Source organism: Accipiter gentilis, chromosome 8 (genome assembly GCF_929443795.1).
Source record: "Accipiter gentilis chromosome 8, bAccGen1.1, whole genome shotgun sequence".
Taxonomy (NCBI): domain Eukaryota; kingdom Metazoa; phylum Chordata; class Aves; order Accipitriformes; family Accipitridae; genus Astur; species Astur gentilis.
The window spans coordinates 2102018-2205400 of record NC_064887.1 but is presented as its reverse complement, the minus strand read 5'-3'; the positions used below and the strand labels follow the sequence as shown (position 1 = coordinate 2205400).

The window sequence follows — 103383 nt, the reverse complement described above, 5'->3', positions numbered from 1 at the left end:
GGTTATGAGAGTGGTCCCTCCCTATTGCTTTAGATGTTGTTGGTTGCAGTTGCTGTGAGCTTCTATAAAAAATTCTTGCAATAAAATGCCTTAAGGAGAAAATTTGGCAATTATGAGGTCAGAAATTCCATGTATAAGAACAAAATACATGAGGAACGTTGGAGATCTTCAGCACTTCCTAGCACCACAAGTGTTTTCCAGGACCATAATGTTACAGTTAATTAGTTCACACGATGTGCAGGGTGAATTACGATGTGTTACAGCCTTGACAGAAAGCTCGTTTTTTACCAGTAGCATCGGTAAGTAAACACTCATGACTGCTGATGGAAAATATATGGTGTATTTTGTTCAGATCTGTAATAATGATTAACACATGATTCACCTTAATGGGTGTCTTTCTTTGAAATGCACAAAGATTAATTTTATGTCAAGGGTAAGCTTGCATGTTCACTGTAAAATGTGCAGAACACAGAAGGAAGTGAATGTTAATGCATCGCAAATGATCTTTAACTTCAGTGATGTGTTTAAATGCTGGACGTTTATTGTCAGGCTAATGAGAGAGTCTAAACGTTCTGTATCTATAAACTGCGTGTCTCGCTACATAATACTTTCAAGAGGAGGCACCTATTGCCTCCATCAGCTGGCAGGCAGAGCGCTTTACAGCCAAGCTTTTGTATCACCTAGCTCCCGTGATGGGGTGATCCCTGCTGCACTGATCAGGCAACAGGGCTATAGCTGGGATCTTGGTCTTAGTTACTCATCTGTAGAAATGCTCTGTATTTTCGGTGAGCAGTCAGTCTCTGAAAACCCTCTAAGGCACCTTGGTCCAGCTGGTGGCTTGCTGGGTGCTTTTTTCTGTTTCTTCTGATCTGCCCCCCAAAAAGACAGCCTAGATGACCAAATGCTGCCTGCTTTCAACCAGCAGTGCAGGCCTGAGCAAGCGTTCCCACCACCTTTTGTCTCTCCAGCTGCTGGGGGTGGGCTAGGGGAGGTGACGAGATCTTAAAAAACACCGATCTGGCCTCCAGAGCCACAAAAGTCAGTCCTTGCTCTAGGACCACACTGTTATCTCGTGTGAGGAGCTTTCAGAAAAGAGTCAGTGTGGAACAGAGTGAATTTAAACTGCAATTTTCCATTACCCTAATTTGTTGGGAGTTGAAAAAGTGGGTCTCTACTTTTGCCTGGTGTGGGATGATCTGCAGCTCGCAGGAGCACCTGATGCCACTCAAAGCTCAGCTTTCACCCTCAGTGGTGGTTTATGGACAAGACGGATCTGATGAAAAGTCTGTTCATTACTGTCTGATTTCACAGGGAAGATACAGACTACATTGGCTAAGGACTTTGGCTGTATTATGGAGTGGCCTATACAGGAGGTGATTTTAGCATTTTTGCTTTTTGAGAAGCAAAGAGAAGGAGAAAAGACCTTGGAAGAAAAAAACAAGGAGAAAAAGCCCAAGGAGAAAAGATTACAGAGACCTTTCTATTACCTTATCTGTATTATAGGGAAGGCCATCAATGTATTAACACTGTTTGTCTAATGAGGGGGACTTCCAGAGGAAAATTTAGAGCATTTGAAAGACATTTCTAACCAGTATGGTTTCAAAGAGAAATTTTAATGATTGAAGAAGAATAAACAGTCAATGTTAATACTACAATAAGTCTTTCTTGCTGTTTACCAACTGAGAAGGTGTATCAGTTAGCTGCTGTTAAATAGCTACAGCAGGACCAATTATGTCATGTAAGGTACCAACCTGTAAAATAAGAGGGAAAAAAAGAGCTGTATGACAGTGTAATTGCAGTATAAGACATGCAGTGATCCAAAATTCCTATTTACGAACTGAGAACAAAATTGCTTGTGCAATGAGCATCCAGAAAGCAGGCTAAGGTAGTTTGTATTATGTCAGCTGATTCTTCTTTGGCATTCTGTTAATACTATGCTTACCTCTAACAGTGCTCCTTGAAAATAGCACTTTTTGGCAGCTCCTGTTTGGATTGCATTTGTAGTCATCACACTTGGCAGCATGCAAGCATACATCTTGTTTAAAAAGGAAATTAATTTTCAAGATGATACATGTATGGTAGCTGTACTTGGATGTGATTGCCCCTAAAGTAACTATCTCCCTTTAGCGTTAGTTGTAGTACAGACCCTGTCATGCTAAGCCTTGTATATACCTAAGCCTAGGAAGACCTTGCTGTTAGCAGAAAAGGGAGTGAAAGAAATGGATGATGCTGGAAAGCAAGGCTCCTGCTGGCTAATGAGGCTCTGTGACTCAGTGACCAGGTATGCCACATGCCCAAAGTCTGTGAAATTAAGCACTGATATTTTTAGTCCTGTTCTGGTAACATACCCAGAAAATTATCCCTATACTCTTATTAACTGAGGAACTCCTCTGCTCAGATGACTTGGGCTGCTTCATGGTGATTTACAGAAGAAAATCTCACAGAATTTTTTTTCTAAAAGTTTAACAACGATGGCCTCACTTTTAGTTTTTAAGGGAAACATCTTTTTGCTCTGCAGTTTACAGCACTTGGCAAATAAGGCTGGTAATTACTAGAATTTCTAAATGCAATGCTGACAATTGTGAATTATTAATGCTTAATACCCTAAGAATGAAGGATAGATTAACATCAGCATTTTCGTTCTCTCCAACTTAAGTTTAGTGTTTTGCACCATATAACTAACTCAAAAGGATTTTAAAAAGTACCAGTCCCACTTTACAAATGGGGAACCCAACTTCAGTAAGCCAAAGCCCCTTGCTGAAAGCTTAAAGGACAAAGGGAGAAGTGCAGTTTGGGGCTGCAGGCCACCTGCAGATAGATCCTGCAGGAGGGATTCACCTGGTGTTGGAGTACCCAGGGTGGCGTCAGAATTTTGTACCATGGACCGGGCAAGGAGGGCCCCGTGGGCCTTTGGTATAAAATAGCACTGCTTTATGCAAAAGTGAACAGGAGGGATTCATAATTGACATCAGTCAGCTTTTACACTGCCGTTGCCACGGAATCTATGCAATGGTACAATTGGAAAGGAACCTAGTTGTAAGGCAAGTCAAATTCTCACATCATCTAGGACAGAAAAGCCCTCACAAGGATAAGTAGTGGCTTCTAAAAGAGTGAAGGCAATACAGAGCCCAGGGGCTAATGGGTTTGCTGACACCAACGAAGTGAGACTATCTTGTGGGTGGCCAGGAGAGGGCATGTCGTTCCTGTGTTGTCAGCAGGTAAGGGCATTCTGCCAAATACAGTCACCTGCAGACTGCATTTAGAGGCAGCTCCACCTTCCTGCCCTTGCCCCGAGTGTCCCTCCCAAATCCAGCTGTGGCGAACCTCCGGATTTGAGATCAAGTGAAACCTGAAGTTCAACTTTGATTTACCTGTTCCTGAAGTTTCTAGTGGGATGGCACGCAGAAGAGCAGGAACCGCCTCAGGTTTTAATCTGCTTACGAAATTGTATCTGATTCCACCTATTTCAATATCTGTTAGCTAGATCTTTAACAGAAGCCCCTTTCGGAGGAATGAAGTACCAGACAAGCAGGCCTCTGAGGACCACTACCTTGTCCTAGTGAACCGTACCTTATTATTGTTGGGAGCAGCCAGGTTCTGCAGCTCAAACACACTGACTTCTCCTTTGCTGTCTCCTACGAGAAGGCAGTCGGTGTTCTTAGCAAAGAGTACAGACGTGAATTTCACTCTTGGGTTGGCAAAGCATGAGGTCACGGGGTTCAAGCTGCAACCCAGCAGAGGCAAGAATTAATAGGTAACATTGCATTTGCCTGAGTGGACTATCATGTAAAGTCTAGCAGTAATGCAGACCAGATAAATGCTGCATGTTTTACTTTTCATGTTCTAGATTAACTCAAAAACTAAGAAGTGAGGCAGTGTTTTGTTTCGTCTCCACCAGAACAAAAATCCCTGTTGCTATTAACAAAGATGTCCTGGTTGCCTAAAATCTGTCCTGTTGCCTAATATGGGGGGTGGGGGTTAATATTTTTATTATATGAATAATTTGCTTTTTGCTACTGCAAGATTTGGTGGGCCTCCTACTCCACTGCAGGCTTCATGCTGTCATTAATACTAAGTAGTACAGACCAGCAGTACAAGGCCACAGATTAACTAAGCTGCACATGAGTTGTACACCTACTTTACAGCAGTGGGAAAACATGAGAGGTATCTGAACTTCTGACCATCTTATCTTTATAAAATGTCCAAGGTAGCTCAGTTTTGTTATTTTTCCTTTTAACTATGGTTAAAAGGTAAAGTGGTAGAAAGTGGTAGAATTTGTGATTTCTGGAGGAAGAAAAGCAGATTTACCCTTTAGCAGTTCCATGAGGCATCCAGCTCCTCCTCTTATAATCACAGTTCTCTGGTAATTACCATCTGCTTTTACAAAATGAGTATTTCAAATTGCATTACTTTCAATAACTAAGCAAGCAAACAGCATGGAGCTGTCATGATCTGGTAACAATATTGATTAGGGATTAATGTGTAGCCTTTGTGCCATTAAGTTTCAGAATCTTCTTTGAGAAAAGTAATTACTTACATGCTGGCACTAAGATCCCAAATTTCTACTCTGCTTTCATTCACTGCTGCAAATATGTAGGCTGATTTTGGAGACCACATAACATCATGAACAAAAGCAGTGGCGGAACTGAAAGTTAGAATGGGCGTCTGTGAATCCTGGTGCCACAAAATAATGCTCCAGTCTGCAGAACAGCTTAGGAACATGTCACTGCTGAATGGATTCCAAGCGACTTTGTACACAGGACCCTTGGTGTTTGGGAAGAAACAAAAAAGAACTTTGTGCTATTCTAGAGCTACAGCCTCACAGGATGGTTTTTAATAGTGACCTTTCATGGAAATCCCTGACTGTCCTCTGACCTTAATAGCAAAACCAGCATTGTGTTATGTGTACCCATAGGAAATTAGGATGCAGCAGATGTGATAAGACAGGAGAGATCTTAGGAATAAAAAGCATTCAGCTGATCCCGTCCCTTCACCAGTTGTTAGGAGAAGCTGATGCTGAAAAGGCAGCTTCTTGCATGAAGCAGAGACTTTCAAAAAAAGAAGTGTTGTTAAAGTTCTGCCATCTTTCTCTCAGAGGGAAGACTATTTAACTGTGGTTAGCAGGACAATCAGATTACGGCTTGTTTTCTTAAAATAAAGCCAGAACTAAAGCTTTAAAACAGTTTATACTACAAGTTTTAATAAATTACTTTAAAAAAAAAATATCCTTATAGCATAGAAAGTAATCCTGTAAGGCTATGATGCTTTATGCTATGGGAATTCATTCCTAATATGAGAAAAGAAGTTTAGGCTTCTTTTGTTACAGATGTTTTGTTTAGTAAATATAAGCTAAGAAACTATTACATTTGTGAACTTAATTGAGCAGTTTCTGCTGTCATTACTTTTTTTATGTATCACTCACCTTATGGCCTCTGTATGTCTCTAGAAACTGCTCATTGCATGAACAAGAACACTTGTGGATATGACCTTCTTCTGTTCCAGCAAGATAAAAATTAGTATCCTAAAAGAAAGGTAAAAGTAGCCTATGCTGGATTAACCTATTTATCATTCATCCAAAAATCTATAAAGGACCGTATCAGTTTGGCAGTGACAGTCCTCCGAAGATCTAAGGTGGAGTTGCCAGGATGTGGTGTGGTGGCCTGCTTGCATGTCTGCTGCAGCGGCGTATGTGCGGTAGATATAGTGGTGCCAGAATGTATGTGTGTTCTCCATTTATGCAGAACATATGCTGTGATTTTTGACTCCTGAAAATCTTGGACTTTCTGTGATCCACATGGGCAAATGTATGAATTCTTTAAATGCTCTCTGGACAAAATATTCAGCTGGATAAAGAGGAGAAGCACAGCCATCTAAGTCCTAGACTTGGTAGATGCTGAACAGTCAAATTGTCACTGATTTGACCAACACACAGAGGAAATCTACTGTAGGATCTGGCCCAAAGCAAATGTGAGTAATGTGGCTGAAATGACAGAGTTGTTCACATACAGGGATTACTTGATTGGTTTACCGTATCATCCATTTTCAGTAAAAGTGTTATTAGCTAAGAAGCAATTTTCTTTCAGAACTAAATATGCTTTAAATACCAGTGCCAAGTCCTAGGCTAGTGCTTATTAAAGTAGCTCCAGCTGAGGATCTCACCCCTGCTGCATCGTATTGCTGGATAATACTTTAGCCAGGATGGACTTTCTGAGCCTACCTTTGGATGGAAGTCAAAGCACATTCCAGCTGCCTGTTGAGATATCAGAGCTTCCCTTTTCCTTTCTTTCTCACCTGGTAATTTTCTCTTCTCACTTTCTGTTCGCTTTATTTTCATCAGATCTGTGCAAATAGCAAGAGTTTTTGTCAAACAAGTATGTGACAGTGCTATGAATAACTCATGCTTCTTTGGAATGCTCAACAGCTCTTAAATGTTTTGTGTATAATACCTAGTATAAAGAATGTCACCTGAAATAAAATTAAGCTATTGCAATCTCAGGTATTATACCTCTGCAGAAAAGCTGCAGGGAAAAATGCTTACCAATGCAATCTAGTCTTTTCTGTATAAACCATTCTGTTATTCGGCCATCTGCTGAGATACAGATTAATCTCTCTTTTTTGCCATCTCCTGTTGCACCTCTGTCCTGTTCCACCCACCTCATTTGCCATACAGGACCTGTATGTTTATTTGAGGATTCACTGGGATAAAAGATGCACATAATAAATCATACATGAACAAAGACAAGACAATATATTTGAAAAATTAACCTTCCCCTTTGTAATGAACATCAAGTCTTATGACAGAAATGTTGTTTAACTTTTCTTTTAAAAAAATAATTTAATATTGGCTGTTTTCCCTGGGGAAAATATTTGATACTTAGTTTCAGAGCACTGTTTATGGAGCCACCCTTAGGGCAAATGTCTCCCTGATCACCCGCCCCACCGCTCATTTTCTTCTTAATTTCTGCTTATCCCTCACCTATTCTGATGTTCTCTCCATCTTTGGCAAGTGGAATCAGTGAGAAAACACCAAAAGCTACCACTGGTCTCCCATAAGGATTTATTATCCGGGGCACGATTGTCCTCGTTAGTTACTACGTGGAGTATAAAATGATACTTGGTGATAACTTGCTGCATTTTCTTAAAAAGTCAGAGCAAAGTACTCATTTGTTTCACCTTTCCAACATGCAGAACTCGCTTTGTATGCACAGCAACAGCGCAGAGTTTCATACCCCAAATAAGGACCAGAGGTCTTAAAGTAATGTAAGCATTTATCATCAGAAATAACAATAGAGGATGATGGCAGTGCAGAAAGAGAATGGCAGTGTCTGAGGATTTGGCTGTAAATAATTGGTGTAAATTGGTGTATTGGTGTAAATAAGTGGAATGGGAAAAGTCCGTTTGGCCCACTCCGGCCCTTCCAGGCATTTATGCACTATCATAAATTTCTACATCTGCAGTTTTGCTCCAGCAGCTTCTAGTATTTGAGAGCTGTTTATGTAGGCATTTCCAGTCAAAACTGGAAAATACTGATGCAAGTCGGAAATGAAAAAATTGTGCAACATCCCTAAGCACTGACAAACCTTACTTATCTTAGACTGTTACTATTCCTCAGCTTCTCAGTTGTGGACATTATTTTCTTTGTTATCTGCTAAGATGTGACCAAGGTGGGAGGAAATGGGAAATCATAGCCTTACCTGCTGTCCAAAAGTGCAGCGTCGTTACAACTCCGTACGTTATAGATTGTGACAGAACCATCATACATTCCAACCGCTAAAAGATTTGGGCTTGCCATAGAAAAATCCAAAGCAGTAACACCATGCTCACATCGGAAAATACGCTCTGGCCACTGACCAGTAGAAAAATACAAGAACATTTTAAGTTAGTTGCTTAATTTGCCTTGGTCTTCTCAACACTGGATACTGAATTGCCAAGCTCTGCTGGAAAATTCAAGTGCTGATGACCATAGGGACTACTTCTAGACAGAAATTAGGTACTATATTCTAAATGGTTCAGTTTACTTCGTGCTGCAACTGATAAAATTAGGAAAAAATAAAGGCTGTGCAGAAATATGACACTGTAAAATAAGTTAGATGGGCCTACTCCAAGCCAAATACCTAAAAATCAAGTTCCCTAGGGTTCAGCTGAGTACAGCGTGGAGGTTTATGTTTGTTTGATTTGTTGTTTTTTTTCTTTTTAAAACAAACTTGGCATTTTGGAAATTTTCTCTAGTTGTTTTCTATCTTGTAATATGAAAGTAAGTTCCTTTCCAATTACAGAAACTTAGCTGAAGATAAAACATTATCTGACATGCTTCAGGTAATCTGTAAACTGCTATTTTCATGTAATTTCTCCATCTAATCACAGAACTGATTCAGCTCTGTTAGAAGATTAAATCCTTAAAGAAGTCACTGCACCGAGCTCTTGTAATGGGAAACAGTAGGGTGTTAGTTTGCAAAGAACTGTATTTCAGTGTGCATGCCAGATCTTATTTCTTAATGTTAGGGACTTGAGGACTATGGTGACATCAGGGAATCACAAGAGTATTTGATTGCTGTTGACGTGATAAACATGCATCAAAGATGTGACTCTGCATGACTTAAATGAATCTAATACACAATTTTGGCCAAGTGAAGTTTGTAGAACAAATCAAACTAAATTTGTGTAATCTAATGGCAAACAGATGGTTTTTACTGTGTCACTTTGTAACTGAGATTTCCAAGATTTTTTTTAAAAATGGCTCGTTTAAAAAGGATTGCTTTTCAGGTGGATATGTAAAGTTGTAAATGTTATATCTATGAAATCTACTGTCTTTTTGACAGTATTATGAGAAGTTAGATTAGATAATTATATTATAAATTTTTAAGTTTTTTGCTTCAGCCTAACAGAATTTCATGGTACAACAGAAAATGGGTTGGAAAGGATAATCCTTAAATTTAAAATACAGATGTTCTCTGTAATGAGAGTTTGGAAGTATTGAACAAATGCTCTATAGATTTTGAAAAACAAAAGGTAAATGGATTTATTTTCACATTTACTGTGCTCAAGACTTTTCCAGTCTAAAAAATAATTTCTACACACCTGGCTCTACCCACAGTAATAACAAAACAGATTTACAGTCTTGGGTAGGTGGCCCTAGGGGTTGGAAATGGGATACAGAGGTCTGCATTGCTACGTGGCCTAGCATAGACTGATACTACCTGAGACTCGTAACCATCTGTTGGTTGTTTGGTGGCCTGTGTGCAATGAGTTTAGCTCCTGTGAACAGATGTCCATGTTACCAAACCACCAGTACAGTCAGGACCTCTGTTGGAAGTGTCAATTGAGAGGACCGACAGGCACAGAAACCGAACTGCTTCCTTCAGGCACTTTCTTTAGGTCAAGATTTAAGCACATTACTAGGTACTGCAGTTGGAATCAATTTTCCAGAACTGTGTGGTTTGGGCTAGCAAATTCAGCCTTACTGCCTAGGTCTTGCTTTTTGAAACAGGAAGAGGGAAATAAATAAAGCAGAAATAGTATAGCAGAAAAATGAATTGAAGAAAAAGAAAGAAAAACTGGTTGCTCATTACCATGGGGTTCTTCAATGACCAACAGCAAGCCAAGCCTTTCTTCTGTTCTTTACAATCAAACGCTCCATAACCAATAGCTAAAAGATCCTAAAAGCACAGATTAACAAACAGATGTATCTCAGTTTAGCTCAAAGTTCACTTCTATATTTTTAAAAGGCAACTCTCTGCTAACAGTGACTCTCAGTGCGAAGTCTGGAAAAATAATGCTCATGTCATATGCAAGTAGAATAACACACAAGAAGAAAAGAATTTCAGAATTTCTAGGATACTGGAAACTGGTTCAACTAGAAGTGCATTCACGGTGACTGTCAGTTGTGTTTGCAATCCCCCTGGCCACCATAAAAATATGTCCCTTTCCAGAGATGAAGATACATTATTCTGTAACCACATTTTAATGTGCAGTATTTAATGGAATATGTAATAATACTACTACTTTTATTTCTCAATGTTAAGCTGCAAAAGGACCTTCAGTGACCACTTCAAACTTTTAGTTTTTAGCACTCCACAGTGGGGTCCAATGAATTCCGTTCATTCCTTTCCATAAGTAGGAGTAAGAAACAGGAGCAAACCCTAGAATTCTAAGACTGAAGTCTATAAATATGTCCAACTTTTTATAATACCTAGGGATCTGATGTACTCATAGTATGAAATGGTCTTTATTTTCTCTCTTTCTTTCCTTTGGGGCAATCTTGCTGGTTTTATGTTTCTCATCCTACCTGCTTTTTTACCTTCCCTCCATTCATTACTTTTGTTGTAGCCATTGAGAGAGCTCTGTTGGAAAAACTGAGCCTTACATTACTCTGAAAGTGGAGATGTCCAAGTCATTCTCACCTCCACTGAAACTGAATTAAATAAACTTGGGCCAGCTGCTCAGAAATCTGTGCCTGTTATGCAGCTTATACTTAAAGTTTGATGAATGCCGCTTTCTTGGGAGATTACTGTTAGAAACAAAGATGTGGTATCTAAACTATCACGAATAAACTCCATCAATGGTGATAAAGTTTAGTAGTAGGGGTTTAAATTGCAACATCCAATTCTATAACAGACCAAGTCTATTATCTTAACATTGCTTTTCAGGTGACCACCCATGGTAAACTGGACAAATTAAATTAAATTCTCGACCCATTAAAGCTGTTGTGATACAATTGTAGGAAAAGCCTAGCACAGCTGTACAACCTGTAGAATAATATAGCAATATTGTTATATGGAAGGGCAAAATACAGAGAGTGGGATGCAAAGACAACCTACCTGACTGTAGGGATGAATCAATTTCTCTGAGATCTCTCACAACAAAGGACATCAAAATCAGGAGTTTATTTACACCAACAATTATTTATACCATTTTGTAAACAGCTAAGAAAAAACAATTTGTTAACTCACTGGGTTTACTTTGCTCCAAGCCATACTGCTCACACTGTGACCATTAGTTAAATCACATATATATGACCACAGCCGTTCCAGTCTGGGAGGCACAATTTCTTCTGGGGTTTTATTTAGATCTGACAGAATTGATGGGTCAACAAATGCATCCTTCTGCTCTTCCTTATCCTTCTTTTCCTTGTCATGCTCTTCCTGTTTAGCTTCTTTCACTGCTGCTACTGTACCACTCATGTCTGATGTAACATCAGGATCTAAAATGCACAAATATGGTAGAGCCTGAGTAGTAACATTTCATTCATCTAACTCCAGTCATTCACAACAGAAGAAAAATTTGCCCTTTCAGCAAATATTTTGCAGAAAAAAAAAAAAAGTGAAGATTTGAGGAATTAAGACATCGTAACTTCTAAAACTGTGGCTAAAATGTTGATAGGGACATGGAAGATGGCTGGACCAGGCTGTAGTGTGCCAGTTATGCTCCAGGTGTTTGAGTGGATTTAGCTACCTAGGAACAAGTTATGAATTTATGTCCACCCCCCCGCCAGGAATGTTTCTAATCTCTCATATTTAAAAAATTATTTAGACAGGGATTTTTTTTAAGTTACATGCCAAACTTTAAAGAGCCACATTTATGCATTGATGCTGTAACACTGTAGCTAAGTTACATGATGCTGTAGTAAGTTGCTTATTTCGTGGGAAAATTAAGTGTAGAGCATATTTTTAGACTGTGTTTGTGAAGTATTTTTTTGTTTACTCCCTTATTTTATGTAATGTGCAAATCATAAATTGATCTCAGATCACTGTTAACAAAATAAGAACATACTAACTGCCATATTGTCAGAACAAAAGTTGTCCTGGCCAGTACCATGCTCCAGCTGTAGCTAGTTCCTGTAGACTGATGGAATGTAACAGGTTCTTGCCTGACAAACTGAAACTCTCTTTGATACAAAGAGGTACAATACAATAAAAGCAGTATGAAGCTTTTTTTTTTTTTTTTTTTAAATCCCTGTGTTAACTTGAAACTCCTGGAAAAGGCAAAATATTACTTAGCACTTGAGTCCAGGTAATGCCTTTTACAATCTGCAATGAATATACTTTATGTTAGACACTGACCATCTATCAGGCTAAAACTTCTGTTTAGCATCAGACTCCTTAGAAAATTAAAAAAAACCTAAACTGTAAAAGACTTTCCAATACAAAAAATGGTTGGAGAAGTAGCAGAATTGATCTGTATCTTAACTGTCAGTAAACAAGTTTGACTGATATTTTGAGTAAGTCTCAGTTTGTGGTGTTAAGGGGAGATGAGCCAGCTCAGAACTCATTTATTCAATTCTTCCACCAAGTATAGTAGGGTTGTCTGTTAAAGTGAATGTAAAACTGCAAAGTTCATGTTGACATCTCATAAACTCTCTCCTTTCCTTTGTCTATTTCTTAAATGACTTGTCATCTGTAAAGACATTCAGTGAGGGACATAACTCCATGACTTTCAATAGCATGCAAAGCCTTGTGCTGAAACCAGGGCAGCCAATAAGAAACAAACCTATAAGGACAGGAAACTGCCGATAAGCTGCAAGTTTGGGTTGAAAAATATTCTCCATTAGAATCCTCTCCATGAAAAACAAATTCTGCTGAAAGTTTTCTGATGTTAATATAGCTTCTGAATGGCATTCCTCCTCTTTGTGGATTCTGGCAAGAACAGCACTTTCCGAAATCATTAGAGAAGAAGTTGTGCTGCCTGACAACAGATAATATGGGAAAAAACAGTTTTAACGTGATAATACTTTGCACATAGAAGTCAAGGGGATAAGAAGTCTCCTCCTCTTCCACCTGCAAAAAGCATAGAAGAAGCTATCATGATATTATTAATTTTTTCTTGCTTTAATTTTGTTGTCTTTTATTGATCAAATACACAGTATGATGAGATACTTCTGGAACTTTTTACAATTGGTGTTCTGCTTCTAGTGTCCTAAGTAACTTAGTACCAGCAAACTTTGTCACTGACTATTTATCTTTATTTAAGATCATTTATGATGGCATTGTACAGAAAAGGTCTCGGTGCAGACCTGTCCAAGATTCTTTAGCAAACTCTCTTTCAAGTGCAGACAGGCAGACCAAGCATTTTCTTCATGTAGTTTTCACCACACACCATAGTGATATACATGGTTTAGAAGGATGAAAACATGGCAGAAATGTAAATCTGGAAAAATGTTACCTCTGTTGGAAGAGACCAACATAGCCTGATTGTGCTCTTTAGTTGTATGAGATTTGTTGCTTTTCCCAGTTGTGGCTCTGCTACCTTCTGCTTTTGACGTAGGTTCTATTTCAGATACATTAAATGAATCGTACAAGTCCCAGGAAGTGACCAGCATGCCTAGAAATGAATTACACTGTATTATACAAGTCTCTTGTTTTGGTACATTATTAAAAGGACAGCTGAGCAAAGATTTACTTTTTGTACTACATTCCCAACTGTTCAGCAGAGGGGCTTTGAAACCAACTGAGGGTCAGACAAGGCTGTAGCAACAGCTGTTGTGTCACTGCAGCAGCTGCATCAGTGTCTTCTGGGTGTGTGGCTTCCCTTCAGCAGGGCCATCTCCCAGGGAAACAATGCTCCGTAACCTTGCCTTTGTGTGCTCAGCCTTTCAAACCTGGGTTGGAATGAGCCCTGCTGATGCTCAAGGTATATTTTCAAATCAGATTAATGTCTATTTTACTTTTTTTTTTTCCATTAATTTTACATACACTAACAAACACAAAGGAAAAATGTTTGGAAGAGCATTCCCCATAGTTTTCTTTGGCCTCCTACACAAAAAAAATGTCCATAGTGAGGCAAAGCTCAGCACACACATCTAAAACCTAGTTATTCCTCTATAATTTTTTAGAGCATTGAGGTTGAACATTTTGTAAAATTGCATCTATCTTGTAAGACTGCCAAGATTTTTCTGCTTTCCCCAAGATTTTAAATCTCGTAAGAGAGGTTCTCTTCTGTGTATTATGGCAAATAGAAATAGAAACTAGTGTCACTGAGATGTTAAGGGGAAAATAGGGAACTGTGTCCTTTCACATTTCAAGAGCCTAGCTGAGTATTAGGTGAAGTCCTGCCTCCTAAGAAGCACACTCTGCTTGAAAAGTGCTGAGGCAGGCAGGACACAGCAGCTCTCCGCTAGCGTTAATGACTATTTTATTGCAATGGATACAGTGTACCAGTACCAATGTTCAAGTTTTAGGAGGGGCAGAAAAGGCCCCCACAAATCATGCTAGCCTGTCTGAACTTAAAGCTCTGGAAGTGAAAGTTGAGGAGACATCTTCTCCTGCTTAGAGATGGAAGAAAGAAAGAACTCTTTCCTCAGTATCCTACCTGTGTGCGGGGAGTTTTCTGAGGTCCCATGACCTAGCTGTATGCTGGAGTTTTCCCAAATAAAAATTTAATAAGTAAACTAAATGTAATAATGAACCCAACTCCCAAGGGTACAATGTAGTAAATGAGAGCCCATTCTTATTAAATACCCTTTCCTATATGCCACTCAGAAAGTTTACCTTTATCTTCCATGATGATTTTGTCACATTGCACTTCCTTGTTCTTTGCAGCGCCGTTAATGGTTTGCATCATTTTTTCTACATAGCGATCGTTACCAGGTCTATTTTTGCAAATGTCAACATAAATCCTATTCCGCTCCCTCAAGGGGGGGAAAAAAGAAAAAGTGTATATTGACTTTCTGAAAAACATTTGCATTCAACTTCTCGGTGTATTTAACCACAAGTTGAACAGGAGAGGATACTCAGTGTCATAAATTTACTGCTTGGGGTTTTTTTTTGATTGCTAGTTTTTATTTCACTCTATGTATCATCTTTCAGCAGGTATTTCTGGCTTTGTGATGCTGTTCTAAACCAGAAATGGCCTGTAGAGGTAGGCATCAGCAAAAATCCCTACTCCAACTACCTTTGTACTTTGGTGGAATTCAGAGGAGTTCAGAAATATATAGCTCTCATCACTTGGGAGTGAAAGGCAGTGTATTCAAGAGACAAAAACAGAACTAGTACATTTCTATTTTGTCCAGCCTTTAGGTTCTGTAGGAATAGTCAGTGGGTACTGTGAAACTTTTTCTATTATTTTGGTTTCAATATTCTAACAGCAGACATAGATTATACCCCGCCTTAGTCCACCAACAAGGTGCTGTGCTCAGGTCTGTTCCTATACAGTTGGCAATACAGGCTGTGTACTCCAGCTAAGTCTGATTCATAGGATACACTTCCTCTTCCTTCTTCCCAAAAATCACACCAGTGTGATTCACAGACAATGGGGGTTGGAGTCTAACCATGAACTTTGTGTGTATACTAGTGGAAAAACTCCTTAGGTAAGTCGTTTGACTTGCCAGTTGCAGTACACTGCATCTCAGGCTTTGGGGCTTATGTCTACAAAAGCTGTGTGACAAGTCTGTCATCCATCGTGGAGAGAACTTTGCTGCACTCTGTCCCAGTCAGCCCCTGGGAGTAAGCCAAAAAACTATGAGTTCTGGGTTAACTCCCTACCAAAGTTCATGATAGTCCAGGGAGGAGACTCTGAAGTGGAAACACAGTAGACGCAACTAAGGGGAGACACAGTATTTTAACAGGCAATGTCACTTGTGGTGGTGTGAGGTTTCTTCTAGCTAGAAGCACTGTGCAGAGCTTCAGCGGAAGCCAAGGCCTGCCTAGTTTGTTTGTATCTTTGTTATTAAGAAACAATTAGCTGTAAAGCTACACACAAGAATCAATGCAGAGGTTTGCAATTTCTTACTGTTTTCATCAAAATTAAATGGTGTAATTCATGTATACCACACTTCTCCATCTTTTCTTTCCCCCATCCCTTGTGTGTTCTCTTGTCACCATCCCCCATTTTTGCTAATCTGCCTTAATTTATTAGTGAAAGAGGGTATTAATTTGATCAACAGGATGGAGTTGTAAGAAATTTGGGCTATCTTGACAGAAGAGAGACTCAAGCCTAATATGGCTTTAAACAAAGGTGAAAAGACAAATTTTAGTAGTCAGAACACTAAAACTACTATGTGTGAGCAGCCTGTTCAGGATTTTGTGGTCAGCAGAAGTTGTGCATGCTGAGCACACTACATGCATGTACACAATTACCAATATACATACAGAACTCTTCCAGCATCTTCTGATTCTACAGACACCACAACAGATGGCATATCCAATATCCAGATAGTTTCCGTCTCTGTGAGGTAAATGTTCACTCTCCTATCTAAGTCTTCTTTTGTCCATTCTTTTATCTCCTCTTGCCTCACCTGTACATCTGAAAAATTATATGAGGTTAACAAGCAAGACCTTTTCTGCTCTAAATTTAAAAGAGGATGAATTAATTCTGAGACTATTGTAATGATCGGGAGCCAAAATTTGTGAGGCGCTGAGTTCCTTCAAAGTGCTGGGCATCTCACATCCACGTACTGCAGTGTCTCACAAACCACAGTGCTCCAAGGAACAGTTTAAATCTATAATTATACAGTGTATGTTCTTTACCAGATAAGCTAACAGCTGTGTCTTGTCGAGAGCCAGGTTCTACTATTTCATCAAGTATGGACTCAGTTGTTGATGCGTTTGATAGAGAAGTACTGCTGCTTCCATATGTCCTTCAGTAACAAAGAAATAAGCAGAAATAGTATGTGAGAGTCCAGATGTCAGTTAGCAAAGCACTACAAAAATAGCAGTGTTGTTATCAGGATAACCCACAGAAGACTGTAAGAGCTTGCTTACAATGATGCTTGCATTGTAAAAGAAGTCACAGAAGGCTTAGGAAAGAAAATAATGAAATGGTTTGAAAAAGACTTAAAAAGGAAGAATTCCTCTGACAGTATATCCTCAGGCATTAAATAGCTGATGGAAAAGAAGCTGTTGAGCTCTCAGATTCATTCTTAGCATATTATAACGTGAAGTGTTGGCTACCTACTGTGTGATAACGCATACCCACAGGTAGCACTGTTCTCAACTAGAGTTAAGATCCTTTGGTGCCTTGCATGTACTGAAATGTCTTTGAAATGCACAAGAAACTCATCTGAAGGATTAACTTGTTAACAGAAATAGTGTTCATAGTGGTGATAGCTGTGATAACTAGCAGTTAAACTCAAAACTTAGGTACAGTTGGGAGGTTTGTCAAAAGATTTTTCTCCTCAAAAGCTGAGTGTGAGCAATTATACACATACAGAAGGCATTTGAAAAAGACCATTTTTAAGATTTGTGTTGAAAACTAAAGTTAAATCATTTAATTTTGTTTTCTAAATGAAGAGCTCTTGCCTCTAAAAAAGGGTGCAATTATTTTTCAGGAGATACCTTGTATTTTTACGTCAATTTTTTTGTGTCTATTTGGTCCTGGTTAATATCCCTACCTCTAGGATTATCCCTTATGATAGCCACCCTAGGAAGCATGACAAAAAGACAGTTCTCACAAAACAATCTTTTTGTCAGCCATCACAATGGCATTAACTTTGAGAAAGAAAACCACAAATAATGCTTTAACTTGTATTTTTTTTCAGTGCTGACTTTACCAGTCTTTTAGTCCTTTTGATTAAATAAATAGCATCTCCACTCCATACAATTTGAATGTGTACACACCGTTGGATAAAGTGATGTGGTTCATTATTTTTCATTTTAAACACAAATAGTTATTTACTTTCTTTTGCGTGACTTAATTGAGTTTGTCAGCCTGAAGATAAAATGGCTCAAGTCCATTGACTTCATTTATTCCCTCTGTACTGAAGGTTTGTAAATGAAAGCTAGCAAGTAGTGAAACATAATTTAGCAGTTTTAACTCAAAAGTTTTTGTAGAAGAACATTTTTGGAAATGGATGCGCATATGCATACAGAAGTTAACTTGCTTAAGTTAGTTTAAAAGAGAGGATTCTTATTATGGTAACAATATTTTGACAGTTGAACTGAAAGAGTCAAGTTTTTAAAAAGGGTTGTCTGTACTGAATAAGTATCATTAAAAACTGACAAAATACTTTAAAAGAAATGTATAACTCTTCAGTGAAACCAGACCTTTTGTTTCCAGAGCATTTTTCCATACTCACAGCTAAGCAGGTACTGATATATTCCAGTTTTTGAAAAAACACACTTGGGGAAGGCAGAGAGCATCTGAAGTAGCTAAAGGGAGTATATTAACGAGCTGCAGATGCCCCTTCTCAGCTGTACAGCCTTGCTTAGACAACCAGAGCACAACCTCCTCTACCTTTAAGAGAGTGTTTTGTCACATACATGTGTATAGGCTCTGTCACAACTTTGTATGCAGGCCTAACCATTACAAAACCTGCAGTTTGGATGTCTGCATTTTTGAACTGTGAGGTATGCATCACCATCTCTAAAAATGGTCCATTCTGGTATGTTACATAAAAAAAAAATGTTTTTAAAGAAGAATTTGAATAAAATTAGAAACAGGAGTGCGTGCTGCAGTCTGCTTTCACCTGTATGCATTAGCATTTCAGCAGTAGTTCTGACATAGTCAGTCATGAGTACTGACAAATTCCGTTTATTCTATTTGTTACTATTCCTCAAATTTTAAATGACAACTATGACAGGCATATTTCTGTATTTTGACAACAGAGTGTAATTATTAGCCCTGCGCAATTATTCCAGCTCTCAACCTCTCTGAAGAGCAGATGTGTGGCTGCAGCAGGGTAGGTACTCTGTGAGACAGGATGTAAGAGACAGCATATTGGCTTACCTCGATAACGAACCTAAACTACCATTCACTCCTGATGTCTGATGCATAGAAAAAGAAGAGAGAAATCCAGATCCTGTGGCCCCAAAGTAAGCACTTGATGCTAAGAGCTTGCCCTGCCTGGGTACAACAGTATTTGGATCTGAACGGAAGAGTGGACGGGGTGTCACATCCTTTCCTTCATCATCAAAAACCTGAAGAAATATTTAAATAATGATAACAGTTTCACTGGGTTCCCAAAACAAGTGACAGTGATGACTCTTGCAACATTTTATCCCATCTGGAACAAGAAGACCCTGATCCAGGCAGGAACCTGACAGAACAGATAGGTATCCCCTCTCTACAAATGATGCCTAATATACACCAGGTCAGGGGCGAGGGGGTTTGCATTCCTGCTTTCCCTTTAGAGTTCAGCCTTTGCCTGGGACTGCTTTGGGACTCTCTTTATAGAAATGGTTGCAAAATACCTAGAAAAACTGTTTCTCCCACTATCAGAGCCACTTCTCCTTCTTGGTCAATCGCGTTGTCTTTTCTGGCTCATTTATTCCATAATGACTATTGAGAGTAGCTTATTGACTTTAACTATTCATGTCAAATTAACAGTACAGCAAAAGCAATGAGAGAAACAATTATGCATTTTTTTTATTATACTGCTCAAAATATTTTATTGTATTCAGTAAGGTCTTTAAACAACTCTCAGATTATATTATGGGAATCTTCTGTTTTTTATGTAAAGACATACAGGTGCTATAGTCAACATATCTCACATAGATTTGAAAACAAGTAGTTCCCACATTAGGAGGAGAACTGTTACTGTGATATTATTATTACTATTATTATTATTATTGCTGATTGTTTTTGGACACTAATCATCATTTCAGAATGGATTAAGCTCCTGGATCATTTTCTTTCTCCACAGCTCTTCAACTTCAGACATGCCTTTTCTTTCCTCCTCCCTCACCCACTTCCTTTCTGACAACTTTTAACATCCTCAATAAGTCACATTTGAAACTTTTTAGTAATAGTGTAAACGGCTTCTCACCCGTGTGGCATACTTGTTACCCACGAGAGACGCCCTGTCCACAGCTTTGCCATCGGAAGTCGTGGACAGGCTTCTGCTGCTCGCTGCTTTATTTGCATAGATGCCACTGAGGATGCTCGCTCGTCTTTGGCTACCAGAACTTGCTCCTGATCCTTGCCTTACCCTGAAATCAGCCGTAGAAGTTCCGTTTCAATCGACAAAATACAAGCAACCGAATACGATCACCAAATTACTTGTCCCTTAACTTTCATGAATGGTTTGAAAGATTTAAACTATTCGGGATGATAATCCTGAAATAATGCCTTCAGAAAAATCTCCGTTCAGCTTCTTAAGCGGTGACAGGAGGGGCGAGGTGGGCGGAGGGTGGGTGGGGGGGGGATGCCTGCTGTAAAATAAAAGCCTGAAAGACGTTTTACTGACGTTTGGTTTTCTGGGGCTAAGCTGATCAAGCGGTAACTAATGTGGCAATAAAAGGGCAAAAAGACGCAGCCTGTGGCTGCGTGCGGGGCCGCTTACACAGGCACGCTGTGGCGCATTGCTGCCCGCTCGCAGCGGGACACCGGCGGGAGCCCACCCGCCCCTCCCGGCCTAGCCCCGACCCCGGCCCGCCGTGACTGGAGCCGCCTGAGGGAGACCCGCCGCGCAGGCCCCGAGCCGGGACAGCCCTTGCGTGGGCTGCCCGCGAGAAAAGCGCTGCCGGGGACCCCCCACACACACCCCGTACCCCCGGCCACTCACGGGGGAGGCCGCCGGCCGCCGCCGGGGCCCTGCATGGCGACGAGGGTCGGCGGGCGCAACGCGTCGCGCCGTAACCACGGCAACGCTCGCCAAGACGCGGCGCGGCGATTGGCTGCCCAGGGACGGCGCCGCTGATAGGTCGGGCCGCGTTCTCCCCCACCGCGTCCGCCCGCCTGAGAGAGGGACCCCCCCGCGCCTCACCGCGGGGCCGCGGCCTCCCCGTCCCCGGGCTCCTCTCCGTGCCCGGCCGGGCTGGGCCGCCCAGCGCCCGCCTCATCTTGCCCTTCTCCTCCTCTTCCTCCGCCGCCCCGGGGCGTCCGCCCCCTGCCCGGCCCGGGGGCTCCTCCCCTGCCGTCAGGGCCGCGGCAGGCCCCCGCTCCCCCCCCTTTGTCACTGAAGCACAAAGGTCCTCGGCGGCCCGGGGAGACGGGAGCTCCCTGCGCCCCGCCGTAAAACTCGGCCCCGGTGGCGGGGATCGGGGCAGGTGTGGGCTTTTTGACGGGGAAGGTTTAGAGATTTGGGGTTGTTTTGGTTTTTTATTTTTGGTTGGTTTTTTTTTTTCCCCTCGTTTGCTTGAGTCAGCAGCAAAAGTTGCATGCGTGGGTGCTTTCCTTTCAGCGTCGCCCCACGGGGACCGTTTTTGAGGATTTAAAATGCGGTTCGTCGGGAGAAGGGGTGGCAGAAGGGCGGCTCGGGAGAGAACTGCGGATCGTAAATGATCTGTGCGCCTCTGAAAGGGGGCAGAGCAGGAGCGGGCAGCCCCCAGCCCCAGGCCAGCAGAGACTTGAGGCAGGGGGAAGAGCAGAGGCAGGCTTTCCCCCTCCCCCGAGACGGGGGCAGACAGGCTTTTCCAAAGTATTTGACAGGCTACCGTGTCCTCCTCGCTTCCAAGAGCAATTGTAATGCCAGACTTCGGGATCAGGAGCCCTCCCCTTTGCCTCGCAGGGCTGTGCGTGTCCTTGTGTCATCAGCCCTAGGACAGAGCTGAACCTGGGCAGGTGAGGCAGCCGGGGAAGGTTTTAGGGAAAAGAGTAAGAATTAGGACTGGGGGGGTTTTGGTTTGGGTTGTTGGGGTTGTTGGGGTTTTTTTTGGGGGGGGGCCTTTAACGTAGGACCAACCTAGCGTTGTGGGTATTATCTCACCCAAGAGTGTCCCACACAGCAGCAGCAGGTCAAGAGCTGTTTTCCCTGAAGACCTCCCTCTTAACGCTTCGTCGTCGGTGAGAGAGCTTCCACGCCTGTGCGCCTCACCGAGTGAGTACGACTGCCGGGTCAGGAGCCAGGCGGGAGGGAACGGCACCCACACCGACTGTACAGCGCCGGGCATCTGATTTTTATTTCATTTTATTTTATTTTATTTTTTTTCAAGCCGGTCCTGCCAAGCACTAAATGGCGGCGGTGGCTCCCGGGGCGGCGGGGAGCGGAGCGGGGCCCGCCGCCTCACGGCTGACAGGGCGGGGGCGGGGCCTGCCCCCTGAGTGACAGGCGCCGGGGGGGGCGGGGGGGGGGCGCGCCCAGCAGGCTTCCCGCGCGTTCCGGGGGTGGGGGGAGCTGTGCGCGGTGACGTAGTGCGTGGCGCGCCCCCTCCCTTCTGCCCGCCCCGGCCCCCCGCCGCCGCGCAGACCGTGACCCGCCGGCGCCGTTTCCTCCGCCGCGGCGGCGATGTGACCCCTCCCCGGCCCTCCCCTCCCTCCCTCCCTCCCTCCCTCTTCCCCCCCCCCCCTCCCCAACCCAACCCAACCCCGCCGCCGCCCGCCGGCCCGCCTGCCCGCGCAGCGAACATGGCGGAGGTGAGAGCGCGGCGGCGGCGGCGGCCGGGCGGGCAGGGGGGGGTGGTGGTGGAGGTGGGGGGGGAGCCTGCCCGGGAACTTGTTGCGCGGGGGCCGCGGCCGGGCGGAGCGTCCCACAAGTTAGTTGTGGGGCCGGGGAGGTGGCGTATCCAGAGCCCGGGACGTCGTGTCGGGTTCGCGGTACCCGTCCGTTTCCCTCCGGGGCCTACTGCCCCGGGACGGGGAGCCTCGCCCCGGGGCGCCGGGCCCGCCTCGGCGGTGGTGGGGGGGCGGGCGGGACCCGAGCGAGGCCCCGGGCGGGCGGGTCGGTCGGGGACCTGGAAGCGGCGCCTCCCGCCCGAGGGAGGCACCGGGAGGTGGTGGTCGCCGCCGGGTAGGGGTCCGTGACTCGTCCGCGGGTCGGGGGGCCGAGGTTCAGCCGGTAGCAGCCCTTGCGGGGGAGATGCTAGAGAGCGGTCAGCGGGGTACCGGGCCCTGCTCCTGAGCAGCGAGGGCGGGGGAGAGGGCAGTGGAGCGAGGCCTGTGCCTTCCTTGGGACGGGGTTCGTCTTTGGGGGGGGGAGAGGTGGAAAGTGGGGTAGCCTGGGCTGCTGTGGCATGGGGGGGGGTGGTGGTGTTAATCCCTTCTGGGTGGAGAGGGATGCGCTTCTGGCCAGCTCCTGCCGTCTGTCTCTGTCCCAACGTGATGGAATCGTTTCTCCCAGGCTTTGATCGGAGCACCATTGCTTGAGGATAAAACACATATTTATTTTCTTTAAGTATCTTTTTGTAGCCGTTAAGACAAAGAGGAACTGTCTTTATAGATAGAAGGGCAGCCCTTCCAGTCTCCTAGGAGGGAGACCTTTCTCCCAAAAAAGGGAGAAGGACCGTGCAGGGGAGTTGTAGGAAATGGGAAAAAGCTTATTGACCTCTTTTTTTTCTGTGGGAGGCAGAGCAAGATACGTGTTTGATTATCAAGGTGTGGATTTGTCCATCCCGATTGTATCTGGAAGAGCAGCTTTTTTGCTTCTTAGGAGGCAAGTTAGGACAGATGAATAGATAATTCATTAAGTTTTCTTCAAATTATCCTAAGATTCCGATCTTAAGGTAATTTGCTGCTTGAACGGTGTTGACAAATGAATTGGAAATGCTTACTTGAAAGGTATGCTATTAACAATAAAATAAAATAAATCCCTTCTGTGGGACAGGCGTTTCTTCTAGCCAGACTGGGGGGAGTTGCAGGTATCAGGATTAGAGTATTTTACAGATGAGGTTTCTTCCCTCTTCCCTTGAAATTCCTGAATGTGTGTGAATTTTTACTTAAATTTATTTTACCTTTCCCTCCCAAATGAAAACTGTAGTGAAGCATTCTTCCTGTAATTGGTATGAAATGTACTAATTTAATCTTAGAAGTTAAAAGAATCAGCCTGTCTGTTTTTTTCTGTATCTTGAGGGGCAGAGAATCACAGGTCTGATTCCCGAGTAATTTCTTGGCCGAAAAAATGCGGCTATTAAACTCCTGTCATCTGTAAAGTCAGAGACACATACTGGGGCCTGTGCTGATCTAGGCATCACAGTATTCGGGATCTTTGTCTCAAGTTTCACCAATTGCTTGTAAGTTTTGTTAATTAAACGCAGCATTATTGTGAAATATTTGTGCTAGCTCTCTTCTGGTGGGAGCTGAAGTTCGCCATATTGCTAAAGAGCCACAGGCAGTACGCTGAATTACTTCCTATTCTGTATTGTCACGTACTTACATTGACGTTACAGCAGTGATAGCATTGAGAGTTGTAGAGAATTCGTGCTGCAGAGAGCAATAAAAAGTCAGTGGGTTATGGAGGTCAGGCAGGTTTTGTTTTTCACTTCGTGGATGTTGTTCCAACAGGTAAAGTTATTACGTGTTGGTCTTGATACCTTACTAAGAAAGGAAGAGGGTTCCCCCCCCCCCCCCCCCCCCCAGCATTTTCCTTTTTGTGAAGAAAAGCTAAGATGAATTCTTTGTCCTATTTCGGCTTCTTTATTTCAGGTTAAGGGGCAGGAGCAGCATAAAGGGTCTGTGAAGGCTTTGATCCACCTGTGGGATGAGTTCAATAGAACAGGGGTGGCAGCAGCAACGTAGGCTTGACTGACTTTCGTTCACAGCCATTGAATTGTGCAGACAGCTGTTTGCATGGCTGCGCTGCGTTCTGGATTGGGAAACAGTCAGAATTTTAAAAAATTATACTTACTTTCAGTGATTTAAGCTAGGAGCAATGTCCTGAATATGGTTCCTAGCACAGTTTAGGAAGTATATAGGGGATAGGATGGGAAGTCTTAGCACGCCATTGCCGCTGAAGCTCTGGCATCAACGATCTGCCTAGAGGAACTGAAGATGACTGCCACTACGTGGTGGTGTACTAGGTATGCTGGAGGAGGGGTGTGTTAGGAAAGTAATGTGCTGCATAATGCGATGTGGGGAGAGTGCGAGGGAAGACTGATAATTCAGGCAGCCCTAGGACTCGCCTGGCTCGGCAGACAAGGGGACTGGGACCAGCCTGGCTTTGAAAATGTGGGTGGAAAGTAAGACTGCTGTTGTGCCTCTTGCCCTCTTCCCCATCCCTCCCCAGTGGAAAAACCTTGTGCTGACTCTTCTGAGGGAATGCACAGGAACTCAACCTTCAGTCAGGAAAGATCCTAAAGTGTTGCGTTCTAGAGAATCAGCCAGGACTTAATGCTAGACATACAAACCTCAAAAAATAAATAATATAAATAAGAAACTTTGAGTTTGACAGAAAGGCTCTTCAGACAGGAGCTCTCAGCCTGGTTAGTAAGTAAATGAGTCCAGAAAGTGAAACTAAATTAACTAAAAATGCTGTTTCACTTTTGTAGAAGCCTACCAGTTTGAATACAGGACAGACAAAAAGAAAAAAGAAAAAAAAGAAAGGATTTTGAATATATATTAAACTGGGCTTAGATTTGGGATTAATAACCTGTGTTAGGGTTTCATTTTACTTTGAAGCATGCTCACGTGATTGGTTTGGGTCCTAATATTCCAACATGTTAGAAGGTTATTCTAGTCCTAAATGGAAAGAAATCATCTCTAACTTAAGATGAGCTCAAGCTTTGTGAATATTACCATATCGTGCATTAAGCTGCTTATTTAGGCTTTGTGGTGGAGTGAATGCTGATACATGCATATTTTTTTCCAAATACGAGTATTTTAATGTCTATTGAGAAGAAAAGATTTTTGACTGAAAAGCTTGATTAGTAGTTGAAAGAGAATGTTGTTTATTCAGCCATTATAATGTTTGAATAAAATGTAAGTTTTATGAATGAGATCTTCTGATTCCAAAAACTTGAAGAGCTGGGGTCAGACTTTTGTGTTGAAAAGACAGGCAGCTAAATACCTACTGTAATTTCCAGAAGTGCTGAGCTCCTGGTGTTACTTTATTTTGTTCCGTGATAGGATCCACCAGTCAGGTTGCAACAGGCAACAGGATTCTAAACAGGTAAAACTAATGGGAAAATGATGAGGTGGTTGTTTTTTTTTTTAAACTAACTTGCTGTTAGTACCAGGGCTGCTGTGTGGGAAAGAGGGTGGTCATGTTTGGTTAGAGGCGGGCTGGGAGAGGTAGGGACATAGTATCCCTGATCTTGATTGGCATAGCTTGGTTTAAATTTCAAGCTGATGTTACTGTTGGGTTTAGGAGGGATGGACAATGGCTGAGGTGGTCTAACAGCTCCTAGCTGCCTGGAAAGGGAGATACTGCTCCTTCTGCTGCTTTTGCTTAGATGCTCCCTGAACTTCTACCGTGGGCTGATTCGGCTCTCTAGCTTAGAAAGAAGGGAAAAGCATCCTGCAGGATAACCTGTTGTATCAGCTAATGGAAAGATCCAACAGAGACTCGAGCTGGCGTGAGGGATGGCATGGGGCAGCAGAACCAGTCGTGGAGATCAGTGGGAGGATGACCTATTCCTCCTTCCCAAAATGTCAAGCTGTGAGATTGACTTAGCTTCTCCTCAGCCAGTACCCTTGTCTTGTGCAGCTCTGACTCTGATCGCAGGAAGCTCTTCACCGTTACTGTTGCTGAAAAATAGGGTCCTTTTTCTCCCAAGTCTTCAGCAGGCAGTTGACCACCTTCATGCCAGCTCCTAGTGTTTCTCGCCCCTCGGTGAGGTTATTCAGCTTTCTGACCTGCTACAATAAGAACTTAAGTTTTTCCTTCTGCAGAGTGTATTTCTGTGGGTTAAAAATTTGAACTGGTGGCCTAAGGTGTCAGGCAAGTATGGGAAGAAGCAGGAGCGTGCGTGTCTTGGAGAGGAGCAGGACCACTTCTCTTCTGGTGTCGGTGGACGGTTAAACTGACTCAGCCCGATTTCTTTGAATGCACTTTAATGTTTGGATTTTTGAAAGTTTAGTTGCTTTTGGCCAGAAAAATCAGTTTATTAACCTTGTGTGGCAGTGCTTTAATAAGTCATTTTTAAATTCATAATGTCTGGTCAATTTTTCCTTTTTTTCTGAATGTTATACTTCTTCCAGTTGAAGAGTTTTAAACTTTGTGAATGTAACTGAATTCTAGTTTTCATATGCAGCTTGAAACAACTTCTGGACATAATGTTTAAGAAACACATGATCTAATAACCATTGCTAATGACTTTTTAACATTCTTAATCTTTGTATTTTTATTAAGCTATGCTATTACCTTAAAACAATGTGCATAAATGCGTAATAGCCTCCCCTGTAAGAAGCAGTAGTAAAGGTAACACGATCACTAATGTGGTTGCGAATTGAGGTGTTTAAACAGGAAGGGGGGACAGAGCTTTTGAATAACGCCTGGATGTAAAATAAGGTCAAAATAGATTAAATCAAGGTTTCCTGCTGACTGATCTAAATCAAGATTAGAATTGGCGATTCACATCGGTCCATCCTGTTGAGCGCAATTTTTTTTTTTTTCATTTGATCTTAGCTTTAACTAATAGTCTTTTTTGTTTGTTTCATTTTGGAGCAGTTTTTGTAGAATACTTCAGAGAAGTATCTGTGAACCTAATGTGGATCTGGGAAATCAGTTTTCTCACTTCCTTGGTGAGAGTATAAACTCCAGAGTGGTTGGTTATAGTCACTGATTGTATTCCCTCAGTTTTTCTGACAAGGGAAAACAGTAGCATTTAGCATACTGCATTTCTCATCTTGGAAAACAGTGTGGGTTTTTTCTCTCTTAACAGAAGAGTTTTGTGGAATTTTTTTTGTGTGTGATTGAATATTGATGTTTGTGGGCTTACTGCTTGGGACTTAGAGTTCTTTCTAATACAGCAGAGGGATTTTAGGTAGACAGTGGAATTGTTGAAAGGTTCAGTTTCTTTTTGAGCTTTTTCCTGGCCAGAAACCTCAGTCTGTATTAATATTTCACTACTAATCCATTCATGTCACAAATTGTGCGTAAGAATGTTTTCTTGTGGTGCTTGGTATATATGACTGTATCTGGTTTCATCTGAAATCCTGTGGTAGGATGTGCTCACTCCATAGACTTCCAATTTTTCTTAGCAAGAAGTTTCAGAATATTACAGGAAGTTGAGGCCGATGCTGTACTTTGTAATGGAAATGAACAATAAATGGTTAGAAAATGTCCAGATGAAAATGCATGCTTCAGATGAGAGATCGTATTCTGATTAACTGTTGCGGTCATACTTCGTAATACTCCTTGAAAATGGAAGTTCTCTTGGTGAAGTTCTAGTGACCGTAATGTCCTGTCAACCAAGGCATTCCCCTTTGGCTGCAGCTTCCTCCATCTAGCAGCCTTCCTCAGTTAGCCTTACAGCGTCAGCGCTCGTTTAGTTTTTCTGATGACTTGGTCCTTTAGGTAAATCACTGCACATTGGTTATTGAGCATGGATGACTACCCTGGGATATACAGTTGGTGGTTCCTGGTTCCAGTCATCCACTCTGCTTGAAGGAGAATGAGAATCAGTTCCGCTTTATTGTAAATATGTTAAGTTAGTGTGTGATGTCAGCAGATGATTCAGCAGCAGCAGCATGGTCATGAGCCGTTGGACAGAAGCTGCGTTTACCACCCTCAAGTGTGCTGTCTCTTCATTTGACTTGGAACCCTGAAAAATGTAGCTACATCTGCTCTTCAGTACTTATTGCAGAGGACTGTGCTCTCTTTGGGTGTGAACGTTCAGGCTGGTGAGGTAGTTAGTCCTTCCAGTTCAGAGATCTCTAAGAGGTGATCTGAAGCTGCCCTGAAAGTCTTATGTCATTGTCATCTGTCTGTCCTGCCATGTTTTGCCCCTGGACTTTAGAGGTGCTATTTCCTCTTGCTGGAGGCTACTTCTGTGGCAAGTGTGGCAGAAAAGAAAGCATGACAGCGTCACTCTTCAGAAGCCTGTAAGTTTGTACAGATTCACTTTGGGTGCACCTTCGCTTTGTTGCTCCTGCTGTGACATGATAACCTCTGACAGAAGTGTGGAGCAGATAGCAGGCTGGAAAAAGTTAAATCACCCCAGGGAGAGCCATCACCTGACATACTTCAGCCTTCTGTGTTCCCCTGAATCACTGCTTTTTTTTTGCTTTTTTTTTTTCTTTTAAAGTATCAGCTGCTACTTTTGTTAGAGGGGCGGTGGAAATACCTTTCTATTTAAGAATTTTTTACAATACTGAAGATGTCCCGAGGTGATACAGTGATTTCACTGGCAAAACTGACTTAAAAGGGCTGCTTAAGAAAGGCTGCAGTTTGCTTCCCCTCCGGTGTGCCACTGCAGATTTAGGGAGCAGTGTTGCAAACCAAACTTCTGAAAGATCCACATTAACAATATCCCCTGTGAAATATTGTGTATCATCTTCTTCCCCTTTCCAGTCTTTTCCTGGTGAAGAGATTCAGGTAGATTGATAACAGGACTGAGTCAGCTGTGTTAAAGCCCAACCTGCGGTTCTTGCCAGTTGGGCGCTCTGAAACTGATAGGGCAGCTTCTCCAGAAAAACTGAGTCTGCGTTTTTAGGTTTGTTTTTTTTTAATTATTATTATGTAGTAATAAACAGAACCAAACCTTACCCAGTATTTTTCTTGGAAGAAGCAGGCAGGGAGAGGGAAGTGAGCAAATAAGTAGTTTTTCAGGGCTACCTGCAAAATCTCAAAACTCGGGATTATGAGATAATTTGGGGTGGAAGGGACCTCAGGAGGTCTCTGGTCCAACCTTCTGCTTACAGCAGGGTGTGTTCTGAGGTCTGACCAGCTTACTCAGGGCTGTCTCCAGTCTGGTCTTGAAAACCTCCAGGGAGAGAGACTGGGCAACTTGTTCTAACGCTTGGCTGTCTTCGTGGGGGAAAAAGTTGTCTTTATAAACTCTTAAGTCAGAGGACCTTTGCTAAGGTGGTAGTTTCAAGGCTTAGATGTACACGTTTAAGATCTGTGAGGTGAAACATTGCACTTGATCTTTGTGTTCTGGAAGTACAAGAATTTTCTCATTTAGCAACCAGACTAAAAAAAGTAAAAATCCATGTATATAAAGGCTTCCATTTCATGTACAGAAGGGCTTGAGTGTCATTGTAGTTCTGGCTGTAGAAGTGTTTGCATATAAAACTATTAAATGAGGGCAGCAGTAGTTTGTTGGGTTTTTTTTCCCCCCTTCAATATGTTGCTATTTTCTTCCCAAGGTAAAAATGAGGCAAACCACTCTCTGACACTTAGGTTATTTTGATATACAACCCAGGGAGAGCGTGACAGGCTGGAACTGTAAGCCTTCCATTGAAATACCTGTTTATGAAAAGGGCCACGTGCCCTCTTGAGTATAAGATGTTCTTTGCCATTTTAACTAGTCGTTTTCTCCAGGCTATCATTTAGCTTAGCTCACTGGAGAATTTATTAAATGGCTGCCCCAGTCACTTCTTAAGACTTCCAACAGTTCAGGCATGGGTCTTACACACCCCTTTTAGCTGACGAGCTGCTGTTCTTGTTTGAACTGCAGGTTTGGTGTCTAAACTATGTGGATTCAAAACTTCGTATTTCATGCAGTCTTTGAATATCATTCATGTAACTCTATATCTGCGTTTTGGGAATAAATGTCATTTGTTATGAACAGAATGCACATTACTACTTGCAGATCAGCAGTTTACTTTTAATTAGTCTGCTTGGTGGAATGTAGTCTTAGTGATGTTGAAGCCACATATATGTATACCTGTGAGGTAATGACATGTGCCCTCTACCCACTGCTTATGCTTCATTCTTTGTGGTGTTACATAATAGGCAACGCTGCTGCATTTTGGTTGCCAGTTTAATATTAAAGTTTTCTGTGCCCCAAATGTTGCTAAAGCAAGCCACTGCAACCCAGAAGTTAATTTGGGTATTTTCCTGTAGCAGAGTTCCAAAGACCTGAGCTTCTACTTGATGAATTTGTCATGCTTATTGCTATCAATATAGACAATTTAATTTTAGTTTTTAACTGTTTTATGTAACACTTAAAGAGCTATTAAAGGTAACTGAATAAATTTGAACAGGAGGTATATTTATCGTTGTCTTGTAGGGACTGCAGATACTGCTAATCTTAAGATGTTTCATTATTAATTGATTATATTAAACCATGAAAGATGTTAGCAAATACAACAGTAGGTTTGTGGGTAGAAGTGAAACTGTTCAGGTGTTTCTTTGCAGGCTGTAGGAGAAATGTAAAGAGAGAAAACTCAGTTCATTACTTCCACAGCTTTCACATTTTGGAGTATCCCATTCCAGTCCAAGCAGCTATGAAGCACTGGAATAAGACACAAAAATCTCCTGCCAGCGTACAGGAATGGGCATTGCCTGGAAGCATACCTCTGCTTCTGAAGTAGTGGGTTCAAAAATAAGCCGTGCAAAACTGATGTCTCCAGAAGGCTGTTTGCATTAAATAAACTTGTTAGAATGCCAATTCAGTTTTACTTTTACCCTTTAACTTCCATCACAAATTAGAGTAATACAGACATCCCAAAGTCCAGCAAATTTTTGTTGTCAGAGTAACACTGTAGATCTAGGTATTTTTCTGTGTCTGCTCTGTGTCTGCTAGGTTCATCGCTTCCAAAGGTGTCTGAAAGAGACTTCAGGCCAACTTCATTTCCATTTATTCCTGTATCCATACACTGGAGAATGTATTGGATATGATCTTTTGGCTCAGTTGTTGCTGCAAGTGTCACTAACCTTCTCAAAGCACCTACTCTGCACGTCTTTTCCAAGACTCCTAAAAATACACATGGAATAAAAACAGTGACAGATTCTTTTAGTGCCACCCAAGCCTGATGTTTTGTTGCTTGGTGTCTTTTCTTTTTCTCTTTACCGTGTGGTTTGTATTCTTCATACCTCAGAACTGGTATTTCCTTCAAGTTGCTCATCTGGACCATTAACACGCTCAACGGTGTGTCTGTACAGCCAGACTCCCTTGGTCGCTTGAGTTTTTCCTCCTTGTCTGTGAGTTAGGAGTTCATGAACGATTTTTCATTCTTTTGAACCCACAACAAACGTTCACTGTTATCTTTTCTGATGGTGCTATGCATAGAACAATTTGAGCATGTCAGGCCCTATATTGTAAGTATCCCATAGTTTTTCTCTACTACGCCTTGGATACCATTATGTTTTTATAGATAGCAGCTCTTTGTTCCCATGAATGCCCTTGAGCCAAAAAAGTGCTTTGTACTTCTCTATGAATTGCTGCAGCAGAAAATGAAAAGCCACTGAAGTACAGGGGTATCCTTTTTCACAAGAATTCCTGTGATATTGACATACCATAGCTTAGGACTTAAGATCTGATAATACCAATGTAGCCATATGATTGTTGACTACTGCCAGGAAATTTTCATAAGCAAATGCCCTCAAAGCCATCTGTTCTACCCTGTCCAGAATCGCAATCACTTGGAGGCAAGGAAATAGGACTGAATAATCAACCATTGCAGTAATTGTCTTGAAACAACTCTTTAATCATAGGGTGATCTTTCACCTGACGTGTCACGCTAACAGGTTGTCACTGAAGGGGTTACTCCTGATCTCCTGCCACACACCCTTCTCTGTGTGTCTAGCTTCAAACTCATGCTCTAGATTGTTGGCAGCATGTCTGGTGGTTGCATAGGCCCGAGATGAAGTACTTTGGCTCAATGATAGGATAGAAAACTAGCGTTAGTTTTCTTTTGAGATTGGTTTGCTGAACCAGCACATGCTGCAGCTTCCCAATTGCTGGACCTGTCACAAGTGGCAGAAGCGTGTGGAGTGGTGGGAAGAGGTCAGACTACTACTTTTGGCAGCAGCTGGCCATTAATATAGATGAGATGTAATGTGACACTGCATCTAGCTAGAAATAGAAGGAAGAAAATGATTGACAGCGCATCACTTAGACTAGAAACGTATGAAATGCGGAGATGATAATCCACAAACTAGGACAGACTAAGTGGATGTGGTAGGCAAAGCTTAGAAGAATAGAGACCCAGAGGCTGTCCTCCTAAAAGCTGCCTAATGAGGTCTGTGGCAAAGAATGGACTAGAACCTATCAAGGGATGTATGCATTCTGTGAGGCAGCCTGAAATGGACTTAAGGATTCTGAAGGTGATTGGGTTTTTGCAGATTTTTCTGGTTTGGGTGTTGTTTTTTCTTCCTTCTGTAGACTAGGATTGTACTGGCTACATGTTTTGGAGTTGTATAAAAGTCATGGGGGTCATTCTGAACCCTAGAGGCTATTGCAGTATTTTAAGCAGTGCTTTTGAAGCTGTGAAGGAGGCGATTGCTTTAGCAGCATTTCAGCCTATAGGGAAGGCCATTTGCTTGCTTGAGCTGTCATGCCTTCTGCATACTATTTCAGAATACTGAAAGCTGAACTTTGTTTCTTTAAGTGTGCTTGATGTTTATGAGATCTTTTTACGTCCCACTATGGTTTTGTGTCCACTTTTAACAGGAAAATGCTTCATTGTGGTAGGCTCCATTGCAATATATATTGGAGCGTTTAGTTACAGAATTGTTGAAGTTGGAAGGGACACCTGGAGATAATCAAAACCAACCCATTGCTCAGAGCTGGGTCAGCTAAAGCAGGTTGCCCAGGACCGTTGCCAGTCTGGTTTTGTGTACCTCCAGTGCAGACGCCACAGCCTCTCGGGGCAACATGTTCCTGTGTTTCATCACTCTTATTTAAATGTATTCCAGTTTGTGCCCATTGACCCTTGTCACTGGATGCCATTGAGAAGAGACTCAGTCTTCTGTACATCCCTCCATCAGATATTTATGCACGTGGATCAGATCCTCCTGAGCTATCTCTTCTCCAGGCTGAACAGCCCAGGCTCTCAGCCCCTTCTATGCCAGATAATCCAGTCCCTCAGTCACCTTTGTGGCCCCTTGCGGAGTTGCTTCATTCTGTCTGTGTCTCTTGAAATTGGAGAGCCCAGCACTGGACACAGTACAGCTCTGCGGATAAGGACCTGGGGGTCCTGGTGGGCACAGAGTTGGTTGTGAGCCAGCCATGTACTTCTGGGACAAAGAAGTCCCCCAGAACCCTGGGCTGCATTCAGAGCACCGCCAGCGGGTCGAGGGAGGTGATCCTGCCCACCTGCTCAGCCCTGGGGAGGCCCATCTGGAGCGCTGGGTCCGGGGCTGGGCTCCCTCCAAAACAAGAGAGACAGGGACAGACTGGAATGAGTCCAGCAAAGGTGCCTGAGGGTCTGGAGCACCCGAGATGTGAGGAAGGGCTGGGAGAGCCGGGGCTGTTCAGCCTGGAGAGGAGAGGGCTCAGAGGGGTCTTATCCTTGGGTATATATGTCTGCTGGGGGAGTAGAGATGAGGGAGACAGACTCCTCTCAGTGGTGCCCAGGGACAGGACAAGAGACAACGGGCTCGCATTGAAAATCGGGAAATTCCAGTTAAACATTAAGAAGAAACTTCTTTTATTTTGAGGGTCATCAGAAACTAGATCAGGCTGTCCAGGGAGGTTGGAGAGTCTCCATCCCTGCAGGTATATGAAACCTGACTGGATGAGATCCTGAGCAGCCTGTTACAGGTGACCCTGCTTTGAGCACAGGGTTGAACTTAGGCGATCTCCAGGCATGCCTTGCAATCCCAGCTGTTTAGGAATATTATATTCCAGATGTGGTTTCACCAGCGCTTGGTTGCTGCTCTTAATGCAATACAGGATGCTGTTGGACTTCTTTGTCACGAGGGTGCATTGCTGGCTTGTGTTCAACTTAAGTCTCCACCAGGACCTCTAGGTCATTCTCTACAAAGCTGCTTTCTAACTAGTTGGAACCCAGCCTGTACTGGTGCCTGTAGTAGGAGGTGATTCCTCCACACACAAAGGACACTGCCTTTCTGTGTGGAACTTCATGAGGTTTCTACAAGTCTGTTTCTGCAGCCTGTTGAGATCCCTCTGACTGGCAGCACACTCATCTGCTGTATCCACCGCTCCTCCCAATGCTGTGTTGGCTGCAAACAGGCTGGGGGTGCGCTCTGTCCCGTCATCCAGGTCCCTAATGAAGGTGTTGGACAGTATTAGCCCCAGCCTCAACCTGTGGGCTCTGCCTGCCGTCACTGACATCCAGCTGGACTTTGCTGCTTGTCACAACCCTCTGAATTGGCCTATTCAGCAAGTTTTTTATCTGCATCCCTGCTTGTCCTGGCTGTGCTTCATCAGATTGTCTGTGAGGGTGTTAAGCGAGATGGCGCGGAGAGCCTTGCTGAAGTGAAGACAAGCAGCATCCCCTGTGTTCCCCTCATCCACCATGCCAGTACTCTCATCGAGGTAGGCTCTCGGGCTGCTCAGGCATGATTTCCATTTTCTAAATCCACACCGACTGCTCCCATTGCCTCCTGGTCCTACTTTGTGAGTTGGGAAATGGTTTCCAGGAGGGTTTGCTCCATCACCTGCCTGGGGGTGAGGGTGAGGCTCTCTAGCCTGTAGCTCTCTGGATGCTTATCCTTGAAGAGGGGAATCATGTCGTCTTCATCCTGAAAGCTTGTAAACAGTGACAGAAACTTCAAGCGCGACTGAAACAACAGCCTCCAACATTTATGTATAAATCACATAAAAATCTACGCACATGCACACCAACATAAAACCATGCAAGGTATAGATGAAACTGAAGGATGCTATGTGGCTTCAGGGCAGAGGTTAGAGTGGACCCTGTTCTGCTTGTTGAGGATTTCAACATAGGAAACTTGCTCTTCCAAATTGAGGTGAGGAGTTGGTTGTTCCCCTTTGCACGAGGCTTATGGACCAAGAGGCCTCTACAAGTCTTTCTGGCCGTTGGCAAACCCCTAACAGTGGCTGAAAGCAAAGCTGTGCTTTTGGGGCTGTGGTTTTTTTTCCCCACGAGGCCAGAACTGCTGCTGTTACACCATGCTAGATTCTGTTTGCTTGAACTCATGCTATCCTTAATTCACGGTAAAGTGAATGCTACATTTCCCTCAGAAGCCATACCCTATCTGGTGGTGCTGTAAAGAAAGCAGAGTCTCAGCAATTTTTGCTTTTCTACAAGTACTCTTGCACTCTGAGTCACAGTTATTTTTCTGGACACGAGCATAATTATACCATGAGCCTCTTCTCACTGACCAGCCTGATTTCTTCAGTTTCGGCAGCACAGCTCCCTGACGCTCCTGTTATCCCTGGTTTATATGCTCTTTTTTCTTCCTTTCCTTCTGACTTGAGGCCTTTCTCCAGAGCTTTCCTTCCTAGGTTGGGAGGGGGTAAAGCTGGTGAATCGGCAAGGAGAGGTTCCACCTGCCCCACGCGTGGGCCAGCCAGAATTCCCCAGTGGATTACCGCTGCAAAGCGGAGACTAGCACTACTTATCTATAAATGCATAAACTGTTTCCCAGCTGAGACCACCCCCCCTTGAAATGCCTCTGTTACATCAAAAAATAACCAGGGAGGCAGGGAGTGGTTATTTAGCCTTAACAATAGTGTTAGTACTAGCTTAGAGAGAAACTGGCTGTGGGTAAGTGCGGGTTGTGCCTTGGAAAGAGGGGTTTTTGTCAGCAGAAGTGTTAGCTTGTGTAAAAGCTTTCCAGTAACGACGCATGTTAATGGTTGGGCAGAAAGAACGGTTTTAAGATGGCATTCGCAGAATTTATTGTTTACCAAGTAACGTGTTTTATCCCTCAATAGATTATCTTCAGGGCTTTTTAGGACATTAAATCCAGCTCTGTTCCTATGAAGGCAGAGTCATTTCTGGAATAATCTTTCATCATAAGTCATGGGGATACTTTTTCCCTTCATATCTTTACCAGCCCTGGTTCTGCTTTCCTCTTTCCATCTCAGAGCAAGTCACTTGAGATTTTGGTGAGAGCAGTCTATGTTGTAATGGTAAGTCATTATTTGGATGCAAAGTATACTGATACCACCCTTCTGCAAAGCATGCTGGTACTACTGTACTAGGTCAATACTTCTGCTAAAAGGGGACCCCAGGATTCCCGGGACCCTTGCGTGAGGATGGGGTCTCCACAGCTTGCTTCCCGGTCTTGGTCGAGGTTGGATGTATTTACAAGGGACTTCATACCCTGGCAGAGGCTGCCGTGTAATGAGGACGGGAAAGCTGCACCCCGACTTCTGCACAAGCCACAGACCGAAGGGCAGCCTTGCCGCGCTGCCCTGGTGAATTGCTTACCGTTGCTGTTTTGCTTTTGCTAGGCTGTTGCAGTTAATATGAGCAGTTTAGCTTCGGTTGTGTTTCTGCTGTGCCCTCTTTGGGTGATAAAGGCTCCTCTTGCTGGTAGTGGTGGCTATAATCTGCATTTGCAATGCTCATTTCTTTCATATTTATTATGAGAGAATTGTTAAGGAAGACTTAGTCTTTATTTTAAAACTTTCTAAGATACTTCTTAGTGATGTTTGTCTTTTCCTTATTTTTTCCGTGCAGTGGACATGCAGTATTGCCTACCTTATTTGCAGTATTGTCTGACAAACAGTTTGAATTTGCTTGATTTCCTACCTGTGATTGCTGCAATGAATATGCTAAGACTTTGTTAATTTGCACTAATAATTGTGTATTATATATTATGAATTAGCTGTTTTTGCAAGTTTATCAGGCAAACAAAACATACCAAATAGAGATCAGTCATTGCTGGCTGATTTTGATAGTCAACTTTAGCTCAGTATATGCTAGTAATAGTGTACACTGGAATGTGTTACGATAATCTTTGTAAAGAAAGATTTTTAAACTGTACTCATTAGCAAAACTTCCTATGGCATTGTGCAATATTTTGCAAAAATGGTTTTAGTGCTTACCCGCTTCACATGAGTTTCAGTCTACTTAATTGTGCAGATGTGATTTCTCTTGGCTTTTTGGTGCAGTACTGCCTTTCAAAGCTAATACTGCCTAAAAACCATTTCTTGCAAGTCAGCAGTGATACTGCATGTAAACTAGAAACACATGTGTATGTTAGTAAGTATGGGAAAAATAGACTGTCCTGTCTATAGATTGTGTGTGTATATATATATATTATGTATATATTTTCTTTAGGCTAATACAATGTTACAAGAGAGGAACTTCTTGTCCATTGTATCTTCTATCCACCCTTCAGGCAAATATTCAAGATGTGTTTTTTACCTCTATATAGTGCTTTCTGCTTGACACAGGCCAATATATTTTTGAGTTTTCATTTGTACATTGTAGGCTCTCGTAAAATGTAGGCAGACTTCTAAGTGAATTTTGGCCATTGATTCCTAAGAAGGTGTATTTCTTATCACTTTGAAGAGGTGCTAATATAAAACAACTTTATCATTACACAGAATTTTTTAAATTTTAGGTTTTGCTTTGTTACATAGCTAGGCCAGGTGTTTTGGGTGGAAGTGGCTTGTGCAAGTGACTGCTTGGCCTTATGAGATGAAGTCAAGGAGAAGGAAAATGCTTTAGGAAATCTTGGAATAATAGTTTTTACTTGAGTTTAAATTTACCAGTTTCTAACGTAATATTTTATTTTAATTTTGCATATAATTCTGGGTGTACAGATTTTGCAATTCTAGTAAGAGTACAATCTAGATATAGTATTACACATACACACAAGTATCTATCGTGAATGTGCAAACTGAAGTTTTCCAGATTACTTCTTGGCCAAATGCAGGCAGTTTTTCATGAAGAGAGCATTGTATGTTTTGTAATATAACAATATCCGTGATACCAAACAATATCTCATTTTCCAGAAGGTGGCAGGGAAAGGGGCACTGCAGCTCTCTGAAGTAAAAAATCAGCCTTCCTAACTTTGAAAAAAACCCACTCATTAGGTCTATTGCTGGACATAGTTGGAACATTTGCTTGAATTTTCAAAACAAATGAGCTTTGCATGTCTGATGCAAATTTTATCCCAGGAGGTTAAAGATTGGCAAAGTTATACGCAAGGGAAAGCAGAATTTTATAAAAGAAGACATTTGTCCTGATTATAAATGTAAGGTTACCAAATACGGTAGGCCAAAGGATGTCTCTGTTACATAGAGATTGCTGTGGAAGTGTCTTTTTTTTGTCTTTTTTTTTTTTCCTCCTGTATTTCAAAAAATAGTTGTTTTGTAGTCTGTCATACTAATTTGTGTTATAAACATACTTGGGAAGAGAGTCTGGCTTGCAAAATAATATTTGTTTTTTTGGTGTTTTTTTTCTCTTGCAGCTGGGTTAGCGATTAAAAATTAAATTGCTTTTTTCTTTTGTTCTGTGAGGAATTCTCATTGTGATTTGTGATTACCTTTTGAAAGTGTGTACCTTAGTTTAAATAGAACAGGGAATTTGTGTATTGCATAGCCTGCAGTTTCGAGTAGGAAGAATAATTTCTCTTAAACTGTGCTCCCACTGTCATTGTAATCTGGCATATACCTTGGTTGTGGAAAAGGGAATTTAGTACACAGAGTTAGATCAGAGCTGGATCTATTAAAAACTAACCTATCACCTCCTGTTAGTGTTCAGTTTTGTATCGGTGCAAAGAATTGGAGATGAGCAGATAGAGATGGAGAGAAAGTAGCTTTGCCCCATCTGGCAATAGTACCAATTTATGCCATACTAAGCTGATTGTGGAATTGTAATGCTGTTTTCAGAATCAATTGTTTTGCTTTATTTTATACCCTCATCAACTCAACTATTGCATCACAAAATGCGCAGTTCTTCCAATTATTCTTGCTGAAATAGTGCAGTGATATTGATGCATAAAGGAGAAAATGACTATTATTTATCTTAAATTGCCTCAGTGCATTTGTGGTGCTTTATTTGTAAATATATTATTTGCAGTGACTTGCTTTGTATCAGATGAATTATTGAATTGAGTTTGTACAGGTTCAACATAGAAAAATAATTTCCTTTGTTTTCTTTTTTAGCCTTCTGTTGAGTCTTCAAGCCCAGGTAAATATTTTTAATATTTCCTAAACTTGTGAGGGAAGAGGGCACCCTTGAAAAATTATTTTTGCTAGTCTCTTCCAGTTAGTAATCTAGGGATATAATTTGATGAATAGGTTGGTGGCAGTACTGGTGTAAGTAGTCACTGCTTTCTTCCAGTCTGTACCAGCACAAGTTTCTAAATGGTAAAATACACCGGGGAAATAAGATTCTTGTCTTTGCAAAAGCTGCACGAACACGTGTTCGGGAATGCTGAAGTCCTAAGGAGCACACTGTGAGCAAGTGCTGGGGCCATGGAAGAGACTACTTCACCCAGCGATACGGTTACCATCCCTCTAGGCATGGGTACCTGCTGGTGATAAGAGTTAAATACAGAGTCAAAAGTTAAGGCACTGTGTGCTCTCAATTAATACTGTTGTTGTATGATTTTATGCATAATAGCATCAAGAACAAAAGCAGCAAGAAAAGCAGCATTTTTTTTACCTCACTGGATTACTGAAAATGAGGGGTTGCATGACTTCTGTTTTTAAAGCTGGTTATTTTCTGATATTCCAGTATCGCAGAGCTACTGGCTATCTAGTAGTCAGCTTAAGTGTAGATTATGAATATCTGAGGGGTTTTTTGTTCACTTCGGTACCACTGTACTTAGTGTTATTTTTTTCCAAGGTTTTTTGCATCCTACTAGTGAAAAAGCTTTCCAGTAGTTACTTCAGCTGGACTGCCATTGTCTCTTGAGCTCTTATTTTTTTTTTCCAGAGAAACAATCAATTGCTTTAACACTTGAAACTGCAAAGTATAGTTAACCCTTACAGTCAACCCCTCCCTCTTGCACCCTCAAGATGGGTATACTCTTCAAGCTTTGGAAAATGAATTTAAAGTCTCCACGGACACAAGTGGAAAAATGTTAGCGGGATTAGAATTAGAAATCGGGTATTGCTGAATTACATAAAAATGCTGCATCTGCCAAACCATTCATCCATTCATTTATTTTTCATTGTCACAAAATATAACCAGACTTCTCTACAAAGAACTGTGGGAAAAAAAAAGGCATGGGGAAAAATAACTAAGGATTCTGCATCATAAATAAAATCTGCATAACTGTGAAGCTTACTTTAAGTTTAAATTTTGGAAAAGTCATTAGACTGTCTTTGTAGTTGTAAACAAGAAAGCTTCCAAAGTATAAAGGAAACAACCACCCTGAGTTTATGAGTATTTCTGCTCCCAGTAGAACTCTTGATTCAGGCAGGTTTATGATTATTTAAGAATTAAGTCTTCAAAACCTGAACATTTTACAAACATTTAACTAGGAGCCCAATGTCCACATATATAGTACTTTGAGAACTGGCTGCTTTAAACAGTATCTTCTGGTTCTTTTTTCCATGATCTCTTATTACCCAAAGGACAGCTTTCACCATCCTCTGAATAATGAGATTAGCTTTCCCTAAGATAAATGATTGAGGGATTTTGAAGATATTTTAATTTCTGAGTATAATTTGAGTAATAAAATGTCACCAAAATAAAAAACTAAACTCTGTGAGGCCATGATTAACTAAAAACATTCTTTAAAATGTTTTCTATCAGGAGGTTCAGCAACATCTGATGACCATGAATTTGATCCATCAGCTGATATGCTGGTGCATGACTTTGATGATGAACGGACATTAGAAGAGGAGGAAATGATGGAAGGAGAAACAAACTTCAGTTCTGAAATAGAGGATCTTAACAGGGTAGGTAGCCTTAAGTAGTCATAAAATATAACCACAGCCCACAGTCTCACACAAAACATTTGCAGGTTTTTTCCCTTATATTTGGAATTTTAAAAAAAACACCCCTAAAACACTAATAGGCAAATAATATAGATGTGGGAAATGGGCTGAGCTAAATTTGCAGTTCTTAAAAGTTGGGAAAAGGAAACTGGTACATAAATACTTAATAATGTATAATGCTGTGCTCGTTTAGTTTCTTTTTGCATATATGTGCTGGTGTAGGGTTTGCATTCTAGACCTAATATAAGTTAAAGTATGCTCTGACTAAACTTGTATATTATAAAGCACTTGCACTTGATTAGTGCATGTAGATTTTGATTTTTTTTTTTAAATCCCATAATTTTGCATTTCTTTTGCATTTTTATGCAAACAATTGTATAATACTTTAGTGGAGCATATAGGAGTATCGTCAGTTTTAAGATAGAGGAAATGGAGATGCAGATGAAATGATTTGCTCAAAGCAAAGAGTTGTCAGCAGAGCTGGGATCAGAACTCTCAATTATTGTTAATAGTGATAAATAAATCTTAAAATGTGTATCTTCTGAAATAATTGCATATAAGATTTATTTGGCATTTTGAGGTTATACTGTCACTTATGTATTGTCTTAAATTACTTCTCAGGCAGGGATGATATTCTTAAATTACAAACTAGGTTCATTATAAATGCAAAGTAATTTAGATGCTGTCTGTGACCTCAATGGCTGAAAAGGCTTCTAGAACAGATCATTAATGATTCTTAGATGCATATTTGGTATACAAGTCCTATTTAGTATAAGTGATTATGCCACTATGACTTTAAATTAATTTAGTATGTTTAATCTACATTTTGGATGTAAATGATAATTTATTTCTGGTAATTTCAGGTTTGATATAAAATGGTAAGCATAAAGATAAATAAATAGTTCATGAATCTAAATATGCTTCATCTAGATGAAGTGAGAAACGGAGCTCCACATGTATGTCATGTGGTTTTTAAGTTGAAAATACTTTTTTTCCCCTCATATTTTGTGAAGAGTCAACATCTGGTTGTGTAACTCTATCACCACATTACAATGCTTCCTTTATTACTGTATTTCAGCCATCAGTTTATTCCCTCATATCTTGGTTGTCAGGCTGCAAGTTTATAATTTCTCCATCTGTCAGCTCTTTTGTGATGCTTTTATAGACTGGCAGAGAATCTTGTGGTCATGTGTATTGTTGTGTGTGTATTGCAGGTAGGGTTTTTACTGAGTTTCAGATGCTTCCACGCCAGCAGGATCTTGCTAGAGACCTGCGGTTACCTCTGGTTGTAGGATAGCAGGCCCCGCATCAAGGCTTACTTGCATCTCTGTTTTTTTAAGTCATGGATGATAGGCAATGTAAATCTCAAAACTGTTGTCAAGGCAAGTGCTATCCCATCTTTTTCTTTCCCCCGACATTTAACACATATTATTTCAGACTTCCCCCGGGCTGTGAATGTGCCTGATTTACTAGTTCAGGTCCTTCAGAGATGAGGTGGCAGTCAGGTTTTGCAAAAACATTTTTGAACCTTAATGATTTAACTCCTGTTACAAAAATTGCACCTGCCTCTGAGGGTGAGGATCTTTTCTACTCGTTGATTGAAACTCTGGTGAATCTGTAACACATTAGTACTTGAGGTTGAGCAGCATCCTGCATCTATCTGTGCAAGTATGTGTATACATTTTTGTCTAAATGGCACTAGCATATCTGTGTCTAGAGACCTGAAGTCACCCTCTATGCTGCTCTAGTAAGGAAAAAATAGTTTCCTGAGAGCAGAACAGTATGTGAAGGGAATCAGATGTATTGGATTTGGTGGTTCTTAGTGATATTTCTTGAAATGCAAGAATTTTTCTTGGGCAGGAAAGCTGTCTGCGAGGTGGAGCAGCAGACTATCCTTCATCATATCCAGACATGTATTCAGTAATACTATTACCGAAAATACTATTTCCATATGTAGGAGCATCTATACCAGATCTGACCAAAGTCCTGGTTAACCAGTATTCCTTCTTCAGCAGCCTGAGACACAGCGCTCAGGAAGGTGTGCCTGGGATGAGGCACTTCTCTCGGTGTCCTGAGCATACGCTGACGCTGCGGTTTTCCAAAACACAGGAAACTTGGCAGCATCATTTTGGTGGTAGGAAACTGCATTCACACTCTGCCTTGTAAATAATAAATAATCAGGCCCCAGCAAGTTGCAGAAACTCGACTTCCTCCTACTCTTAGCTAAGCTGACTGTGCGAAGCATCAGCTGGAGGGAGGGTGACATGGAGGATTTGATGAGCGTGAGGCCAAATTCTTTACCTTTGTGCTGCCCCATCTGTGGGCAGAGCACTACTGGGTGATGTGTGCTGGCTTCCAGGCTGCCTCTAGGAAGTGGTGAGCATTGCCAGGGTGCTGTGTGTAGTGCCTCCGGGCATTACTTACAGATTTTTTTAAGCCTTTGACTCCCTCCCTTTTTCCATAATCACTTGGTTTCTCCTCTTGGGGTCTCCCTTTTCAGGGAGGGCTCTTGGGTTTTCTTGGGGTTACGCACCAGCATCCTCTTGTCTTTAAATGAGAGAATCATACATGGAAGCAAGCAGTGTTTCTCCCGAATACTCTTCTAGGAGGGTGTAGTTCAGGCACATAGGAAAAAGATGTTGTCTCTTTCTTTGTCTGTAATGCGTGTCAGTCTTATTTTTCCTCCTCCCATGGATTTGTCCATTTGATTTTTAACCTCTGTAAACTCAGTGTCCACGAGACGTGGCAGTGTTGTGCGGTTCATTTATTGTGATAAACATGTTTGGTTTTTCAGACCTACTCTGTGTTCATTTCAGTGGTTGCCCCTCAGCTCTTCAATTAGAAGAGTGTACAGTCACTTATATTTACCTTCTCTGTGCTGCTTTTGATACGGTTCTCTGTTGTATCACTTGCCCTCACTTACCTCTACTCCAGACGCATGAGTTATAATCCATTTCTTGTTATTAAGCATCTTCCACATAAGAAATTTCTGTGTCTTTGATAATCCTTGTTGCTTTTTTAGCCTTTTCTATTTTTGCAACATCCTGAAGCAATACAGAAATCATGATTTGTATTTTATTTTGGAGAGTTGCTGGCCCTTGGAGCTTTTTGGATTGTAATGGACTATCTGAAATTAAGAGGCTCTACCTAAGAAAAATGTTGTAAATACAACACCACTTTCCTAGGTAACATAGTAGGTCATATGCTTGTTACATAGTTCACAGGTACCTACGAATTGCAGTAAAAGTTCTTTTTAATTCTCATTCTGTATCTACAGGTGGGGTAGTGGTGAGGAGTGATTATTGAAAGTATATTACTTTACAAAATACGCTGGAGAACATTTGTTAGGATAATTATGAATAGGAGTTTTGTGATAGCTGTACTGTCAGGTTTTAATTAAGATCACAGTCCTGTCATGTTGTCTGTGTCAGTAAAGTATGAATTCCCCACCTCTAAGAGTTCTTTCCATAAAATGATAAGATAGGGCCCAAGGGGTCAAAAGGGAAGGTGAGGACATTTAGGTCTACATGGTCTGCATCTACTGTGTGGATAGTTTAGACAAAGACTAGACCAATAACTGGTAGAATGGCTTAGTTCTTTGAAGTAAAATAAATAAAATATACAGACAATAAGCACTGGTAACCCTTGCGTTACTCTTATTTTTACACAGCAGAATTAACTAGATCTGCCTTTTGTAATTGGTATTGTTAGTATGTTTCCAGAAACTAGAGATGTGTTGATCAGTTAAGGCCCTTAGGATAGGAGTTCATTGGAGGAAGTCTAACGTCAGCCGATAACTAAAAAAATCTGATTATCAGCTGAGATGCACTTTACATACGAAGAAGAAATATTTGGAGCAAGCAGACACCTCTAAATAATAAACAAAGGATTTGATCTTGTGAGAGAGATAATTTTAAAATGCTCTCTGAAAGTTTCTGCTCTGAAAAATCTCTTTAGGGATGCCATATACTGCCCCTGAAGGCTGGATACTGAGTATTAAAAGTAATGAAGTAAGTAATTTGCAGACCTAGCAATTAATAATTTTTATTAATAAAGTGAATGCAATTGATAACAGTTCGGGAGCCACTAAATTTGAGAACCAACTGTGTCATTTGAATTGCCTCTTTAGAGTGGACCAGCATTCTAAATATAAAGATTTTTAACTGTGCACATATTTTAGCAATTTTGCTTCCAACTGTGGATGGTTTGTAGACAACTAGCTTAAAATGTGTATGAATCTGTAAAAATTAACTACTATCTTTACCTGGATATTGGGTGATCCTGAATATAAGATGATCCCTCGCCCCCATCCAACCCCTCATTTTTTCTTTTGCCTGGAAAGGGGGGAGGTATAGAGAGACAGAGCGGAATATTTTTGGTGTAATTTTGTATTCAAAGCCAGGGTTGTAGAACTGTGGAATTGTCCCTGTAGTGCAATTCCGCAAACAAAGATTTAATTCAATGTTTAAGCCAGGTACTGCAAGTTCTGGTCCTTATTCTGCTGAATTCCACTGCCTTGCACTAGGGCAAGTTTCTGCCTGCAAAAACTGTCAATATCTTAGCTGTCTGTGTGAAGCAGTGGCTGCTGACACACATTGTATGTATTTTTTTCCACAATTATATACAAAATACTACAATTTCTTCAGGTAGTTTTTTGGGCAGTAAGGGGAATACCAATTTATATTCCAATAAGGAGTGTGTTTGCTCTGTGTACTGAAGGGGTATGATGTAGCCGGACATAACCTGCCACACTGCAGTGCTTGTGTTTTGGTAAAGTAGTAGTAGAATAGTATCAAGGGAGGGATGGGGCATATGGCCCTTTGGTGCCCTTTTAATGAGCTTTATGGCTCCTTTGAGAGATTGTTGGTACGTGAGGTCTGCTGTAAATTTATAAAGGATTGGGGAATAACAAGTTCCCCTGAATTAAAAAAAAAAAAAAAAAAAAAAAAAAAACACAAAACAACACATTTTTCTTAGGAGCCAAAACTTTGAATTTTGACTGTCCATTCATTTTGGTGTGGCCATTCTTAGTATACATGGTCATCATCTGTCTGGTTTTGGTGTGTTATGTTTAAAGTGCACACCTTTAAGCTGTAGAGCAGATGTGGGATGTGAAATATTTTTTTAAAATCTCAAACTTTGTTTGGATGTTTATCAGGAAAGTGATATGCCAATCCAGGAGCTACTTAGCCGTTACGGCTATGATGGTACCATTCCACTCCAAGAAGATGATGACGATGAAGATGAGGAAGAGGAAGAGGAGGAGGGAGAAGATGATGATGATGTTGATAATGATGACAACAGTGGCTGTAGTGGTGAAAACAAAGTAAGTGTTTACACTAATTTGAAATTGATTTTCATACAGCCATTCTGTACTAGACAGCCACTCAAGATGCCAGATCATGGCAGAAGTCATTCGTAATATAGTTGATTTCAGATGCTTTGCATGCTGAACTCTAATGTTTATTCTTAATTACCCATCTGTATTTCTCTTTATTGCTCTTAATTTAATCTGTATCATTCCAAACTGTTGCTGAGGCAAATTAGAGTATATGTATACATATAGCATCATGTAAGAAGGGATTGTAATTGTCCTTCAGAAATAGTCTGACTTCAAAACTGGAGTTTTAAATGCCTGAAGACACCTTTACAGATATGGCTGAATACTTGTTTCAAGATGAAAAGCTGATTTACTCAAACTGAACAGTGAAGTGTGGAATTGAATTAAATGTGTCTCTTGAGTATTGGAGGTTGCTGCAAGTTTTCTAGGTTTGCCATTTTAAATTGTATTTTTTCAGCCTGGCAGCCCTGGTTGTACTTAAATTGTTAACTGAATCTAATGCTTCAAGTATCTTTGCAAAATGTATGGTTTTGAACTTAGCATCTTTAAAATCCTGTTCTGTGTGCTCTTAAAATAAATTTTCTGATTTTAGAAGAGTCTTTTCTACTTGTGTATGTCATACATATTTGTAACAATCCTGTCCTGTCATGGGCACAGCTGTAACTCCTCCATTACTGGTGGCATTCAAAGTTGCGTCCTGAATTCCATTAAAATGTGAAACCCTTTGTACTGTCAGTAGCAAAAAAAGCTTAGGCATTAATGGAAGCTGCATTACCTAATCTGGCTTTAAAAAGGATGCATTTTGGTCTTTTGATATCTAATCCATTTTAGAATCTCTGGAATGCGACACAGAGATGAGGAATGATGTAACTGATTCAGAAAATGAAGTCCTTAGGATTTACAAACTCCCTTGACAGATGCTGTAAAAGATTGTTATCTGTATGGGTTGAATAGTTCAGAAATAAGAAAGATACACAGTTATGTTACATCGAAAAAGGTTCAAGAAGCTGGAGAGGGGGACAAACTTTCCTAACATGAAGGATGCAAAATTAAATTAAGACACAGAAGTGTTTTATTTTGTTTTGCACGGTGGTGTTCCTGAAGTCTCACTTTCTTCTTGTGTCCTTGATTACTTCCTGGCACAACTTCCATCTTCTGTGTTCTCATGATCCTCTCTCTAGTTCTCCACTTCTGTTACTAGCTGATGTAAGATACTGCCTATCTTTTCTCTTAAATGGATAAAATCTCAGTGTCTGTCACTGCTGTTGGCAGCAAGAGGAGTCATCTTTGTCCCTCTGTAGGGCACTAACCCTTTGTAGTGTGCTGCAGAAGCAAGCGTGGTCCTGCCCATCAGCAGCAACCGTTCACAATCTGGCACAGTAAACAAGCCAGTGGGTTAGCCTAATTGCAGACTTGGCACTGTGGTTGAGTTGTAAGTATGTGTTCACGTATTCTACCCCAATTTTGATAGGTTTGGAACAAAGGTGGTGAGGAGGACTGGGCACAAAGAGAGCTAGCTAACCTGTTATGATTGTTTGCCTCAGGGTACAAGAATGAGAGCTCTGAAATGCTTGCATGCTCTTAGCAGAGGCAGGAAAATACATCTGTGGGGGTGGAATAATTTTATAAATCATTCAAGCTTTCTCTGCAAGTGTTCATCTTTCTACAGCTTGTTTAGCTATATTGCACTTAGCTATTTTCTATTTTTAATCTGCTTTAAGCTGCACATGTGATAATACTCTGGCTGCTGGTAAAGGTACATATAAATATGTGCTGTGCCTCATGCTTCTGTGTTCGAACTAGCAAGTGTGAGTACTTACAACAGTCATAAAACACAAAAGGTATTGACAACATGCATTGAAATAGAAAGCACTAATATACTTTTTCAACCTTTATAATTTTAATTTTCCTTAATTGTAGTAATTCCCATAGTTGTGGTTTATCTTCTAATAAAGAAACTTGTTCTAATTTTTGAACTTTTAATGACTCGGTGTACAAACCTGAGTCTACTGATACGCTATTCCTGTGGGGTTGAACCACACTATTGACATTAATTTTTATAGAAAGTATTATTTCCATTTGATTGGAAAAAGTATAGCCAGTAAAGAATTCCTCCCCTTTTTGTTGAAAATTCATAAGGAAGGGTTTTAAGGACCAAAGTCAAATTTAAAGTTAAATTAAATGAAATGAAACTGCAAGGATTTGCTTGACTGATTTAAAAAACTAGGTGTGATACTTAATAGCGGTTAATATTTCTGATTTGTATGTTAGAGTCTGAGTGTTAAATTGATCTGCTTAAAATACTGGTCAGTAAATAATGTGATGTGTTCACACATTTGTTGTGGCTCAGTCTGGACAGCCCACAATCTATACAGTCACTTCAAGTCAAAAAGTATTTGGGTTTGATATATTGACAATTTTGGAAAAAAATATTGCCAAAATAGTATTTGTCGCATACAGGGGATAGCTGATCTCTTGTTTGCTTTTTTATATTTAAGGAGGAGACCATAAAAGATTCATCAGGTCAGGAAGATGAGACACAGTCATCTAATGACGACCCGGCGCCATCTGTTGCTTCTCAAGATCCACAAGAGATAATTCGCCCTCGTCGATGTAAATATTTTGATACAAGTATGTACAGTTTAGTACTAAGCACAGTAATCTCAGTATGATTGACCTTTGGTTAAGAACAGCCCTAGTTAACATAGTGTTCTGAAATAAGCATGTTGATACCCATAAACGTTTGTTTGTTCTCTTTCATAACAATGTTCTTGATGATCATTATGCTCAAAATAATAGGCAAAAAAAAGTCCTATTTTCAGCTGAATGCTAAATCCTGTCTGCAGATAAGGGACTCTGTATAAGGACAATAGATATTCTCTCTTTGTAAAACAATGCATTAAATTTGTGGAAAAATTTAAATTTCTACAGTTTTGAAAAAGCAAGCTCTCCAACAGTGTAAATTCTTTCATGACACTACTCCAACTGTTGTGACAGTCCAGTTTATGGTCCTGCAACCTGGTTCATATAGGTGTGCCCTTCAGAAAAATTTTCTTGTACCTGGAGTCCAGGTGCAGTAAATGACTGCTTAGTATGGTATTACGTTACCATTGTAGTTTCAGCTGCCAGTTCACACTAAGGATATAGGTAAAAATATTTGCAAGTAGGAAATGCACTGTTCCAACTAGATAATTGCTGGACAGTACATGATTGTCATGACAAGGCCTGGTGACAGCAGGTTATGTACTCATTCAGAGAAGGTGAGAGTCTAACTGAAGGAAAAATGAAAGCTGAAATTTACTAGAAATAGAACCCCAGATTTCTTCAAGATCGCTAATACAGAAAAAAGCAATGAACTCTGAAAAAGGCCAATAGATTGTTAAACCTGAAATAACAAAGGGGGAGATAACGATGAAGAAAATTTGCTTCAAGAATTCCATATTTGATACTGTTGCCAGCATTGTGGACTGATTATTTTCTCTCTTGGTGGTGGTTTTTTTTTTTAAATTGATTTTGCATCCGTTTGAGACTGTTGAGCTAGTGTTATGTAGTTGTCCATTTAGACAACTGCTATTTCTGTGGCAATCTTACTTAATGGGATCTGAACCTTTTAGTATTGAGCTATGTATTGGTTTTGTTTGGCAAGGTTTTGGTAGCGGGGGGGGGTTACAGGGGTGGCTTCTGTAAGAAACTGCTGGAAGCTTCCCCTGTGTTCAAGAGAGAGCGAGCCCATATTAGCCGGCTCTGAGACGGACCCGCCGCCGGCCAAGGCCGAGCCAATCAGTGATAGTGGTAACGCCTCTGTGATAACATTTTTAAGAAGGAAAAAGTTGGGACGGAGGGAAACTGCCGCCGGAGTGAGGAGTGAGAACATGTAAGAGAAACAAGCCTGCGGACACCAAGGTCAGTGAAGAAGGAGGGGGAGGAGATGCTCCAGGCGCCGGAGCGAAGATTCCCCTGCAGCCCGTGGTGAAGACCCTGGTGAGGCAGGCTGTCCCCCTGCAGTCCAGGGAGGTCCACGGTGGAGCAGATCTCCACCTGTAGCCCGTGGAGGACCCCACGCCGGAGCAGGTGGGTTCCCGAAGGAGGCTGTGACCCCGTGGGAACCCCGCGCTGGAGCAGGTTCCTGGCAGGACCTGCGGATCTGTGGAGAGAGGAGCCCACGGAGCAGGCTTTCTGGCAGGACTTGTGACCCCGTGGGGGACCCGCGCTGGAGCAGTGTGCTCCTGAAGGACTGCACACCGTGGAATGGACCCATGCTGGAGCAGTTCGTGAAGAACTGCAGCCCGTGGGAATGGCCCACGTTGGAGGAGTTCGTGGAGGACTGTCTCCCGTGGGTGGGACCCCACGCTGGAGCAGGGGAAGAGTGTGATCAGCCCTCGTCCTGAGGAGGTGAAGCGGCAGAAAATAACGTGTGATGACCATAAACCCCATCCCTGTCCCCCTGTGCCGCTGGGGGGGCTTGGTGGTGAAATCCGGGAGGGTAGTTGTGCCCGGGAAGAACGGAGGGGTGGTGGGAAGGTGTTCTGAGATTTCGTTTTACTTCTCATTACCTTGCTCTGGTTGATTTGTAATAAATTGAGTATGTTTTGCAAATTGAGTCTGTTTTGCCCGTGACGGTAATAGTGAATGATCTCTCCTGTCCTTATCTCGACCCGCGAGCCTTTTGTTATATTTTCTCTCCCCTATCCAGCTGAGGATGGGGGAGTGATAGAATGGCTTTGGTGGGCACCTGGTGTTCAGCCAGGGTCAACCCATCACAGTCTTTTTGGTGGAGAATGCGGGCAATGTGAGGAATTTGAGATAAGGATAGTAACTGAGAGAGGTAACGGGCAAAACATGGACTGAACGCAGCTAGAGAGTTAAGAGCTGCTTGATGAGTGGGGAATCTTTATTGTTGTAATTGTGGTGAAGGGATGAGGGGTGGATTGTGTGTGTAAATTGTCCACTTTTGTCAGTTTTGTGATGATATTATTTTGATTTTGGTGTGGGGAATTATTTTTGTGATGTGAGTGAAGACTTTGTGTGATGAATGTGGATTTTAATGATAGTTCTTAAAAATGTGATGCACAGAGGCGAGGGGTGGAATGTATTGGTTTTGTTTGGCAAGGTTTTGGTAGCGGGGGGGGGTTACAGGGGTGGCTTCTGTAAGAAACTGCTGGAAGCTTCCCCTGTGTTCAAGAGAGAGCGAGCCCATATTAGCCGGCTCTGAGACGGACCCGCCGCCGGCCAAGGCCGAGCCAATCAGTGATAGTGGTAACGCCTCTGTGATAACATTTTTAAGAAGGAAAAAGTTGGGACGGAGGGAAACTGCCGCCGGAGTGAGGAGTGAGAACATGTAAGAGAAACAAGCCTGCGGACACCAAGGTCAGTGAAGAAGGAGGGGGAGGAGATGCTCCAGGCGCCGGAGCGAAGATTCCCCTGCAGCCCGTGGTGAAGACCCTGGTGAGGCAGGCTGTCCCCCTGCAGTCCAGGGAGGTCCACGGTGGAGCAGATCTCCACCTGTAGCCCGTGGAGGACCCCACGCCGGAGCAGGTGGGTTCCCGAAGGAGGCTGTGACCCCGTGGGAACCCCGCGCTGGAGCAGGTTCCTGGCAGGACCTGCGGATCTGTGGAGAGAGGAGCCCACGGAGCAGGCTTTCTGGCAGGACTTGTGACCCCGTGGGGGACCCGCGCTGGAGCAGTGTGCTCCTGAAGGACTGCACACCGTGGAATGGACCCATGCTGGAGCAGTTCGTGAAGAACTGCAGCCCGTGGGAATGGCCCACGTTGGAGGAGTTCGTGGAGGACTGTCTCCCGTGGGTGGGACCCCACGCTGGAGCAGGGGAAGAGTGTGATCAGCCCTCGTCCTGAGGAGGTGAAGCGGCAGAAAATAACGTGTGATGACCATAAACCCCATCCCTGTCCCCCTGTGCCGCTGGGGGGGCTTGGTGGTGAAATCCGGGAGGGTAGTTGTGCCCGGGAAGAACGGAGGGGTGGTGGGAAGGTGTTCTGAGATTTCGTTTTACTTCTCATTACCTTGCTCTGGTTGATTTGTAATAAATTGAGTATGTTTTGCAAATTGAGTCTGTTTTGCCCGTGACGGTAATAGTGAATGATCTCTCCTGTCCTTATCTCGACCCGCGAGCCTTTTGTTATATTTTCTCTCCCCTATCCAGCTGAGGATGGGGGAGTGATAGAATGGCTTTGGTGGGCACCTGGTGTTCAGCCAGGGTCAACCCATCACAAGCTATCAGCAGGGCCATTTGGACAACAGGTATTTTACCTTTCTTTGACAGAAGTGACTGTCACAGATGTTCGAATTCCTACTGTTCTGTGTTTTAACAAACAAAAGTTAAAGCAAAGGTTCCTTACGATACCTTATACTTGATACTTATTAGCCATGACATTGCAGAAATGCAATTTTCTAATCTGTAGTTTATTTTAATCCAAAAATGTTAAGGAACCTCAGCATGTCGCTGTGCAGAGGATTGCAAATATCTTAAATGAACTCTGTTTTTTAACCACAGCATTAGCATTAGCGTAATGCAAGTGTATTGCATTAGGTTTTGGGTTTTTACAATGTTCAGCTGTACATAGAATGTAATTTCATGTATAAATAATTTTAGTGCTGCTATTATCACATGCTGTACATAAACCAGATATTGCGGTTGCTTTCAGTACATTCTGAAAGGCAACTAGGCTATATCATAAAGAGCTTAAAATTTTTGTCAGTCCTCACCCAAAATAATCTATTTTAAATGCTGCTGTGCATCTCTGAGCAGTACATCCAAGCCTACTAAATCCCAGTAAGACTGAGAAAAGCACACTTGCAGATTTCTTGCACCTTGTGCTATAGTCTACCTTAAGTTCAGTGACAGCTGCTGTAAGGGAAAAAGATCAGCAGTATCTAAGCTAGGAGCTCATTGAAAATGGTGTTGAAACCCACATGCGGATGCTGAACATCCACATAGAAATAATTTCAGAAAGTAACTGTTTGTAGTAAATATGGATGTGGATCACGTCAACTGCTTCAGAGCTGGGTGAGGGAAAGGAAATTTTAATTAGGCAGTAGTAAAACCGATGGATGTATTAATTTGTGCCTTAACTTTTCAGAGCCTGTTGTGTGTCTTAATCCATTCTGAATGCGAACATGGAGCGGGTCATTTTTTATAGTTGGCAATACTGAAACATTTAGCATTGACACCGAAACTGCCATTTGCACTTGCGTGGTGTTAGGTAAGGTGGCAGTGAGGCAGAGCAGGGCTGCCCTGTGGCTGGAGGCTGGTGGGGTGAGAGGGTGGGCTCGTGTCCCCCCCGTCACCCATGCCACGGTGCTCCCAGGAGCTGGCTCCGACGTCCCAGGCCCCCTCGCTCAGCCCGCTTCCCTGGAGGCTGGGGTTGACGTGCACAGGCCCCATCAGAGCTCATTGTATGTAAATGTTTGAACAATTTCTTGTAGATAGTGAAATAGAAGAGGAATCGGAAGAAGATGAAGATTATATTCCCTCAGAAGACTGGAAAAAGGTAAACACTAAGTGCTGTTTAAAAAGCCTGTATTTCATGAATAATGAGTTGATCTGTTACCTAGTAACCCTGAACTCTATAGATCACCCAAATCCTCTCCAGTTTTTCCTCATAATTAAGAGGTTTGATAGTAAGAAGTGTTAAAGACCTCCCCAAATAGTCAAAAATCCATTTCCATATAGTGCCTGTTAACTGTATTTTTAGATTTTGAACAATGAATGTTTTAAGGGGTAAAAAAAGATGCGGTCATTCTCTTGTTTGCTAACAAAAAACATCATGGCTGCTGTTGCTAAACTTCTTGTTTCTGTTATTTCAAAACAGGAAATCATGGTGGGCTCTATGTTTCAAGCTGAAATTCCAGCTGGCACATGCAAATACAAAGAGAATGAAAAAGGTGAGACTTGGCGCTGTTACCATTTATCGCTGTGTTTGAGATTATTTCCTAGTGGGGAGAGATAAAAGATTTGATTGATGTCATGTGTCTTGCAAAATAAAAGAGCTCCTTCAAGTGAAAACTAGAACCGTGATCTCAAACTATAGTTCATCCTGTACTTCACCATCAGAACTTGAGTCTTGGAACAGGAAAAGAAAGATTGTATTGCTGGCCTATTGCCTATTCAGCCCTTGTATTCTAATTTGGTCACGTACACAAGCTTTCTGTGTAGCTTATGTTAACCTCTTCACCTGGAATATTTACTTTATGTAAAACAAAACAGATAATAAAGAAATTGTGTTGCTGGAATTGGATTAACATGTTTAAAGAGGCAAAATGGTACCAGTAGCTTTGATTTTCAGATTTTATAACTCTTCAGTCAGTATTAAAGAACCTCTTGTTCTACTTCTGGGTTTTTTTCCAGGGACTCTTTCCCCCCTCAGAGCCAGAGTCTTTGGCTGTATGCTGTCAATATAATCAAGTCAGAAAAGGTAGACCCAGTTTAAATCCAGCTGTGAGCCTAAAAGAAGCAAATATTCCTGCTCATTCAGCCCATTACTAAGAATTTGTTTACACTGCAGGTCAGTTTGAGACTGCCTCTTTTGTAGTTTTATATAAGTTAGTTTTTAAACTAACCAGCATAAAACCCGGTGCCTTCCTAGAATCTGAGGATATACTCAAGTGGTAGCAGTTGTCTTGCTTCCAGCTCCAGGTTGTGATAGCTACGCTGTAGCCTGATCTAGCTAGAAACTAAGAGGAGCATCAGTCCTGCTATTGACTTTGAGCAGGCTGACATGTTCTGTCAGCTCTGGACTTTGTAGCCAGCGAGGTTGAAAAGATTGTAATTTAAAACTACATGAGAAGTCAGGAGCTTCCATTAAAAATAGAAAACGGCAAATTAGAAAACATCTGCTTTTTTGCTGTGAAGGAGTTGCTCTTTGCACCCTTTCCTGCTTCTGTCTGAAAATAGAGCTTGAGCTATGTATTTGCCTGAGATGCAGTAAATTATGCTTTATTGGTCACCTGCTTTTCCTGCTATTTACTCAGCTCTAAATGGCTTCTGGCCTTCAATAATAAAAAAGATACAGCTGCTTTATGCATTACAGTAACATATAGAAAACAATTTCTCATAGTCTTGTACACTGTTCTTTGCACAACAGAGAACCTACGTCGTGGGCAAAAACCATTGAGGGGAAAAGTTAAATTTTCACTAATCATGCTAGGACTATTCTAGTTTTATATACCAGTGGGGTTTTGTATCTTCTGCCACTTCTTTCCTTTCTGCTGTGTTTGGATGTAATCTTTGGCAGGACTCCAGCTGGAATACTAATGAAGCTTAAGAAGTTGAAAAATAAACGTCTGCAACTATGTATTTAGTACTTTCATGTACATATCCCATCATCTTAGTTGTTCTCTAATGAAGGGGAAATTCTAACTGTAAAATTCCCAAATACTAAGAAGGCTAGTCCTTTCATATCCAGTCCTGTAAGCAAAAGCACAAAAATGCTAGAACTTTTAAGAATAACCACATTGCTTTTCAGAATGTGTTCTGACACGCTGTTGTGAGGAAAGAACGACCATGTAATCTACACTAAGCTAATTACAGTGGACTGGCTCTCTGAGAAGTATGCCTGGAGACCAAATTAGCTGCTACTAAACAATTTCAGGTTATGAAAAAATCTACAAAATTAAAAGATATGTTTGCAGAAGGCTTGGGTTTGAAAATCAAAGGATAGCTCTGTGAACTGAAAGGTGCTGAAGCTGCTTTGAGGCTTAACTGACAGCTGTCATTCATAATCATTCATAAACATTGCCGTATACTTAGCTTGCATCATTAAGGGTGGCTTAGAACCGAATATCAGTCATCTCCTGAAAAGAATTGTTGCTTCTGCGGGAGTTTGTATCCCAAGATACCTGGAATCTCTTTCTTAAATGAGCAACCCAACATCAGATTAGGACTAGCCTTTGAAACAAAAAGCTTCCAGAAAATTGCTGGGAGCTGTTTCCAAAGAGCGTATCATTTGTGAAATGAAGCTGTCTTTCTTTGCAAGACACTTAATAATTTTCCTTACCACTTTTGGGTTTTCATTTGTAGTCTATTTTCATGTTAAAAATAATTTTATTCAAGTAGAGATGCATCTAGCTGCCACTCTGACCTTTCCACCTCCACAGAATGCTACTGTATCTTCCCTTCCTGGTGTGACCATGCTTTCCCAAGTGTTCACTCCTTTCTCTTGTCAAAGATGCTCACCCAGCTAATGGAATCAATGTTAAAGTTACTTTCTGGCTGTTTTTTGTAAGGTTGGCTTTCATTGGAGACTGAGCCATAAGCAAGGCCTGGATGCTTTCCTGATTCTGGGGTTTTTTTAATAACCTGAATTTTACTTTATTTTGCTGTATTAGTGTTTTAATCCTGCAAAGCTGTAGGCTCTTCAAAAATAAAAACGGGAGATAATTCAGAAGATATGTCATTTGGCCACGTTTCTCCCATTAATTTCACTTTACTATGGCTTCCCTGGTCTGAAGGCTCACACAAAAGCTCTGAGAAAACAGTAGAGATTTGGTCATATTAAAATTCAGCAATCTTTACCTGAATGATTTTGTTTCAGAAAGTATTTCTTGGAAGTAGCAGGAAGATCTTAGCAAAGTTTCCTTTCAGGAGCTGTTTGACTTCAGAATGTCTGACAGCTGGGTGTCATCTTCCCTGGAGAAGTAGTGGACCTTATTGCTGGCTTTTGCCAGCCATGTTAGCTGAGACACTTATATTTAGTGGTCCAGGCACCTGGTAGTGGTTTTAGCACCATTTTTGGTGGTGTGCTTTTTGGTTTTATGTGACTGATCCTAATCATCTTGCAAGAAAACAGATATAATTCGCTTCTGAAGTAATTTTCCATGCCTGCTGGCTGCCATCAGCAAAACTTAGGGAAAAGGCATGCTGGATGGATCGTTCGGGGACTGTGTCAGGTAGTGCTGCTACCTCATGTTTTAAGTGGTTTCAGGAGGAGGACAGGGAAGGTGGAGTTTCTGGAGTTTCATAATGGGTCCTGGAATCTAGAGCACAGGTTATACCAGAGATTTGAAGACAATAACAAGGTATAGTATCCTAGTCATTTGGATCACTGCATTTGTGAGACTATCTTTTACTTGTCCTTATGTGTGTTCTGGATTAATGGTGGTGCTCTAATGATCTTCCAAGGTTTTGTAATCACTAGCTTTATAAGAGAGAATAAACTCCTATATTGTTTTAGCTTGCTTGTCTTTTTCCTGTGCTTAATTCAGTGTATGAAAATGACGACCAGCTGCTGTGGAATCCTGACTTTTTACCAGAAGATAAAGTGATTGAGTTCCTAAATGAAGCATCAAGGCGTACGGGTGATGAGAAAGGCCTAGATGCAATTCCTGAAGGATCCCATATTAAAGACAATGAGCAGGTATATAAGAATAATTAGGATTTGTAGTTTAATACTACGGAATTAATTATCCCTTTTTTTTATTTTACTCCAAAGAATTAAAATTTTGTTTGAAACAGCTTTGTTATTTCTTGTGGAAATAGAAATGTGATGGGTTTTTTACCTCTCAACAAATATTAAACAGTTAACTTAGGCTTACTGTTGCTTTATGCGTCAGTGCATTATTTTATGTATAAATGATTGTGTATGGATGAGTTCTGTTCTTTGAGTTACAGATTTTTTTAAAGCTGTATGAACGTATACTTATTTTTTTCTGCATACCAAAAAACCCCATCAATTTTACAAATGTGTGCAGTGGATGAAAATGTTAAAGTACTTTGCCTGGATATATTCTTGGTTATGTAATTAGAGATTTGGAAATTTAAACAGAGGAAATATGTCTTTGTGCAGTCTTAAATTATATTACATTCATTCAAAGAGTTTATTTTTAATCTTTTCTTAATAGGTATTAGTGATTTACTAAGTATGCTTCTGTGGCACAACAGAAATTGAGTGGTATCTAGAATGTTAAATGTGTGTCTTTTCACCTTTCCAGGCATTGTATGAACTGGTTAAGTGCAATTTTGATACTGAAGAATCATTGCGAAGGCTGAGATTTAACGTAAAAGCAGCCAGAGGTGAGCATACACTGAGAGTTAAATTTATATTGTTGAACTCTCATTTTATTTGTTACACAGGTATCGGGTTTTGCTGTCAGCAGACTGAGAAATTTTATTAGAGCTTGACTGCATACCAGCCCTACATATCAGTGCCCCCTTAAATACAACCTTCAGTGAATCTGTTACTGTTCTCTGAGAGAATGAAATTAGCAGGTGTAGTATAAAGAGGTATATGCTCAAAGAGGGTGTGTAAATTAACTTCCTGTCAATAGAGCTTGATATTTGTATCTGTGACTTGAATAACAAGTTAAAATTTCAAATTACTTCCTGGCAACTGAATTGTGCATTTCTTGGGCATTTTGTTCTTTATTCTTCTAGACCTTTTCAGTCATCAAAGTTAATGGAAGAAACATGAGATATAAAATGAAATAATTCACAATTCTAAATAAAGGAAAATGAGCATCTAAACCTCTTTCAGTATTATGGTTTGCTAAATAAGACCCTGGTCTTAAAGATGCTTTTGGAGCCGTAAGCATTTTCTGGTTTAGTATTGATCTTTATACTCAAAGGAAAGAGAAACTAAGAAAAGGCACAAGTTATTTTCCTTGCACATTGATCTGTTGGTTCTGCTTTCAAACCTGTGGCTTCTCCAGAGTTTACTGTGCAAATCACAAGACAAGAGTGATCAAATAGAGATTAGTTTGTTCTCCCACTATTTTAAACCTTATTTATTCGTGACCTGAAGAATCAATAAGGCCAAATTGTATTAAGTTCTTAGAAGTGTGGCTGAAAGTTATTGGGGGTTTATTCTGGCTTCTGTGGGGCCAAGATTTCCCACCCAGTAGCATGAGCAGCACAGTTGCTTATTCTTCACTGTTGCTCTGGCCAGCAGTGAAGAAGATCTCATTCCTTGTTCCTTTTCCCCCACTTCTCCTAAATACCAGCAACCAGTTTGAGTCTGTAGCATGAACTCCTTTGTGCTGTGTCCTGGCTTGAAGGATACCAGCTTCCTGTGGTTCTAGGGGCAGAATGGTGAGACTGGGTTTCTAAGCCCTTCCTTTTTCTCCTGCCTGGGTTATTTCCCCATGCGACAGGTCTGGAGTTAGGGACCATTTATAACAGTCCCTACTGACTAGCTACTTAAGGCAGCCAAATTTCCCACCTACTCACTAGAAGGGAGAATTTTCATTTTTGTACTAGTAAGTGAAATTTCTGGAGGTGGTTCTCATTTAGTCAGCAGATGGTGTAAGAAACTTGAATATCACGTATGTTTTCTGTCACTTAAGTTTTCTTTCATTGGCCATATGCTTTTTTTGTTAAGTATTTTCTTTATTGCATTTTCTTGCTATAGAAGAATTATCTGTTTGGACAGAAGAAGAATGTAGGAACTTTGAGCAAGGGCTGAAAGTCTATGGCAAGGATTTTCATGTGATTCAGGCAAATAAGGTAAACACTGATTTTAAGTGCAGTTCTCACTTTTTTTTTTTTTTTAAAGCAAGGTAATTGTAAATGAATTCTTATCCTCAATTTCCTTCACAAATTACTATATTTACTGCTTCTAATTTTTACTACATATATGTCCAAATTGGTTTCTTAAAGTCTAGAGTCCTCTGTAACTGTGGCTGTGAACTCCCAAGTTCAGAAAAGTCCCAGCAATCCTGCTGTGGATACATAGAGGAAGATCTGCATCCTTAGAGTCTTACTCTGGTCTCGAACAGACTGGTGAAACAGACTTGAATATTTCTTCTGAAGCCATTGCTTGCAGCACCTCATGATACCTTCAGTATTCTTAGAAACCCTATTAAATTTTGCATGTCAATTTCTGTGTCTCTGACATTCAAGTCCATAATTTCCACTATTTCCTATGTTGTATAAAGAAGCATTGACTTTGAATATCACACCTTTTGATTTAAATGGTAGCTTTTTGCCAAAAATGTATTTAAATTCATCAAAATTTGCATGGGACATATTTCCTAGGTACGAACGAGATCAGTTGGCGAGTGTGTAGCATTTTATTACATGTGGAAGAAATCGGAGCGTTATGATTTCTTTGCGCAGCAGACCCGATTTGGAAAGAAGAAATACAATCTTCATCCTGGTGTAACGTAAGATGTGCATTATTTTATGTCCTTTTACATGTTGGATGTAAATCTTTATTTTATACTGCTCTAATCTGAAATGGTATGACAACCAAGGGATTCCATAGTCCCAATTTGCAGCAGGAAAACAGCCAAGGTGTAAGGAAAGCTTACTACTGCGTATAACATAATTTCTAAAATACATTTATTTGGAATAAGGCTAACAATTTGCAATGAACAGCTATTTAATTTAGTTTGTTTTCTGTTTAAATGTTTCACAAATGTAACATTTCTGCAACTATGCAGGTGTTTTAAATGCTTGTTTTACTTTAGATACATGTTTTGTACAGAGGCCTTAGTCACAAGTTTCAGGTGGGATTTGTGGTACGTGCTGTAGTATACTCTTGAGGTGTACTGTTTGGCAAGAATTCTGGTCAACACAGTACCCTGTACTAGGGCTTTTTTGGGTGTACATGGCTCCTTTCCCCATTAACATCTCTGCTAGGCAAAGAGGGAAATGTCTGTGCATAACTGTATTCTCTTCCCTCAAATCTGAGCAAGTGAGCCAACATATTCTTCTGCCCTTCATTCCAATGCTATGATTTTAGTATCCCACTCTTTCCGCTGACTTTTTCCAAGTCTTTTTACTATTATTTTTATTTCTCATTGGTTCCGGCTTCTCTGTTGATCCTTCTTTTTAATATTGTTGTTTCTTTAAACACTTTAGAACTGTGTGTTGGACCACTGAAGTGAACTTGCAGTATGACATTAAGAGTTGCCATCTGTGGCTTTGTTAAAGCAGACAAGAAAAGCACCCATTGCTGCTAGATTTTCTTAACCAGTTTTCAGGGACTGTCTGTTTCCCCCTCTTCCTCCATCTGTTGTTCCCCCCACCCCCCCCATTTTTGCCCAAATTTTTGGTTGTTAATCACTTAAAACGTTTTCTGATTCTTTTGCAGTTGACTGCATATGGTGATCAGAAGAAGTGTCATTAAGGGTTGTACTTGTCTATTGTTGAATGATTTTGCAGATAGGTATGGGAATTTAGGGTGCAGTATCAGTTCCAGAGTAATTGTGTGTGAGGATATGCTGTTTCTGGACTAATCCAGGCTAATACCATACATACAAGAGCTTTACCAACCAGCTTTGTTTGTTTAAATCTTTCATAAGAGATTTACTATTAGTGACCTAAATTGTAGGACTGTAGTAGATTTCAGATCTGGAAACGTCTTTAACGCTGAAGTTTTTCATGTGCTTTTAACTCTACCCCTTTTGAGGTTGTATGTGCAGAAAACTTATGTACTTTAATGGTATGTTATCGCTGCCGCAGCAAATTGCAAGAGCTTAGTATGAACCTGCCTGAGAACATCACCTTGAAAATGCAGTCCACAACATCACAGCATATTGAAGTTTCTGCTTGTACGTGATCTTAGGGGACTTAGCATAAGCACAGGCTGAATTTATATAAGCTGGCTGCAGTGATTGGTCAACAAATACATGGTTGCTGTGGGCAAACCATACGTGGGCCACTTAATACAGGAGATCTTAAAGTTGTTAACTTCGCAAGAAAAGTCTGTGCATTTGAAAAGATACAAAACGTGAATTGGTCACAGTTGCAGTATGTGCGGTGAATATTTTTGTACAAATAACACCAATCCTTTACACAGCAAGGGCATTGCTGAATGTGCTGTTTCTGTTGTGTAGAGATTATATGGACCGTCTCCTGGATGAAAGTGAAAGTGCTGCTTCCAGTAGAGCTCCGTCCCCTCCTCCTACAACTTCCAACAGCAGCACCAGCCAGTCTGAAAGGGAAGACAGCACAACCAGCAACAGTAATCAGAATGGTAAGTGCGTGCCCTGCCCCTCTTAAACAAGAGTTGCCAAATCACCACAGATGACTAGCCAAATGAGAAAAACAAGCCTATTTTAGTTTTATATATTTTTGAAGATGTTAGCCTCTTTAAGTTGCATTTAGCCAGTGGTCACATACTGAAGGTAAATCTCCACTAGAATCTTCCTTTTAAATGTAATTAATCTGTTCTTGTCTTCCCCGTGCTAGTGCAGATGTGTAGTGCTAACTTTGTGAGGAGTTCGTGCAGGATGTTTAAAACAACTGAGATGGGAACTGGGCTATTGTGTAGCATGCTAGTGCTTCTCCAGTGCTTGTCTCAGGAACACCGTTAGCTATTCTTACCAGATGTGGGGCACTGAAGGGCAATTAGGAATGGGAGAAGAGCCAGGGCACAATGACTCATGAAAGAGAAAAAACTCCAAAGCAAGGGACAGCCATTCTGAAGGAGCTGAAGTGAAAGCAGTAGGAAGAGGAGGGAGGAGCTTGGGGGCTGAATCAGACTGTGAAAATAGAGTGGAAGCTACAGAAGCTGCCCTGGTGAGGACAGTCCACCTGCAGCTTGTACGGTCACGCAATTCCAGGATGTTTTCTTGGCTGCTGTTGTTTGTAAGGGCTTCCATAAACTCTGTCATAAGTCTGTCATTTGTATGCAAATAAATCACTCGTTCATCGTACAGTGAGGATATGGAGAACCATATTGGCTTTTTAGTTCAGTAGGACTAGTTAGACTTCTGCTTTATTGACAGATTGTTCTGTTCCTGCTTATGCTTCTATTCTCTTCCTTATGGTATGTTTCCGTAACACAGGGGTGTCTGCTAATGGGCCAGGTGAGATGCCAAATAAAGATGAAGCAAAAATTGAAGGATTGCATGTAAATGGACCTATGAGTGGCAAGAAAACACCTCACACGGATCTGGATACAAATGGGTATGAAACTGAAAACCTTTCCATTGACCCAAAACTTGCTCATTCAGCTTCAAGAAACGAAAATGATTTTGAAGAGAAAAATGAAAGACCTCTAAAAAGAAGAAGAATTAACAGCAATGGAAAAGAGAGTCCAGGTTCTTCAGAGTTCTTCCAAGAAGCAAACTCGCATGGGAAGCTTGAAGAACTAGAAACTTTGGATGACTGAATACTAGGAGCTGATTATATTCCGTGGAGTAAATTTTGGGTGTCTAAAATTTTCAGGGTTGATGGGTTACCTTACAAAATCCAGTTCCGTAAAACAATCTGCTGAGATTTTTTTTCTAATACGTTCTAGTTGGCTCTTAAGATCTGATTATTTGGGTTTTTTCAGTGCTGAAAAGCAGTAGGAGAATATTCTGTTTCTCAGAGCTGGCAACTGTAGTGCTGAGAACTCTAAGGCTCTGAAAAGTATTTGAGAAACAAATCAGTGAGTTTCTGCAAAACTGCTCCCAGCCTAACAAGCTAAAGAAAATTCTGTGTGTAATACACCATTTTAAGCATTTTACATGTGAACAAAGCATCCTATTTGAAGCAGGGGGCTGGTTCAAATGTTGCAGGAAGTTCAAATGAAATACAGAATGCCAAGACACGCATCAGAGTAGGCACAGAGACTTCCACTCATGCTAGCAAGAAGAAAGTGTCATCCCATTGTTAAGGAACCCTTATGAATCCTGAAAGTTATGAGCACAACTATTTTTATATATAGAAGTTTTAAAGGGTAAATAAATAAACCAGGTCAGGTTTGTATATGTAAAATTGTTGACATCAATGATGTCTTTCCATATTCTTTATCTGGGCGAAAGAAATACATTCTGTATTTTTCCAGATTTCTTTGTAGCCTTTGAAAGATTTTTACAGTACCTATGTCTTGACTGAACTGTCCTTTCTTAAAACAAAAGCTTGTATAATTTTCTTAACTTGTACAGTTGGTAAACTTTTATGAGAGAATTGATATCCTAAGTCTAATGTCAGCTTCATTTTATTTTGCTGAAGTCTTTTCTAAAAAAAAAAAAGCCAACAAAAAAACCCCAAACCAAACCAATTGACTTAAAAAAATGCTTATTAGTCACCAACATATTATTTTCTTTTCAGAAAACAGTAAACAATTAACATCAAGAATGGTTAGAAGTAATTTGATTTTGAAAACATGATTTTTCTTTCTTCTGTTTTATGGCAAATAGTGATGCTAAAAATTTAAGCATGATGCTTGCGTTGCACAAATTTTCTTGCTTTCGTTATACATTTTCTCATTTTATTTTGAGCTCAGATAAATTTCATGTCAGCCAAATGCTTAAGTTTACTAAACCTTGTTTACCAAGACCAGGTGTTAGATTATCCATTGATTTATTTTCAGTCTATCATCTGTCATCTTCTGCATTTCACTGAGCATGGGAAGGGTAGGAAATGGGTCAAGTGATTTTGGCTGTACAGGTTAGAAGTGGATGTGCAGCTGCTAACCTGGTGCCTGATCTTGAATTTCTGAAGACTAGTGGACCTTACACGGATGGGTATTTCAGTGGGAGCAGAAACATCACATACACATACTTGGTACAGCGTATACACATTATATACATTCAGTATATAGAGATTCACATGTGAGAAGTGAGAGTAGGTATGGATAATCTTTAAATAGTTCAAGTGTGAGAAATGAAAATTCTTTATAAAAGCGTGTGGAGGGGGTGATGCTCACTGTCCCACTAGCGTAATTTGAAAGTTGTTGAAGGAGGGTTTACATCCATGAAACAGAAAGATTTTTAATACCGGTGTTTTGTTCTGGTTTGTTGTTTTGGTTTTGGTTTTTTTCTTTGTTTTTTTTTTTTTTTTTCCCCCAAGCCACAGCTATATGTCTGCTGTATTGAAAACAGGAAAAATTGTTCATTATTTGTATAATTTCCTATCTTGTGTCCTCTTCCTGTGGCTTACAGGTGTGTTGTTAATTATTAATTATTGGTTATTTTTACTTAAAGTTCACAAGTCTTTATGATTCCAGTTTTCAATGTACAGTCCTATGGTTTGAAACTAATGTTATCAACCTAAGAAACCCAACTGCTAAGGGTTTTGTTTGTTTTGTTTTCTTGTTCAACTACATGTACTTGGACTTTATGGTCATTAATGAGCCAAATCCTCTGGATCCAGCCTGGCTCCATCGCCATGATGAGTTACTGGAGTGTATTAACCTGCTGTTCCCAGAAGTGTTGTGAATGATCCCTTCTAACTGGTGCAGCTGACGTGCAGAAGTTGACATCAGCCTAGAATTAGACAGCAATTCACATGGAGAGGCACCTGAGTAAGGTTTGTTAACATATGGCCTGCATTAATCAATTAAGTGATTGCTTTAGTAAGAGGTTGCTGTTAACTTCACAATCTGGTTTATTAACGGAAACCCAAAGTATCACAGCCTTATATCAAAGAAAGATGGTCTTGAGACGGTTTCAGACTGAGGGTAGTGCAGTGCTTCTAAGAGTCTTTGTAACTAGAGTCCTATTTTCAATTTTATTTTTATGCATTTTTGTTTGCAAGTTGGAAATACTTCCAAAAATTTATAGGAAAGTTTGTAAGTAAATTGTCTCAGGCTTGTGTGTGAAATACAGCACTGTGTATATTTTCAGGAACGTTGCTTTGTTTTTTATCTTACCTTTTTTTGGTGATACATAGAGGAGACCTGACATTCCATAATCGACAAATATGTAATGCTCAGCTAGACTTTAAGAATATTTAATTATAATTTACATTTTGTTTATGCTGGTGTTTTATACAATACTTTGTTCGTGTTCTTCAAAATGCAGCCACTCTAACTTGATAAGTCATTGCACTACTAAAGCTATTTAAAATTCTAGAAATATTGTAACTTTGATTTCATTTAAAAAGCCTTCCCTGCAGTTTGGAGCCCAGAAGGGTCTGAACATGTTTCCAAACTGTGTTGAAAAGAAAGATCACAACTTGCATGTGACACTTCTTCAAGCACTAGCACGATGGGTTCAGCTGGAATGGGTGGCCTGGATTCATGAAGTGCTTTAAGACTGCAGCCTCAACGGGGAATCCAGTTCAACAGAATAACTGGGTGTTGGGCTTTCTAAAAGGTTAAACATGATGTTAAAAAACAACCACACATACACAAAATTTACAAATTAGTTTTATACATTTTTCCACACATAGTAAATTTGCACTATTAATAAGTCCCTTCTCTTATCCCTGCTCCCTGTCTGCAACTCAAAAAGCTTATTAAAGTATTTTTTTTAAACATACTGTCTGCATAAAAAATTCCTGAGTTTGTTTTTTCTCAAAACAGGGGGTAGAGTATTTCCACTTACAGAGGATGTGAAGACCCCATCCCCCTGGTAGCAGAATTTTTTGAGTAGGAGCATTAAGCACCTTGTGAAGTGCTCCATCCCCATAGAACACATCAGCTCTGGCTAGCTGGGGAGAAGGAAAAGGGACTGATTTTAGCAAGGCACTATGTTTGTTTGGTTATTTTTTGGGTTTTTTTTTTTCCCCCCCCCATTAATTTTCCTCTTCCCATCCTCAAATATTTAAAGCTAAAAACCCAAAAGCCCTCCCTCACTCCCCCCAACTTCCTCTACACATACCAGAGGACACAGTCTCAGCATCTTGCATTGTCTCCAGCCTTTTCTTGCAGGGAGGCAAGGGCCAGCTCCTGGCAGAAGGCAAGAGCAGGCAGGGTAGGAGGGAAGGTCATCGGTTTATTTGAAGCCAGTACAAAAATACATAGGCACATCATAAAATTCTTTTTGCTATCATCCGCTGACTGACATATAAAGCCTGCCATACATTCAAATAAAAAGGTCACTCTTTTAATCACTAAAACAGTCATTTTGTAAATAGATTCTATATAGAAAAACTTTTAGTCTATTAATAGCATAGAAAATACTGTCATAGGAACTCTGTTCGCTTTCCCAGTGTATACAATACCATCCAGACCCTGGCACTGAAGTGTGCCCAGTTACAAACAAAATAAGCTTTAAAAACATTTTACCGTTTGGACAAGAAATCTAACCAGTAGATTTAAAAAATAAAAATCAAAACCTTTGACAGAATTGACATCCTGACTGCAAGCACCTCAGCACAGCAAAGTTACAAGCAAACGTGGCAAAAAGTGATTGGCAAATATTTCTGTTGAAGCAAGCGAGAGGAATGCACAGGCCTGGCTGAAGGACAGGGGTTTGGTGCAGTACAGCACCCGTGAAATCACGCACTGGAAGGGGCTGCAGGGACCAGGGCAAGAGGACAGGGGTCTGCCAGCCCCAGCACCACCCTGCTGCTGGGAACCAGTGCAGGGACCAGTAACCCCACCTGGAGCTGATGTGCGAGTAGCTCTGGGTCTTCTGCACAGCAGGAAGGATTTATCATCTTTCCTTATAAGCATTTATCATCTTTCCTTATAAAAAGAAGAGCTCTGCAGCCAACTACAAATCTGAGGTCTTACTGAAATGGAGGAAGCAATAAGAATGACTGGGGAACTTTTTTTTTTTTCTTTCTCCAATTCCACACGAGGGGGGGGGGGAAGCCCCACTGAAGGGCTGCTCCTTGCTCAGGGACGCACTGACTCAGCCCTCTGTGCTGCCACACACCTTACAGATGCAGTAACCACACCAATCCCCCACTATGCACATTCTGCATCCTACTGACCCCAAAAGGGAGAGACGGGAAGACCCCCAGCTCCAGTACAGAACCATCAGCTCTGGCACGCCTGACCGGAATGACTCCAGGGATGGGATTTTGGAGCAGGCAGTAGTGCAGGGGCTGGCAGACTCGCTCTGCATCTTTACCAGCACTGTTCAGAGAAATTCTCAGTCACATATAAAAACTTCAATGGTAAGCACGCCAATAAATGCAGCTTCGCCAAACAGCAGTTACATTTTCAGCAACTATCTTCCAGAAACAAATTACGTTGTCTATAGACGCTATTTTCCTGGTTACCAAAGGAATGTATACAAGAAAACCTCATACAGTTTTACCAAAATTTTTTTTTAACCAAGATTATAAACAATTCTTTTTAAACCAAAAGACAATCCAAAAAAGACCTAAAAAGAAGTGCTGTGTTAAGACAACCTTTAAAAAAAAATAATCAGTTAACACTGCCTGACATATTAAAAATCCCATTCTTTTAATGGGTCACAAACCAAAGGATTACTACATCAAAAACCATACTGCGGGACAGGGCTTGGCCAGAGCCGAAGTGCCGGTGCTGCTGCGTGGGCACACGCCACGCGTGCTCGCAGGGACAAGCAGGAGCACCTGCAGAGCCACCAGCCCCCCCCGAGTTTCCCATCGACTTGCCAAAACACCATGATTGAAGTCCCTGTGTCTCTCCCAGACACATGCACTGTGCTGATGGGTGGGAAGGGGGTTGCAGGGGCAGGAGCCGCAGCCTTTGCAGTGGATTTTCTGGATTGAGGAGGCGCTGCATGCCAGGTGGGACAACGTCAGCTCTCCTGCCCACCCTGCAGCTACTCCCCGTTGGATGCAAAGTGCCCTGCAAGGGTCCCTGCACCAGGGCCAGCCCTGGCACGGCCAGCAGCTTTTCCAAATGCAAAGGTTTCTGACCCTGGGGAGGTTTGAAGGATGCTGCCGGCCCTGCCAAGCTCACCAGTGGCAGGTAAAACCTTCACCTTGGGAACATCCCTGAGCCTCGTAAAAGCAACCTGGGGTGGGAAGGAGAGGGATGAATATTTGCAGGGCTCTCAGAAACCAAGGCAGGTAAACCCAGCTTTAAAAGTGGGTTAACAAACAGAACAAAAACAAAAAACCCCACCCAAAACCCAATTAAAAACTGTGAGTTCAGAGAGCACTGAGCATTCAACAGAGGTTTTGGCCCAGACCAGGAGCATCCTGCAGAAGCAGCTTTGCTGGGGGAATACCAGCGCTCGCCTCGCATGGGCTGCGACACCGCAGCTCCTCTCCCTTGGGGAGCGGAGGGGTTCACCTGCCCCTTGGGGCCGGATCCGTGCTGGGTACCACGGTCTCACCGGAGGGACCAGGCTGGGGGAGGCACGGAGCAGAGCCAGCTCCAGCACCCATCCCAGACAGCCAAGGATGCTCGGGGTACGGCCCTCCGAGCTGGCACAGTCCTCCACGATTCAAACATGTACGCTGCCTGTGCCAATCTCTACTGCCAAATCTCAGCGTGATTAGAAACCCATTAATTCCTCACGATCAGACTTAATTAGATGTATTCTTCACCGTGCAGTCAGTTATCTTCCCAATAATTTGTAAAGGCAGCAATCTAGGTTGTGCAAATTAAGAGCATCACCGTTACTCCATGGCAGACACCCTGGATTCCTTCCCGCATTCTGCCCATGATCAGCTGAACAGAAATAGGTTGCTTCCAAAAAAAGCCTCTCCCTGGTCACACAGAGCTTTTTCCTTTAATATCCATCTTGATGCCAGCTTCAGACTGCTTGCTCATTTGCTCCTCCGTAAAAGTGATGTAGGAATACACCAGGCTTCCAGCAATACTGCAAAACAGGGTTGGGTACGAGAATGAGAGATCCCAGCTCAGAGCCACAGAAACGACAGCACGTTCGATGGCTGGCTCTCTCCTGCACTGCACAACGCAAACCTGCCACCAGCAGCCCGGAGGAGATGCTGCCTTTTACACCAGCACGTTTATGAGTTATATAGACCTGCCCCAGGCAGCTACAAACTCCAGTTGCCAAAGAAAAAAAGTCAAAACCGTGGGTACGCCAACGGTCAAGGATCCGCTGCAAGCATCAATTTGCAAGAAAACTTCCTCCTAAGATTGGGTATTTTGTTTAATTTGTACCCAAATGCTTGCTAGCCCAAGTCCCTAGCCACGTGCTGGACCCGCTCCATCACTGAAGGGATCCTGCTGAAGGACACAGGGAGAACAGGGAGATTTTTCATGATACAGAAATATACCCCAGACCAGAAAGGAGAATTTTCCAAAAGCTGTGCTAAAATACCAGGTGAAATAAACCAAAAAAATACTACTTTTGCTACCTTAATTATATGATTCAGACACACAACTCTGAGAACAACTTAAGTTTGCTGCTAAAATATGCTTGCACGTTCTCCTGGCTTTAAAACAACCCCAGTCTGTTTGGGAGCTCCCCACAGCCCAGCTGTAAGCAGGGACTGAGCGGTGCCGCAGGCTGCGAGACGCGGGTCAGCGCCGAGCTGGCTCCTCTGCTGCGGCACGAATACCAATTCCATGGGGGGTTTTGCGGGGGTTTTTTTTTGTTTGTTTGTTTAAAGAAGCATTGAGCCAGTCAAACCATTTCAGTTTCACGGCAATTTTCACTTGCAAATGTTAAATAAAAACTGCAAAGGCCCGATGTTCTCACCTGATATTTAAACCAATGAAGTTCGTCCATGTAAAAATATAGTCTCCTCCAAAAAACATCCCAATATAGGTTATTAAAATATTCTGCAAAGGAAAAAGATTTTAGCAACAAGAGCGTAAGTTTCCGTATAGCCCAAGACAAGCGTATGCTCTATGCATTAAAGCAACACGGAAATGGGGAAATCCCAGATGCAGGCAGTGTGAAACAGGCAAGCGGCGATAATACTGGATTCAAAGCGGTTGGTTTCAGAGCTGCTGAGAAATGCTCCTGAACAGAGGCTTCGACTGCTGGGGCAGCACAGCCGCCGGGCTGCGATGCTCTCCCTCATCGCGAGACCAGCACTGAAGCTGGAAAATCGCCCAGGAGCGCCCGTCGTATTTTTGCAACTGGCTCATTGGGCCGAGGTGACCCAGAGGATCGCGGCTGTTTCTGGATGCTTTGCCCTTCATTAGCCCTGGGGAAGCTAAACGCACTAACCGCAGTCAGTGCCATGCATGGCTGCTTGCCGTGCAAACATGCACAGAGTATCCCTCTAATCCAGACAGCAGAAAAAAAAATTAAAAAAAAAATCCCATTGGAGCTTTCTCCCCTCCAAGCAGCGCGCAGCAAAAGCCCCCGGAGCCTCTGTCCTGCCCTTTCCGTGCCGATGCAGACACCGCTGCCTATGCGGGCAGAGCCGGGGGATGCACGGTGCTGTTGACGGCTTTTGCTGGAATAACTCCCGCAGGCAGGCAGCACCCTGCTCCGCGTCCCGGGAAGGCAGCGGGGGGGTGCCCGTGCCAATGGCCAAAGCCATCGTTTAATACGAGCCCCACGCAACGATTGCTGCAACGCTCGCCCGACGGCAGCCCTGGGAGCCGAGAGAGACCCTTACCTTAATGCAGCCAACTATTGTAGTTGTAAGAGCAGAATTATACTGAGTGCAAAGAACCGTGGAGTACATCAAAATAAACCTGCAGAAGGAAGAGCCGACATCAAGCTCCAGGACACGCTTTGGGCATTGCCATTCATCTCTGCATCTCTTCCCCTCTTTTCCAGAGCGGTATTTATACCGCCGCTTTTTTGGCTAAACCTGCACTGAAGCAGGATAGGAAATTATTTCCACCTGCCCTAGCTCCCAGAAATAGTGTCCCTATCAGGACCAAAGATTTATATATATATATTTATTTTTTTTTTTAACCCATAAGAGCTCGGACCACCAAAATACGCTCCTTCTAGAAGACCCCCACCCCATCACCGGTTACGGCTGCCCCCCCAGCCCGCAGGCAGGCAGCACCCACCGCAGCAGCGTACGTCCTTACCCCATGACGCACGACAGCGTAAACTGCACGACGAAGAGCGTGTCTGCCCAGCCCTGGTACTCCATTGCCTGCAAGAAACAAACCCCTGACGTTGGCTTTCATGTCACAGCAGGAAAAAACCAAAACAGAACAGCCCGGCGTGACATCCTGGGGCTGCGGGAAGGCTGGTTGTCCACATCAGCATCACCTCCAGCCCGCGGCAGCACCCAGCACACTCCTCCTGGAAGAAGCGGTGAATAACAGTCCTACAAGCAGGAGGAACCAGGAAAGGCACTTCCCGGCTGGTTGTTGTCCAGAATTGCCCTCCTTGTAATTCCTCCACTGCAAACTGCAACGCTTGGGCAGCACGTCCCAGGGGGATTTAACCTCCAGAGATGGCTAAAGGAAGTCTGGATCTCACGGTAGGGCTTTTTTCTGTTTGTTTTAAAGTTACACTCCATGCACCTGAATACGTTTTTGCCAGCTGCAGGTCTGGGGAATGACTCCGAGGACAAAGCTCCAGCAGCAGGAGATGGGTTGTGGGGAGAGGGGGGGAGGCCAGAGGGTGTTGCTGCCGGCCAGGATGGGGACACGGGGTCAGAAGGAATCCCACGCAGCTCGACAAGAAGCGTGATGTCCTGCCCCTGGGGAAAAACAAGCCCCTGTACTGGGACGTGCTGGGGCCAGCTGGGTGGGAAGCAGCTCTGCAGAACAGCCCTGGGGTCCTGGTGGACACCAGGTTGACCATGAGCCGGGAACGTCACCTTGCTGCAAAGGAGGGGAACGGTGTCCTGGGCTGCATCGGACAAAGCATCGAGGGAAGTCATCCTTCCCCTCTGCTCAGCACCGGTGCTGGGTCTGGTGCTGGGCTCCCCAGGGCAAGAGAGACACGGACATACTGGAGAGTCCAGCAAAAGGCCACCAAAATGAAGGGATGGGAGCATCTCTCCCACGAGGAGAGGCTGGGAGAGCTGGGACTGCTCAGCCTGGAGCAGAGCAGGCTCAGGGGGATCTCATCCATGTGGATAAACACCTGCGGGGAGGGTGCCGAGAGGAGGGAGCCAGGCTCTTCCAGCGGTGCCCGGTGCCAGGACCAGAGGCCACGGTGGTGGAGTCTCCATCCTTGGAGATAACTTGGAACCCGTCTGGACACGGTCCTGGGCCCCCTGCTCCCGGGAGCTGAGCCAGGTGAGCTCCAGAGATCCCTGCCAACCTCAGCCGGTCAGCGACATGGTGAAGAAGCAAAGGTAGAACCGGGTAATGGCTGGTGCCCCCCATCTCAGGGTAAAGGCTGGTGCCCCCCACCTCCCCTCCCAGCGGGGCAGGGACTGGCACAGGGGAGGGAAGGGCTGCCGAGCCCACGGGGATCCTGCCAGGCAGCGGGACAGTGCCTTCCAGCTAACAGGGACACGAAATCCAGCCCTACTGCAGGCAACCCATCCCCTTTACCCCCCCGGGAATTATTTGCAGGGCTTTGCTCACCACCACCAGCACGCCCCTTCCTGCCTCTCGCAAAGCCTCGTTACCTCCGATGCTTGTTAACGAACTACAAGATTTAACGCATCCACACGCACCGGTGTGGTGGGAGGCTTTCCTATGCAAAGACCCCCCCCCCCCCCCCCCTCCCCAGCACGGCCCCCCACGACGCAGCCCCCCCATCCCCTGCCCCGGCAGCCGTCCCCACGCGAGACACGTTCAGCTGCACGCCCTTCACAAGAGGGTTTTTCATCAGGCTGCAAACGTGGAGTTTCCTGGCAGCAGCCCCAACAGAGCGCATCTTTGTCTGCCTCCGGCTGCCAGGAGCTCGGCCGAGGAAAAAGAAGTTTATTTAGGGAAAAAAAGGAGAAAAAAAAAAGAAAAAAGAAAAAAAAAGCTATTTCTCCACAGGCTGAACAGAGGCTGCACAGTGCAGCACAGAGCAACATTTTGCTCCCCGTCTGCCAGCTCCTGCTTATAAATGAGCGCTTTATCCCCAAATATATCCCACTGAGTCGCCCTTTATGAAGGGCAGGGTCTGGGCTACCTTCACCCCATACAACCACTTCTCCTCGCTAATCGCAGCTCATTATCTTAGCGACTGCTTACCGGGGTTCATCATCAGGGCATTAAGCTCCTAATGAGAAAAAAAAAAAAACAAACCACCAGGCTCTCCCTGCCGGGGTGCAACTGGAGGGGGGACAGGGGACAACAGGGGCGTCTGCTGGGGCCACCAGCACCCACTGCTGTCACCCACGGGGGTCGGGGGGGGGGGCAACACCGCCGGCCTTCGACATTTGCCTTCCCTGCCCGTGGAGGGGGATGCCATTCACGCAGGCGTGAAAAGCGAGCGCTCTTGCTCGGGAGAGCCGAGTATAGCTGCACGTAAGTGTCTACAATAATAACCATCATCAACATCATCCCACTACAATATAAATATCACGTATACGGAACTGCACGTAAATCACATCACGCCCTGATGGGGTAGGACGGGCAAACTGGCCCTCAGAGCGAGTCAACATAAAAACTGCCCCAGCAAGAAGGAAGGACAGAAAGAATTTTGAAGAAACTCATTAATTCTAAAAATACTCGACTTCTTTGTTTTAAATAATATTTAGTTTCACTTATTGCTCTCATACTTCCCCATTCCTCAAGCATTACGAAAATGCCTGAATGGAGCAACTCTGTGGATTTAAAGTCCAACGTAAGACTTACAGTTAGTTTCTGTTTACGTGGTTTTGGGGTAGTTCCTCTACCACCCTTTGCCCTACCCTCCTCCTCCCTCAGACACTGCGGAGTTTGTGTTTGCAAACTGGGGATAATGAACTACTTTGCAGTTTCACATTTGTGAGTATGTCCCATTTTACGTAAGAAGGCTAAGTTACGGAAAAGTGCGTTGTAACGAACAGTAAAACGTTCTTCTAAGCAACCCATTTTGCCCAGAAGGTATTGTGCCAATAAAGATATTGCTTTTGGGGGCAGGAATCCTACCTTCTGCGCGTCTCCGGTGAAGTAGGCAATGGTCAAGGTGGGAAGGATCATAAACAGTGCATTGTAATATAGCAGACCGTATTTTCCCAGCTCCTAGAAATAAGAAACATCTGTGTATTCAAGTTGGTTCCAAACAGGAACATAAAACCTTATTCATATTGCTACTGAAGACTGGGTCTTGTGCGCTAAATCCATGGGGGATTCTCAGAGACAGAAGAGTCAGAGGGTGGAGTGTTGTGGGGGTTTTTTTTATATTTATAATTTTATGGTTTTAAATATTTATGTTAATATACGTGTGTGTGTGTATTTGTATCTATAAACCAGACTCGGGTAACGAGCCTGCAATAGGCTTTACAGTCACCATCAATCAAAACACCATTTCTTCGCTGTCGCAAGGCACTACGGTCGTAACCGGCATGGGGACACGGCTCCAGCCAGCGCTCTTTGGCAACGCTGGCACCGCGAGAGCGGGACAGCGGCATTGCCAAACCTTCTGGACAGCGGGATGGGGTAGCACCGGGTGAGTCTCGCCCCTTTGCCCTCTCAGGTGCAAGTTGCTGCCAAAGCAAGCGCGACGCCGCAATGCCCAGAACGAAGCCGAAGGTCAGCCTACCTTTGAATCCAGCTTCTGTTTCACATAGGCACCGTTTGCAGCTGTTAAGGCATCGTTAATAAGGATAAAAATATATCCTTCCAGATCGAATGCCAAGTCAGCACTGGGAAAAGAAAAAAAAAACCCAAGTTAAAGTTTTAAGCTGTGCAAAGCGTAACACTTGCAAGATTCCTTCCACCTTGTCTTTAGCCAGTAAGTTGTCAGAAAAAGTTAATCATGGGAGGAGAGGCTGGGATTTGGGTCAGTGAAACATTCTTTCCTACTAGAGAGCACGTCTGAGGGTAAAAAAAAAGTCAGCGTTTACTCTCTCTTCTTGGGACATGGCGTGGTCCTTGGTTCACCTCCGCTCTGCTGGCGGGCCCACGCAGGGACCCTTCGGGAGACACGGGAGAGGGGACGGCAAACCGGGAGCTCACCTAGCAGCTACGAACGCACCGATGATCATAGCAAATACTGTCATCTGAACACTCCAAGAAAACTTCTTCCTGCAAAAGAGAGGCAGGAGGACACCGCCGTCACCCAAAGCTCAGTCTTCACTGAGGCATCGCCAGCACTTTGGAGAAGGGCGGGGAGAAGCCTTCCCTCCTGGCACACACAGGGCAGGGGAAGAAAACCCCAAGCAAACCAAGCCGTGGAAAAGCAGCGAGTAAAAGCAAGACATTTTTAGGCACTTACCTCTGTCATTTAAAAAACAACAGCCAAAAAGCCACAAACTTGGCATCCATGAGGTGCAAGTTTATGGAGCGCTACGACTCTGCCGATGGCAGAAAAGGGCTCGGCGCCGCGGGGGGACCGGACCAGCCCCGCGGGAGGGGGTTGTCGGCACACGGCGTGAGCCGTTTTTTGGGGTCTCTGCAGGCACCCGGGCGGAGGAAAGCCGTTAGGCGGACAGGCACAACCCCCTCCGCTTCCAAAACCGCGCCGGGCAGCCGCAAGCGGAGACGGAGCGCATCCATCTTCTTCTCCGCGCCTGGCAGCCACGCGTGGCACCTCGTCTCGCCCAGCTCCCTCCAGGCACGCGGAGCGGCAGCGGGGAAAAACGTATCCGCTTCCCCCGCCCACCCTCGTTCCCAAAACCCAACTTCAGAGCCAAAACCCCTGACCGCACGCATCCCCGACGCACAAAAAGCTCACGGACACGCCGCGCGCCGTCCCGACGCCTTCGGACTTTTGTAACTCTAACCGGTATCTGTCACTGGCAGCCCCGGGGAGAAGGCGCTGGGAAGACTCACTTGAGCAAGAATCCTTCGGCAAACATTGTAAACAGGATGGAAAACCTTCGCAGGACGGTGAACATCGGCAGGCTGCGAGGGAAAGGGTTCGGCAGGGTGAAAGAGCCGAAACGCAGCTCCGGGGCCACCCACAGAGCAACGCCCCGAGCGGGTGCCGGGATAAGGGCTCCGGAGAACAGAGCCGTCGGCGAGCCTGCCGATTTCCTTACGGAAACGGCATTCCTCCCGCACCCGAAAAAGGCATCGCTCACGTCAGACCTCGTCAGGGTGGGGGACCCCCGACCCTCACCCACGGCGGGCGAGGGCCAGACCCGCGTCCCTCCCTACCCGCTGGCTGGGGGAAAGCATTTGGAATTACGCACGTGGCTTATTTTAGCGTGGGCAGAGAAGGAATCGTATCGCTCCGAGCGGCTCCCGCTCGGGTCACCCACACCCCCGCAAAGCCTTAGTGCCCAGGAGCAGCTCCCCACGAACACCGGCCCCCCCACAAACGACCCCGCTGTATAATCCCCCCCCCCCCTCCCGGTAGAGAAAAAGCTATCCATACTTCAGTTTCTTGGTGCTGAACAGTCCTGTGATTTGGTTCCCGAAATACAGAAGAGGTAGAGGAAACGTCTAGAAAATTACAAGAGGGATAACACGCTGCATGAGCGACCGGAGAAAGCCAGGGAGCTCCCCGGCAGCACCCCCCTTTTATAAACAGATATTAAATTATTTCCACCCCGCGACGGAAACGTCCACGCACGCCAGCCGCCCCGTGGCCGCGGGTTCCCGTGGGGCAACGGCCGCCGGCTTTTTGGGGGGGGCAGAGACCACCGCCCGGTCTCAGGGTGCAGGAGAGGTGCCCGGGGAGCATTTGGGGGGGCTTACCCGCCGGGGGACGTGTCTGTCGAGGTCGGGGAACTTGAGCACCCGCAGCGCCTTGCCCGCCCAGAGCACCGCCACCGTGGCCAGCATCTGCAAGAGAGTGGGGGGGTCAGCTCGACGGCCCCCACATTGGGGGGTGGGGGGGTCAGAGGGGAAGGAGGTGGGGGGGACACACGGGGAGACCCCACTCACCTGGCCCAGCCCCACGCACAGCGAGGAGGGGAACCTGTGGGTAGAGAGCAGACATCAGTGGGGGGGCACCCACATCTCGGGGGGGGGGGGGGGGGGGGGTCCCAGCAGCCACGCACCCCCCCTCCCACGCTGTCTGCACGGGGAGGGGGATAGCAGCGGCCCCCAGCCCCCCAAACCTGCAGAGCCATATTTGGGGGGGGGGGGGGGGGGGGGGGGGCAATGCCCAGCCGTGCAGGGGGTGCCCATGGGAAAGAAAAGGGGGGGGGTGGGGGGGTGGGAAAGGAGAGGGGGTGCAAACACAGGGTGCCAAAGACCCCAAGGGGGGGGGGGGGTCGTGCATACCGGGGGTGGGAAAGGAGGGGTGTGCGGGGGGGGCAGCAAACACAGGGTGCCCACGACCCCAAGACGGGGGGGGGGGGGGGGGGGGTGTATAGGGGTGCCCGGCCCTCGAGGATTTGGGGTGCAGGGGCGCACAGCACCCCAAGGGACGGCTGCCTGCTGGAGGGGGGGTGATGCAGAGCCCCCCCCCCAAGGGGATGGGGATGGGGGGGGGGGGTGTGTGTGTGTTCCCGGGCGCTAGGCCGTACCCGTAGGTGGTGAGGACGCTCTTGTTGACGACGACGATGAGGAAGGAGCTGAGCCCGTAGAAGGCCGCCGCCAGCAGCTTGAGGCAGAGCGTGAAGCCCGGCGCCGCCATCCCCGGCTCCGCATCGCCGGGCGCGGGGGCTCCGGCGGGGGCTCCCCCCTCGGCCCCGGCCGCCGGGCGTCTGCGCGCCGCCGACGGCGACGACATGGCTGCGGGGGGCGGGGCCGCCGCGGGGGCGGGGCCGGGGGCGGGGCGCGGGAGGGCGGGCGCGGGAACCGGGGGGAGGCGGGCGCGGGAAGAGGGGAGTTGGGGGGGGGGGTGGGAGGATCGGGCGGGGGGCGAGGGATTTGCGAGGGGGTGGGGGGGGCAGAGGTAAATGGGGGATTTGTCGCGCAGGGAGGAGGCGGGGGGGGGGCGAGGAGGTGCACAGGGGGCGTGGGGGGGCATTGCAAGTCGGGGGCATAGCACAGGGGTCTGGGGTGAGAGGGCACGGGGGGGGGATCGTGCAGGGGTTGGGTATGGGGGGGCGAGGAATTTGCACAGGGGTCGTAGGGGGGGGCATAGCACAGGGGGCTGGGGAGGGGGAAGTGCACAGGGATGTGGTATGGGGGGGCATTGCACCGGGGGGGGCATAGCACAGGGGTCTGGTATGGGGGGGGCACGGGGGGTGTCGCACAGGGGTTGGGTATGGGGGGGGCACGGGGGGGTATCGCACAGGGGTTGGGTATGGGGGGGGGCACGGGGGGTATCGCACAGGGGTTGGGTATGGGGGCACAGGGGGTATTGCACAGGGGTTGGGTATGGGGGCACAGGGGGTGTCGCACAGGGGTTGGGTATGGGGGCACAGGGGGTATCGCACAGGGGTTGGGTATGGGGGCACAGGGGGTATTGCACAGGGGTTGGGTATGGGGGCACAGGGGGTGTCGCACAGGGGTTGGGTATGGGGGGGCACGGGGGGTATCGCACAGGGGTTGGGTTTGGGGGGGCACGGTACGGGGGGGGGGGGTCACATAGCAGTCTGGCTTCGGGGGCGGCAAGGCATTGCACCGGGGTCCGGCATGGGGGGGCACTGGGGCACGGGGGTTTATTGCAGGGACGAGGGGACGCGTCCTGAAACACGCTGCAGCGCGTGCCCTTTTCCGAGCGGAGGGACGGGATTGGGGGGGTCCATCTGAGCCACCTTCTGCCAAGTAGAAAAACCCCCAAAATAAGGCAGCTCGAAAAAAACCCACAACCCCACACCACCCTATAGGTTACACCAGAAAAAACCGGCATTGTTTAGGATTTTGCTGGAAGACAAGAACTAACACATACACCTAAAGCCGTCACCGCTCTGGTATCTGCGTCCCACCACCCACGCGTCCCGCTCGCAGCCGGGGAGCCGCTTCCCACCCGGCACGGCGGTTTTCCTCCGGCAACGCCGACCGCCGTGGGGCCGCGGCTGTGCCGGCGTGGGGGGCTCACGGCGGGGACACGGCGGGTGGGGGGGTCCCTGTCCCCGGGAGAGGGGGGAGCCGAAATGCAGCAGAGAGTGGGGGGGGGTGGTGTGGGGGGGGTGAGGAGACGGAGGGTGGGCATGGGGTCTCGCAGGGTGGGTGCAGGGGCGGTTTGGGGTGAGCCCCCGCCGCAGCACTTTAGGGTCAACCCGATGGGAGGCAGCTGCGGGACGTTTCTTGCCCTTGGCCACGGTGTTTGCAGAGGAAAGGGCCCCTTTTTGGCCAGCTTTATCCCCAATTATCTCCCTGCCACGTCCAGACCTGCCGGGGCACGGCCAACCCCTGCGGCCCCAGGCGTGAAACGGGGCGTCGTGGCCCCGTGGGCGCGAGCTGCTGCTCGCCCCGGCACGCTCGCCCTCACCCTCTCCCCTCGCAGGGAGAAAGCAAACTCTTTGCCCAAACTTTCCTTTCTTTTTCCTGCCTCGCCGGTGTCCCCGCTGCTGCCCCGCTCCCGGCGAAGGGGTGCGGGAGAAGCAGGGGCCGATCCCAGGCACGGCTCGCACCGGGCTGCAGGAAGGACAGACCGACTTTAAAAGCCAGGAGCAACTTTCCCCCATCTAGGATGTCCTTTTAGGCCGGCCAAAAACCACTAGTCGGAAAAGCTTTCTCACGGGCATCACCTTCCTCGTTCCCGCACGAAGTCCTGTCCGTCCTTATCAAGCCACAGCGCGGGCTTGGACCTAGAAATATTTATCCTCCGACAGCAGAGAGGAACCTAATCCTGCCCGGACTCCGGCGCCAGCGGGATTGACGCAAACGGCCCCAATTCCTAGGCCTGCCCTCCCGCTGGCACATCCATCCTGCCCCCCCCGGCGGCACCGGTGACCCCGCGGTGATGGACGGGGAGCCGCACACACGGGGAACCCCCGCGAACCCCACGGGGGGACGTGGGGGCAGCCCCCACGCCCCCCTCCCGGCAGCGGCCACGGCACAAATGCCACCGTGACGGCTTTAAGGTCAAATATTCGGCCCCTCTGGGTGAATGGGGTCAGTGGGCGGCAGAAGGTGCGGCTGCAACGGTGCAGGCACGGCAAGACGGGGACGTGCCTGGGGTGGCTGTGTCCCCCGTGTCCCCCCGTGTCCCCCCCGTCCCCCGTCCCCGCCGTGCCAAGCACAGCTCCGGGTATGACACAAGCGCTTCGCTTTTGGCAGCAAAGCCCAGCCCGGCCCGACCTTTCCTTCCTGCTAAACTAAGCTTCTGACTCACCGCAGTCATTTTCGTGCGCCCGGCCAGCAGCGAGCCCACCAAAGATAACAAAAATTAAATTAATCCCGTTTTTTAATCTTAATCTCATTTGGCAACCAGCTCAACCGGAGGTTTCTCCCCGGAGCCAAACTGGCAATGACTCCGGGCTGGAGCGCACATCCCAGCGGATGGGGAAAAAAGGGCTTCGGAGCCTGGTACCCCCCCCATTCCCCAACCCTGGGGGGGGGACGGGGGCAGAGGAAGGCTGGTGGGGCCCGGAGGAGCGGGGTGGCGGAGGCACGGCAGGTCTAGCGAGGAAGTCTCTGCCAGATGCGATCGGTTTCCCCGGGGGCGGCCGCAGGGCGTGGGGAAAGTCACGCCAGAAGGGAAGCGGGAGCGAGGCACCGCGGCCCCCCCACGCTCCCCCGCGAGTTTTCTTGGCCCCTTGAATTCAGGGTGCACCCCCAAAAAACATGGGGAGAAGAGGGGGCTCGATGCGGCTGAGGCAGGCTGAGGGTTGGGAGAAAGCGCTGGCATGGGGAAGGGGATAAGGGACCTGGGTCGGACACAGCGAGCGTGGCACAGGGACGGATGGGTTTTGGCTGGAAAAAGGCTGGGGAGCACCCTGAGTCCCAAGGAAAACAGGCACTGGGTGCTGCAGGCACTATCCTGGGGCGCTCTGGGAGAAGCCTGCCGTGCCGTGCCGTGCCGTGCCGTGCCGTGCCGTGCCAGCCTCTGGAACAACTGCAGCAAAACCACCTTTGGGCGTGAGGCTGTAAGGAAAATCCAAGCAAATCGCAAAGAGCCGCAAAAGGAGCGAGAGGCACGATGGGGTTTGGAAAGCCGAGCGGTTTCCAAACCCAGAAGGAACTGGGTTTTTGTGAGCGCCGGGAAGAGCAAGCCGTGGGAAAGAGCCGGGCGTGAGCACTTATTCTGCTCCCCACCGGCCCACGGGCTGCCAGCATCGGGGCACGGAGCCGCAGCTCGCCGCGGCCGCTCAGGAAGAGATAAGAAGACAGGAGTTTAACTGGCACCAGAAAAGGCTGGTGGTCTGGGCAATACGGGAACCAGCAGCTCAGAGGGGCTGCAGCACCCATCCCGGGAAGGCTCCGAGGCTGGCGGGGTGCTGGGGGGCAGCCACGACGCACCGTGGCCGGAGGCGCATCGTACCACAGCCAGATGTGCCGTTCTGGCTCCAGATGGGCTGTGCCAGCTCCAGATGTGCTGCCCTGGCTCCAGGTGTGCTGCCTGGGCCCAGATGGGCTTGCCCTCGGTGCCGTCCCAGCTCCAGATGTGCTGCCCTGGCTCCAGGTGTGCTGCCTGGGCCCAGATGTGCTTGCCCTCGGTGCCGTCCCAGCTCCAGATGTGCGCACCCGCCGTGCAACCCCAGATCCAGGTGCGGGTGCAACCCCAGATCCAGGTGACGTAACCTGGCTCCAGATGTGCGCGCTTGCGACGCTGCCCCGGCCCCAGATGTGCAGCCCTGGCCCCAGATGTGTGCCCCACAGTGTTCCTTCCTCGGCCCCAGCTCTGTCACTGCCAGCAAACGACCCCTCTGCCCCGGCAGCTCTGCAGAGGGGACTGGGATCCCCCCGGGACCCTCCTCAGCTCGCTCCCCTCCACGCCAGGACCCCCCGAATCGCAGCAAAGCCCACCCGCAAGGCGAGACACCCCCTTCCTCCTCCTGAAAATGGTTTTCAATAGATTAATACAAACACTTTCATTACAGAACGCATTAAACAGACGCGTAACGTGCTGAAACCCACCAAAACCCGAAAATTCCCACCGAAACCCTCCCGAGCTTGCTCGGGCTGCGTATAACTCTACATACAGATGCATCGTATATGTTATTATAACTGCACGTTACGGTTTCAGCACACAGTGAGGCTTCACCTCCGCGGTACCAGCAGGCTACTGCTCTTGCTTTCACCCACCCTTCGCTTTTACCAAAAAAACCCCCCCATGGATCAGCCAAAACCCAGAGCAGCCCCGGCAGAGGAAGGGTCTGCCTTGGCCCGGGGTGGGGGGAGAAATTATGTTCCCCAACGTTTCCTTCTGCGAGGGCAGAGGCGGGCGAGCGGTGCGGTATTTCCTGTGGTTGCAGCGTCTAATGAGGTTAACACTGTTATTGAGGTTAACTCTTCAACCGATATGAAAAAGGAAGCTACGGGTTCTGCAGCCGGAGGGGTTTGGGAGCAGCGGTGGGAGCCGGTGGGATGGAGAGCACCGGGGCAGCTCCGGAGCCTCGGCCCCTTCTGCCCCCCCCCCCCCCCCCATCCCGGGGGTCCGCGGCCCCGTAGCGTCCCCCGATGAGCTGGGGTCCGGCACAAGCAGAGGGGGTGACGCTCGGTGCCGGTGAAAACAACCTCAGACCTTGAGGAGTCTTTCGTTGTAGGCTTCTGGGATTAGTTAGAAAAATGTTCTTTCGCTGACGGAGCTCAGCCCGGCTCCCCAGGACCCCTCCGCTGGGCTCCTGTCGCCTCGCAGGCAGCCACACGATCCTAAAAATCCATTCGGGATGGACTTCCATTAGCCGGGGTGACTCCAAATCCCGTAACAACTTAAAGACTAAAAAGACAACCCCCCCCCCTCCCAGGGCTGTTCCTTTAAGGGATGCTGGGTTTTCCCATGGACTGACTCAGACTGGAAACTCTCAGTTTTTCTCGACACAGCTATCTAGGTCAGGCTTGCTGACACTTGCTGATGCTTCTCGCCGTGCTCGACAGCCCCGGCCGCAGCAGCAGCAGGCAGAGGGGCCCGACAGCACATGTCCTGAGGACTGGCAAGGTAAGGATCCCCCCGCTCTGCCCAGCTTCCAGCCCGCTACCACCCGGGTTTAAAGCCCCCAAAATCCCAGCTCGTGTTTCTCCGCTGCTGCTTGTGCGCGTTAGCCGCTTCTGACACACATCGCTGGTAAAGAGTTCGCATGGTTTGGGCTTGCACAACCGGGACAGTTTTTCCTTCTTCATTTGCTTCGCGTTTCTTTAGCGCTAGCGTACGAGGAGGCTTTTGGGAGAGATGAAATCAAAGACCGGCATCTCTCGACAACGGTCTCGTTCCTTCTGGCTTTGGAGTTTGCAAATGCCCGTAAATCGGAATAAAAACGCGAATGTGAGTGATCCCCGGAGGAGGCAGAGCCTGCGATCTTGTCTTAGAGCTGGCAGCCGGGCAGATTTATTGCCTTTTCAGCTCTTTTCACAGAGCACGAGGCTTGGTTGGGTTTTTTTCATTTGTTCTAACTTGCAGAAGGTTTACAGGCAGTTGGGAGGCCTTCAAGTTCCCTTAGTGGGTCAGGGAATAGGAAGGCACTTGAAGTTTGACTCAGTCATTACGAATACTTGCACAGCCCTTAAAACAAACGAGGTCAGCTCACCCAGCAGGAGAAATACAAAAGCACTCGCTGTAGCTAGTAGCCTGCTTTGGGTCGAACAACATCATTTTGAAGCTTTCACAGTGGATTCTGGTTCAGCTCGTCCCTCAAGGGGAAACTTGCCATTTCTAACATCAGATTTTGTATGGGGTTCTTTTAATTATTGCTGGCTTAAAAAGAAAACCACGGAGGCGCGGGGCTTTGCTCAGTTTTCAGCACCGTGCACGTCAGCGGGGTGGAAGGCTACGGCGAGGCTCTGCCCAGCACCCAGCCCTGCGCCCATCGCAGCATCGCCCCAGCCTTCGGGGGGGCTCGGGCGTGCCCTGAAACCTGCTCCCGGGTGGATGTTTCTCTTGGAAAAGAGCAATTCCTCCCTCACTGGCGAGGCTGGGCTTCTCCTCTGGAGGGGGGGGATGTGAATCCAAAGAGGCTGGGGAGGAAGGCGAAGCGAGCGGGGGAAAATTCAGGCGAGACCGTGGGATGCGGACATGAGTGCGGCTCCTTGGAAAGAGAGGGAAAGCCCTTGCCCGGGATTTTGGGACTGTCTCGGGGCAGGGGCGAGCGCTGCCAGGTAGAGCCGTTGCTCGGCTCAGGCAGGACCCGCCACAGCAAGGGGGTGGGAAAGGTGTTACGGAAACAGGGGATGTTTCTGTCCCATGAGACTGTGTCTGGGGGGGTCTGCGCATCTCCGGGGATGGAGACAGCAGAGCAACCTCTCAGGGCAGCCAGCCCCATGCTTGGCCATCCTTAGAGGGCTTTTACTGGAATTTCCCGATTTTCAATGCGAGCCCGTTGTCTCTTGTCCTGTCCCTGGGCACCACTGAGAGGAGTCTGTCTCCCTCATCTCTACTCCCCCAGCAGACATATATACCCAAGGATAAGACCCCTCTGAGCCCTCTCCTCTCCAGGCTGAACAGCCCCGGCTCTCCCAGCCCTTCCTCACATCTCGGGTGCTCCAGACCCTCAGGCACCTTTGCTGGACTCATTCCAGTCTGTCCCTGTCTCTCTTGTTTTGGGGGGAGCCCAGCCCCGGACCCAGCGCTCCAGATGGGCCTCCCCAGGGCTGAGCAGGGGGGCGGGATGAAAACAGCAGCACCCCCCTCACCCAGCACGCCGGTCTTCTTCGAGGAAGGCTCTCGGGCTGCTCAGGCGTGATTTCCCTTTTTTAAATCCACGCTGCCTGCTCCCATCACCTCCTGGTCCTCCCGCGTGCGCTGGGAGCTGGCTTTTTGGGGTTTTGCTCCATCACCTGCCCGGGGGTGGAGGTGAGGCTGTCCAGCCTGTGGGCTACCAAAAACTGCATGACCGTACGGGTTCGTATAAGTATAAGGAAAGGACTGGAGAAATTTCACGGCTATGAAAACTAAGAGAAATATCACCAAAGGTGGAATCTTGGGGAAAGCGGCCTCGGGGCTGCTCACCGGGGCTGGACACCGGGCTCTGCTGATGGGGTGCCCGTTACCCAAAACGCTGAGTCCCGTGTGCCCGCGAGCCCGTCTCCCTGCGCTCCCACTGCTGGCACGACCCGGCCCGACCCCAAATCCCCAACGAAACCCTCGCCACGCATCCCCACGGCCACCTCCGGCCGGGTCCCCGAGCATCCCCGGGGTGAGGGCAGACCCGGCTGTGTCGGGCAGCAGTGCGGCTGGGGGGATAATTCACATTTTTTCCTCCCTCCCCAGACTATGCCAGGCGCGGGCAGCGGCCGCAGCCCAGGCCATGGCGGGGTCCGGCGAGGCTTTGGCACTCCACGTCCTGCTCTGCTGCCTGTGCGGAGGTAAGCGGCGCGGCACGGCTCGGCGCAGCCGCTACGGCATCGCCCTCGCTGAGCGCCGGAGCAAACGCCCTGGCCCTGCTGGGGAAGCGGAGTGGGAGTAGGAAAATTATAGGGCTACGGCTATGGATTCGGCAGGGGGGGTGGGAAGTGCTTCTTTAGCATTGCGAGGGGGAGTCCCACGCCTTGCAGCACCCTCTCCTCCCCGCTTGCATCCTTGGACCGGGGCCACGGGCGGCCACGTTGAAGCACGCTGGCGTTTCACCGTCTGCGACGAGCGGCGTGACCCTGCCTCCGCGCACACGAAGCCGGAGCTCAGCTGCGCCCTTTCCAGGAAGGCCAGATCGAGCCCGATACCGGCTGCGAGCTGGGTTTGCCGGGGCTGCTGCAAGAAGCCTCATCTGATAGCGAAGGGCAGGCTGTGCCTCCGCGCGGGGGCTGCCGCCCTAATCTCGGGGGATCAGAGCTCTCAAGACTACGGGTTATTTCCTTGCAGTCATTTAAGCATTAAAGCAAAACCTAAAATGGGTGAAACTAGCCGTTTCTGATCCGAGGGGATGAGTCACCGGGTGCCGGGTCGCTGCTGAAGGCGGTGGGGGGGGGGGTTTATCCCCATCCCGGGGTGTGGGGGGATGAGGGGAGCGAGGGGGCCGCGGGGTCCCGCCACGCTGCCGCCCGCATCCCGGCAAAGCGACGGCCCGTGCGGAGCGGTGCAGCCCGCGGGCATCCTCTCCTCCCGTGGGACGCCCACCCGGAGCCGCCCTGACCCGTTGGGTGTCGGCGCAGGTGTCGCGAACATCAAGTGCTCGGGGCACGTCTGGATCGAGCCCGCGCCGGTGGTGCAGATGGGCTCCGACGTCTCCATCAACTGCCTCTCCACCCTCGGCTGCCCCTGGGCCAAGTTCCTCATCCTCCTCAACTACAGCCTCGCCGAGGGTCCCCTCCAGCCCCTCAACAGCAGCACCGTCCGGCTCCAGCTGCGCGATTTCCGAATGCCCTTCGGGACCGTCGCCTGCTTCGCCCGCTGCTCCGACGGCGAACGGCACCAGCTGGTGTGCGGCACCCACGTCCTGGCCGGCTGTGAGTAACCCCCCCGCGGCGACGGGGTTTCGGTGATTTTTGTTAAGCCGCCAGCACCGAGGGGGTCGGGGATGTGGGGGGTTACGGCAGCCTGGATTTGGCACCGCTCGGAGTGGGGAGGGGGCGTCAGCACGCTCTGCCTGACCTTACCTCCGCAGACCCTCCGGACCCCCCCGGCAACCTGACCTGCACCATCCGTGAGCACTCGGGGTGCCTGGCGTGCACGTGGGACGCGGGACGGCCGACCCACCTGAGCACCCGCTACGCCCTCCACCTGCGCAGGTAAGGTCCCGTGGGACCGGGGAGGGGGGCTGCGGGGTGGGCGATGCGACCACCCGGCCGGGGCCGGGGAAGGAGAGGGGTAACCGGCAGAGCCGCCGGGACGCGGCGGCCACGACGCCGGGTGACACCGGGGCTGCTCCGCCGCCGGCGGTGAATTGGGTCGGGCGCCGTGCCCTACTTACGCTTTCTAAAGCTGACGTCTTCCTCGTCTCCTGCTTGCAAACCGCGTGTTAAACCACGGGTTTGATTCCGCAGGGTGGACCTTAGGCGCTCGGTGCTACCAGCGGCCCGGCAAACGTTGCACCACGTTGCGAGGCGTTGCAGCCTTTTTTTTTTTGCAGGTGCCTTGATTCTCTCCAAGTTAGAGGGCGTGCAGAGAGGGTGCAGCCGGCGGTGTGCACCTAGCGCTGCCCAAACCCCGAAACCGAAACCCCAGTAGAGTACAAAAGCTCGAACCTGAAGCAGGCATGCCGGCTGCTGCGCAGCGTGCCGCAGCCCTTCCTACCCAGCCCGGGATGCTTTGTGCCATGTCTGACGCCGAAGCACCCGCGACGCAAGACCGGCAGGCTTTCAAAGTTAATCGGCCTCAATTATTAAAGTAAATGCATTCAACCCCGTCATACGTAGGCTTTGTGAAGTGATTAACTGCCTGCTTAAATTTGCCTAGGCTCAAACTTTGAACCGTGCAGCCAGAAAGAACTGAGAAAGTTCACTTCCTACAGCAAAAATGCAAATGCCCTGCAGAAACATCAAGAACCGAAGGCGATTAATTTCTAGCTCGCTTTAGGAGTGACAAACCCCAGTTTTGGAGATGACTGTGCCCCAGTCGCCAGCTGTGACCCCTTGAGAGTTGGGCTTGCCTTGCCAGTGGGTGCACGATGCCGGGCCAGGCTCTGACCGGGGCTGCTTTCTGCTTCCCAGCGTGGGGACGGCGGTGGCGGAGGATGCTGAGGAGGAGGAGGAGGAGATCTTCCCCGCGGGCTTGCCGGTGCCGCTGAGCACTCTGCGTGGCGGAACCCGCTATTCGGCGTGGGTGCAGGCCAGCAACGCGCTGGGCGCTGCCCGCTCGCCTCCTCGGCGCCTCGACCTGCAGGAGCTCGGTATGTCCATCCGTCCGTCCGTCCGTCCGTCCGTCCATCTGGGAGCTGCGCTGGGTGCTGGGGCTGTGCGTGGCCGTACGCGCCGCACCGAGATGTCACTTTAGGGAGATGCACGGGCCATGCGGCTGAGGGGTGGGAGGGCAGCCCCCCCGCCGGGATGTGCCGACCCCCTGATCCACGTTTTCCCGGCTCTCCCCGCAGTGGTTCCCGCTCTACCCCTGGTCGCCGGCGCCGAGACGACGGAGACGTCGCCTCCCACCACCACCATCCGCTGGAAGAGGCAGACGCTGCTGGAGAACGTGCGCTGCGAGGAGCGACACAAAGCCGCGGGTGCCCCGACGTGGCATGTGAGACGGCCTGGGACCCCCCCCCCAAAAAAAACTCCCCCCCCCCCTCAGATCCATGTGTGTGAGCTGCCCCGTGTTAGGAGACGCACCAGTTCTGGAGAGCCCTAAGAATCCACTGGCAATGGGAGCGTTTGGGGGGGTCATTTGAAACCCACCCCTTTGCTTCTGTGCCTGGAGGGGGCACACCCCCCCGGCCCCCCACCTTTGGCGGGGCAGAACCGCCGGTGCCCTCCGAGAGCTCCTTTCAGGCAGGGTTATCATCTCTGCTTTTTAAGCAAAAGGGCAAAACACAAAATATTTCCGAACGTTACCTAGATCTGCCAGGAGGCAGAAAAGCCTCTAGGGATGCTCAGCGCACGCACGCTCCATCGCTCGTCCCCGCACGCTCGCAGAGACGACCGCGCTGCGGGCTGCTCCCCCCGGGTCCCTGTCGGAAACCTCCGGCACCCGCCAGAGCCCCCCAAAAATTGCCGTGGTGTCAGAAGCGCAGCGATGTAGCCGGCCGGGGGCTCTCGCTGCAGCACCCCAGCTTGCCCAGTGCCTTACCCAGCCCCGTGTCCTCGGGGAGGACCTTGCCCGTCCCCATCCACGCAGAAGAGGAAGGCAGCGACCGCCGCCGGCTCCCGCTTTACATTTTGGGGCCGGCGGCAGCGGTGGGGGGCCAATCCTGCTCCCCACCTAGCACCCCGCTTCCCTTGCAGGTGGAGGCGTGGGACGGCACAGCGCAGCACGGGTCCCGCTCGCGGCACGACCTGCAGAGTAACACCCAGTACGCGTTTCAGGTCCGGTGCCGGCTCAGCCCTGCCGGCAGCCCCTGGAGCGCCTGGAGCACCCCTTTTCTCTACACCACCCCCGAGGCAGGTACGCTCAGCCTCGGCGCTGCTCTCCCTGTGGTTTTTGGGGGGTTTTTTCACCCCAAAAGCAGCCCAACGGCTCCTTGAGATGCTCTGCGGGGACCCGGCCCAAGCTCGGGATGGTGGGCATCCCGTTAGCATCCTCGAGTCAGCTCAGCGACACGGGAGACCGCTGTCGGCAGACGTCGGGCACGACGCTGTGGCATTGCCACCGTCCCCACGCTGCGGCCGAGGGCTGAGCACTGTCGCAAGCCGGCAACTCGTCTCATGCCCTCCGAGGGCTCCCGGCCCCGCGGCAGGCTGCGGGTCGCGGTGATTTTGGCAGATTCCTCAGGTTGCGGCGGTACGGTAGGAGCTGGAGAGATGCCGGAGGGGCTTTGCGGGCATGTTGGGTTTTTTTTCCTTCCAGAAAGAGGGATGGGATATGCGTATCCATCTTTGGTAGCTGGCTTGCTCCCTGGCAGCAGGGAAAAGTCCTCTAGCCCTAGGTGGAAAAGTCACGCCAGCCGAGGTGTCCCACCAAGACCTGTTGTCTTGGGTCATACGACACATACCTCGTTGCCTTCCCCTCTTTGCATCCCGGTTACTAACACCGGGATGAGCTTCGACACAGCCGGCTCCGTTATCTCGGCCGAGGCGCCCCAGGAGCGATGCCCTCCCTTACATCCCGGTTGCAGCGAGGAAACCGGGGACGTGCTCGCCCTAAAAACCAGCCCTCGCTGCTTTTTTTAACCCCGGGCCGTTTCCTCTCCGCAGCAGCAAAGCCGTGCGGCACGGAGCCGCCGGCCGAGCGTGGCTTTCTGCAAATGCTGCACGTGGGTGGGAGCCCCGTCCGTGGGTGGGAGCCCCACGCATGGGTGGGATCCCCGGCTGGTTCCCCTTCGGGAGCTCACGCCACGTCCCACGCTTCCTCCCGCAGCCCCCGCCGCGGCACCCGACGTCTGGCGGCGGCTGGGCCCGGCGTTCTCGAACGGCAGCCGCGAGGTGACGGTCTTGATCAAGGTAAAGTCTTTTTTTGGGTGGCTCCTGTGAAATTTCCCCGCGCGCGAGAACAGCCCCTGCCGAGAGGTGGTGGAAGGTGATGCCCTTGGACCAAAGAGATGGGGGGGGGGGGGGGGGGGGGAGAAGAGGAGACCCCAACGCGTCCTTGGGGCGAAACCTCTCCATCCTCGCAAAAATCCGTCCCCGTGTCGCCCAGCCGAGGGGACGTCTGTCCTGCGCCGGGGCTGCCGGGGGTCAGACCCCTCACCCGTCCCCTCTCCGGCCGTTCGCAGCCCCTGCCGCCCCGGGATGCCCGCGGGAAGATCCTGGGCTACACCGTGACCGCCGAGAGCCCCCGGGGAGCGATGCTCCTCTGCAACACTTCCAGCACGGCGTGCAGCGTCCTGGTCCCCCCCGGAGCCCGTGCCCTCCAAATCACCGCTCACAACTCCAGGGGGGCTTCCAGCCCCGCCAGCATCACCCTCGGCCGCGGTGCCGGCGGCCAGGAAGGTAGGATCTCGCACGCAGCAACTGAGGCTTTAACAGAGACCGGCTTTTAGCAGGATGGCAGGGGAAAAAAAATGGTAGGTTGTGCATGCTTTAAAGCAAGGGAAAAGCCCCGGCGGAGCTTTTCCGAGGGGACACAACGTCCTCCGGACGAGGCCGGCATCCCCCGGCGATGGAGATGCTCCGCAGGCGCGTATCTCGGCCCTTGGCCTCTGAAGGCTGCAGCAACAAGCTTAAAAATCAGTTTGTCCTGCCTGTGCTGGCTGGCAGTGGACAGCGGGCTCGGTGCAAGGGTGCTCCTCTGCTCCGTGCTCCCAAAAATAGCTCCTGCTGCCTCTGGCAGGGAGACAGCCCCAACTGGGAGCTGGGTCCTTTGCAAATAGAAAGGGAGGGAAAAAAAATAATAATTCCTTTCTGGGCCACCTTAGGTTCCCTGCACTACAGGTTGTGCGGTTTTCCCCACAACCACACTTTCCTATTTTTTAAAAGTGTGTCTTTTAATGAGCAATGGGAGGGGAAAGTCCCATTCAAATTGAGGACAAATACATGACTAAAAAGAAACTAAAGAGAAATAAGGTGGAAAAAATTCTCTAATCTCTCATATTTATCAGAATCATGTGCCTTTCTTGTAAGAAATGACAGGTAAAGCATTTCAGATGAGACATGACAAAGCTGAAGATGTGCTTTCGCGATATGTGTATGTGAGCACAGATATAGAAAAAAATAGATGTAGAGATATAAAAATATAGATAGTGGTATTTTTTTATATATATGTGTGTGTGCATGTATATATATATATATATATATATATATATATATGTATATAAACCCCCACTACATTCTAGAATTTCTTGTTCCCTCTTCATCCTTAAACATTTTCAGGAAAGACACATTTTACCTGGGTTTAGCCGACCCTTCCACGTCTTCTGCTCTTCAAAGGTGAGGTTGTGCTGACAGCCCCTGGCCGTCTCTCTCCGCAGAGTTCCCGGCACCGGTGGCTGTGGAGGTGAAGCCCGAGAACCGGAGCGGGATCTCGGTGGCCTGGCAGCCCCCCCGCCGCAGCGGGAGGTCCCCGCTCTGGTTCATAGTGGAGTGGGTTTCCACCGCCCAGTATGGCCAGAAGGAGCAATATTTTTGGAAGAAAGTCCCACGCCAGGAAACACACACGTACATCCGAGGTGAGATACTCCGGGAGTCATTTCGCTGTTTGGTGTGGTTCATCAGGATATTATACAGCCAAAACATATTAGAACGGCAGAGTTTCATGTGAAATTGAGCCCCTGGCCACTTAGTTTTTGGAGAGCGGGACCGTGAAGAGCCCTTTGGGAGAACGGAGGAGCGAGGGCAGTCGGTGGGATCGGGTCTCCCGGGTGAAGGTGAGAGGGAGAGAGGACGAAGCCCTTGAGCAAGCCGAGAGCTTTCGCAGCAGCTTACAAATACATTTTAAAGGCAAATCTTGCTTCTTTCCAGAAGAGGCAGTACCAGGAGGTCGCATCAACGTGTCGGTATATGCGGTCTACCCCGACGGAGTCAGCACACCAAGCTGCGGCCAAGGTAAGCCCAGGTGGGTGGAAAAGCTGCCGTTTGCTGCCCTAGAGCTGCGGAGCTCAGGTGGCCCTTCCATTCCCGGTGTGCCCACGACCTGCCAGTTTTGTGGACTGACTTAGTTTTAGAAACAAGATGCAAACCCTTCCCGTTGACCAGAGGAAAGCAGGGCTCTAGATGGAAACCTTTTGGTTAGCAGGACATGAAAATAGGGATCTTTTAATCGATGCACCTGTATGAAAGCCTTCTGTGCGCAGGAGCTAGAGATCTAACGCGCGAGAACCACGTCGTACTTCCCAAGATACGCCAATGGACTCGTGCTCCCTTTTTGTGATAGAAAAGACGAGGTTGCTGCTTTGCACATTTGACGGTAAAATGTTACAGATAAACCAAAACATAGAAAACAACTTTTACAGAGATGAACCGGCCAAGCCGCAGCCTGCCCTTTCTTACCTGGAGCGGGAAGAAGGCAGGCTTCGGTTCTGGAAACCGGTTTAGGTGAGAGCATAGCCCAATTCACAAGGGAAAGTGAGGACTGTCATCACCTCAAGCACTGCGTGCCTTGGCTTTGGCCGTCCCCAGGAGCTGGGCGCACTGAGCTCCCTCAGCCGTTCCATCCCGCTGCTGGTCCTCGCCCAGGTGAGCCAGGATAACGCCCACGCCGCTCACCATCCGAGCGCTGAGCCCCCTCCCAGGGCAGTTATTCAATTTTCTGCCCGAGAAATGGAAACAAATGTTCCTGACCCATTCATCCCGGGCCGTTCACGTCTGTTAGCCGTGGCAATTAGGTGTTATCCTCACGGACAGGATGACAGTCTTTGGCTCTGGGCAGGCCGGGGTTTGGGCACCTCCAGCTCTGGTGACATGAATTTCCAGGGTCCTGATCCTCAAGTGGGCTTAAGTCTCGGCAGCAGGTCTCCGTCTGCACGGAAGGGGGAAGAGCTGGGTGTCGAAGGGAGGGTGCTCTAATCTTTGCACTAGCAAATGGCTTGGAAATGCGTTAAATGCTTAAAAATAGAGACTTTATCCTTAGTGGTTGCAGAGACTCCTTTAACAAAGCTTGGGGGTTTACGTGGGGAAGTGCCAACCCGAGGCAGCAGTGAAGCTCGTGTCTGTGCCAGGGTTTGCTTCCAAAGCACCGCCACAACCCACGGCTGACACCCGCAGTGGCGTCCTCCAGCTTGACCCCACAGGTTGAACCTCATTCTTCTTTATTCAGAGCGAGCCCGTCCATCGTCAGTAAGGCATTGCTGTAAGCATGTTAATTTTTGTTATTTTATACCAGTTCAATGTGCCAGTGACACCTGCCCCCCAGAGAGCTGAATTCCCAGGCTGCAGAATGATGCACTCCAGCACTTGCCTTCCACAACCCCATGTATTCGAGAGATGCTTTGCAGCGCCTGCAGCGCACTCCAGCTGAGGGGGCTTGTACTGCAAACACACTCTGCTTAGGGAACCGAAATACTCGAACTCCGGGAGCTCTGCTAGGAGATGCGTGTGCTTCAACTGCACAAAATCAAAGGCAGTACTTTTTACTGGGATTTTTTTTTTGCCCCTTGGAGAGGCAGAAATTGCATTTGGATTCGCGTCGGTCCTTGCAAATCAAGTACCAAACAGAAATGGAACGGGGCTTGCTCCACCAGGCTTGGATGAGCTCCGTCCTTTGACCGCTGCTTTTTCATTCATTAAAGGCCGTGAATTCCAAAAGATTTTCACTCATTTTCATCTGAACCAATCTCAGCTGATGGGTTACTCACTCTGTTGCAGAAATCACTGGCTGAAACCAGGTGGCCCGTGTTGTTTAGGATGTTATTATATATATATATTATATACGTAGGATATATTAAGCTGGATACCCTTAATTGTCTTGGCCAGTTGAAGCTCTGTGGTTGCAGGTGAGGGTGCTAGCTGCTCTTCTGATTAATGCTGATGCTCTGCTTCAACGCATTCAGCCCTCTGCTGCCACGAGCAGACGTTTGCCGTGAGCCGGGTGACGGTCCCCCCCTGCGGAGGAGGTGGCTTCTCGTCCCTGCCCTGCTGGGACCCCCGGCTTTGGGGACACAGAGGCAAACACGGGGAGCAGCAGGATTTTTCCTAAAGCAGTCAGCCAGCTGAAGGGCAGGGAGGAGTTTTCAGACGTGCACATGAGGGGTTTCGTAAAGCACCTGGGTTCTTGTACTTCTAAAGATGCTCTTGCGAGTCCGCCCTTCCCAGATTTCCCAGCATTGGCAACTCGCTGTCTTGGGAAAACCCCGCTGCCAGCGTGAGCTGTACTTGCACGGATGACTCTGCAAAAGGGGCCCTTTAGGATTGCCAGCCGCTCTGGGGGCATTTCCCTTCCTTCAAACCCAACGCGGACCCACAACCACATCAGCAATGCTCACCGCCGTTGAAAGACGCAGCCAAATCGTAGGGAGCGAGGCTGGAGAGGAAGATTACCCCATCCCAAGGGAAGATCAGCTGTATTGCTTCCATTCCCGACAGACGTTTGCTGAAACTGCTCTTGCATTTCCAAGAAAAGGCAACCCACCCCGGCGCTCCTCCTCCTTGCTGCTAGACCGGTTGTCCTCTTGGGTGACCCGTGCTTTAACCGCAGCAGTCCAAGAGGACGACTCTTGTCATGCTCGCGGTGAAAAGGGACCGGCTACCTTCCTTGTCCTTGCAATAGCACTGGCTTACGTTCCCAGCACACCTCCCTCCTGCGTGCTCTGCCCGGGATGCTCCGGCGGGACACGTTTTTTTCTTGCAGGGTGACACCCCCCCCCCACCCCCCCGAAGAAAGCTTGCTGCTTGTCTTAGCAAAAATACGCTTCTTGCCATGGCAGGCTCTTTAGCTGCAGCTCTTCCCTCACCGCACAGCCCGTCACACAAACGGATGCCATCAGAAAATTCAGTCCCATGGGGGGTCAGACGCTTTGGGGAATAATCTGTAGGCGCTCGTGAAAAATGATGTATGGTTCCTCAGGAAGTCTAAATTCTTGTTTCAGGTGCTGAGGGGAGCGATGTGCGTGGAAGATGTTTTGTAATCGGTGTTACGTGTTCATCAACATCTCGTTTAATTGGATCTCTGAGAAATAGGAGATTGAGTAGAGTTCAGCCAGAGCTGGAGTTACTAATTACTTTAGGGGGCTTTATTTTTCTCATTATACCATTATTTACTTTTCTAAACAATATTAACAAAATAAAAATAAGGCATAGCTTCTATGTCACCCACTGTCCTCTAAATGAAGTCATGGACGTTTTTTTTCCTCTCTCTGTTTAAGTCCCTTCGGAGGACCAGCTCCTGGGCAGCACCTACAGCGAGATCTCCCATGGTAAGAAGACAGTAGCTCAGACTTGGTAAGCCAGACTTTCTCCTTGACCAGAAGTGGAAGTTTTAGCCCGAGCAGCACCTGGCCATGGGGAAGCGAAAGCTCCCTTGTACACTTCGGAGGAGTCGGAAAAGCAACTTTGCACTCGGTGGGGACAGGAGCCGCATGGCAGGAAAGGCTGCGGTGCTCTCATGGATGAATAGCACCCGCAAAATGCAAGCCTCAAGTTTTGCTTTCTCTTGAGACTTACAGTATAATGTACATTACGACAAGTAGGAGATAAGAAAACAAGGAAAATAGAAGGTAACGCTCACACGTAGCATACCAGCAATAGACTGTTTCAATCTTGCAGTTTGAACCAGAGACTCGTCTAAGCATTTCCCATCCACGTTTCTAACTTCGGTTATGCTCTGGTTTGCACATCTTCTGGTAAAGGTTACGTTATGATCTGTTGCAGCACTTAAACCAAAAGCAAAACCAACGTAAGCTGACGAATTGACTTCAGTGTTTCTGGAGGGAGTAAGGCTGCGTAGGAAATGGTTTAAGACCGTGACCACACTTCTTCGAATTACTTGGCTGAACCCCCCGGCGTGGGGATAGCGAGGGGAAGGGGCTGCAGTGCCTGGTCACGGCTCAGCGCCGATGGGACGGCAGTTTTGGTTTTGCTTTGGTTATGGCTTTGCTTTGTTCACTGAGGAGCAAAAGGGCAGGTGAACCGCTGAAGGCTGTTTTAGCAAAGGTCGGCCCTTTCCATCAACGAACCTCGTGGCAGATGGGGGGGCGGAGCAGGGCCACCCGATCGACCTTTTTCCTCTCTACCCTTTTTCAGATGATGACATTGGAGTTTTCCTGGGACTGGGCGTCAGCGTGGTCATATTGTCAGCTGTTCTGTTAATTCTGATGTTTAAAAAATCAGCCAGAAAAAGGTATTGCCTTCTCCTCCACGATTTGCTCCTTATTTTCGACTCACGCTTTTCTTCCAGAATATTTTAAAATTAACTACAGAAACCAGTCCCTTTCACTGCAACCTGCTCTTACTGAGGGCAACTTCACCCATTAAGCAGATTGCTATATGAAAAGACATTCGTGCGCTCTACAGTAAGGCAGAGACCAACAAAAAAAGTAAAAAATCATTCCTCTGTAAAGGTCAGCCTTTACAGAGATATGAGGGTGGGAGTAGAAAACAAAAGGAAAAAAATAACCCCTGCAGGTAAGTTTTGTCCCAGGACTTGTTACTCCCAGTTTTGACTGAGGAGGGGATGCTGAAGCCCCTCACGCCTGGACCCTGTGGGACAGGCAGAGACTGGAGAGTGGAGCAGCTGGAAAACTCAATGGGGAGGATCTTAAAACCGGTTTTATCACTGCCTGCTGTTTTCTAGGCACCCTCGCAAACCAGCACTCATCTATCCCAGTTTGCCCAGTAGCTGGAACAGGGATGTCCGGGAGTCCAGGCGCTGCTGTCCCCGACACGAATCCAGGGGAGTGGGTGGCCTCTGTGGCACAGAGCTGCTGGTTGGATCTTCCCGGCAAAACAAGAAATAGGGGAGAGGAGACCTGGGGGTAGAGGATGTCGAAGGGCTGCCTCTTTTGGTTCCTGAACCCAGCCTAATTCTTCCGCTCTCGATGCCATTGTGAAACACGGGCATTTCAGCAGCAACGGGGACTGTGTATTTTCCCAGGAACGCAGCAGTGCACCAGGACATCAGCAAAGCTCAGCGAAATTAAATCTCTTGCAAATGATTTTCATTTCTGCATCAGCTTTGGCTGTAGGAAAATCAACTTTCGTTACTGCCGTGTATTTGATTTCATCAGCTCAGGGCACACATGCCTCCTCCGATTCATACACATAGCTTGGTCCTCCCCCCCCACACACCCCCAGTTTAGCAACATTTTCACATCCAGACAAGTTTTACATAAGGGATTTACCTCGGGTAATTTAGCTTCCAGGTTTGCACCGCCACGAATCGAACCTAGGGGAATAAGGTTGAAAGACGAAGAGCTAGAGTTCAAATGGGGAAACCCACCCATATGGGGTAAACCTGGGGCTTCCAAGCCATCCTTGAAGGATGGGTGCGCTTTGTGTGCCCCTCCTGCCGGGGGACAGTTTCATCCTGCATGAAGAATAAGTGACTAATAAAATGGACTAACGTCTTGGCGTTTATTTTTTTCTTTTTGGCAAAGAATTAGCACCATCGTTGTGTCGCTCTTGCCAAAATGGCTGTTTGAAGACTTTCCCCGCATGGAAAACAGCAACGTGGTAAAGTCACTCCAGGTAATTTCACTATTATTATTATCTCCCAGCTTTTCCTCACTTGCCTCCCCTTAGATTAAAGCTTGCTCCAGAGCTGTGAGAAACACGGATGGGAAGAGGATTAAGCTCTAAGGGACCAGGAACTGATCAGGAATCATTTCCCAGGCATTTCCAAGGTGCATGGGAGCCCAGCTTAGCTGAGGTCTTTAAACTTTGCCTCAATATGCTCTTTATTCAGTGGCCACAGTTGACTCAAGCCGTGCAGGAGCGTGGAGACAGGCACAGCGGCTCCCCGTCTTCTCCCGTCCACCTCGCTGCGGTCCTTTTCGCAGTGGGGGGTGGATGAGAGAGGTGGGAAGGAAGACGAGACGAAGACAACAAGTCATTGCCCCGTTTCTTCCTCGGGATGCTCTAATGGTAGCTCACCCGTTGGTAAAATTTGCCAGTTTGCTCCCACGCTCATCCTTTTTTTTTTCCAGGAAAAGAGTGATTCCACGAGTAGCAGTTTCCACGAGCCGTTCTTGGACACCAGCGACCCCGCAGTCATGGAAATCGAGGAGGTGCCAGCGCACAAGGAGTACAAGAACGTGGCCACCAGAAGGAAGCCCAGCGGAGAGGTCCCCGAGGACGGGGAGCGCCCGGGGAGCAAGGTGCCTGCCAGCACCACGACCCCCGAGCAGATCACCGACTACAAACCTCAGGTGTCCGACGGGAACCCGCTGGGGTACGTGGCCGCCAATATTTACCAAACGCAGCCCCCCGCCCCCCTCGCAGAACCGGAGACGAACGTCTTCTTCAGAGACTACACGAGCCCCGTTCCCCACCTTTGGGACGGGGAGGGAGGGGGACACCCCGTGTGTCTGCTGGAGAAGATCAACCTCATCTTAAACAACAGCCGGAGCGGGCAAAGCCACGCGTTCGGCTCAGCGCCGGGGGGACCCGGCTCCCTCCCGGAGAACCAGTGGGGACACGCGCTGGCCAGCGACGGTCAAGAGCAAACGCTGGTCCCCGATGAGCTGGTCTCTTGCCTGAGAGCCATGAACGGGGAGTCGGGGGATATGAAGACCTGCTTTCCGCAAAGCGTCGGGAGATTATTTTGAGAGAAATTTGTAGCTGTGATCGGAAAAAAACCCGAAGCGGTGACCGTGGCGCACGTCAACCTTTGAGACTGCAAGCAGCAGAACTGGAGCAAAACTCCAGGTCTGAAATTTGCCTTCTTAATCGACTACAAATTCTTGTGGCTGCCTGGAATGCCTTGGCCGGTAAATCACGATTTTAAGCTTACCTCATGTTGTCACAAGCATAGAACCCGTAAAACCTGGGTTCCCGTAAGAACTGAAATACAGAGCAGGTGATTTTTTGCAGGATGCAATATACTTCAATTACTGTTCAAAATCATTCTCTTGCTAAACGTTTGGAGCATTTCGTCCCTGGAGCTGACTGCAGTTAGGATGGATGAAACGATCCCTTAGACATCCTGACAGGAGCGTGTAACGTATCTTGGGATGACTTAATGCAGAGACGCTACACCGAGGAGGATTTGTGTATCATACAGCATACATGGATACCGGGAAAACAAGCTCTTTTCTGCATGACAGAATAACCCAATTTCATATGCTTTCCCATTCAATAATAAAAACCACATCAGGTAAGACCAAGCCTTCATCGTCTGCCAGGCTGATTTAAAATCTCTTTAAATTGGTCACGGGACAGATTCTTCACTTTGGGTGAGGGATTTATCATCTCACAGCAGCTTGTCAGCGCCTCAGCCTTGCTGTGTAAAGTGCAATGTGGCACAGCGAAATGGCGTTTCTTAGGCACTTGACAGGGAATTTGGATCTCCTGACCTCCAGAAAATGAAATACAGGAGTCTCCTTCCTGCTGAGCACCTGCGATATCATTCCAAAGTTTGCCTGGGACTTCAGAGGTTGTCCTGCAAAATGCTTCTAAAGCGACCAGAAACTCCCTGGAAATGTGAGAGGTTGGATTACAAATCTGTTCACTGATCACCCACGCCTCTTTAAGGAAACGCTCCAAATGCTTTTAAGGAATACAAGCACATCCTCACACGCTCGTGCACGCTCAAGGCTGCTCTTTCACGAACCTCCCCAGGCTGGCGAAGCCACATTCCCCCAGCTCATACACGGGCCGTTTTGGGGCTGTTTGCGGCAGGTCGCGGGAATTCTGCCCCAAAAACTCCGGTTGGAGACAGCGCTGCCTTCCCCACCTTGCATCCAGGAGAAGGAGCAAAGAGCACACGGCTCCCATCGTCCCAAGAATCCCCTTGACTTTGCGTATAGCTTTGAGGCTCCCTTTACAACAAATAGCACAAAGGGCCTCTGAACTATACACCCGTACGTGTGATTTCTGCTCGCCGAGGGGCCTGCGTAGCTCACGGGGTGCTGGGTGACCGAGCCAGCCACGCACAGCCAGGGAATATTTGCAGGGAACGTGTCTTGTAGGAATGACGCTAACACCAGCACGTTAAAAGGCAAAAGGATCCGACCGTGCATTACCAAAAATCTGTAAAATAACAAGAGCGAGACTTGACAAATTTTTGTAAGACTTAAAAGTTGCAAAGCTAAGGTAAATGCTAACCGACATGTAATTACCTATCTAGAGTTATCCACTTTAGTATTATGAAATCACTTTTTGCAGTAGCACTGCTAAACCTGGAAATTATAATATTTCTTTCTATTTTTGCTAGGTACTGGATGCGCTTCTCTGACAGCTGTTGCACAAATGGATCGATTTTGTTGTTTACTCCTGGATACCTTCAAACCAACATTGTTGTGCGCTGTACTTGTTTCCTTTTAACAAGCCAAGAAATCTGTCGCTTAAGTGTGTACAGAGTAGTAGTTACCTGGCAAGGCAGGGTAGGATTCTTCTTTAGAAGCAGCAAACTGTTGCCAAGCCAGAAGTGTGACTTTTACATGTAAGCGAGTCTAAAATTAGTGATTGCCGCCTGTGCAGGAAGGAAATTGTAAAAGAACAGCCACATACTATCAGCAGCCCAAATGTGAGATGGGGAAGGTATTTTTTTCAATGTCCACATCCTGAGACTCACACTGCCTGTATCGCCCAAACTACCAAACCCTGTGGGTGAAAATGCTCATCTTGTCAGAAAACAAGGCTGAAAGCCTCGTCTTACATTTCAGGTACCCGCTGGTTGAATCTCCAGCCCTGCTAACTCGCTCCAGGATGGATACCTGCAAATATATCTGTGGCCAGAGGAGCACAGCTCCTCTCCTCTCAGCGGCCCTCGGCAGGCAGCGGTGCGGGGATGAGACGTTGCCCTGCTCTCACCATGCACGCGTGCTGCATCAGCGGCAAAGCTCCTGCTGATTTCTTGGGGGGGTGGGGGGCGGATGAAATATTTCTCCTTTAAAGGGTTGCATGGATGCATCTGGTAAATATGGACTGGTTACTGGAGAAAATGGAAAGAGAAGGGCACAAATATATGTGTATGTATGTGTGTGTGTGTATATACGTATACATCTCTTTTTTTCCCAACGGAACTATTCTAATATACAATACTGTTCCCCCTCTCCCTCCCTTCTAACCCATTTGGACAGTGCTTGTATCTACTGACGGTTTTAAAGAGGGGAGAGGCTTGGTCTGGGACGGATACGCGTGGTCTGGGACGGATACGCGTGGTGCTCACCTCTGGCAATGAACGCGTCGGTGGGTAAACGGACTGGCGCGTGAAGACAGCGGGAGTTTTGGTAATAGGCCGATACCCCGATGCCACGTCGTGTCCTCGGTTTCAGATTTTTACTTGTCAGATGCGCTCTTTGCTCTGCTGCTTGTCTTTGCCCTTGGAAAGCCCTCTGCATCCCGCCTGTGCCTTCTTGTCCGCCAAGCGCGGTATTTAGGGATGTAAACCAGCGTCCTGCACTAATAGGCGTGCAAGCCCGACACTGAGATCCTCATCAGGAGCAACCCTTGAAGATACGGATGGCCCAGTGTTTTGAATCAAATCATGACGTCATTTTATTCTCTCTCCCTCCCTCAAATATTACATGCTCTCTAATTCCTGATATCAGTATTTTCAAGCTTATTTTCTAAGTTTGGTTATATTCTTGGCAGCCGTACCTTGGGCCAGCAGTTTTGACAGGTTATTTATGAGCTTGGCAGTGACTTTCACGCATTGTTCAGCTTCATTGTAACGTGGGGTTATATACCTTGGAGGCACATAAAGGAAGTATAAGCTGAGTAATGTCTCTACCCACAGACAGCATGCGCCAAAAAGCATTGATCTCTCACGTAACTCTCCCCCAGCCTGCGCGAGATTGCAAACTCATCTGTACGTTATCCCATGCGAGTGAAAACTCTGTGTAATTATTTTTTGACAAGGCATTTTCTTTTCGTGCTGAATGAGAAACTTGGAGAAAGCGGCTGCTGTTGAAGTTATAGTTGCAGGGTGGGGGGGGGGGGGGCTTTGCACAAGGCAGGCTTTTTGGGTGTGCAGAAGCGGTGACCCCATGGCCCTTGGTGGGAAGGAGCGGTGACCCCACGTCCCTGGAGCTTGGTGTCCTTGTCCCCCAGCCAGAGGCAGCCGTGGCCCCGCAGAGACGTCCCTCGCCAGCCCGGGGAATTGCTCAGGGAGAGCGGTATTGGTGCCAGCCAGCAGCCGCCCGCTCATCTAAGTGTAATGGAATTAAATATCAAAGCGGAATAGCTCACGACCCCCAGCGACGCGCCACGATGCTGCGTCTCGCTGCTATTCGCAGGTCTAACA

The 103383-nt window shown here is 46.4% G+C and overlaps 4 protein-coding genes across 9 annotated transcripts; 2 read left to right on the top strand and 2 right to left on the bottom strand.

The window, feature by feature from the left end:
• Positions 1-1604: 1604 nt before the first annotated feature.
• Positions 1605-20721, bottom strand: DNAI4 (dynein axonemal intermediate chain 4). The gene is given in 18 exon segments (XM_049807371.1): positions 1605-1751; positions 3571-3724; positions 4538-4764; positions 5423-5521; positions 6218-6339; positions 6539-6696; positions 7695-7846; positions 9570-9656; positions 10950-11200; positions 12487-12681; positions 13159-13317; positions 14484-14623; positions 16083-16236; positions 16461-16570; positions 18658-18848; positions 19697-19859; positions 20421-20623; positions 20625-20721. Coding segments are annotated over 18 exon segments (2697 nt in total). The 5' UTR covers positions 20712-20721; the 3' UTR covers positions 1605-1706.
• Positions 20722-20863: 142 nt separating this feature from the next.
• MIER1 (MIER1 transcriptional regulator) lies at positions 20864-66732 on the top strand. 6 transcript variants are annotated; one of them, XM_049807375.1, is made up of 14 exons: positions 20864-20918; positions 21583-21688; positions 39468-39492; positions 41068-41213; positions 46411-46578; positions 49092-49224; positions 54034-54098; positions 54420-54492; positions 57811-57962; positions 58537-58618; positions 59952-60046; positions 60578-60705; positions 62383-62522; positions 63337-66732. In XM_049807375.1, exons 4-14 carry the CDS (start codon positions 41115-41117, stop codon positions 63660-63662), a joined length of 1461 nt encoding a protein of 486 aa, XP_049663332.1. In that variant the 5' UTR covers positions 20864-20918; positions 21583-21688; positions 39468-39492; positions 41068-41114; the 3' UTR covers positions 63663-66732. The 6 variants fall into 6 exon arrangements, 5 of the variants coding, with proteins under 5 accessions (XP_049663332.1, XP_049663333.1, XP_049663330.1 ...); XM_049807376.1 differs by lacking the exon at positions 20864-20918 and adding an exon at positions 20999-21432 and having other exon boundaries at positions 21600-21688; XM_049807373.1 differs by lacking the exon at positions 20864-20918 and adding an exon at positions 20999-21432 and having other exon boundaries at positions 21597-21688.
• A 1269-nt stretch (positions 66733-68001) lies between these two features.
• On the bottom strand, positions 68002-78765 carry SLC35D1 (solute carrier family 35 member D1). Its single transcript, XM_049807377.1, has 12 exons — positions 78560-78765; positions 77973-78006; positions 77784-77870; positions 77461-77528; positions 76914-76985; positions 76098-76166; positions 75682-75784; positions 75069-75161; positions 72123-72190; positions 71696-71774; positions 70822-70904; positions 68002-69972 (listed from the first exon to the last, which is right to left on the bottom strand). The coding sequence occupies exons 1-12, from the start codon at positions 78763-78765 to the stop codon at positions 69864-69866; spliced, it is 1071 nt and encodes a 356-aa protein (XP_049663334.1). The 3' UTR covers positions 68002-69863.
• Positions 78766-83925: 5160 nt separating this feature from the next.
• IL23R (interleukin 23 receptor) lies at positions 83926-102083 on the top strand. The gene is made up of 16 exons (XM_049809107.1): positions 83926-84027; positions 86293-86387; positions 87171-87464; positions 87623-87746; positions 88668-88846; positions 89048-89193; positions 89895-90054; positions 90967-91049; positions 91322-91538; positions 92516-92713; positions 93006-93089; positions 96344-96394; positions 97221-97317; positions 98573-98663; positions 99122-101228; positions 101350-102083. The coding sequence occupies exons 2-15, from the start codon at positions 86330-86332 to the stop codon at positions 99740-99742; spliced, it is 2403 nt and encodes an 800-aa protein (XP_049665064.1). The 5' UTR covers positions 83926-84027; positions 86293-86329; the 3' UTR covers positions 99743-101228; positions 101350-102083.
• The last annotated feature ends 1300 nt before the right edge of the window (positions 102084-103383 follow it).

Coding starts and splice junctions, on each gene's coding strand:
- SLC35D1 (XM_049807377.1), bottom strand. CDS start 78,765: ATGTCGTCGCCGTCGGCGGCGCGCAGACGCCCGGCGGCCGGGGCCGAG. Junction 77,871..77,972: donor TGTGCGTGGGGCTGGGCCAG/GTGAGTGGGGTC, acceptor ACTCTCTTGCAG/ATGCTGGCCACGGTGGCGGT. Junction 72,191..75,068: donor TCACCGGAGACGCGCAGAAG/GTAGGATTCCTG, acceptor TGTTTCTTGCAG/GCAATGGAGTACCAGGGCTG.
- IL23R (XM_049809107.1), top strand. CDS start 86,330: ATGGCGGGGTCCGGCGAGGCTTTGGCACTCCACGTCCTGCTCTGCTGC. Junction 89,194..89,894: donor CGGGTGCCCCGACGTGGCAT/GTGAGACGGCCT, acceptor CTTCCCTTGCAG/GTGGAGGCGTGGGACGGCAC. Junction 91,050..91,321: donor AGGTGACGGTCTTGATCAAG/GTAAAGTCTTTT, acceptor GGCCGTTCGCAG/CCCCTGCCGCCCCGGGATGC.
- MIER1 (XM_049807372.1), top strand. Junction 46,579..49,091: donor GCTGTAGTGGTGAAAACAAA/GTAAGTGTTTAC, acceptor TTTATATTTAAG/GAGGAGACCATAAAAGATTC. Junction 57,963..58,536: donor ATATTAAAGACAATGAGCAG/GTATATAAGAAT, acceptor TCACCTTTCCAG/GCATTGTATGAACTGGTTAA.